Here is a 125,341-nt window from a genome sequence, read left to right as displayed (position 1 = left end):
TGAGTGAGAGAGAGAGAGAGAGAGAGACATGGGAGGGCAGAGAGAGGAGAGAAAGAGAATCCCAAGCAGGCTTCACACTGTCAGCAGAGAGCTTGATTGAGGGGCTCAAACTCACAACCCATGAGATCATGACCTGAGCCGAAACCAAGAGTCAGAACATCACTCTTCTTCATAGCTACTTTTCAAGCACGTGGTGCAGCTCACCAACAGGTATTTGACAGACTTTTTATTGCAAGCGTCAACTGAATTGAACAGTGGCAGCATTTCCCATGAGATGTTTTGCATTTGACAGATAAAGAGACTAAAGCAAGACTCACCTGATGGCATGCAATTTGTAAGTGGTGGAGTTGGGAGTCCACCCCAGGTGTGCCTGGCTACACAGCCTCCTCTTTGTGAGTCAATCTCCCATGAGCATGTGAGCGTGAATCAGCCTTCTGGAGCTGTGGCTTGGACCCCGGTCTTGTGACAGGTGCATCAGGAGCTCTGCCCTGAGAGGACACACCCCACCTGAGTGCTGTGACCTTGGGCAGATCCCATCACACCACCTGGCTGTGGGGTTTCTCCTCCTGTGCAACCCCTGCCTGCGGGGTGTGGGGGGGGGGGGAGATAATGAGAAGATTAAGTGAGGAAAATGAAGCAGATGAATCATGTGATGGCTGTGCACGGGCCGGGAGGAGCCCCAGGGCTCCACGCAGGACCTAGGTCGTGGTGGGTAATAGATAGGAAGACATCAAGAGGCAGGAAGGGGCTCACCTAAGGACCCCTCTCAGCACGTTCTCCAAGGATTCTAATCCCAGGGTCACAAACTCAGGCCTACAACCACTCAGATAAGAGTCCTCTGGCTCAGTTAACAAGTCCCCTGCCGGCTCCCGCATGGGGTTGGCTGGATGGAGGCTGAACTTGGCCTCAGGCAGGTCTGACAGTCAGGAATGTGGGCCCATCCTGCCAGATATTTCCTTTTTACAAAAACAGCCAGAAATCTGGGCTTTCATGTGCAATCTCCCCGTTTAAACATATACTGACTACTAAATATTTGTACACTCTGTGCAAGCCAAACAAAACACACCTGTGGGCTAGAGTCAGCCCACAGAAATCAGCTTGTGAGCTCTGTACTTCACCCTTTGGGGCCAGCTTGTATCCCTTGGGAAGGGCCAGAGGAAGGCAGCTGTAGGCAGAGGTTGGTAAGCCGGAGGCCTGGGTGCCAAATTCCTGTTTCTCTCCATGCGTATGACAGGTTTGTCCATCCTAGCTGGAATGATGCCTAGGGTGAACCCCCCTCCGGGCCACCCCTCCTTTGCCCAGTCTGGGCCTGACTCACTGGGAGGATCTGGGTTGGGCTCTTTGCTTGGCTGGAAGCTGAGTCAGTCTTGACTTGTGGTAATGACATTCACATGCCACCTGCCTGTCAAGAACCAAGCACAAATGGGGACCGGCCATTGCAGGGGACCACCACGGAGGCTGAGGCTGGCAGAAATCGTTTCCAGGCAGGCCTCCAACCGGGTCCTGTCCAGATGGGAGGTTGGGCCAAAAGACACCCATGATCTCTTCGGGTTGTTTTTAGTGCCCGCTCAGCACCCACGGTTCTTCTTGGTTGCGGCACTCTGGTTTGGTCCTGACTACGCAACCCTCTTCCATTTGATTCCATGCAATATGAGGGAGGGATCCCAGTACAGGCTTCCGCGGTAGGACTGTGGCCCAGAATTGGTCCAGGAGAGCAATGCATCCCTCTGTCCCCAGTGATTGGTTAAGGGTGAGCACGTGACCCACCGGAACCTAGGAGAGTCTGCCCCCAGGAGGTCACCCCAAGGAGAAAGTGCACCTATTAACGAAACCAATCCGGGAAAGGCTCAGCAGAAGGTGGAACAAGATTCCAGTTGGGGTTTCGGGACTTCAATCCGGCAGTTCCTGGAACAATGATCTACCCTCCAGGATCCAGTCACAGCACCTGCAAATCTCCAGGTTTGCTTCCTCCATTTTAAGCAGGTGTCTGTCATTAGCAGCTGGGAGACCTAAGGGTCCCACCCTGAGGGTTCGCGATTCAGATTCCAGGTCCAAATCCCTTCGGAGTATCTGCCTAGAGTACCTGTTTCTCAAGCTGTAACCCGAGGAGTTTGCGCTTTAGCTGTTAAGGCACATTGCTGAGCCCCCGTCCCGACCAACGGAAACGGATCCCAGGGTGTCGGCTGCGAGTGGGGCGGGTGAGCATGTTTTACAAGCTCCTAGGTGATCTTAAGGCTCAAGTTTGAGAGCACTGGCCGACCTCAGCTCTACATTTCCACTCACCTCCCTCTCGGTCCGAACCAGGTGATCCCGCCCATCTGGCCACAGCTGATTGGATGAAGAGACGATACCCGTCCGAACCGAGCCAATCAGTTTGCTTTCCCCCAAACACGGAACTGGGGATTAGGAACCCACTGAGTCTTGGAGGCTGTTTAAACCTCTCTCCCCAACCCACACCAAGAAGTGGAAAAGGTAGCTCAGCAGAGGCAGGCGAAGGAGGGAACAACTGAGAAGAGGCAGGACGTAAGGGACCAAGGTTCCATAACGTTCCTCATCCCCATCTCCGCCTCGCGAGCCCCCCTTTTGCCACTGACTGCGGGACCCCTGTGTTTTTACAGACCCTTCCACTTTTTGCAGTGGGTAACTAACTCGAGTGATGCCTGTTATTTGTAACCAAGAGACCCTTCCTTACCTAAGAAGCAGTTTATTTCTGAAGATCTCGGTTTCCTTATCTGTAAAATGACCAACATTTTGTGATTCAGGACACCCCCTCCCCATATGTAGCAGGTGCTCACAGAAGAGGCCCCCCCCCCCCTTAAACGATTCCTTCCTTCAGATACAATATTTAACTATCACAAATAAAACTGCTGTGAACCCTTCTGTACAACTCTGTAGGTACAAATGCTTTTGTTCCCTGGGATAAATACCTAGGAGTGGAATGGGGCGCCTGGGTGGCTCAGTCGGTTAAGGTCCAACTTCAGCTCAGGTCGTGATCTCACGGTACGTGGGTTCCAGCCCCGCGTCGGGCTCTGTGCTGATAGCTCAGAGCCTGGAGTCTGCTTTGGATTCTGTCTCCCTCCCTCTCTCTCTCTCTCTGCCCCTCCCCCAGCTTGCGCTCTGTCTCTCTCTCTCACACACACAAATAAATAAACATTAAAAAACTTTAAACCGAAATACCTAGGAGTGGAATGGCTGGATCCTACGGTTGGTGTATGTTTAATATTTTAAGAAACTGCCAAACTGTTTTTCAAAGTGAATGCATTGTTTTACCTTTTCCCACCAATTGTGTATGACAGTTCCAGTGGCTCCCTATTCTTATCAACCTTTGGTGGGGTTTAAATTTTGACCATTCTAGTAGGTGTGAAGCGGCACCTCGCTATGGTTTGAATTTGTATTTCTCTAAGACTAATGGTGTGGTTGCTTGCCGTCTGTAGATTTTCTTGATGGGGTGTCTATTCTATTTAAATAGTCTTCTTATTAATAAGCATTTAGAGTTCTTTATACATCAGATACAAGTCCTTTGCTAACCTTACTTTTGCAAATATTTTTCCCCCAGTGTGTGCATGCCTTCTCGGTTTTGTGACAAAGGCTGTATGTAGATTACTTCGATACACATGAAGTCTGAGAACCCCTCCTCGATGACAAACAGTGCAAATTCAAACATTAACGAGAGGGGCTGGACTATCCAAGTAGCAAAAATTACGAAAAGAGAGCTCTTAGGCATTACTGGTGACAGACAATGGGGGGAACACCCTTTATTCTCCTTTACAAGGAGTGGTAATTGGTGCAAAATCCCGGGAGGACTATTTGCTGATAGTTCATCAAAAATCCTTAACGTTTATTTATTTTTGAGACAGAGAGAGACAGAGCATGAACAGGGGAGGGGCAGAGAGAGAGGGAGACACAGAATCTGAAACAGGCTCCAGGCTCTGAGCTGTCAGCACAGAGCCCGACGCGGGGCTCGAACCCACGGACCGTGAGATCATGACCTGAGCCAAAGTCGGACGCTTAACCGACCAAGCCACCCAGGCACCCCATCATCAAAAATCTTTAAAAGCAGGTTTCTTTGACACAGCAAGTTCAGTTCTAGACATGTTCTTCCGGAACAAATAAACAAACAAAAACAGTAAGTTGTGTGTCCCAGGATCTTCAGTCCGGGGATTGTGCTGACAAGTGGGGCTGCAGACATGCCTGGCCGGTTGGCCCCATTTCTTGGTACTGTGCCCCCATGTGCTCGGAGCACTTTTGCTTTTGAGCCTAGGTGGAAGGCTCAGGGGGACTGGGAGGTCAGTGGGACTGGAATTTGACCCTCCCTGGCAGGGTGGCCAGAGGAAAGTGCAGTGCAGGTCTCACTCAATTACCTCAAGAGTCTGGGTCCACTTGTGAGCCTGGTGTGACCTTGGAAGGCTCCAAGATTCAGGTTTTAACCAACCACTAGTGCAAATTGGGAAACAAGGATACCTGGCTGACACAGATAACCGGGGCCTAAGAAGCGACAGCCCTTTGCCCTCCACACGTCAATAGTGTCCCCGGGGTTGGGGGGTGGGGTGGGGCTTTGGCTAAGGCTGGGCCAGGACTGCTCCAGCTGGGTGCGAGAAGGGAGCTGGGGGCCTGGAGGTCTGAGTTCTAGATTAGTCCCTGTTCTACCCTGCCACTTAGGGCCAGCCTGTTCCCTTTCCTAGGCGACAGTCTCCTCAGCTGGACAGCGTGGAGGTGGATGAGATAGTCCCCTCTGTCCCCTCCAGCAAGGAGTGAAAGCGTGAGTGCTAGAGCCAGCCAGACCTGAATTCCATTTCTGTCTCCAGTGCTTTCTGTGACTTGGCATGTTGCTTAACCCCTTTGTACCTCAGTTTCCATCTCAACTTAAAGTCCTGCAATGGCTTCCCATTGTGCTTTGGGAAAAGGCCCTCGTGATCTGTCCCTTCCCACCTCTCAGCTCTAGTTCCCGCTACTCTCACTCTCATGCATCACACTCCAGCCACACTGGAGCCCCTAAACTCCGCCTCCTGACCCCAGGGCCTTTACACATGCTGTTGCCTCTGCCTTGCATGCCTTTGGCTCTCTCCCTACCTAGGTCCTGTTCATTTATCAGAGCTCAGATGCCACTTCCTCGGGGAAGCCCTCCCCGACCCCAGACTCAGTCACGCCTACTGCTTCTCCTTCTCATAGCACAACTGTGGCCAGTAAGTAGTTATCTCTGCGTGATTATTTGTCTGATGTCTGTCTCCCAGTGGCATTGTGAGCTCCCTGAGAGCAAAAACGGGACAGTCTTGTTTGGGCCCCTTGCACAGGCCTGGCAAAATTACAGGCACCCCAGTAATTTTGTTGAACTAGTGCTGACACCATTCTTCATGCATTCTAAGATGCGTGTCCCTCCGCATTTAAACATCTCTGAGGGGCGCCTGGGTGGCTCAGTCGGTTGAGCATCCGACCTCGGCTCAGGTCATGATCTCATGGTTCATGGGTTCGAGCCCCGCGTCGGGCTCGGTGCTGACAGCTCAGAGCCTGGAGCCTGCTTTGGATTCTGTGTCTCCCTCTCTCTCTGCCCCTCCCCCGCTCATGCTCTGTCTCTCTCTCTCAAAAATAAACATAACAAATTAAAAATAAAATAAGCATCTCTGAAATCAGAACGTATTTCACAAGTGCAGTTAACAGTAGCACCCATGACATATTTGTCAATGCCTATGGAACAAAATTGTAGCTTGGAAGGACATCTCGAGACAAGAATGACATGCTCGGAAGAAAATCTGTGTCACCCACGCTCTTAATGACACAGGACAGTGTTGTCTGGAACGACACAGACCTCAGTGACCCTGAAGGAAAAAGTGAAGCAGAAAAGTTAGACGCTACATGTGCAAAAGTTTCAGGAATATCTTCACTAAATTATCTTGATCATAGGTATGCGCAATAGTGATATGATAAAAAAAAAGTCTAAAAGAGCACCTTCAGTAAATAGAAATGACATTTCTTTTTTTTTTTTTTTAATTTTTTTTTTTTCCAACGTTTATTTATTTTTGGGACAGAGAGAGACAGAGCATGAACGGGGGAGGGGCAGAGAGAGAGGGAGACACAGAATCGGAAACAGGCTCCAGGCTCTGAGCCATCAGCCCAGAGCCCGACGCGGGGCTCGAACTCACGGACCGCGAGATCGTGACCTGGCTGAAGTCGGACGCTTAACCGACTGCGCCACCCAGGCGCCCCTAGAAATGACATTTCTAAGTGATGAGTGCTGTGTCATATTTTACTTGGTAGTGCTTTTTTCCTTTTTAGTGGCACAAAAACGAATGCTGCGTCTTTCAACTGAGGCCGTCTTAGATTTGATTCAATACTGCAAGCTCCTACCTTGATGGGACTGTGGGGCAATTCCAGCAGAGACCGGAGGAAGGCGCAGAGCCCTGGGTGGCCACAGGGGGCGCTCGGTTCCCAGGCGCCTTCCGAGTCCGAAGTTTGAGGAATCTGGGGTCGGAGAAGCCGGGCGGTGTGTCGTTATCCATCTGTCCTGTAGGTGGCGCTAGAGAACCACAATCAGGCGCAGCTCTGGGTATAGCCCAGAGAGTTCTAGGCTGAAGGAAGGCCTCAGGAGTGTCCTGTTCAGGCAAGGAGTAGGCTCTCTTGCCACCCCAGGGAGAGGACATAGCCAGTTCTACCAGCCCACCTAGCCCAGAGGCAGCTCGGGGTGTGGAGAGAGCTTAGGAACAGAAATGGGGAGCCCTGCCTTGTCTGGGCAAGCTGTGTGATTTTGGTTCCCCTTTCCTTTCTGGCCTCAGTCTCCCCCCCATGCAGTGAGGGTGTGAGAGCCTGCCAGACCTGACCCCTGACAGTAAAGGTCTGCAGTGGCTCAAAGACATCCACCGGCTGCCACTGGCTTACCTGCCAAAGCCCTGGGACAGCCCTCTCCCTACTTGACCTTGCCACCTCCCGCTCAGGTCAGAAAGCTTCCCTTCTCCCTGGATTGGGAGAAGAGATTCAATGGCTTTCCCAAGACTACAGAACTGTGAGTGGTGGGAGCCAGGAGTGAAAGCTGGGTCTGCTCTCTCCTTCTACCGTGACCATCTGACGTCCTGTGATGGAAGGGGACACAAAAGGCAAGACAGGAGTGGACTTCCCACCAAAGAAAGAAGCTAAGACATGTTCTTTGGCAAGATGATGGATCAATCATACATGCCTAAATTTGTCTCCCTACTAAAGCCACTTAAGTAAAGAGATTTTTTTTTAAAGCCATTGATTTCTCGGAAAAGACACAGAAAGCACAAACTGTGAAAACTTGATAAAGTAGAATCTACCAAAATGTAAAACTCTGGCTCGTCAAAAGTCGTCGTTAAGAGAACGAGCAGGCAAGACACAGACTGGGAGAAAAATATTTACGATACGCATCTCTGACAGAGGACCTGTATCCAGAGTATACAAACAATGCCTACAACTCCAATAATAAGACAAACAGCGCAACCTAAAAATGGGCAAAATATCTGAACAGTTACTTCACAAAAGAAGATGTATAAATGGCCAATAAGCCCATACGAAGACGTTTAACATCGTTAGTCGTAAGGGAAGTACAAATTAAAACCACGTCGAGAGCCTCCACCTGCCCACTGGGTTGGCTACACTTAAAAAGACGGATAATTCCAAGTGTTGGTGGGTGTGGATCAACTGGGTCTCTCACATCCTGCTGGTAGAAATGCGAACGGGGCAGGGGGCGGGGGGCTCAGTTAGTTGAGCTCACTCTTGATTTCGGCTCAGGTCATGATCCCAGAGTCATGGGGTCGAGCCCCGCGTCAGGCTCTGTGCTAAGCGGCGGAGGCTGCTTAAGATTCTCTCTCTTCTCCTGCTGCCCTCTCCCCGACTCGCACTCTCTCTCTTAAAAAAAGAAACACAACAAAAAAAGTAAAATTGGGAATACCACTTTAGAAAACAATCTTGCAGTTCTTGTCAAATGAAATCTACTCTTCCTGCACACCCAGGCAATCCACTCTTGGGTATTGACCTGAAAGGAATGAAAACATATGTCTGCCCAAATGCTTGTTCCGGAGTGTTCATGGCAGCATTATTCACAAGAGGCCAAAACTAAATCTATCCAGTGAGTTGTGTAAAAAAGTGCATAGATCTGGAGCGTGATGAGTGGTTTAACCCCAAACTGCAACACTGCTTCCACAGTGGATGATGGGGGGGGAGGGGTGTGTGGAAATGGGGGTGATGCAGGAGCGCGAAGTCCTTTGTCCTAACAGGTAGTTAGGCAGGTAGTATAGGGGAGACAGGGAGACAGGGTAGAGAGTAGATGATGGCTAAAATGAATGTATCAGAAGATAGCCGTAAGTGCGTATTACTTGGAAAGAAGAGAGGTGTAAGTGCTAGAGAAAACCAGCAACCGCGGTTGCATTTGGGGAGATGGGGCGGGGGGACAGGGAGGGGCAGACAGGAAACCGCCGTGTCTTGTTATCCCCCTTCAGCACGTGCTGATTTTGCTCTCTGTGCACACGCTGGGTTTCACCGAGTCCGAGATGCCCATTTATTTACATTTTAACGTCTTCATTTATTTATTTATTTTTTTTAACGTTTATTTATTTTTGAGACAGAGACAGAGCATGAACGGGGGGGGCAGAGAGAGAGGGAGACACAGAACTGGAAGCAGGCTCCAGGCTCTGAGCCATCAGCCCAGAGCCCGACGCAGGGCTCGAACTCATGGTCCATGAGATCGTGACCTGAGCTGAAGTCGGACGCTCAACCGACTGAGCCACCCAGGCGCCCCAACATTTTAACGTCTTTAAAATGAAGATCTGTCTTCTTAAAACCAATGGCGCACCTGACAGCTGTAATTGGCAGTGTTTTTCGTTTCTTGATGGTGCATATGTAAGGGTGCATGTTACAATTGGTGATGTCTTAGATTCACTGAAGTATGGCGTTCGTTTTATCTTCCTTGTTTCTTTATTTTTAGGTACACTCTACACCCAACGTGGGGCTCAAACTCACGACCCCCAAATCAAGAGTCGCATGCTCTATCAACTAAGCCAGACTGGTGTGCGTGGGTTGTGTTTTTTTTTTTTAAGTTTATTTATTTTTGAGAGAGAGAGAGAGAGAGAGCATATGCAAGCAGTGGAGGGGCAGAGAGAGAGGGAGAGAGAATCCCAAGCAGGTTCAGCACTGTCAGCGCAGAGCCTGATGCGGGGCTCGATCTCATGAACCCTGAAATCATGACCTGAGCTGAAATCAAGAGTCGGACACTTAACCGACGGAGCCACCCCGGCGCCCTGGCATTCTTTTTATAAAGAATGATTTTTAAAAATGAACCAATTGGAACAGCTACTGTTTAGTGAGCTCCTAGTGTGGGTCAAGCACTGTGCTTCCTGCTTTTACTTAGTATTCTCAACAACCCTGGCTTACGGTTCAAGTTTTTGAGAAGAGGAAATTGGGGCTCAGAGAGGTTAAGTGACTTCCTTAATGTTACCCAGCCGGTAGGCGATAGACACAAGTCAAAACTGAGGGGCCGTCTGACTCCTGAGTACATCGCCTCTGTTTTGATTAGCTCGAAAGAGCTCTATCTGTGGTCCCTCTGGCTGAATGGTCCAGAGAGTGACAGGGATTTCTCAAAATCACACAGCAACAGTAAGGCTGAGTTGGGCCTCGACCTGAGCCTTTGAGCCCCAATCCAGTGTCCTTCTCTTGACCCTGGCCCCTCCCTCCCTTTCTGTCACCACAATGCTCAGGACACCACCAAGAGCTCCTAAATGCGGGCAACACTCAGGGGGCCAAGCAGAGGCCTGGGAGGTGGGGGGCTCAGCAACCCTGTGGCCTGTGAACATAGCTGTGAACACCTGGATCAGCAGCTGGGCAAGACTGGCCCCAGGACAGGACAACCCCCACCAGGAGGAGCCTGAGGTCACCAGTGTGGAGGGACACTGTGAGGAGAGACCAGGGGCTTGTCTGGAAGCTGTACTTGCCCGGGGAGCTCACTCTTTTAATGAGATGGTATCTTTGGGGTGGCTGGGGCACAGGGTTGCTGGCTCTGATAACAATGGGGACGGGGATAAAGCCAGCCAAGTCGTCTGTGGGCTTTGCCTCTCCATTTACTGACCGTCTCACCAGCCCCCCTAACGGAGGCCCAGAGAGGTCAAGCCCTGCATTTGCAGTCACACAGCCAGGTGCCTGTCTGACTCCTGACCCTTAGCAGCACTGCTTCTCCCACAGCGTTTACATCTATCTGACGGTACGTGTCTACTTGGGGCACCAGCCCCGTAAAGACAAACCCACATCCTGTTTTCTGGTTCTGCCTCAAAGATACGAATTTTTGATAGTGGGGCATCAGGAGCTAATCTCTCACGTAAAGCCCTGCCTCCTCTTTCCTTCCTCTCTCCCCCGTCCCCGACTTGCACATGGCCGTGGCCTGCCTGTGGCTTTTGCAGCGTTTCCAGTTTCCACACCTCATGTCTCAGAGCCTCACTTTCCTTTTCTGTCAAATGAGAGGAAGGACGAACCTGACTCCACAGGGCGTTTTTGGAGATTAGCCGAGATGTGTTCCGTGCCTGGCATTATGCCTGGTGGGGGTCTGGGAGGAGAGTCTTAGGAATCGAGGACATGGATGTGCCCCTGGTTCTGCTACTGACTAGCTGTGCAGCTGGAGGCAAGCCCTGCCACTCTGCACCTCAGTTTTCCCCATCTGTGTGATGGGGGCTGTGGCCCATTTCATTTACCTAAGGCAGATTCCGGATGAGACTGACCTTACTGTAGCTCACCGTCATTTTCACCACTCAGTTTCACTGACCCTCTTCTCCCATCAGAAAAGTCCATCTAGAAAGTTCATACCAAGGCTCCTCTGTTCCCGAGGGGGCCAAGAATCTTCATGGGACTGAGCCGAGTGATTCTTCATCTGCAGAGCGGGCTCAAAGACTGCACATGCCTCACTGCAGTGTGGGGAGAAGTCAGTGAGTGATGCACGTAGATAGTCCAGGGGAGATCATCTGGCAGAAGACCTCCCTTCCACACGATTCCAAGACACGTGAGCAAGGATGTTCACTGCCGCAGAATTTGCAACGGAGAGAAGTGGAAATCGCCTCGTTCTCCTGTATGCACCTACGGCGGCCGACCCCAGATAGCCCAGTGTTCCTCGATGCCTGGGATTCTCAGCCTTGGGAAGCCCCTCCCACATGTACCAGAGTTGGGCTGAGAGACCAGTGGCAGAGTGGCCTGCCATTGTGGAATGTCACCTCGTGACAATGTGGAACCATCGTAAATGACCAGGTTATGAAAGACTGCCACTTCTATCTTGGGTTTTCTGCTTACTCTGGGGAAGCAGCCATCACGTCATGGGGACACTCAGCCTGTGGCGAGAGACCCACGGGACTCAAGTCTCCAACTATAGGCAGCAAGGAACGAAGGCCTGTAACAGTCAAAGGAGGGAGCCTGGAAGCCGATCCTCCAGCCCCTTCAGAAGACAGCAGCCTCCAGGAGCCTGGGTGGCTCAGACGGTTGAGCATCTGACTCTTGATTTTGGCTCAGGTCACAATCTCACAGTTTGTGAGATTGAACCCCACGTCCAGCTCTGGGCTGACAGCATGGAGTCTTCTTGGGGCTCTCTCTCTCCCTCTCTCTCTTTGCCCCTCCCCCACTTCCTCTTGCTTTCTCTTTCTCTCTTTCTCTCTCTCAAAATAAATAAACTTAAGAAGAAGGAGGAGGAGGAGGAGGGAGAGGAGGAGGGAGAGGAGGAGGAAGAGGAAAGAAGACAGCAGCCTCAGCCAATAACTTTCTGCAACCCCAGAGACCCGGAGCCAGAACGACCCAGTTGAGTGACTGCCAGATTCCTGACCCTCAATATCTCTCCCATAATAAATGTTTGTTGTTCTAAGCTGCTGACTTTTGGGAGAATTTGTTATACAGCGGTAAATAACTAATACAGGTCCCCATAAAATATATTTATTCATGTGTTACAGAATGCCAGACCAATGTGGAAAAGAATGAGATAGAACCCTGCATCCAAACATGGAAAGATATCCAAGGTACGCTGCTAAGGAGATCTTGCAGAACAATATATATCAATGGATGCTTTTTGTATAAAAATATGCTGTTATGGCACAGCAAAAAAAAAAAAAAATCTGGGAGAATATCTAAACTATTAATAGTAGTTGTTTCTCCTTGAAGAGCAGGGAGGGCACACTGAGGGACTTCATTCATTTCTGTGAAGTTTGAACGTTTTATGATGTCTTAATTTGGTAAACCAGTGGAAAAATACAGCTTTTAAAAGATTTGCCTAGGAAGAGCCTGGTAGAAAAACATAACAAATCAACTTAAACAACCAACAACCCATGAAATCTCAGTGTTGTAACAGATGAGGAATTAATTTTGTGGTCTTTTTTTTTTTTTTTAAGTTTATTTAGAGAGAGAGAGAGAGAGACCACGCGAGTGGGGGAGGGGCAGAGAGAGAGAGGGAGAGAGAGAATCCCAAGAAGGCTCCATGCTGCCAGCGCAGAGCCCAACATGGGGCTTGAACTCATAAAACCGTGATATCGTGACCTGAGCCTGATGCTTAACCAACTAAGCCACCCAGGGGCCCCGAATTTGTTAGTCTTGTAAAGTTCAATCATCAGCTGGGAGGGAAGGGTGGGAAGGACTTTCCTCCATGGAGCTCTCCAGGTTTCTGGCTGATGGGGACTTTGCTGTTTTCACATGTGGCTTCCTAGGTGGCCCTGGGCATAGATAGACATCCGGCTGGCAGAAGGGGGAAGTGAGAGGGTAGGTAGAGGATGAAGTAGAAGATTTTTTGTGCGACAGATCTGAAATGATGCTCAGTCACATCTGCCCACGTTCCATTTGGCCAAAATTCAATCACCCTCTGGCCACGGCTCCTACTTGATGACCTCAGGGTCATCTACCCCTTGCCCACCACCCAGGTTGATTGACTGTCCACTTTCATTGTGTTCTTCTATCTGAGAACCTTCTTTTCCCCCAAGGTTTTATTTTTAATCACTACACCCACCGTGGGGCTTCAACTCCCAACCCCAAGATCGAGAGTCACACGCTCCACTGACTGAGCCCGCCGGGCACGCACCCTATCTGAGAGCCTTAGCCACAGGAATCTTAAGGCAAGGCCTCCTCCTTCTCCAGATGCTGCTGGCCACCCAGAGGAAGGAAGTGCTGATACAGCACATTCTGGAAGTGTTAACTCTGCTGAGGGTGGCTCAGCCTGTCCAGTGTGGTCCGTCAGTCAGGAACACAACCTTCGACCTGGTGCTCCTCCCGTCTCCCCCTCCCAAGGGCAGGGCCCATCACCTAGGGTGGAGCTGTTTGAGGATGAACCCAGGGTCATGGAGCCCCAGGAATTGTTTGCAAACTGCTGTGTGCATCCGTGCGAATCTGCAAGCCAGCACTGCCAAGGTCAAGAAGTATGATGACGGGTGTTCCCTGTGCCCCGCCCTACACCAAACACTGTGCTGAGGGCCTGCCCCACGGAAGTGTGTGGGACCCTCAAGCTACGCTCTGAGGAGCCCCCAGATGGGCAAACTGAGGCTCAGAGAGGTGACATCATTTACCCAAGGTCACACAGCTTCTACGGGGTAAGGCTGGGAAGAGAGCGTAGGCAGGTCTGCCTGACTCCGAGACTAGTGTTTCTTTTTTCTTTTTTCTTTTCCTAAGAGAGAGACAGAGTGTGAGTGAGGGAGTGGGGAGGGGCAGAGAGGGAGACACAGAATCAGAAGCAGGCTCCAGTCTCTGAGCTGTCAGCACAGAGCCCGATGCAGGACTTGAACCCATGAACCGTGAGATCATGACCTGAGCCGAAGTTGGACACTCAACCAACTGAGCCACCAGGCACCCCTCTTTTTTTAAAGTAAGCTCTACACCCAATGTGGAGCTTGAACTCATGACCCTGAGATCGGGAGTCCCATGTTCTACTGACTGAGCTAATCAGGCACACCCAAAGCCAGTGTTTCTAATCCTTCCTCTACGTAGGCAATCAGGGTCAGTGTCTCCCAGTTGATGACATTTGAACTGAGGCCTGAATGATATGGAGGCAGCAGCAAAATGAGACGATGTGGGGAAAGACATAACAGGCAGAGAACTGGCATGTGCAAATGCCCCGAGGCAGGCATGGGCAAGGACAGGGGGTCTGGTGTGATCAGGGGTCTGGAAAAAAAGGGGAAGGTGAACGTGGAGAGTGAACTCAGAGAGTGAGTGGGGACACCCTGAGGGCCTTGCAAGCCACAGTAAGGAGTTTTGATTCTACTGGAAGAGCAGTAAGACCTTGGAGGATTGAAAAAGCCAGTGATATTTTCCAAACTGTGGTCTTGAGGAATGTTAAGTTTTGAACTATTTCAATATTCTAGTAAAATCGCCAGCCTCCATACTTGACCACATGGAGCCTGGTCTGTGTTAGCATTTCTGCTTGTGTCCGAGCCAAGTAGGACTATGTCAAGGACCCCAGGCCAGTGAAAAAATAAATAGAGAAGAGAGGGCAACTGTATTAGTTATCTATTGCTGTCTAACATATTGACCCCCAAAACTCAGCACCAGAAAACAACAAACATTTATCATCCCATGGTTTCTGTGGGTTAGGAATCCCCAGCTCAGAGTCTCTCACCAAACTGCAGTCGATGTTCTGGCAGGGGCTGGGGACCCATCCGAAGGCTCAAATGGGGAAGGACTTGCTTCTTAGCTCACTCACCTGATTGTCGGCAGCATTCAGTTCCTGGATGGCTGTTGGCCAGAGGCCTCCCTCAGTCCATCACCACGTGGCCCTTGCCATAGGGCAGCTCACCACACGGCAGGGGGGTTCATCAGAGCCAGCAAGTAAGAAAGCCAAAGGGATGAGCAATATGGAGGACAGCGTCTTTTTGTAAGCTAATCTCAGAAGTGATAGGCCATCACTTTTTCCTTAATAAACTTAAAAAAAAATGTTTGGGAGGGGGCGGCGCCTGAATGCCTCAGTCTATTAGGCATCTGACTTCAGCTCAGATCATGATCTCTCGGTTCATGAGTTCGAGCCCAGCATCGGGCTCTGTGTTCACAGCTCGGAGCCTGGAGCCCGTTTTGGATTCTGCGTCTCCCTCTCTCTCTGCCCCTCTCCCCCTCGTGCTTCCTCTCTCTCTCTCTCTCTCTCTCTCAAAAAGAATATATATTAAAAAATAAAAATAAAAAATAGGGGCACCTGGGTGGCTCAGTCAGTTAAGCGTCCAACTTCAGCTCAGGTCATGATCTCACAGTCCGTGGGTTCGAACCCTGCGTCAGGCTCTGTGCTGACAGTTCAGAGCCCGGAGCCTGCTTCAGATTCCCTGTCTCCCTCTCTCTCTGTCCCTCCCCTGCTCATTCTCTGTCTCTCTCTGTCTCAAAAATAAATAAAAACATTAAAAAAATTAAAAATGAATAAAAATAAAAAATAAAAATAAAAATTTTGGAATGTTACAATTTCCAGAAAAATTGCAAAGAGAATACAGAGAGTTTCTGATGACCCCCCCCCACACACACACCCAGTTTTCCCTAACGTTATCATCTTAATTCACCATGAAACAATTTTCAAGAGAAACCAACTCTGGTACGTTATTATTATTATTTAAGTTTTATTTGAGAGAGAGAGAGAGAGAGAGAGAGAGAGAGCGTGAGTGGGGGAGGGGCAGAGTGGGGGCAGAAGATACGAGGCAGGCTCTGGGCTAACAGCAGCGAGCCCGATGCAGGGCTCGAACCCATGAACCACAAGATCATGACCTGAGCTAAAGTCAGACGCAAGCCATCAATGCACCCCTGGTATGTAGTTATTGACTAGATTCTAACATGTATTCATATTTCACTCATTTCTCATTTCCAGGATCCAACTGAGGATACAAGACAGCATTCTGTCACGTTCCCTTGATTTTTTCTGTCTTTGACAGTTTCTCAGTCTTTGCTTGCTATTCATGACTTTGGGTTTTGGGGAGCACTGGCCAAGTACCTTGTAGAATGTCCCTCAACTTGGGTTTGTCTCTGTTTTTCTCATGATTATGTTGGGGTTATGAATTTAGGGGTACACTCAAAGGGGTGCAGAATTAAAGTCCACCTCCTGGGAGAAGTATCTTAAATTATTTGGAATTCTTCTCTAAAGAGGATTTGTCCCTTCTCTCCCATTTACGTGTTTCTTCAGTTATTTACTTAAATCAGTATGGACTTATGCATGTTTATTATATGCTTTGAGTTATAATGCAATACTGTGTTATACATTTTGTTGCTTAAATTGTTCAAGCTTTGACCATTGGCAACTCTTTCATGGTGGCTCCTGTGTCCCTTTTACCTGCCCTGTCCTTTTGTTTTTTTTGAGCATTTCCTTGCTTCCTGGCACTACCACATGCTCCAGGCTCATATTTTCCCTGTCTTAATCTTAGATTCAGTCATTTTTTAAAGGAGCCCTGATTACTGTTATTGGAGAGTAGTATTTAGAAACCAAGATCTGGGTCCTGGGTTTTAGTGGTTGTTGCTAGTAGGGTGTCACTGCTTCTAAGCCCTCTCAGCCATCCCGTGACTTTCTCTGGGTCCACTCATTAAAAGCTGATCCCTGAAGGAGGGACCTGGGTGGCTCAGTGGGTTGAGCATCCGACTTCAGCTCAGGTCGTGATCTCACGGTTCGTGAGTTCGAGCCCCACATAGGGCTCGCTGCTGTGAGCACAGAGCCTGCTTTGGATCCTCTGCCCCCCCAGCCCCCTGCCCCTCCCTCGCTCTCTCAAAAATAAAATAACAACATCACAACAACGTAACATAACATAAACAACAACACCAAAAGCTGATCCCTGGACTCAGCCCGCTCTCAGGGGGAGGGGATTACACCGAGGCATGAATACCAGGAGTTGGGCATCACTGGGGGCCATTTTCAAGGCTGTTTCCTGCAGTGACTAATGCCAACACTGTTAATTGCGAAGGTCAGGAGCAACGCTCACGTGCATTGGCAGCAGACGGGCAGGGACACGGCGCAACTGTGAACAGGAAAGGGGAAGCCCTTTCCCTGTCCTTATGAACAGAGGATCTCCAAGATCCTCTGTTAAGTGCAAATAGCAGGGAGCAGAGCCACGGATGTGGCGTGAGACTTTCCTCTTTTTAATGAGAGAAAACACAATATACGCTCTGACTCCTAGAAACTCCTAACGCTGACTTCTAGGGAAGAAGGGTAGGAAATATACCTATATCTCTGCCTATCATCTATTTAGCTAATATCTATCTAATTACAAAAAAAAAATTGGAACAGGGGCACCTGGGTGGCTGAGTCAGTTAAGTGACTGACTCTTGATTTTGCTCAGGTCATGATCTCACAGTTGTGGGATTGAGCCCCACCTCAGGTTCTGTGCTGGCAGGGAGCCTGCTTAAGATTCTCTGTCTCTCTCTCTCTCTGCCCCTCCCCCATGCACACAGTGCATGCATGTGCGCTCTCTAAATTAATTAATTAATTAATTAACATTTTGGAACAATGTGCAAGTATTATCTGTTCCAAAAATTAAAGTAAAAGTAAAAAAAAAAAAAAAGGTGCTGTTATGCCAAGTGAAGGACAAAAGGTGATGATTTCCTTGTGGTTTGGAAAGAGAAAAGTGTTAGGCAGGCCAAGGCCCCCTGGGGAACACAGGGGCTGAACTCAGCACCGTTGGGGGCAACCTCATTCCCACAAAACATCATCGCCTGTCAACAACAACATCACGTTCAGTGTGTGCAGCAGAGCGAATGTTATTCTTGTAGATTGGTTTGTGCTTAATTTGTAGCTGTGCGGTGTAGCGGCCAAGAATACAGGACTCAGGAGCCCGGCCGTGTGTGTGTGTCTAAATCCCAGCTCAGCCGTTTCCGAGCTGGGTGACCGCGGGCAAACAACTCACCTCGCTGAGCCTCAGTTTGCTCTCCTGTAAAATGGGGACAATAGTAGTCCGTACCTCATAGGTGGAGGTAAGGATCCAGTGAGTGAATACATGTCAGGTGCACAAAGCAGGGGCTCAGTAAATGTGAGCTGGTATGGTTATCAAGTTCACACATATTTAGGAAACAGAATAATTGAAATAGCCTGTGTCACCTCTGGAGCTCTGAGAGATTTTCCCCTCTCAGATGGGCGTTTATGTTATTCTAGCTGGAGGAACATTGGCCTGCATATGGCCCATGCCCAGCCCAGCCCTGTTCACATGGTCTGCCCTCTCCCCAGTTCCCTCTCCTCCCCCAGCCCAGACTGAGGTGTGAGCTGGGCAGGGCAGGGCGGGTCTGTTGGCTCTGGTAACCCTGCCGTCTAGTCTGGCGCCTGGCACAGACAAGGGTTCTATTACCATTTGGTGAATAAATGAACGCAAAGCAGGCACGAATGAATGGAAACTCTGGCAGAGCACATATGACCATGTTACTGAACTTCCCCTCAGGTGATCAGGGAAGGCTTCCCGGAGGAAGTGCGTGTGTGTTGGGGGGTGGCGGTGAGGGGGTGTTCTAGGCAGAGGGGACAGCGTGTACAAAGGCTCAGAGACTAGGCAGTCTTCTCTTCCTTCGGGGAACTGAAAACAGGCTAATCCAGGTGGAAGTCAGAGGGTGAGGGCAGGAAGTGGCAAGGGAGGGGTGGGCGGGCAGGTGAGCAGGGCCCAGATCACTCACTGTCCTGAGGAGGCTGGAAAGCAGGGACCCCCTCCACCGGCCAAGCCAGTGCTCCTGGGCTGCGTCAAGTTGCTTCCTGTTTTGGGGTCTCAGTCCTCTCACCTGTGAAATGGGCACTGGGATCTTATGAGGGTGAGCACCACATGGGCCCACAGTGTGCCCCTGGAGCCTGGTGGTAGAGACCGTCTGCCGGTCAGCAGGACAACCTGGCAGAAGGTGTCACATCCTTAAAACGTTCCTAACCTTCAACTTGGCTGTTCCTTTTCTCAGAACTTGCCCTGAGATAATTTAGGACTTGTGAGAAAGCTGGCTCAGAAGATGTTCATCAGAACACGGCCTGGAAAGGGAGAACAGTGGGAAGCAGCCTAAGTGCCCAGCATCAGGTGAATGAACGCTACACTAGCCAGAATCCTGCTGCAAATTCCTGATGATGTGCAAAGGTCTTCATGGCCCATTCACAAACATTTTTATTGCAAAAAAAGGACATCTCACTTTGAAAATATTTAAGCCCTAAAGAAAAGTATAAAGTAAAAGCCAAAAGGTCCCCCTTTGTCAGCCCATTTCTATTTCTATTAATTTTTATTTTTTAAAGTTTATTTATTTATTTTGAGAGAAGGAGAGTGGAGGAGGGTCAGAGAGAGAGGGCGAGAGAGAGAGAGAATCCCGAGCAGGTTCCGTGCTGTCAGCGCAGAGCCTGATGCAAGGCTTGGACTCATGAATTGTGAGATCATGACATTAGCTGAAACCAAGAGTCGGATGCTTGACTGACTGAGCCACCAGGCACCCCAGCCCATTTCTACTCCTGAAAGTTAAGCACCATCAGCAGTTTCTTGAACGGTCTTTCAGATTCGCATCAATGCATATACAAACATATAAACATACATGTGTGTATTATCCAACATACACGTGAGATGATATTTTAGTAAAGGTGTGCAGTTTCTTTTTTTTTTTTTTACATTTATTTTATCTATTTTTGAGAGACAGAGACAGAGCACAAGCGGGGGATGGGCAGGGAGAGAATGAGACAGAATCCGGAGCAGGCTCCAGGCTCTGAGCTGTCAGCACAGCTGACGCAGGGCTCGAACTCACCAACCCCGTGAGATCATGACCGGAGCTGAAGTCGACGCTTAACCGACTAAGCCTCCCAGGCACTCCAGATATTCACAGTCTCTTAATAAAATATTACCTAACTACATGTATTGTGCTAGGTTGTTACTGGGGTGGCCCCCACTGCATCTTGTCTCCCAGCATCCATGCCCTGGATGTGGGCCCCTCTCACACCAACTTTGGACCTGACCATGTGACTTGCCTTAGACAAGGGGACATGAGCAAGCATGATGAAAGCTGGGGCTTGGTAAGCCCTTGCACTTGGAAGCTTGGCCTCTTGAAATACCCCTGGGATCCAGCTGCTGTACAGAAGCTCAGAGTAGATTGCAGAAGGATCAAGGGCACCCGGGGCAGGCCCTGGTAGGTGGGAGGCCATCTTGGAAGCTCCAGCCCAGCCACACGGCCAGTTGAGCACAACCATATGAGTGAGTCTTGCTGACCCCTTGTGGAACTGAAGAACGGCCAGTTTCTGGATGGTTTGTTACTCAGCAATTGATAATAGATGGTTCTGCAACTTTAAAAGAATCTTAACAGTACATGGGGCGCCTGGGTGGCTCAGTCAGTTGAGCGTCCGGCTTCGGCTCAGGTCATGATCTCGCGGTCCGTGAGTTCGAGCCCTGCATCGGGCTCTGTGCTGAGGGCTCAGAGCCTGGAGCCTGCTTCTTGTTCTGTGTCTCCCTCTCTCTCTGCCCCTCCCCTGCTCATGCTCTGCCTCTCTCTCTCTCTCAAAAATAAACATTAAAAAAAAACTAAATAAATAAATAAATAAATAAATAAATAAAAGAATCTTAACAATACATACATCTATCATGAACGTCTTCCTATGTCAGTTCATGTGGATGAGCTCGTTCTTTCTAATGCCTGCGTAATTTTCCATGGGGTCAATGAAGCATCATTTTCTTTCCCTTCTCCTATGGATGGACGTTCTTTGCCCTGAAAAATAGTGCTACCTCCTTGTGTGAATATCGTTGGTAACTGACATTAGCGTGCTTTTAAGATAAATTCCCAGAAGTGGAATTGCTGGGTCAAAGGGTATGCATTTTAAAAGTTTCAGGGTGGCTCAGTCGGTTGAGCGTCCAGCTTTGGCTCAGGTCGTGATCTCACGGTTCGTGAGTTCCAGCCCCACGTGCGGCTCTGTGCTGACAGCTCAGAGCCTGGAGCCTGCTTCAGATTCTGTCTCCCTCTCTCTGCCCCTCCCCTGCTCACATTCTGTCTTTCTCTCTCAAAAATAAAATAAAACATTAAAAACAATTTAAAGTTTTCACAGATATTGCTGGGATACCTGGGTGGCTCAGTTGGTTAAGTGTCCAACTCTTGGTTTCGGCTCAGATCGTGATCTCACGGTTCGTGGGTTCAAGCTCCACCTCAGGCTCCACGCCAACGGCACAGAGACTGCTTGGGATTCTCTCTCTCCCTCTGTCTGCCCCTCCCCCTCTCACTCTGTCTCTTTCTCTCTCTCTCAGGATAAATAAACTTAAAAAAAAAATTTTTTTTAATTAAAAGTTTTCACAGATGTTGCTAAAGTCACCCTCCAAAATGGTCGCTACGGCTGCAGGGAGCAGAGTCTGGGGCCCCAGCCCGCACCCCCGCCCCCCCCCTCCTCCCACCAGTTCCTTCCTCTTCTGTCGAGGCAGCTGTGCTCAGCACATCCTCTTTCAGCGCTGCCCTTGAAGGCGCTTCCCCAGCAGACCTGCCTCATGGATGGGCCCAAGTTCCTCCAGCCTTGACCCCTACTCCCAGTGACTCTTTGTCTCCAGTGGGCCCCGGCCCCAGCCCCGCCTCCTGCAAAGAGAGGAGCCTTCCAGGTTCACCTTTTGACTTTGGATAAGCCCTTGATCTTCTTTTTTAAATTTAATTATTTAAATTTATTTTTAATTATTTTTTAAATTTACATCCAAATTAGTAGGCATATAGTGCAACAATGATTTCAGGAGTAGATTCCTTAGTGCCCTGACCCGTTTAGCCCATCCCGCCTCCCACGACCCCTCCAGTAACCCTCAGTTTGTTCTCCATATTTATGAGTCTCTTCTGTTTTGTCCTGCTCTTTTTTTTTTTTTAATGTTTATTTTTTGAGAGAGAGAGAGAGACAGAGAGTAGGCGGGGAAGGGGCAGAGAGAAAGGGAGACACAGAATCCGAAGCAGGCTCCAGACTCTGGGCTGTCAGCACAGAGCCCGACACGGGGCTCGAACCCACGAAGCAGGAGATCATGACCTGAGCAGAGGTCGGACACTCTTGATCTTCTCTGGCTCCGGGTGATAACCATGCCGACCTTTTGGGCTCTGTTGTTTACTCCTTCAGCAAATGGTAATTTATTTATTTATTCTTTCAGGAAGTGATTATTCCTTTACTCATTCATGCATTCATTCTTTAAACCAACACTTATTTAGTCGTTTGTTTGTTCATGCCTTCTGCAAACATTTATCATTCTGGCCTCGTGGCCCCCATGATGCAGGGGGAGGCACAGGTAGCTACACAGGTATGTATTTTTATGTATTTGTATATGGGGCTGTGTCTTCTGAAATCAAGTGCAAGTACACAGGGACCTGTGTACACGGGTGAGGCAATTAGACCACCATCTTGAGATGGGAGGATGTAGGGGCCAAATGGGTAGAGACCAGGGTAGCTGGGCTCCTGGTGGGCAGAGTGGCTTGTACAAAGACCCTGAGGTACAAGGGGCCTGTCCCATTCCTTTCGAGGACAGAAAGAAACTGAGGGCACAGCGAAGGAAAGAGATTCCTGATGAGGCCCCGGGGGTCAGCAGGACCACACATGCAGGGCCTTGTGGGTCACAGTGGTGACTTTTAACCTAAGAGCACTGGGGAGTCATTGACAGGATGGTAAGACTATTAAATGGGATTCATTATGCAAAGCTCTTAACCTGTGGTTAATGCTCAATGCACATTGCTTTATTATTATTATGTGATGATGATGATGATGATTTTAAACTTTCTCTACCCTCTGGCCAGAGAATTCCCTTTGATCCCAAGAGGCCCTGACTAGTCTGGACCAGCTGTGTTCCTTGACTGGGAAAGACTCCAGAATTAGCCCCAGTGTTTTTAGGAAATGGTATCCACATCTAGAGATCATTAGTAACTTGCCCCAAGGTCACCTAGGGAGGCAATGCTGGAATTTGAACCCAGCTCTCTGACTTCAAGCCTAGTTCTCTTTCACCCCATCCCTACTGCTAAAAGCAAGCTCTCACCACCTGCTTGCCCTGCTTGAAACCCTCAATGGCTCCACACTGCCTCCAGAATACCCACAGCTTGGCCTTCAAGGGCTCCGGTTCAGGGTTACCTCTCTCTGTCTCCTGCCATTAACCCACACCAACGCAAAAAGTATTGTTCGATATTCCCCAGAGGCCACAAGGAAGCCTGCCACTACCCACTTGCTGGTGCCATTCCCCCCACGAATTCGGGGAGTGGGGGCACTCCAATCCCTTCTCTAGTCATTCTGCTCCCCAGGAGCTCCCTCCTGGATTCATTTCCTCTGGCTGCTGTAACAACTTACCACACACTTAGTAGCTTAAAACAACACAATTTTTTTTAATGTTTATTTTAGAGAGAGAGAGAGAGAGAGAGCAGGGGAGGGGCAGAGAGAGAGAGGGAGACACTGACTCCCTCAAATCCACGAACCATGAGATCATGACCTGAGCTGCAGTCGGATGTTTAACTGACCGAGCCACCCAGGCGACCCAGTATGTTTAACATTTTAAGAAACTACCAAACTGTTGTTTAAAATCATTATACCACTTTATGGTCCTACAAGCAGTATATAGGGATTTCCAATGACTCTACATCTTTGCCAATATTTGGCATGGTCAATCTCTTTAATTTCAGCTCTTCTAATAGGTATGTAGTGGCATCTCATGATAGCTTTATTTTGTGCATCCCTGGTGACTATGGAGTGGAACATATTTCTTGTGCTTATTTGAGGCTGTCCTTGTATGTCACTAAATGGAGATTTACATTATTCTTTTCTTTTAGTGTTTGTTTATTTTATTTGAGAGAGAGAGAAAGTGCAGGGGAGGGGCAGAGAGAGAGGGAGACAGGATCTGGAAGTGGGCTCCGAGGTGACAGCAGAGAGCCGGATGCAGGGCTCGAACTCATGAACTGGGAGATCATGACCTGAGCCGAAGTCAGAAGCCCAACTGACTGAGCCACCCAGGTGCCCCAGTTTACATTATTCTTAATGACTGGGTAGTACTACAACATTGGATCCATCTTTTTATTTCATCAAGACCCTATCGGGGCGCCTGGGTGGCGCAGTCGGTTAAGCGTCCGACTTCAGCCAGGTCACCATCTCGCGGTCCGTGAGTTCGAGCCCCGTGTCAGGCTCTGGGCTGATGGCTCGGAGCCTGGAGCCTGTTTCCGATTCTGTGTCTCCCTCTCTCTCTCTGCCCCTCCCCTGTTCATGCTCTGTCTCTCTCTGTCCCAAAAATAAATAAACGTTGAAAAAAAAAAAAAAAAAAAAGACCCTATTGGTGAACCTCTTGGTTGGCTTTGATATTTGGCTGTTCCACCTAATACCGCGGTATACAACCACGTATGCGCATTCTGCCTACTTGTCTATTTCCATCACGTGGTATTGACGGGTAAAAGGAATGCACCCTTTTAGGGCTTTTGAAACACATTGACAAATAGCTGCCCTGGAAACCTGCACCCATTACAGCCCCACTGGCAGCATGGAGGAAACAGTCCCTGCTTCTAATTCCAGCAGAAGCCTCCAGAGCAATGACTTGCAGGGTTTGAGGAAGTCTTTCAAGTATGACCCCATGACTTCTGGCCAGAAGCCAGAAATAAGGGCAGATTGGCCACAGGACTCCCTTGGTGTGCCCTTGGCAAATCACTATGATGGTTCCCGGGGAGGGGCGGCTGTTCTGGGAGGATCTGGGAAAGAGGGGAAGAGGTGGAGTCAAGCCTGGATGTGAGCCCAGCAATATTCACTCCTGACCTGTGATCTCGGGACAGTCACTTGACCTTTCTTAACCACAGTTTTCTCAGATGTGGAGTAGAATAAACGATAGTAACCCCCAAGCATGTGAAAGCCCTTTACAAATTCAAAAACATTCCACAAAGGTGTGTTATGAGGAGCTTTTGTTTCCTCTCCGGAAATGTAGGCAGCACATACTTCCTCCTGGGTTCCTACCTGAAGGGCAGCTGCCTGGGAGGAAGGGCAGGACCTGGTGACGGAGGGAAGAGAAGCGTGGTTGTCAGAATAAAGGTGTCCACAGCCACATCGGGGGATTATTGTGAATATGTTAGGTTACATGGCAAAGGGGATTAAGGTAGCTGATGGAATTAAGATTGCTAATCAACTGACCTTAAAATAGGGAGATTATCCAGGATTATCTAGGGGGGCTCAATGTAATCACAAGGGTTCCTCAATGGGAAAGAGACTAAAGGTAGAACAGAGATGGCAGCGTGGGAAGGACTGTGTCGTTGGCTTTGAAGATGGAGGAAGGGGCCATGAAGCAAGGAGTGCAGGAAGCTTCTAGAAGCTGGAAAAAATAAGGAAATGGATTCTCTCCTAGGGCCTCCAGAAGGAACATAGCGCTGTGGACACCTTGACTCTAGCCGAGTGAGACCTGATTCAGACTTCTAACCTCCAGAACTGTAAGGTAAAAAAATTTGTGTTGAGGGGCACCTGGGTGGCTCAGTCAGTTAAGCATCTGACTTCGGCTCAGGTCATGATCTCGCGCCAAGAGAAGTAAGAGCTCAGGTCCACACAAAAACTGGTATATAAATGTTTACAGCAGCTTTACGTCTATCAGCCCCAACCTGGAAACAACCCGAAGGCCCATCACCTGGCGAATGGATAAATAAACCGGTATATCTGCACAATGTAATACTATTTACCAATAAAAAAAAAAAAAAAAAAGGAACTCTCAATCAACACAACATGGACGAATCCCAAAGTAATGATGTTAAATAAAAGGAGCCAGACCCACAAAACAAAAACCAAACCAAAACAGAGTGCATGACTCCATTTATATGAAATCCTAGGAAATACAAACTAATCTATAGGACAAAAAAGGATCAGTGGTTTCTAGAGTGTGTGCATTTGGGGGAGGGGGTGACAGGAGGGATTGCAAAAAGTTTAAAGAAACTTTTGGGGATGATAGATAAACTCGACGTTGTGAATGTGGTGATGGGCTCATGGGTGTACACATTGAAACTCAAACACTTTATTTTTTAAATGTCTATTTTTAAGAGAGAGTGCACACAGGGCTGGGGCAGAGACAGAGGGGAACAGAGAATCTGAAGCAGGCTCTGAACTGTCAGGGCAGAGCCCTACTGGGGGCTGGAACTCACCAACCACGAGATGATGACCTGAGCCCAAGTTCAGACACTTAACCGACTGGGCCACCCAGGCCTCCCAAAACCCACACACGTGAAATATGTACAGTTTATTGCATGTCAATCATACCTCAATAAATCCATATTTTAGAAAATATTCCCTCTAAAAAAAAACCGTTTCCAACTGTACATACAGTCTGATTTCCTTTTCAGGGGGGAAAAAGCCTCTGTGTGTGTACATTTTCTGGGTGATGGATCGGAAGTGAAGTGGCCTTTTGTCTTTAAACTCTTCTGCGTTTGCGTAAAACCACACATTTTAATTTATATTTATAATAAATAGGGGCACCTGGGTGGCTCAGTGGGTTAAGCCACTGACTTCAGCTCAGATCACGATCTTGCAGTCCCTGAGTTCGAGCCCGGTGTAGTTCTGAGCTGTCAGCTCAGAGCCTGGAGCCTGCTTCGGATTCTGTGTCTCTCTCTCTGCCCCTCCCCCACTCACACTCTGTCTCTCCCTCTCTCTCTCTCTCAAAAATAAACATTAGAAAAATTTTTTTATATTTATATAAATAAAACAATTTCCATTTTCCCAAAGGAAAGCCGAACAAGTGCCCTAAGCAGAGCCTCGCTCCTCCCCCTGCCCGGTCCTCTCCAGCCGGAGCGGAGGCATGAGTTGACCCAGACTCCAGCGCTTCCTGTGAGCTGGTCCCCACGCACGGCCGGCCGGCGGCCCCCAGGGCAGTGACGAGAGCGGCCCTGCAGATGCTTCCCGGAAGGCCTGGGGGTCAGCCTGGGCTAGACCAGTAAATCACCCGCGGAAGGGGCCGAAGGGTTTCCTCCGCAGGGGCAGGGCCAGCGTTGCCGAGACACGCAAGCTGGGGCGGGTGAGGGAACGAGCGCCCACCCTGGCTTGGCTGCAAGGGGATAAGGAATTTAGTGCATGGAGAGAGGGGAAGCGGAGCAGCTCCGCTGGCCAGGGACCGGAACGGAGACCTGAAAAATCAGCAGGACACTCCTGAGTTCTTCGTGCCAAGGGCCACCTGTTTCATTCCCTGCTTCTCTGGGCGCGTGGCTGTGCCTGGGCAGGTAGTTCTCAGGCCAACGAAGTCTGGTTCTGAACCAATTTGCCAAGCTGGAACCTGATTGGCCCGTCTCGGGTCACGTGGCACCCTATTAGCCAATGGGGTGGGGGCCCGTATACTAAGCCGCTTTCCAAGGGGTTTTCAAGGGCTTCTCAGAGGGGCGGGCTGGTGTGGGCCGTTGTCTGAAGGCTGTGTGCGATGTTCTGCAAGCAGAGAAAGCCTGACTTCGTGGTGCAGTCCTGGACAGTACGGTGCCTCCCTACGGTGCAGCTGTCCTCAGGGGCCCAAGCACTAGAAAACCAGCCTGGTTCAAGCCCCCTCCCGTGGAATGGTTCCCCCACGCAGGTCTCTACCGTAGCGCCGTCCCTGGTGACAGCTGCTCAGACCCCGGCCCCAGGGCAGCAAAGCTCTGCCCCAACAAGGTCGTGGCAAAAGTCCTTTGAGGAATCTAAACTAGGTTATGCGGAGGAAGGTCAGGCTTTGTCAGGAGTAGCAGGGACCGAGAGAGACACAGAGCGAGCAGAGGAAGCAGGCTAACGGTGATTCCGAGGGGGCTTTTTATCACTGTCACCAGAGCTACAGTCATATGGCTGCAACACTGACACAACTACCACAACGAAAGGCACAATAAAAGGCATGCTTGTGCCATGCTAAGCCAAGTTCATGCAGGAGGTTGCTGGGTAGTGCTTGCTACAAAGAGAACCCTGGAGAACCCTGTCTAACCACTAGTGTTTAATGCTAACATTAGCACTGATCTAGCACGTTCTACAGACCAGGCACCCATTCCAAGCACCTCACTTATATCCACTCATGTAACCCTCCTAACCACTCCAAGAGGTAGATACTATTATCCCCATTTTACAGATTGGAAAAGTAAGGCACAAAGAGGTTCAGTCACTTGCCCTAGTTCGCAGAGGCAAGATTCCAACCTGGGCAGCTTGGCTCTGACGTCATGCCAGTAATCACTGCTCCCTACGCACTGGCATGTACCTGACACTGTTCCAGGCACTGGGATACAGAACAAGCCACAAACCTTACTCCGTGAGCCTCGCTGCCTTGGGGAGAGACATAAATAGCAATGACCCACATAATGAGTGAGTGGTCACTGTTGTTTTAAGTGCTATGAAACTTGGAACTCTAAGAGTATCTAGAAAGGGACTGTCCTTGCCTGGAGGGGTCAGAGAGGGCTTCCCTGCAGAAGTGACACCAATGTTGAGGTCTACGGAGTGACAAGGAGTGGGCAGGCAAAGCGGCGAGGGCAGATTGTGTAGCAGGAAGGGGTCCAGGTGAGAAGGAACGGCATGTGCAGTGTGCCCACATTAGGTAAGCACTTTGTGGAAGGGTGTCTCAGGCAAAGGTTACAGGGCAGGATAGGGATCCTGCCCTGGCCTCCAGGTGACTGGCCACTCTCTCTGTGACTCTGCCCCACCTCCCCGCTGGCAATCACAGCTGAATGTCTGCAGCTCTGTGAGGTGGCAGGAGGGACAAACCCATGAATATTTTCAGGGTAAATGTTTGCTACCGAGTGGCCCGGAAGGACGCTGATCTCTCTTCAGTGCTCGGGTTGTGGGAGTCATGATGATTCAGGGAAAAAAACCACTAGCTGGATTCTGGAGGGAATTCAGCCAGCCCAGCTGCCCATGTGTGGAGATGCTTATCAGAGGCCAGCCCAGGCACCACTCACCTCGAAAGTGGGGCTCTGGCAGTTTGTGCACAGCAGCCCTGGCCTTTCTCCAAGGGCCTATTTTGGACACTGCTGGCCTTCCTAAGTGTGTTAAAAAGCAAACTCTGGGGTTTTTGAGAAGTGCTCCAATCTCGGCCATCTGATGGATATTCTTGACAAGAATGGTCAATTTCTGGACCCTAATGGCAGCGACGGGGCTGTCATCACAACGGGGTTAGGCTTAGCAAGGCAAGACAACAATTGGGGCTCCTGCTGGCCAGCAAGGCAGAGATGACAGACGGCAAGGACTGTGTGGGTGGGGGAAACGACTCTTTCCCACTCTCTGGGCGAAGCTGGGGTTTTGCCTTCCAGGAGGGGAACATTAAAAATATCCTTGACCTTTGACCCAGAAGTTCTAGTTCTGGAAATTGTTCCCCAAGACCCTCCCACCAGCACACAGGGGGCATTGACAAGGGTGTTCACTGCAAAGTGGCTTCAAATAGTTAAAAACTGCAAACACCCCCAGACATATTCCAATGGAATTGGCTAAGTCTAGTGCGGATGTCCTCATGCCAGACAACTGCAGCCCCTCAAGAGAATGTTCCAGCAAGGAGCAGTCTCTAAGAGTCACTGTTAGGTAAAACAAAGCGAAACAAAACAAAAAACCATACAAGTGACAAAACAGTGTGTATTGTGTTATTCCGTTTTTGTTTTTTATTTTATTTTATTTATTTATTTTTTTTTTTTTAATTTTTTTTTTCAACGTTTATTTATTTTTTTTGGGACAGAGAGAGACAGAGCATGAATGGGGGAGGGGCAGAGAGAGAGGGAGACACAGAATCGGAAACAGGCTCCAGGCTCTGAGCCATCAGCCCAGAGCCTGACGCGGGGCTCGAACTCACGGACCGCGAGATCGTGACCTGGCTGAAGTCGGACGCTTAACCGACTGCGCCACCCAGGCGCCCCTATTTTATTTTATTTTTTAATGTTTATTTATTTTTGAGAGAGAGAGAGAGTATGAGCAGGGGAGGGGCAGAGAGAGAGGGAGACACAGAATCCATAGCAGGCTCCAGGCTGTCAGCACAGAGCCCGATGCGGGGCTTGAACCCACAAACCGTGAGATCACGACTTGAGCCAAAAAGCCAGATGCTTAACCGACTGAGCCACCCAGGTGCCCCTGTTTTTGTTTTTTAAAGAGAGTATTACTACAAGCTTTGAAAAAAATGATCTGAAGCATCTATACTACACTGTTAAACACAGGTGATCTCTGGGGACGGGCATACTGGGGACTTTCGTTTGTTAAACTTTTGCTTTCTATGGCATAAATTGTGCAATGCTTGAGTTTTTAAATGATGAGCATGTGTTACTTTTGCTTTCAGATCTTTCTTTCTTCACGTAAGCATTTATTGCTATAAACTTCCCTCTTAGCCCTGTGTGTGCTGCATCCCAGAGATTTTGTGTATGTTGTGTTCTTGTTTTCATTTGTTCTCAAGATACTTGCTAATTTCCCCTGTGATTTCTTCCTTGACTCACTGGTTGCTTAAGAGCGTGCTTGTTCATTTCCACATTCTTGTGAATTTTCCAGTTTTCCTTCTGCCGTTGATTTCTAGTTTCTTCCCATCGCAGGACACGTGCTATGTTTGAAGTCAGAAAAGCAGTGATGAAAAGGAAAGAAGGTCTCCATAGCTTGGTGAGTAGGAACTCAGGCATGGGACCCAGACTGCCTGGATTTGAAGTCAGCTCCATCATTTACCACCCAGGTGACCCTGGGTGTGATGTCATCACTCTGTGCCTCAGCTTTCCCACCTGTGAAATGGGACATACCTTATGGGATCTTGGGAGGATTAAAAGAGTTCACATGAAGAAAACCTCAGATCAGTGCCTGGCGCACACGGTAAGCGTTCAGTGAAATGTCAGCTTGGTGATGGAAGAGGAGGTCAGGACATGGGCAACTCAAAGTCTGGGGATGTCTCCACTGAGCCCAGGGTGGCGGCCACAGCATGTAGGATTGCGCTACCTGCCCTCCAGGACCAAAGAACCCTTGACACCTGACCCCATGGAAGGGTGCTGTCAGTCTTTCCTCCTGTTCATTTGTTCCCTCCTTCTGATATTCAGCACTTACTCACTGTCCCCCTCCCCCATGTGCTACCCTAGGACCAGTGGGGGTGGGGAGAGGATAGACATAAACTCTTCTGTGAAATGGGAATATGATTATGTTAGTCTGCTTGGGCTGCGATTACCCCAGACAGGATGGTTTATAAACAGAAATTTATTTCTCACAGTTCTGGAGGCTGCAAGTCCAAGGTCAAGGCGCTGATAGATTTGCTGTTTGGCAAGAGCCTGCTCTCCGGTTCGCAGACAGCCGTTCGTCCTCACGTGGTACAAGGTGGGAGGGAACTCCTGGGGTCCCCTTCATTAGGGCACCGTTCCCATTCATGAAGGTTATGCCCTCATGACCTAACCACCTCTGAAAGACCCTACTCCCTAATATCATCACCTTGGAGGTTAGGATATCAATATATGAACTTGGGGGGGGGGGGACACATTCTGTCTATAGCAATGATGGAACCACCTGCTGCAGGCTGTTGGCATTTGAGGAGATCTTAGGAATACAGTGCTTAGCCCAGGGAAGGGGCCCCCAGAGTGAGGTCAATAAACACACAGAAGCTGTTGTTTAGAGGAGCACCTGGGTGGCTCAGTTGGTTAAGCTCAGGTCATGATCTCAGGGTTCTTGAGTTCAAGCCCCGCATCTAACTGTCTGCTCTCGGCACAGCCTGCTTTAGATTCTCTGTCTCTCTCTCTCTCTCTGCCCCTCCCCTACTTGCATTCTCTCTCTCAAAAATAAAAAAATAAAGCGTTAAAAAAAAGGAAGCTGCTGTTTAGAGAGAGAAGTGCCAGCATCAAGGCCTTTCTATCTATATATCTATTTTTTTTTAAGTTTATTCATTTATTTTGAGAGAGACAGAGACAGCGTAAGTGGGGGAGGGGCAGAGAGAAAGGGAGAGAGAGAATCCCAAGCAGGCTCAGTGCTGTCAGCATGGAGACCAATGCAGGGCTCGGATTCACGAAAACTGGAGATCATGACCTGAGCTGAAACCAAGAGTCAGACACTTAACCAACTGAGCTACCCAGGCACCCACTCTATCTATCTATCTTTTTTTTTTTTTTAACGTTTATTTTTGAGAGGCAGAGAGCAAGCAGGGGAGGGGCAGAGAGAGAGAGGGAGACACAGAATCTGAAGCGGGCTCCAGGCTCTGAGCTGTCAGCACAGAGCCCGATGCGGGGCTCAGACCCATGACCTGTGAGATCATGACCTGAGCCGAAGTCGGATATTTAACCAACTGAGCCACCCAAGCGCCCCGATCTATTTTTAAAGAAAGGTTTATGCCCTCCATGGGGCTTGAACTCATGACCCTGAGATGAAAAGTCGCATGCTCTACCAACTGAGTCAGCCAGACACCCCCATCAAGGCCCTTTTGAAAGCCCCCTTGTAGGAGAATGGTCAAACCTGCCTTGGGGCTCATCATTGGTGTTGATTTCTAGCCACCCCCCCCCCCCCCCAAAAATCCTCACTGAGGTAAAAACTCTTGTCTGTTGTCCACACCTATGTCCCAGTGCTCACCTCAGTGCCTGGCACAGTTTTTGTTCTAGTCAAACAAGAACTATTATAAGCACTTTACAAATATCATTCTCTACTCATAACACCCCTGGGAAATGGGTAATATATTCTCATTTTAGAGATCAGGAAGCTGAGGCTCAGAGAGATTTCATAACTTTCCAAGATCACACAGCCAAGAAGTGGCAGTGTTGGAATTTGAACCCTGGGCGATGTTTGCTGAAGGAAGGAAGGAGAGGTGAGGTGCAGGCTCTGGGGTCTATAGTTCTGAAATGCAGAATCAGAGAGCAGGGCTTTTAGCGAACACCCGTCTCCACCCTCTTCCCCCATTGTTCCATAAGTGGGAGGTGGGGACAAAGGTCTGAGAGGGTGGGACCCCAAGGCCAAATAGGAGATTAACATTTGGGATTCCCAGTTTACAGCCCTGTGATCCTAGGCAGTCAGGAGTTCGGGATGTGCCCAGAAATCTCAAGTGTTAATTCCCTCCTGTTGATGGGGAGAGGTTCCTAATGAGTTGAGTAGAAAGGACAGGTTACAAAATACTGTGCGAGTTCGTAGGCTGACACTCGATGAGCCCTTCCCGGCTGCCAGGTAATTTGCAAAGTCCTTTGTATGCCTTACGCCCTCGTTGAATCCTCCAAAGAATTTCATGAGGTAAGTATGACCACTGAAACCATTTTACAGCTGTTAAAACTGAGGCTAAGAGCCTCCAAGGGATTGGCTCCAGGTCGTGGAGCGAAGGGGGAGGAGTCTAGGGCTCATACCCTGGTGTGCTTGTCGGTGCCTGTTGTAGCCCTTATCCCCCGCTGCCCTCCCAATGCCTCGCCATTAAATGGCACCACTGATGATTTTCACATTTAAAAGTAAGAGCTGTTGCTGACAGTACATCGGGGACTGTGACTAAGAATTCAGAAAATAAGCAGAGCTCAGCAAGGGCTAAGGGGCTGTGCGTGTGCCTAAGAGGACAGGGTGGTAACCTAGAAACACCTCTTCTGGGTAAACATGGCCCTGATCACTGGGCCAGAGGTGTCGGACTCCTGACCAGTTATGTAAGCTCTGTGTTCACCTGCCAACTCCTGGCCCACTGGGTGGGGGTCTGAGAAGGTCCAGAAGTCTAGCTCGGCAGTGGGGTGGGGTGGGTGTCTCCTTTGAGCTCGCCTTGCACACAGGCTGCCCAAACAAGGCCTCAGCCAACCCCTCCACCTGCTCAGGCCCAGCAGGGTCACAGGGACACTTCCCAGAAGTAGGACTTTGTCTGCTCTTTCGGATGCCCCCTCAGGCCCCCTCCAAGGCTTTAGTTTGACTTTGTCCAGAAGGAATTCAACTGGACTCCATTTCCTAAGGGGCTCTGTGCCATACACTTTCCCTTCCTACTTTATGTAACTGTGCAAAGGTGTCATTATCTCCATTTTTATGGGTTGAGGACACTGAAGGTGAAAGAGGGCAATAACTCGCTTGAAGCAATAGGGCCAGGGAGTGGCGGGGCTGGCATTTGAACCCAGGTCACTTTAGGCAGAAGGAAGGCCCTGGGAACTGTGTGCTCATGGAATATCTTGAGACCCAGGTGATAGGCAGAGAAAGGAAAGTTACAGGGAATACATTCCTGAATCTTACAGGGAGGCAAAGGTCATGCAGGGAACTGGCCTGGGATAATCACACCATCCTCTCTCTAACACCTTCCATGGTTCCCCCTTACCTTTAGGATAAAGCACATCATTATCACAGCCTGCAAGACCCTCCCTTGTGGGAAGGGGCCTGCCTACTTTTCTAGCCTTGCCCTCACCTCTCATGGATTCGAGGTTCCTGCATTTTCACAGTTGAGACTTTCTACCAACTCCTGTCTCCTGGCTGACTTCCACCCATTCGTCAGGGTTTGCCTTCGTGCTGCTTTCTCAGGAAAGCCTTCCCTGGCCACACACACCAGGTCAGGCCCACTCGGCGTTCTCACCCCTTCCCGAACTCCCCTTGATCCCCGAGTGTACCACAGCTCTCATCGCTAGGGCCACACCTGCGTGTTCCCCACCGCAGCCCCAGTCCCAGGGCAGATGGTGTGATAAACACCTGTGAATGAAAATGGAGGAATGAAGTGCTTGGCAGACCTTGGCAGGCTGGAGACCTCGGACGCAGACAGACGGCAAGGCTGGGGAGGCTGCTGGGCTGATCTGCGGCTTGTGCTAAGATAGCACTAGAAGGAAGGGCAGGGCCAGCACTCAGAGCCCAGGATTTGGACTTTGCACTTTGTTGGGTTAGTGATTTGGAGTCCTGGGCTTAAGGCATGCTGGAGCCAAAGCCAGGGTTTAGGAAAGTAAGGCTGCCCTCAAAGCCACAGGGGAAGGTGGGTGGCTCTGGGGAAAGCCACCCGCAGGTCTCTGGACACAATGGGAATGGGGTAGACACACCGTCATGTTTTAGCCTCGGAATCCGGCCTGATTCTGCACAGTGTCGGGTCAGGCATTGGGCCTCGGCCTTTACACACTCGATGATCGAATCTCCCCAACAACCCCAGGAGGCAGGGACTGCTGTGGGCCCCACTGGACAAGATGGGGAAGCTGAGGTTCAGAGAGGTGGAGCGACCTGCCCCAAGTCACACAGGGACTCCCTATCCCTGCCTTAGTTATAAGTTACTGCAGTTCGCTCAGAAGTTAGGGGGATCCAGGCCATCTAGACCTGCACTGTCCAATATGGTCGTCATTAGCCCCCTGTAGCTATTTAAATTTTAAATTTAAATTAAATGGAGGTTAAAATTCAGTTCCTAAAAAAAGATAAAGTAACATAAAAATAATAAAATTCAGTTCCTCAGTCCCACTAACCACATTTTATTTTTCAATGTTTATTTTTTGAGAGAGAGAAAGAGAGAGAGACAGAGCAGGAGCAGGGGAGGGGCAGAGAGAGAGGAAGACACAGAATCCAAAGCAGGCTCCAGGCTCCAAGCTGTCAGCACAGAGCCCAAGGTGGGGCTCGAACTCATGAATGGAGAGATCGTGACCTGAGCCGCAGTCGGGAGCCCAACCGACCGAGCCACCCAGGCACCACACTAGCCACGTTTTATGCTCTATAGCCACATGTGGCTAGTGGTTACCATATTGGATAGTTCAGATATAGAACATTTCCATCACTGCAGAAAGTTCTATCAATATTGCTAGTCTAGACTGTGAAGGTGGACAGGTCCTCGGAGACCATTTAATTCAATGCTCTTATTTAACAGACAAAGATAGATCAGGGACTGGTTCAAAGTCACACAGTAAGTCAGTGATAGGGGTGGAACTCAAAATCTCGGCTCCTGACTCCCAACCCAGCTCTCTCCATTGACTCCTATCTCTTAGCTGGAGCTTTGTAAGGGGCTTCTGTGAGGCAAAAAGATACCACAAAGTCCTAAGACAATTGCTTAAGTAGAAGTAATACTTTAATGTTGAAATATAACAGAGGTTGATATCCATTATATGTAATAAGCTACTACAAATAAATAGCAACAACAAAAAAAGATGACTACTTCAATTGGGAAAAATAGATGAGGAGAAGCCAGGCAATTTACAGAAAAAAAAAAAAAAAGAAAGAAAATTGAAAAAGATTCTAGTGAAAGAAATGTACAGTACTATAGCTTTTTTATTTTTATTGTTTTCGCCAAACAGACTAGTAAAGGTGGAGAAAATGTGGGAATGGGGGCTATCTTATACTCTTGGTGGCAGTATAAATGGGTCCAACCTTTTTGGAAGGCAGTGTGGCCACATTTTTTCAACACTAAGTATGTAAATACTCTTTGAATCAGTAATCCCTAGGCTGGAACCCAAGGCCATCTGACTCCATATCTTGTGTTCTGAACCGTGACTACTCTCCATGAGTGATGGTCAGGCTTAGGTTGGAAAGGGCAGAGTCAGCGGGTCGACGGGGATACTTGTGGACTTGGCTGTGGGAGGTTTAAGCAGGACAGATCCCCGTGGGCGAGTTCTTTGGCGCCCTTTATCTTCTTGTGTGACTGGCTCAGATATTAGCAAGGGGCCCAGCACCAACCAATACACGCTTGGTCAGCTGCTGTGGTGGCTCAGCTGCCATTCCAGTTCTGCAAATAATTGGAGCCCAGTCACCGGTGAATCAGCACCGGCCGCCCTTGGCAAGCAAGGTTGGGAAGGCGGCTTGGCGTGGCGCTCTGTGCTGGGTGTCAGGTGACAGAGAGCAGACCAGCTGGGTAGCTGCCCTGAGGGTGATTTGGGCAAGTGACATTCTCCACCCTGCCTCAGTTTCCTCTTTCCCCCTTTCTTTCCCTTTCTTTCCTTGTTTCCTCTCTTCTTTCCTCCCTCCCTCTCCCCCCACCTTCCAATGAGTTGCCAAATATGCATCACTTATTGTGACAGCAAACAGACGGCGAGCTCTTATTTTCTCTGCACACAGATGGTTGGTAACTTGGGGGGCACAGATCAGGGAGTGAGTGTGGTGTCTGACGTGGGGGCATGGGGTGGGAGAAGATGCTTGAGCTGAAGCTTCGTGCTCGGTAGGTGTCACCAGGTGGGCAGAGGACAAGGCCAGAACCTTTGGGTGGGGCTACAGGGGCCTGGGGGAGGCAGGTAGTGAGAGGCTCACCCTCAAGAGGGTCTTGAATGCCAGGCTAAGAACCTTTGATTTTATCCAGAGGGTGATGGGGAAGCATGGAAATAATATCCTTATATATTTTTGCTTGTAATATCCTTATCTGTTATTAAATTACAAAATGAATTCATCATATTATAAAACACAAACAATACCCCCTCCCCAATTCGTTAAAATAGGGTAAAAATTTCCCTGTAAACTCTCTCCCCAGGTGGAAGCTTCTGGTAGCAGTTTAGGGTGTATCCTTCCAGATTCTTCTCTATGCACACATAAATATACCCGTGCTTCTTGACAAAAATAAGCTCGCCCTTCACATACTATTCTGTGACTTGCTTTGCCACAGCAGGGTAGACATTTTCCATCTCGGCCACACACACACATCTCCCACATCCTTGTCGCAGCTGCTTAACATCTCATCGATGACACTGCCCTTCATATGACAAATATCGATTGAGCTCTGTCGTGTACCAGGCACCATTCTGGGTGCCGAGGATGCAGCAGAGAACAAAACACAGTTCTTGCCCTCAAGGCTTCCTTCTTCCTATTGCCAGACATCAGGGTTGCTTCAATATTTTTGTGTAACATACAAGGGTGCAGGAACAGTCTTGCATATGTATCTCTGCATGCATGAGTGGGTACTGCTATTGGGTAACTTACTTTCTTTATAGAATTTTAAAAAGTTTTTTTTTTAAATGTATTTCAGTAATCTCTACCCCCAACGTGGGGCTTGAACTCACGACCCTGAGATCAAGAGCTGCATGCTCTTCCAACTGAGCCACCCAGGCACCCCTGGTAACATACTTTCCAAGGTATTGTGCACATTGAATTTTGGTAGTTATTGGCAACACTGAGGAGTTTTAGAGTAGGAGGAGATTTGGTTAATCATCCATCCACCCTTCTATCCATTTACCCATCATCCATGCATATGCACATATATGCACATGTACATCGTGAATGCCATCTGGGCATCCATTGCTTTGACAGTCATTTATGGAATATCTACCATGTGGCAGGCCCTGAAATTGACATACAGACACCATGGATGAGGTGTCTGACCCTGTGAAGCTCATGCTGGAATGGGGGGGGGGGGGGAGAGAGAATTAAACAGTATCACAGGAGACTGTCCAAGGCCAGACAAGGGTAAGGATTCTCTAAGGTCTCCCACTTTCTGCAGCCGTGATTCTGTTCTAGAGGCTGCGGTCCCACAAAATTCCTCTGTTCCCCTATTCCTTCCTCATACCTACTCCAGTGCTTATGCTCACTCACATCCTGACTTCAAGAACCCGGTGGAGGGGCGCCTGGGTGGCTCGGTTGGTTACGCGTCCAACACTTGATTTGGGCTCAGGTCATGATTTCATGGTTCGTGAGTTCGAGCCCTGCGTGGGGCTCTGTGCTGACTGCACCGAGCCTGCTTAGAATTCTCTCCCTCTCTCTCTGCCCCTTCTCCCCACCAAAATTAATAAATAAACATTAAAAAAAAAAAAAAGAACCCTGTGGCATTCAGTCAAGTTCAAAACCCTGGGAATATTCAAGAAGTTCTATTTGAGTAACCATTACTGTTGCTCAGGAAATGCTGAGCGCTTCCTCTGCAATGTGTCCCCTTTCTCCTCACAGCACGCTGGCTCCACCCTGGTCTGAGCTACCAGTCTCCTGTGTGGCCATAATAGCTTCCTCCCCTATCTGCCTGTTCCTGTTCTTGCCTGCCGGCACTCAGCCCATTCTCCACGTAGCCAGAAAGAACTTTGAAAGAGGCATTTTGGATCTTGTCATTAACCTGCTAGCATCCTCCAGTGACGTCCCTTTGGGCTTAGAATAAAATCTGAACTCCTTCCAGGCTCACAGAGCCCATGTCAGCAGGTTCTGACCCCATGCCTCCCTCTATTCCCCTGCAGTCACACACAGCCCCCCAAACACACCAGTCCCTGTCTCTGCCCCTGGAGTTTCCTGCACTTGGGCTCTCCTTATTACAAAGGTCTGGGCTGAGATAATACCTCACACAGGCCAGGAACCCCGATCCAATCATCCTCTCTCACATGTCCCTGGATTTCCCTCCCCAGACCACTTGTCTGAATTATCTTGTTAGTTACTGCTTTCCTTATATGTCGGCTCAGGGCCTCGAGTAGGTAGGACAGGTTATGCTTGGGAATTTGGGGGGTGCTGGAGAACTGTAGAAGTGCTGGCCTGGGCCCCCTTCTGACCCCTCGCTCAGATCTCCATGTCTCTTCGGGCCTAAGCCATTTGCAGGTGTAGCCCATTTGAAGTCCTCACAACTTTCTGGAAAGGTTGATATTCTTTTTTTTTTTTTAATTTTTAAAAATTTTTGAGTCTACCGACTCAGCCAGTCAGGCACCCTAGGTTGGTATTCTTATTCCCCTTTTACAGGTGAAAAAAAACTATGGCTCAGAGATTTAAAAAGAAAAAAAAAAGGGGCGCCTGGGTGGCGCAGTCGGTTAAGCGTCCGACTTCAGCCAGGTCACGATCTCGCGGTCCGGGAGTTCGAGCCCCGCATCAGGCTCTGGGCTGATGGCTCAGAGCCTGGAGCCTGTTTCTGATTCTGTGTCTCCCTCTCTCTCTGCCCCTCCCCCGTTCATGCTCTGTCTCTCTCTGTCCCAAAAATAAATAAACGTTGAAAAAAAAAATTTTAAAAAGAAAAAAAAAGTTTAGGCTGTATCCCTCAAGATTCCTCTCTATCCATGCAAAACTCCAACCAAAGTTTGTGCGACGCAGGTGGTCAGTGTTATGTAAGCCAGGTTTTGAACCCTGCCCTGATGGCTTTCGAGCAAGTAGTTCTAGCCATATCATACTGAACCTGCTCTCTCTTTGGAGTCCCCAAACCTCAGTGTCCCAAACTAAGGCTATACTGCCACTGTGCAGCAGAGCCAGGATTCTAAAACGAGTTTCTCTCTACCTAAATGGAGCATCCTGAACTGGCACCAGGCTCTCTCCCTTCCTCAGGCACCATCTGGGAAATGAGGAAAGGGAAACTTCCTGGGCTGCGAGCCCTGAGGCTACAGAGAGAGAAATACCCCATCCGAGCTAAGTCTGGCAGCCAGGCCCACCCTGCTTCCTGTTAGAGCAGTCTGAGGTTACTCATGGTCACAGCTGAGGAGCCAGCCAGGCCTTGAGAACTCCTTGGCTGGTCTTCTCCTCTGAAATCCCCTCCTGGGGTCAGGTAGGCACAGGATCTTCCCCTGTGGAGCAGACCCAGCTAGGATCAGCAAGGGGGACACACCCCACAGTGTGGGCAGCACAGCTTGGCCCTCTAGCGCCTGTGCTCCAGGGTCAAGACTGTAGTCAAATGAAGAAATCAGAAATTTGAACCCTCAGTTACATGTCTGGACTCAACTCAGCCCCAAGTCCATTCAGTTTCTGTCTCCAAATGCCTCTCAAACCCATCCTCTCGTTTTCTCTCAGCTCTGAGGTTCTGCCTTCATCATTTCTTGCCTGGATCAACACAAGCCTCCTCGCCCCTGTTTCCCATATGCTCTCCTCCACACTACCTACCGTGAGAGCAAGCTTCTTACAACAAACAACAAGTCTGGGTCACTCTCCTGTTCAAAATGTGTGAGTGGCTCCCCTCCTTACTCTGGCCTACAAGACTCTGCAAGATCCAGCCACCACAGGCCTTCCAGCTGTATCTCTTGCCCTCTGCCTCCCCCAGATCTCAATGCAGCCAGATGAAGTAGTCAGGGCTTCTGTGGGCACCTCACTCTGTTTTCCTGGCCTCTAGAGGCTCCCTCTGCATGGGCCCTGCCTAACTCGGGGCACGCATCCCGCTATGGCTTGGATAACTTTGTGTGAGAAGCCTCATGGTTTCGCCCTCGTCCCTGCATCCACGCAGCTCCTCCAGGCCCCTGTACATCCACTATCACAGTTCTCATCTACCAGATTTGTTGCTGCCTGTGTCCCAGGCTGCTTCTTCACCTGATCCTTGGCTTAGAGAGGCTCGGAGGAGAGGGCCACCACTCACACAGCTGGGAGCAGATTGCCCCTTAACATTTCGGGGCTGAATGAATGAACTACAATGTGTTCAGAGTCTGGGAGGTCCGAGGCTCTAGAAGCGGTCTCTGCATCCAGGGGAGTTAATGTAGTCAGAGAGACCAGCCATAACTATCTAAGAAGCTAGCCGACAACAAAAGGCTTGGAAAAGCAGGTTGGGGGAGAAGCTGGGTCTAGCACGGGTTGCGTGATGAACTGCTCCAAGTCATTCCTTCGGCTAAGCCTTTGCAGACACTTCCTTCTCAGTGTTCGGAACTAGATTCCCAGGCGAAGAACCTGCTTGGTCTAGTCCTGGCCACCTCTCTGGGTGTTTTTTCTGAAAAATGGATTCACTACCTCTGGGCTCGATTTAGTGTCTAACGAGTTCAAGTCTCGGGGGGGGGGGGGAGGGGGGACGCTGGAGGGCCATTACAGCCATAGTGTTCGTATAGTTTCTTTTCATTGTTTCTTCTTTTCTTCCGCTCGCGCCCTCCTCCTCACCGGACCAGCCTGGGCTTCCCGCCCCGCGACCTCCCACCGCCTTCTCGGGGGGCCCTCTCCCCTTCCCTTCTCCCGGCCTAGTCCGAGGAGGCGGGTCCAGCCGCGCGGCGCACCAATCCAAGCGTCTTGGGCCGCCTCTGCCTCCCGCAAGTCCCGCCCCACGCTGCCGTCCCCCAGTCGCGCTCCGCGCCCGCCCCGCGGGGTCGCCCAATCGCGGGCAGCCTGGGCCGCCGGTGCCCCGCCCCTCCCGCGCTCGGCGGCGGCTCCGCGGGCGGCCGCGCTGGGCCTCAGCATTCTCCGAGTGGCGCCGCACAGCGTCGGGCCCGGGCTGCCGCGTCCGGAGCGCAGGCGGCGGCGCTGCTGCTCGCGGGGTGCTGGGCAGAGTTGGCGAGCGAGGCGGGTGCCACCGGCCGGCCGGAAAGGCGCCTCAGCTCCGCCGGGGCCCGCGGCGCGGGACCCAGGACCGAAGAGGAGGCGGCGCCCCGGCTGCCCGGGCCTGGTGCCCGCCCGGAGGGGGCCGCGGCCGGCCGTTCCCGGCCGGGAGTGTCCCCGTCGCGCCTCCCGGAGAGGCCCCCAGAGCTCCCGGTCGCCCCCTGGGGGTGCCCTCAGCAGCCCCGGACTCACCTGCTAGGGCCGCCCGCTCCCAGGTGCGGGGGCGTGTGCGCGGCGAGGGCGCCTCCCCCGGCCGCCAGCGGGGCGGGGGCGGGGCCGCCCGCCGCCCTCGGCCTCCCCGGTCCGCCAGCCGCGCCCGGTAGCGCGGCTGAGAGCTCCCCGGGGACCGCGGTGCGGGATGCTGCCCTCCAGCGCGGCCGGTCTCTCGCCGCCCGCCACCCCTACCCCTGCCTCCTGGGCCATGCCCCGCTGTTTACATGCCGGTGAAGCCCCCGGCCACTCCGAGCCCCTCCGAGCCCCGGCTCCCCGACGGTGAAGCCAGCCGGCCCGAGAACTGGACTGGTCGCTCAGACCTGGGCCCTCCGGACTCAGATCTCCGCCCGCTCGGCCGCCTTCGCCACCATCTGGGCGGGATCCGGCTCTGATGTTTTGAGGAGGGGGTGTGGTGTAGGGAAAGGAATCCTGGGGATTTCTGGCTTCCCCCCTTTTTTGGCCTTCGGGGCTTCAGACTCAGGGAACTCGCTCATGGCTTTCTTGATGAAGAAGAAGAAATTCAAATTTCAAACCACTTTCACCCTGGAGGAGCTGACTGCGGTCCCCTTCGTGAACGGAGTCCTCTTCTGCAAAGTCCGGCTGCTGGATGGCGGGGATTTTGTCAGCTTGTCGTCAAGGTAGGAGTTGGGGCAGTCGCGCCTGCAGGGGAGGGGGATGATGAGCCAGATCTAGTCACTTGGCACGTGGAAGCGCCCTTGTGGGCCCAGGGAGTTCTGGGGATTATGTGTGTCTGGGGCAGGTTTGCACAAGGCAGGGCTGAGTGATCTGGGAGGTCTGGGCCTGAGAAGCTGGCAGGGTGCCAGGCACCCGTCTGCAGGTGACCAGCTGGTTAGGTGGGGGTTCATTCTTTCAGCCCGTCTTGGGGCCCTGCATGCCGGCCCATTCCTCAGACTTGCACAAAGAGCCCACCAGGGTTTGTGCCTGGAAGGGCTGAGGCAATCAGGAGTATTCCAGGCCACCTTGCACCCAGCTGGCCGCTTGGGCTGTCATATGATTTAGAGACTGGGCCAGCCACAGGTTCCCAGGCACTCCTGGTCTGGATGGAGGGAGGTGGCTAGGTTTTGGCCTGCCCAGCCCTCTCTGAGTGACTGTCCTCTTTTGGCTGGGGCTGGGTTGTTTTGCATTGCAAATGCCCTTGTTAAGGAGGCTGCCACTCTCTCAGAAAGAGGCCCAATCCAGTTTGGTTTTGTGTTCTTCCCCATCCTGCAGGTCCAGCTGTCCAGCTCATTGCTGAGGGTGACTGAGTTCCCAAGCTGCCCCCACTGAATGGGCCCACCTGGGATTACATAGTTTGGGCCTGTGGTGGGGAGAGTGTTTCTGAGTCTGGCAGATGGGGGTTTGAGTCCTGGATCTGTCACTTTCTGGGCCCAGTGCAGGTCTCTGTAAGAGTTGTGGAGAAGTTTCAGTAGATAGAATGCAGTACCAGGGCCTGGGACATGTGCCTAGGACATGCTGGTTCCCTTCCCTGGTCTGTCCCTTTGCTCCTCAGACCTCCTTGTGGGCCCAGTTGGCTGGAGCTGCTTCGTGGTTCTGCAATGGAGAAACTGAGGCCCAGAAAGAGGAAGTAAGGGCTTTCCAGGGACCTCACAGGAGGTAGTTGTCAACTTGGCCTATTTGGAGACCTGTTGGATGAATCTGGTGATCTGGGAGGACGGGTGCGGGGCGTGGGGTAGGGGGTAGGTGGGCATACAGCCTAACCCAGATTTAGGAATCTCTGGTGTGGACAGGGTGGGGTGCCTTTTCTCTGCACTTGGGCCCACTTAGGCCCGGAGGCTCCCCAGTCTGCCAGGAATTGCTTATCTGAGGAATTCAGAGAAGGGCTGCCCTTTGCTGTGGGGGCTGGTGGCGGTCCTCCGCTGCCTGGGAAGCCTGTGATCCCGTGGCCACCCACATAGCAGCACAAGGTTTCGGGGATGGGGTTGTGCTCAGAGCTAGGGCCTGTGGTCGGCCACTCACGGCCGGGTGACCTTGGGCGAGTTCCCTAACCTCTTGGATTCCAAGAACCAGCATTTGTTGGTGCTGTGCTGCCTGTTTTATTAGCACTTCTTCCTTAATTCCTTGACTATGCCATGGAGCCGGGTCCAGGTGGGGAGGGGGCGCTGTAGGATTTTTATCCCCATTTTACAGAGGTGAAAACTGAGGCTCAGGGAAGGAGTGATTTGCCTGAGCAAATACAGCAGAGCCCAGATTCAGAGTTGGGGTGTGCTTTTAACCACTACCCTCTTCTACCTTTGAGCCTTTGTTGCCTTGTCTGTGAAGTGGGAGAAGTCACACCTGTCCCTAGAGTTGTGAGGATCATGGGTAATGTCTGTGCCTGTTGTTGCAGCAGTTGTAGTTACTTATGGCAGAGGGAGGGGTCCAGGCCCCAGGCCCCAGCCGTCCTGTGTCTTGGAGGGACCAGCTGGAGTCAGCAGAGGGTCTATATGTGAGCAGGGTATTGGATCCCGTTGAGGAACCGGTATTCAGCCCCAGACTGAGGTCTCCTCCCAGGCACTGGGGCCACCGTCACCCTACCTGGCCCGTCAGCCTTTCCATTGCCATAAAGCTGCCTCCTCATCTAGGAAGCTCTAGAAAGTTCTAGGTTTTGGCCCACAGCATGTGGATTTCACCCTCTGCCTCCCCTTCTTCCCTCCTGGCAAGGAGCCATGGATTCCCTGAACCCAGCCGAGCCCAAACAACTTTTCCCAGCCCTCATCCTGGATGAAACCTGAGAGGGTTGTGGAGGGAGGAGCTGACGTTGAGCCCCCAAGGCTGGACGCTTAGTGAGCTCTGGGTACCTGTCTGCTGCTGGGCAGGTGTGGCTGAAGAGAGCAGACAGTGATGTTGGGACCTGAGGCTGCTTTAGAGCTGCTTTGGCTTCTGCCCAGGAGATAGGGGTTCCTGGGCTCCTTTCACCTCCACTCCCATCCCACCCATCCTGTTCTGCAGTCTGGGAGCCCCGCCTCACAGCCCACCCTTCCAGATGGCCAAGGCCCCATTGTTTTGGAGTTCGAATAGGGTCAGAGGTGATGAGACCTGCTCAGATCCTGGGCCCAGATCCAACAGCATACGCTTCCCAACCCCAGGGACCCCTGGGATGGCCCAGAGACTGCTGGTGGCGGCATGGGGGTTGTGTGAGTGAGGCAGGCCTGAGGCCCCACCCCTGCAGCACCCGCCTTCCTAGCTGGAGTGTTTCCTTATGTTGGGTGCCATGGCAACAGCCGGGTACACAGCTCCAGCCTGACCCAATTTGAGCAGGTAGAACAGGTGGTATGTCGCGCTGTTCCCCAGCCTCAGCCTTCTGAGGCCTCCTTACGAACAGTGACGCTCACAGCTACCATATTCCGAGGGCCGGCGCTACGTGCCCGGTGCCGTGCTCAGTGTTCTGCAAGCGGTATGTCCGCTAATCCTCTTGGTCACCCGGAGGGGCACCAAGGCCGGAGAGGTGAAGTCACGTGCCAGTCACCCATCTGGTAATGCAGTTGGGAAGATAACCTTTTTATCATTAGGGTTTAAACTGCCTTTGATGTGTACTTACTGTGTGCCAGGGACCTGCCGAGCACCTTGGATGTGTGATCGGTTGAGCCCTGGAACCGCTCCATGAGCTGATGAGGAAACTGGGGTCAGGACACCTGAAGTGATGGGCCCGTGTCACTCAGCTAGGGAGTGGCAGGGCTGTGATTTAAATTGGGCAGGCCCAGCTCCGAAGTCCTGCCTTGCCTTGGTAGCAGAGGGCTGGAAGCAGCTACAGCCCATGTGATATCCTCAGACTTTTGAAGAAGGTTCTTTTTATTGGGCTGGGTCCAGATTGGGAAAGTCCAGATTTGGATACTTTCTAGGCACCAAGCTAGGTCCTGTGACATCTGAGGAAAAGGGGCCCTAGGGCCACAGGTGGGGGTGAAGCTAAAATCGCTGCTGTGGATTTGGGGCCAGGCATGGGCTGGCACTGGGGCAGAGTAGGCATTTGCCAAGGTCCCTGCCTGGAGGCCTTCCAGGCAGATGCATCCAAATGGCATCTGGAAGGCTTTCCCGGGGTCCTGGGAGGGATGCCGAGGTCCCAGCCAAGTCTGGTGAGTTGGGAGGCAGCAGGTTGGGCCGTGGTCTCTCCAGGGCAGGGTGCAGGCTTCCAGCCTTGAGCCAATCTATCCTTCAGGCAAGAAGAATCCCAAACATCCCGAGAGGGCTCTGTGCCCGGTTGGCACGGGTCCTGTGGCCCAGCCCATGCACGTGCTGGCGGTGCCAGGGGAGGGAGGGAGAGGGAGGCGCTGATTTACCTTATAGCAAGTCCTCTCAGGAGGAGAGCACCTCCTTAGCCGAAGGGTTGGGGGGCTGGTGCAAATGAGGAGGAGGAGTTGCTGGGCCTGACTGCTCCTGGCCTTGAGGGCCCAGCCGAGGGGCAGGGGAGCAGTGCGGCCTGGTTTGCCCATTAGGATGATGGCTCTTGGCTGCTGAGTGGAGAAGACACAAGGGGGCCTGACCAGCACCCTGTAAGGGCCAGTTGGAATTGGCTGAGCGGGTTTTGCTGGCCCGGCTGCGTGGTGGCAGGGAGAGAGAGAGAAGAGTGGGCAGACTGGAGGGAAGGTTGGCAGGCAGAGTGGGCAGGTGGGTTTCCTGGTCCTGAAGTGACTGGCACCACTATTGCTTAGTGGCTGCTAGAAGGTGGAAGTTCAGAGGGTGCACAGTGGCCAAATATTGCTGGGGTTTGGCTGCCCCATACTGTGCTCGGATAGTTTTTGACAGAGTAAAAATCCAGACTTTCGGTTTCTTTTAAGTTGGGTATCTGGCAACAGTGCCGCGTGGCAGCATTTGGCCCAAGGGGCTTTGCGACTGCCTTCTCCACGGGCTGCCTGCTCTAGGCTCCTGACCCCACTGTACACCCTTGGACTTCTGCCATAGTCTGTCTCCCTCACGTTACTAGGTCCTGCCTGGTCCCCGGGGCCTCTGCAGAAGGCCTTCCTTGTGCGGGCTGGGGGGCATGAGGAGGCAGACACTTGCGGAGAGAGGTCCTGCTGGCGAGCCATAAAGGCCACCCCAGGCAGCCGGGCTGTGGCACCAGGCCAGCCGTTGGGTCAGACCGTGCTGCTGGTGCCCCTGGTGAAGCCTGAACCTGTCCAGCCTGTGCCTGGCCTTGGTGTCTGCTCCTTGGACCTGGCCTTTGCTGCCAGCTGGCCACACCTTTGGCAGGTGCCACCCTGGCAGCCCTGCCGCCTGTCTCCCAGCCTGGCAGTGGCAGAGCCCTGACCTGAGGCGATCTGAGTCTCCGGAGCCAAGGCTATTCCCTGAGGCCTGTTCCTCACTTCAGGCTCTGTCCTGGTAGCCACTCTGGCCAGGGGTTCTTAGCAGCGATGACATCGTGTGTCTGAGGGCCCTGAGTGCCCTTGAACTCGGCTTGTTCGGTACCTGGAAGTCCTGACTTGCATTTGGGAAGCCTTTACTGAGCCTTGTGACGGCCACTGGTTTGTCTGCTCACGTGCCTCAGGAGCCTGAGGACTCAGCGTATGGAGTCTGGTGACTGCCATGGGGCGACCGTGCGGTCACTTGCCTGTTGCCGGGGATGGGCAGTACAACACCATGGCAGCCAGTATGCGTTTATCTTCATCCTGACAGACAGCCACGGCAAGGTTTGAGCAGGTGACAGACATCGGATTTGCTTAGAAAGTGACCTGTAACTGGGGCGCCTGGGTGGCGCAGTCGGTTGAGCGTCCGACTTCAGCCAGGTCACGATCTCGCGGTCCGTGAGTTCGAGCCCCGCGTCGGGCTCTGGGCTGATGGCTCAGAGCCTGGAGCCTGCTTCCGATTCTGTGTCTCCCTCTCTCTCTGCCCCTCCCCCGTTCATGCTCTGTCTCTCTCTGTCCCAAAAATAAATAAACGTTGAAAAAAAAAAATTTAAAAAAAAAAAAAAAAAGAAAGTGACCTGTAACTTAACATGAGGTGGGGGCAGCGGGGGCGTCTCTCTTCATTATCCATCTTGCCTGGCCAGTGCTTCTAGTTGTAGAGACACCAGACCAGCTCCCAGGGCTTCAGATGTGCCCTGTGACCCGACGTCTGTCATCTCCTGGGCCTTCTGGCTCTCCGTGAGGTCACACCATGCCGTTGGTGGCCTTGGTGAGGCCTTAAACTGCCCAGTCTGTGCCTGGCAATGGTGTCTGCTTAGGGCTGTGGTTGCAAACCTGTGGTCTCCGCTCTGAGCCATTTTTGGCACCTTGGGCTTGGAAAAGCGCCCACGTGCAGGCTTGGAGTCGCCATCCCCCCGTCCCTACCCAGATGTCAACTGAGAGTGGCCAGCCAGCAGCCCCCTCAGCCAACTTGGTTCAGCGGTCAGGAGGAAGCAGCTCTGATGGAGGACTTTGCGTGTTCGGTCAGGCTGGTGCCTTGCCCCTGCTGTAGGACTGGGAAGGACATTCCTGTCCTGCCTCTTGCTGCCTGTGTGACCTTGGGCAAGGGACTTAGTCCTTTAGACCCTACCAAGTGGAGCTGGTTGTGCCTGCCTCGCAGTGTTCTTGGGAGGACGCAGTGAGATAATGCCTGTCAAGCGTCCAGCTTGGCTTCTGGCACATGCTAGAAGCACAGTGCACACTGCAGTCCATCCTCCCATCCCTGGACTGAGTCACAGCGGTGGGCTGGGTGCACACCTCAGTTCCTACCCCCTTTGCCCACTGGTCCTGTGGCAGCTGGCACTTGTTTGTGGGCCAGGACTGACCGGAGTGCTGTGGAGAGAGCGCACTTTCCCCAGGGGGCTCTCTGCCTTCCAGAAGTGGGGGAGTGGGCGAGGAGCACATTTAGTGTCTAAGGGGCGTGCTAGCATGCTGGAGCACAGGGTCTCCGGTGGGTCTCCGTGACCGTGCCTTTCCTTTTTTTTTTAGTTTATTTATTTTTTAAGAGAGAGAGAGAGGGCAGGGGAGGGGCAGAGAGAGAATCCCAAGCAGGCTTCTTGCTGTCGGCACCAAGCCTAATGTGCAGCTCGAACCCAGAAGTACTGCGAGATCATGACCTGAGCCGAGATCAAGACTGGACACTTAACCGACTGAGCCACCCAGGCGCCCCAGTGGGTCTCTGTGCTTTTTTGCCCCCATTGGTTAGAACCTTGGGGTGCTTGGCTCTGAGCCAGAGAGAGCTGGGGCACTCTCCCCAGGAGGGCCTGGGCTGGGGTGGGGTGGGCTCCTGCCTGCGGGAAGGGACCCTCTCCACGGCCAGCTTTGGAACCCACTCTGACAGGCTGAAGATAGCCCCCCCCCACTCGAGGTGGAGGTCCCCGGTGTCAGACTCTGGAGACGGGAGCGGGTGAGGAAGCCAGGGGCCCCTCAGTGGGTGGGAGGCCCCTGGTGCTCCCCTGGCTCCCACTGGACCTCACTCTTCTAGCTATTTGTTTCTGCAGTTACTTTGACCTCAGGCTCCCTTCCCCCACTGCTTCACTCAGCTAAACTCCTGCTCAGCCCAAGAGCCACCTCCTCTGGGAAGCCCCCCCTGGATTCTTTTGTCCTGTACACCCACTATGGGCCCTTATCTTGGGACACTATAGGCTGTGTCCCTGTCTCTTCACTTCTTCCCCGGACTGGGCAGGAGTGGCCTCCACTGCATCTTAGTCCTGGGACTTGCTGCTGTTGGTCGTTGCTGGCACGGGGCTGGGACTTTTCTCTCTTGGCACCAAACCAGCGTGGGCACTGATGGTGCCGGATCGTGTGCCGGATCGTGTGCCGGCCACTGCCAGCTGCTTGGGTCCAGCCCCTCCCCACCCCGGGGCCAGAGGTATCAGTCCGTGTCAGGAGCAGCCCTCACCCGCATAGCGGGCAGCTGGGCACCACCATGGGCTCAGAGGGTGTGATGGAGAGGCAGCTGGGGGCACTGATGGGTTGTGGGAGGTGGGGATGCTCCTGGTGGGATGCGGAGGACGAGGGGGTTGGGGCCCGCCCCGGGCTCTGCTGTTGGACCTTGGCAGCTGCTCGCTGGCTCTGGGACTGTGGCCAGAGGCCTTGTCCTCTCAGCCTTGGTTTCTTCCTCCATGGTGTGGGGGTGCTCATACGGGGGCGGGGGACTACCTGTTCAGCACAGGGCCACGTACCTGGCAGCCAAACACAGATGAAACTTGCTGAGAGGGGAGAAGGTGCATATAGCCCAGGGCTCGGGAGGGCTCTGGGAAGGAAGGCAGAAGTCTGGGCCCTGTTTGCAGGCCCGGCATCTTCTCCTCCTATTGCTTCCTCTCTGCAAGCAGACACGCGGGGGCAGCACACCTGCGGCCCTCAGTCCCTCAGGGATAATTTCCTGAACACCTTCTGTGTGTAGGGCCCGTGGTGGCTCCTGGGGGTAAAGTCCTACAATCACAGCCCTCCCCCGCCACACACAGGAAGCGATGCTGGGTTTGGTCCCAGTGAGGAGTGGGCAGGTGGTGGGGAGAAGAGCACCCTGGGGTGGTGGGAGGGCGAGGGCAAGAGTGCTGAGCAGGGAGGAGCCAGTGGCCTGGGGGCTTGGAGTGGCAGGAGGCCATGGGAGGAGGGGGTTGGACCTTTCCCAGGCAGGAAGCCGGTGGAGGAGTCAGATCGCTTAGGACCAGGGGCAGCCATGGTGTTGACCGCCTGGGGCTCCAGTTTGCAGAAGGGGAGGTGGCTTTCAGCTGAGAGGGCAGCTTCCCACCTCGGTCATCATGGAATGGTTCAAAAACAAGGCTCGAGCCTCCACCGCTGCCCCTCACAACCAGGACGGGCGTCACAAACGACATTGAGGGAAGGAAGCAGACAGGAGCACGTTGTGTGATGTTGTTTATATAAAGGTCAAAAACAATCTGATTCAAAACCCACCTGATACAGGTCAGGATGAGGTTATCTTTGCCGGGTGGCTGTCATGCCTGGGAGGGACTTCTGAGGCCTGTCCTCTTCCTTGGGGGCTGGTTACAGGGCTGTGCTGAGACTCTGGGAGCTGAACACTGAGGATGTGTGTGCACACATGTGTGTCAGCAACAGCCGTGAGACCTCCCACGCCTTCGGGAGTGCTGGGCGCCTCTAGACAAAACTGAAGCTCCTTCTTGGGTGCCTGGAAGCCTGGAGGAGGTCCTCAGTCTTGCTGGAAGGGCGGTCTGAACCGTCCTGACCTGATAAGCATCGCTCCTGTTTACGAGGCCATAACTCATCTTGGCAGCTGCCAGCGGTCTTCTCCGGCTGCAGATTTTCCTTCTGCTGCTCGCAAACCCCAGCAGGGGCTTCTGGACCACAGGGCTTGGCAGTTCAGAGGGAGGAGTGGCTCTTGAGGCTGCCAGACCACGGGATCTCGCTAAGCCTTGCTTTCTTCATCTGTGAAATGGGGTGATAAGCTATTTGGTGTGGGATTAAGTAGATTAACACCTGTTGTGTACCCAGCATAGCCCCTGGCACAGAGTACGTGCTCAGCGAAGGCTGGCAGTGATTGGTATTAATCCAGGGCAGTTATTGGAGGGGATCCACGGGTGGGACAGAAAGGAAAAATCCACGTTCCTCCATTTCTCCTTTTAACTGTCTCTCTTCTCTCTTCCTGTTTTTCACCCAGTCAGCAAACATTTGTGATTCGAGCCAGGCTACTGCCCTGATCCTGCACTGGGCACTGGGCCCAGCAGTGGCCAAGACAGCCATGGCCCCTGACCTGGGGGCCCATGAGCCGGGGGAGACCATTAGTCGCAACCATGCTCAGAGAAGTACTGAGCACCGAGGGGGAGGGGAGGCATTGGCTTCTCCCTCCTGCTCTGGCCCTGACCCATTTTTTGGGAATGGCCCTTTGACTGACTGGGTACTCTCTGTGAATGCCAAGAGAAGGCTCCAGCCCCTTCTGAAGATTTTGAGTTGGCTGAAGAGGAATCACATGGACATGAGTGAGAATGGCCATGCCCGGTTTGGATGCAGACAAGACTGATGCCCAGGCTTATTCGGGGGGTATCTTCAGCGTCCCCCTCAGGCCCAGCTCAGTGTAGCTAATGCTCAGTTAATGTATATGGCATAAGTGAATGACAGAGGCAGTGATTGGCCCAGGGTCAGAGCATGAGTCTGTAGGAGAATCAGGTGTCAAGGAGGAGGTAGAGAATGGTGAGTGATGGCCTCATGGTCCCACCTGACCCTGAGCTTTCTGTCCTGTGGTTAGAATCTCGGAGAAATGCTGAAGATGGCTGGTAAAACAGGTCTGAGTCTGTGAGGAGACATGACTCTGAGTCTGAGTGGTCTCTGAGAATTCCTTGGTCACTTCAGAAGACCAGGGAGCCATGTGCGGGGCAGTGGGAACAGCTGGGGACAGATCCAGAGGTAGCGATAACTCTCGACACCTTGGACTCTGTGGAGAACCAGAGGACATAGCCCAGCCACAGCTGGGAGGCCCTCTTCCTGGAGACGGAAAGAGCATTGCACGAAGGCCCATGGCAGCCCTTGTTGAGAGCAGGGCTGTGAAGGTCACTGATTTAGTCATTGGATACTTACTGAGTACCTACTATGTGCCAGGTGTCATCCCAGGACTCAGAAGCAGCAGTGAGTGAGACAAAGGCCCTGCGTCCAGGAGTCCCACGCTCTGAGACACAGGAGCCTTGTTTTGTTTTCACCTAAGACCCAGACCCAGAAGAGGAAGTGATTTGTCCAGCTACAGTAGTTGGGGGAAGGGTGCTTACCTGGAAGGCCTAGCGGGGTTGGATAGGGGCTCAGAGGACAGGGACACACCCGTGACTCACTTACGTCCAGCCATTCAAGGAACAGGACTCTGGGGATGGGATTCCCTCCCCCCTGTTTGTCTTCCTTGGATGATTCAAACGCCACCCAGATGTGAGTCAGCCAAGAGCAGCCTGGGCCACCTGCCGGGTTCAAGGCCTGGGGAAATATCCAGATATATGGTCCTGGGGTGGGCAAGGGGAGGCTCAGTTAGGAGCCTGGCTTCCTGCTTCCGACGGTTGCAGCCACATCCCCCATTCCATGTGAGTGCCCTCTAGGGGTGGGCTCGTGAGGTCAGGCTTGGTGGGCCAGATAAGCACCTCCTGTGTGAGCGGAGGACTTCTTGAGAGTTTGCTCATCTGTGAAGTAGGTGGCGGTCGTGCCTGCAGAGAGTTAATGCTTCAGTAGCACCTGGCACGTATGCCTGGATACCTAGGAAACAGGAGCCAGGCTGGGTCACACTGGGTAGTGGGGTGCATGGGATTGGATCAGCACTTGGTCAAAGCTAGCAGTCTACTTTGGACCCCTTCAATGGCTCTGAGAACGAGAGGGAATGGCCCACCGTTGTCAGTTGAGAAGAGCGTCCATAGGCCCTCGCCTGAGTGGTGGGGAGGCCACCTACATGGCCTGACTGGGTGCAGAAGGCTGGGGCAGAGAGGCTATGTGCCTGTGTCTGCAAAATGGGGAAGCTGGCACCTGCCCGCTTTTGGGGTTTTGATCCAGCTCAGGGTTGTGGGGCTGATGAATGGCAGGATTCAAACTCAGGTGCATGTGAGTCCAGAATCCTACTCCTAACCCTGACGCTTCCCCACTAAGCCTGAGTGGTTTGGCTGACCCCCTACCCCTTTTCTGATGTGGAGTTTCTGAAGCCCCCAGGGGGCTGTCCATTCTGTACTTCCATGGGTCACTTGCTGATGCCAGCCTTTGCTCCTGGGCCAGCAGCAGGACTCCTATTGGCAGGGGAGCAGAGAAGAGGTCTCGGGGCGGCCGGGGGCCCCCTCCCTCCACCCGCCCGCCCCCGCCCAGCACTCCGGTGTCAGCACAGAGTGGCTGGCTTCTAGGAACTGGCTGCCGCCTCACCCTGTCACTGGCAGTGTCAGAGCCACAGCAAGCTGCTTCCCAGCACGCGGCCCTGAATTCCTGGCAGGAGCCCGATGCCGCTGGGCTGCCACGTTGGCCACGTTGCTGGGATGGGAGCTCGAGCGCCTCACAGCCCCTGGATGGACGCCTTGGCTGCTCCCTGGGGTGGGCCCCTCCCCGGGCGGCTGTGCTGTCTTCTCTTCGGGGAAGCGCAGGCAGATGTTGTGGATTTAAATTGTTTCCTTATTAGACTCTCGCCTCTCCCGGCCTGGGCTGGGTTTCATCAGCCGGGAACCTGGGTTGCATCACTGCGACCGACCGCTCGTTCTTCCAGGAACCCAGCAAGGGCTGGAGATGATGGAGTGGGTGTGGCTGAGGAGGAGCAGGCTGGGCACCGTGACAGCACCCCCTTCCCCGGGGCTGCTGGACCAGCTGGGAGGGACTTGGGGGTGCAGCCTCGCTCTGCTTACCTGTCATTGTAGGGGCTAGATGGGAAGAATCCAGGGGCCAGCGTTCTCAGGAACCCAGGAGCACAGCTGGGGCTGAGGGGTCCCTGGGGTCCCACTCAGTCCTTGCGGATGTGCCCTCTCTTAGGTGGGGGCCCAGCTCCTGCATCGGAATCACAGGAGGGCGTGTTCCAAAAGTTCGGCCCGAGGCCTGCAGCAGTGGTTCTTCACGGGGTGACTTTGTCCCTGGGGAGACAGCTGGCGATGTCTGAAGACAGTTTTGGTGGTCCCAGCTGGCGTTGTACTCCCGGCAGGGTGCTGCTGAATATCCGACGATGCACAGGAGACCCCCACCCCCCACCCCCGCCCCCACAACCCAGAATTTCCATCTCGGGATGGCAGTGGTGCTGAGGTCCAGACACCCTGCATTCTGTAGCTCTGGCAGGGCCTGGGAATCTGCGTGACGAGCCAAGGAGTTTGCGGTGTTCACTCAAGTCTGAGAAGCCCTGTCCTATGGGGCCTTGCCTGTGGCCACGACTGAGCCACTCCCTGCCAGACTGGGGTTCCGTGCTGGCGGGCGGCGGTGGTCATGAGCCGGAGGTGCAGAAGAGGCCAGGCGGCTGGGAGGGCGAGGTGCTGAGGCTGGGCGTGGGGTCACACCGGAGGCTGTTCCATGGGCTGCCCCACTGATACCCCGGGTTCCCTTCTCCTGACTCTCTGCTCCTCTGGTGACTGCTGGCCGTGCCGCATCCTTGCTCCAGCTCCAGGGGGAGGCAACGAAGGGCCTAACTGGTTCCCATCTGCAAGGACCCTGGGGGCCATGGACAGCCTGTGGCCAGGAGGTGGCTCCCACCGCACCGATCCCTCGTCACCTGAGTGACGGGGACGCCGGGGCTGCTAAGGCTCTGGGATCTTGCTGCACTTCCTGGGTCGTGATGCTGGTCTGGGCCGGGTGCCGGGGACGCGGCAGTGAGCCGACTTTGGGGAACTGTGGAGCCTGGCCTCTGAGGTGTCTCCTGCTGGGAGTCCCGAACTTCTCTGAGGGGCCGAGGATGGGGGCTCACTTCAACCTGGCCCGCCACTCCTCACAGCCTTCAAGTGGCTGGGGCCCGGGAAGAAGCACTTCCCGCCTCCCAGGTCCACTTCCTGCTTTTGAGGGGAACGGACACGGGGAAGAAGTGAATCTGTGCCGTGATGTCGGGCCGCCTCAGACTAGCATCCCACCCTGTTGTTCTGTGAGTTGGGACCTATCCTGCCCTTCTCTGGACCTCAGTTTCTTCATCTGTAAATTGGCAATGATAATGGCACACGCCTCATGGGATTGTGGTAAAATTCGGTTGGTCATGTATATGAAACACTCTCCTGTAGGGGCGCCTGGGTGGCTCAATCGGTTGAGCGTCCGACTTCAGCTCAGCTCATGATCTCACAGTTCGTGGTTCAAGCCCCGCGTCGGGCTCTGGGCCGACAGCTCAGAACCCGGAGCCTGCTTCAGATTCCGTGTCTCCCTCTCTCTCTGCCCCTCCCCTGCTCACGCTCTGTCTCTGTCTCAAAAATAAATAAAAACGTTTTTAAAAAATTAAAAAAAAAAAAAAAAGAAACACTCTTACTGTAGAACAAGCTCAGTGAACAGGATCTGATTTTACTATTGATTAAATTAAAGATGAGCCTGGAGGGGTGCGGGGGAATGTGGTCTAGAGTGAGAGTCGCACTCTGCTCAGCTCTGTCCTGGGCTCTGGGGAGATAGTGGTGACAGGTGAAATGCCATCATCATCTGCGTGAGGCCCCAGTGGTGGCCAGCTGCCTTGGTCTCTGACACACGGCAAGGCAGATACTAGGAAGACGCAGCCACCCGCACCGTGTTGACAGAATTCTCTGTGTTCCCCGTCCAGCTGATCAGGAGGAAGGAGCTGGACACGGCACCGCGGAGTCACCCTGTGACAGCCTCAGGCGGTGGGCAGTGTCACCCTTCTGCAGATGAAGAAGCCCGGGCTCCCTGAGACAGACCTCCTGGGGTCACTCACCAACCTGATCCCGCCCCTCCCTGGCCTTGTCCTATCTCTTCCTGGAAGCCACCCCTTTCCCTCTGGGTCTTCCTGGGCCGTTCCCATGACCTAGGACATCTCATCTAATCTTCACCTGGCCAACCTCACCTTGAGGTCCCAGCTCTGGTGTCACTGCCCCAGACCGGGTCAGGCCCCTGTCTGCACTCTCGGAGGCTGGTGGCAGTTATCGGTCACTTGTGTAGTATCTGTCTCCCCCACTCAACTGGGGACTCCCTCAGGAGGACTGCTCCCGTAGTGTCCCCACACCCACCCGGGGCCTCGTGCCAAGCCAGCACCCACAGTAAGTCTTTGTGGATACGTAATAGAGGCCCTGGGATTTGGGGCCAGGGGGGCTCCAAGGGAGTTCTGCTGGCCTGATGACAGCAGCCTGGTGTGGTGCTCTGTCCTATTTCAGGACAACCCAGAAATAACAGAATTCTGCCACTGGGATGGCCACAGTAGGCTGCGGTGGGTGGAGGGCTCACCCTGCCTCCTGGGATTTGGACGTCTAATTGTATATCTTAAAGCTAAAAACAAAACTCCCCTGAAAACCCAGTCTCTGTAATTACCTATCCCTGGCAGCATGGCTCTGGGTACTCATGCCTGAAACCCTAGGCTTGGGGGGTGAGGGGCGCCTGGTCCTGAAGGAGGGCGAGTGTGGGCCCAGACCTTGAATCAGGGAGATGATTTTGCCTTTGACCACCCCTTCTGATCTCACGCCCTTTTTGCATTTCTCGGTTTACATTTCGATCATAGAAATGATTCTTGGACAGAAATGAAGAAAACGGTCTTGGTCCCTCATCCCACCCCAGCCAGACCTGCTATGAGCTCTCTCCTTCCTTCGACCTGTCCCCTCATGCCAGCACACAGATGAATGAGAATGAGCCCCTTGCCCAGAAGCCCGGAGTCCAGGCTTCTGGATAGCTCCTCTCTAGGCTACATCGTCTTTTTAGTTCCATTTTCCCACCTATCCTGAGCCACGTCAGCAGGACAAGCAGAGGGGACGCACAGTCCTGTATGGTTTTTATTTTCTTTTAAGTTTATTTATTTATTTTGGGGGGGGGTGTGGAGAGAGACCATCCCAAGCAGACCCTGCACTGTCAGCATAGAGTCCGATGCGGCGCTTGCAACCTTGAGATCACGACCTGAGCGGAAATCAAGAGTTGGCGCCCCAGTCCTGTTTTCTTAACGAACATCTTATTTTGACTTTTCTCCCTAGATGTTCGTTGGTTTTAATTCTTTCACACTCCCCATCTTTCCGAGACAGGCGCTCACTGTGCCTCCTGTCACTGCCCATGTACGCGGAGGCCAACGGTGCCTAGCCAGGCCCGGTCCCTGTCCCCGGGGTCCACAGTCCATCGAGGTCATAGCAGTGTCACGTGGCACTCACCTGTCAGGGTCCTAGCCACCCATCAGGGGTCTCGCGTGGGGCCTCTGCTATTGCCGGGGCTCGTTCGCCACAGTGGCTTTGTGGCCTCAGACGTCACTGCAATGCTGAGAACTCCCAGACGAGTTCATTTCTCCCTAGTTGTGCTTTTAAAAAAAAGCCACCTTGATAGTTCCAGTTCGGAAAGAAAAGGACACAGTTGCCCTTCCCCTCATGTCGTCTCTTTGTCCTTCCCTACGCACCTGTGCACACGTGGACGTCCATGATCGACGGCACCTCTCCACGGCTTGGAAGCTTGGGGCCATGACCCCCTCTCCAGTTTCGCCCCCACCGGCCCCCTTGCTTACTCTGCTCCAGCCACACTGGCCTCCTTGGCTTTGTTAAACATGTCAAGGGGCACCTGGGTGGCTCCAACTCTTGATTTCGGCTCAGGTCACGAGCTCACGGTTCGTGAGTTCGAGCCCCACATCGGGCTCTGCGCTGACAGTACAGAGCCTGCTTGGGATTCTCTCTCCCTCTCTCTCTCTCTCTGCCCCTCCCCTGCTCGTGCTCTCTCCCTCTCTCTCTCTCTCTCTCAAAATAAATAAATAAGCATTTTTAAAAAGTCTCTTAAACATGTCAGGCACGCTCTCACCTCAGGGTCTCTGCACTTAAGCTCTTCCTCCTGCCTGGACGGCTTGTCCCCAGTGCCTGGGTCACTCTCACCTCCTTCAGCTCTTTGCTCAGATGTCACCTTCCCTGGGCACCTTTCTCTCACGCTCTCTCCGCCTGGGCACTGCCTGCTTCCCCACCTGGTCCCCTTTTTCCTCCACAGCACTTAGGCCACCATCTGATAGGTGTCTCCCCATTTTGTCGGTCTCCTACTACCCACTGCCAGACTGTAAGTCCCTGGAGGGCAGGAATTTCTGTTTCGTTCGATGTTCGTATCCCCAGGGCCTTCAGCTCTACCTGGCAGCTACCAAGTAGTGCTTAATAAAAGTGCTTAATAAAAGGTTTATGAGTGAATCAAGTCCCTGAGACTTCCACAAGCCTGGCCAGCTCCCCCCTGGGGCTCATGGCAACTGACTTGCTTGACATCCTCATTCCTGCCTTTTTTATGAACAGCCCTCCCCTGCCCCTGAGCCTGTGTTCATCTCCCTCCATCATCCCTCTCCTGAACCTGTGACTCCCTTGCACCCGACTAGGGGTGCCCGAGTCCCTCTCTCCAGAGGTGGCCGTAGGGCCGAGTCCTGGCTGGGCCATCTCTGGCTCTGTGACATGGGCTCTGGACACAGGCGTGCTCCTCACAGCTCTGCGACTATGGGTGGGTGACTCAACCTTTCTGAGCCTCACTCAGCGAGGATTGGCCACGATAGCATGCAACTTTCAGTGTCGAAGGGCTCCAGGTAGCACATGGCAGGCCCTCGGGAAATGGCCGCTGCTGGGTGTTTATTTTACCCTCCCTGTGCCCTCCTGGGGTGGGCCAGGGCGGAGGTGTGAGCCTCTCCCGTGGGAGTGGTGGCATTTAATAGTGTGTATTTAGAGCCCTGTGGAAACAAGGGGGTGGCCCAGCACTGATTCCAGTGAGCCCTGTCCTGGCCCATCTTCCTGCGGAGGGAGAGGAAGGCGCCTGTTACCTGAGCCTGGGAGGGCACCACGTGGCTTTCTCTGGTTCGGCCTGGCAGGCCCACAGGAACCCGGAGAGGGCCTCAGGCTTCCTGGCCGCTCGTTCCCAGGGCAGACTCACAAAGGGGCAGGGAGAGAGCCTACAATCCGATACCGGCTTTTGTTCCCAGACACTAATCCTAATTCCTTGGGGTGTTTCAACATGCCCGACACTGTGAGCGTTCTCCTCAGGTCTCCAGCAGCTGCTTCCAACGCCTGGGCTGAGTTGAGTGGAGGGGGGGTGAGTGGAGATCTGAGGGTCCACGTGGAAGCCATGGCCGGCCCCCAGCTTCCCATTTCAGGCTTGGGCCTCTGGCTGCTTTCCACCCTTCCACCCACCTACTCCAGGGTTGCTCTCTGCCTGTGCCTAAAGCCGTCGTGGCAAGACAGAGGCACCGTCAGAATAAGATTCAAAGACCTCACCCGGGCCCTTGAGGCCCCTCATGACACCTAACCCCCTGCTCCCTCACCAACCACACCCCCTCTGTTTTCTCCATTTTTCTCTCTTTATCCGGCCTACCGTGTTTTTTGGTTTTTCACCTGTTTAAAGCACACATTTCAGTGGCTTTTAGTCTCTTGACAGTGTTGTGCAGCCATCAGCACAGTCAATTTTAGAACATTTTCATCACCCCCAGACGGAAACGTCATACCCATTGGCAGTCCCTCGCTATTTTCTCCCGAATCCCCTAGCCCCTGGCAATCACCAACCAGTCTTTTATCTCTTAGCGATTTGCCCATTCTGGACATCTCATCTAAGTGGGATCACACAACATGCAGTTCTTTGTGACTGGCTTCTTTCATTTAGCATATCACAAGGTTGAGCCACGGGGTAACAGGTGTTAAGTGCTTAATTTCTTCTGATTGCTGAGCAATAATTCCACTGAATGGATAGACCACGTTTAATGGATTCATTCACCGGTTGATGGATATTTGGGTAGCTTTCGCTTTTGAGCTGTTACGAATATCGCTGTATGCATTCATGCACAATCTGTTTTTTGTGGACATATGTTTCATTTCTGTTGGATATACACCTAGGAGTAGCATTGCTGAGTCATAAGGTAACTCTGAGTTGAATGTTTTGAGGACCTGCCAGATTGTTTTCCAAAGGGGGTGCACCGATTTACATTCCCACCAGCTGTGTAGGAGGGTTCCAGTGTCTCCACCCCCTCGCCATCACTTGTTATTATCGGTCTTGATTATAGCCTTCCCAGTGCGTATGAAGTGGTAACTCGTTATAGTTTTGATTTGTGTGTCCCTGATGGCGAATGATGTTGAGCAGCTGCTCATGTGCTTGTTGGCCATTTGCGTATCTTCTTTGGAGAAATGTGTGTTCAGATCATCTGCCCATTTTTAAATTGGGTTGTTTTTCACTGTTAAGTTGTAAGCGCCCTTTACATATTGGTTGGCGACAATTCCCTTGTGATGTATCTGGTCTGCAGATAGTTTCCTTCATCTGTGGGTTGCCTTCTCACTATTGATTTATTTTTAATTATTTCTAATGTTTATTTTTGAGAGAGGGAGAGAGAGCAGGGGAGGGGCAGAGAGAGGCGGAGAGACAGAATCCAAAGCAGGCTTCAGGCTCTGAGCTGTCAGCACGGAGCCCAATGCAGGGCTTGAACTCATGAACTGTGAGATCATGACCTGAGCCAAAGTTGGACGCTTAACTGATAGCCACCCAAACACCCCTAATGTTTGTTTATTTTTGACAGAGAGAGAGAGTGCGCGCGTGAGCGCACGCACGCAAGTGGGGGCAGGGCAGAGAGAGAGAGGGAGACACAGAATCTAAAGCAAGGCTCCAGGCTCTGAGCTGTCAGCACAGAGCCTGACACAGGGCTTGAACCCATGAACCACAAGATCATGACCTGAGCTGAAGTCAGATGCTTAACTGACTGAGCCACTGTCTCACTTTCTTCATGGTGCCCTTTGAGTCACAAAAAAGGCTAATTTTGATGAAATCCAGTATTTCTTTTTTTTTATGTGCCTATACATTTTTTTAATGTGTCTTCAATATTGAGAAAGCTGTTTCTTTTTTTTATTTATTTATTTTTTTTTTTTTGAGAGAGAGAGTGTGTGTCAGCAAGGGAGGGGCAGAGAGATAGGGAGACACAGAATCTGAAGCAGGCTGCAGGTTCTGAGCTGTCAGCACAGAGCCTGACAGGGGGCTTGAACTCACGAACCACGAGATCATGCCCTGAGCTGAAGTCGGATGCTCAACCAACTGAGCTACCCAGGCGCCCCTGAAATCCAGCATTTCTATCTTTTGTTGCCTGTTCTTTTGGGGTCCTATCTGAGAAACCCTTGCCTAATTCCGGATCACAAAGATTTATCCTATATTTTTTTGAAGACTGTCATAATTTGGGCATTAAAAAAAAAGTTTTTATTTATTTATTTTGAGAGAGAGAGAGCGGGTACACAAGCTGGGGAGGGGCAGAGAGAAGGAGAGAGAATCCCAGGCAGGCTCCACAGTGTCAGTGCCGAGCACGATGCGGGACTCAAACTCACAAACGATGAAATCATGACCTGAGCCCGTCAGTCAGATGCTTAACCACCTGGAACCACCCAGGCGGTTAAGGGTCTGAGCTCTTAAATTTAGGTCTTTGATTCATATTGAGTTAGTTACTGTATGTGGTGTGAGACACGAGTCCTACATCATTCACTCGCACAGGAATATCTCATTGTCCCGGCAACTTTTGTTAAAGACCACCCTCTTTCCCTACTGGCAGGCACCCTTGCTGAAAACCAATTGACCATAAACGTGAAGGTTTATTTCTGAGCTCCTAATTCCATTCCGATGATCTAGGTGTCCATCCTTAGGCCAGAACCATCTTTTCTTGATTAGGGTGGCTTTGTAGAAGTTTTGCAGCCAGAGACATTGAATCCTTTGATTATGCTCTGTTCCACTTTTTCTAGATGCTTTGACTATCCTGGTTCCTTAAATTTCGAAGGTTTAGGGCCAAGGTGTCAAATTTCTACAAAGAAGCCAGCTGAGATTGTGTTAAATTTTTAGATCGATTTGCTAGTATTGTCACACCAAGATTAGATCTTTTGAAACATGACTGTAGGATGTGTTTCCATTTATTTAGATCTTCTTGAATTTCTTTCAATAATGTTTGGTAGTTTTCAGAGAATATATTTTGTACTTCTTTTGTTAAATTTGATTCTATTTATTGTGTTCTTTTTGGCTTTTCTGTAAATGGAATTATTTCCTTCATTTCATGGTGGATGTTCACTAGTATATAGAAATAATGGATTTTTGTTTACTGATCTTGTATCCTGAAACCTTGCTAAACTCTTGTATTCTGATAGCTTTTGGTGGATTCTTTGTGATTTTCTTTTTTTTATTTTTTTTTATTTTTTTTTTCAATGTTTATTTATTTTTGGGACGGAGAGAGACAGAGCATGAACGGGGGAGGGGCAGAGAGAGAGGGAGACACAGAATCGGAAACAGGCTCCAGGCTCCGAGCCATCAGCCCAGAGCCTGACGCGGGGCTCGAACTCACGGACCGCGAGATGGTGACCTGGCTGAAGTCGGACGCTTAACCGACTGCGCCACCCAGGCGCCCCACTTTGTGATTTTCTACATACAAGCTCAAATTATCTGCCAATAAAGGTAATTCTAGTTCTTTCCGCCCACTACCATTTCTTTTTCTAGTTTGCTTGACCTCGTTTTTGTCCCACCACAATGTAAGCTGGTCACTGCGGTGGTCCCAGTGTGTAGGACAGGGACTGGCACATATTTGAATGAATGGGTGGAACCAGCATGGTTGCGGCAGGGGCTGCTCCCCAGCCCGGGGCCCCTGCTCCCCCTGTGGCACCCGCTTCTTGAAGGTCCCTGCCACGTCTGCTGGGGGTTGGGCACTCTTCTCCCTCCCCCTCGTCTCTAGCCCCAACCTTTTCTGTTTGTGCCAGTACTGGGGCTGCAGGGAGTCGCTGGAGCTCCCCTTCCTAACAAGGTCAGAGCACGTTGGGGACAGTCCCTCTGGACCCCCAGTGTCTTCATCACGCAAGACACGTCTCACGGACCTCCCCAGGCTGGGGCCTTTGAGGGACCTACTGATGCCTCCTGGTGCCCACAAGTCAGCGGGTGGCGTGCCTGTTTTGCCCATGAGGGTGGAGAGGTCGAGCTCTCGCTGAGTCACTCAGTGATCTGAGGGCCGTGAGCCCAGGTCTGCCTGACCCAAGTCCTGTTGTCCCTCGTCACGGCCCCGACAGGATGTAGGAGAAGCCTTGTAGAGTCCGGAGGGGGCTCCTCAGAGAGGCTTGGCGCAGGGGTTTTCATAGCCAAGGAAACCAAAGTATATTTGTTCCTCACTCATGCTGTTTCCTCTGCCTGGAACTGTCTCCCCCACTGGCTACTCCCCTCTCTTCATTCCTGCCTGAGCTTGAATGTCACCCCCCTGCAAGTCAGTCATCTACCCTGACTCACCCTTCCCTCCACCCCCTCCTGGTGACACTGAGTCATCACCGGGGTAACTGTCACTGTCGGTCTGTGAATAAAGTCCACCACAGGCTCAGTGCCTGACTCATACTTGTCAGTCAGAGACACTGGTGGGGTCTCAGGTACATCGCAGGGCACTGCTGGCCCCAGAACCCTGGTGGGTTCCACCTGCCAGGCCTTCCCCGGCTCTGGGGCCTGTGAACCAAGGTGATGGCCAAATGCTTTGACTGCAGTCAGACAGTCCTGGGTTCAAATCCTGCACTGTCAGTCACTGGGGATGTGATCTGGGGCAGTCTCTTGGGGTCCCAGTGCCCTCAGCGGTAGAAGGGGGTGGCATAGAGCCTACTGTCTGAGGTCGTGCGAGAAGCAAACACGACCCCGTTCCGATGATGCTCTGCTTGCGCTGACCCTCCAACCTCAGGCCCCAGTCTGACAATTAACCTGTGATCCTCGGGTCCCCCGGGGTGTAGGGCGGTCACTTCCTCATCTGTCCACGTGGCTGTTCCTGTTAGATGGGATGATGAAGCAGGAGATAATGTCTCTCATGCCGTCCCTTCCCTTCCGTGGCCACCCCTTCCTGAGCACAGGCTCTGCCAGGCGGGCTGTGGGGGGCCGGGGAGCTGTGCAGGGATGCAGACTCACCAGTGCCACCCCAGGTCCTGCCGAGCAGCCGGGAGAGGCTGGGGGAGCTCCTGGCATTGCTCTGGCTCCCAGGGCACGAAGCATTTCCCTATTAAGGGTGTGTTGCGGTTTTCGGTCTGGTGATACTTCCCAGGTGTAGCAGGAGTGCGGGCCGGAAGGCCAGACCCCCAGTTAGTGTCAGGGAAGCCGAGGACCCCAAGGTGGTGTCTCAGGCCGGTATGGTGAGAGTGACGCATGCAGCCCCTGGGGCCCACTGCTCAAGGTCAAGGCCCTGTTCTGCTGTGCCTGCGGTGGGCCTCGGGCCAGCATGCTAGCCCCCTGAGCTCCGGCGTGTGTGCATGTGGGATGGGGCTAAGGGTAGTAGCCGTCCCAGACAGCTGCTGGAAGGGCGGGCGTGATCGTGGGTCTCTGACCCTGGGAGCAGCCCCACTAAAGTGCCGTGAGAGCTGCCCAGCACGTGTGAAGTGCGATCCGAGCGCTAGACATGGCTATTATTACTATCGTTGTTGTTAGTGGCAAAGAAATGGTCTCCGAAGGCCAACTGTTTCCTGTTTGGGCGACACTGGGCAGCTCACCTCGCTTTTCGTCTGCTGGGGAAGACTGTTGTGAAGGAAGGTCGGCCGAACAGAATGGTCAGGGGCCAGTGGGAGGTAATGGCAGAGGAAGGAGCCACAGGACAAGGGGAGGGGGCAGTGCTGGGAGCAGGGACAAGGAGTAGCTGCCTCCAGCCTGACCTCACCCCTACCTTGTGTTTTTTCACTTTTAATCACTTACTATTTTTGTTTTTGCAACACTTACACAAGCATGTTCTTGTTAGGAAAACACAGTCACTCTCTGATACAAAGTAAAAAGCCAGAGCTCCCCTCCTCCCTCTACTCCCTAAAGGCCAGCCCTGTCCCTGATACCTGTGCTGACCTGCCTGCTTGTGCTCACCTGTCTGTCTGCCCTGCAGGGAGGAGGTGCGGGAAAACTGCGTGCGGTGGCGGAAGAGGTTCACCTTCGTGTGTAAGATGAGCGCCAACCCGGCCACCGGCCTGCTGGACCCCTGCATCTTCCGTGTGTCGGTGCGCAAGGTGAGGCTGGGCTCCGGGCTGGGGCGGGGGGCTGCGGGCCCAAGGCCAAGGCGGCGGGTGTGAGGCCGCTGGTCCAGTGGCTTTAGGCCCATCCCCTGACCTGTCCCCTTGAGAGAGCATGGAATGAGTCGCTCTGCCCCTTGGCTTGTCTTCCCCCCCAGCAGTCAGATTTGGTGTGGGGTGGGAGGCACCTAGGGAGATGCCCGAGATCGCTTGGATTCCCCAGTTACGCTGCTGCTTGTGTCTCTGTCTCTCTGTGCAGGAGCTGAAAGGCGGGAAGGCTTATTCCAAGGTGAGTGGGGCTGTGAAGGGATAGTGGGGTGGAACAGGCATGAGGGAAGCTCCCAGAAGAACTTCCAGCCCCTTCTCTGCCCCAAACAGGAGACACTCAGCTCTGCATGAGATGTATTGTTTTTTGGAAATGTCTTTATTGATTGTCTTTGCACTTAATATAAAGGTCCCATGTGCTTGTCACAACACAAATGGCACAGAAGTTCGGAGTGAAAAGGGAAGTTTCCACCCCCTTCCCCTGTAGGCTTCCTCCCCAGATCCCATCCTTGGGTTCGTTAAGGTCTCTCCAGACCGTTTAAGGAAAAGAAAGTTAGGAAATACACAGAGCGGCGAATAAAACATACGCGCGTGTGGGTCAGAGGAGTATGGAATGAGCTCCCCGTACGTGTACCTATGTGCACGCAGACAGTGGGATCTTTAAATACACAAAGGAGACTTGTTCTAAACAGATTCGACAGCGTGGTTTCCGCTTGCCGGTATGTGAGGCATGTTTTCACATCCTCACAAATTCCTTTTGCCATCTAACATAGGCAGCATCCCCTTGTACGGCTGGGTGCTGGGTACTCCGCCAGCCCCCGCTGTCGCACGTCTGTGTTGTTGCCATTTGCATGGCACCCCCTGGGAAAAGTGAGAAAAGGTGGCTCCGGAAGGGTCACCTCTGGCTTTGAATAAGCCTGCTCTGCCCTCGACCCCCTTTGTGGTGGGGACTCACAGCCCACCCTCTGTGGCCCCTGGGAGGCGGCCTGGTAGCAGGGGATGGGCTCAGTCCGGAGGGGAAATGCCTTTGCCTCACCTCGCCCCGCGTGGAAGGCGTGTCCCTTCCCACTGACCAGAGCTGAGGAAGCTCAGCATTCTGGGCTGTGCACTCTGCCCTGGGCAGGGTGGCTAGAACTGGGCTGTGGAAGGTGCCACCAGAGTGGAAATTTCTCCTGCCACTAATTCACATGGGCAGGGACAGCTGCCCAGAAGGAACTGCAGGCAGACGCTTAGCAGGTGCCTGGCGCGTGTCAGACCTGCAGGCCCTTCCCCTCTGTCCTGTAGTCAAACGCCCTCGCCAGGCCCTGCTACCGTTCTCCAGGGAAGGAAGCCGGGGCCCAGAGGGGCGGCTGGACTTGGTGCTGGTAGGGCCTGGTCTTGGGCCTGGCTCTGCGGGTTAGGCGGTGTGGGGCCCTGGGGGAAGTCACTTATCCAGAACCTTAGTTTCCTTCTCTGCCAAATGGGGGTCCCTGTGACTTGATGGCAGGGCTAGGATGTGAACCCCCTAAACCTCTAATTCTAGCATGTGTGCCCCTAAACTCTGCCGTGGAGACTTGCATGCAGCAGGTGGCCAGTAAATGCCACTTGTTGCTTTGGTTGCCCCCCAAGTCCCTAATCCCAGCAGCCCCTGCCTTAACTCAGTTTCCTGCCCACAGGTCTGGAGACCTGGCTTCTATCGAAGGCTTTCTTAACTCCTACACTTTGTTCTCAAACGTTCTCCCACCTCCCTCTGTGTCTCTGGTGCCTCTCTCTGCGTCCCAGAACAGCCAGGTGTTCCCACCAGCCCCCCACTCCAACCTCCATGAGGGACTCCTGCCCTCCCACCTCCCCCCCCCCCACGCCATACCAAGTTCCCACGGGCCTTTCCTCCCCCCTGCGTGCTGGCCTGGCGGCTCCCACAGCACAGCCTTGTTTCCCAGGGAACAATGCCTCTGTGTCACAGACAACAATGTCCTTTCATCTCAGGCGCTGCCCTAGTGCACGCTGGGATGTGGCACAAAGGGCGCTTTGTGCGGCTCAGGGATGTGAGCCCCAGACCAGCCTCTGTCCTTGGGTGCCATTATGCAACACTCAGTCTGGGCTGTGGGGCGGGCCCGGGGGATCTGCCTGCCCCCCTCAACCTTGACAAGTTAACCCTTGTGCTGCCCGCTGTGCGCCCACACCCCCTGCAGCTTCCCACACTCTCCTCTGTCCCTCCCAGCTGGGCTTCGCCGACTTGAACCTGGCCGAATTCGCAGGCTCAGGCTCCACAGTGCGCTGCTGCCTGCTGGAGGGATATGACACGAAGAACACCCGTCAGGACAACTCCATCCTCAAGGTACCAGGGTCCCCCACCACCTCTTCTGCCCCTTTTACTAAAGGAGCCCGGCAGACCTGCCCCCATCCTCTGGGGGGTTGTGAAAAATACGGATTCCTAGCCTAGACACTAGGAAGATGTGGTCCCAGGGTCAGGAAACCACCCTCAGAAGCCTGGCTCTGCCACTGGCCTCAGTTTCCCCATCTTTAATTGGGGGGTCGGTGGGGGGGGACCCCAGCAGTCTCGTTAAGGGTTTGATGAGCACTTTTGGTGAGATGCGCATCCCCAGGTGTTTGCCATCTCACATCTCATGACACCTGACAGCAGCCCCATCGGGTGTGGTATGTGGTTTGGTCCCAGTTTTGCGTAGGAGGGGGTCAGGGCACAGAGGTCAGATCATTTGCCTGGGGTCACAGGCAGAACTGATGCTTGGCCCCCAGCTGTTTGACTCCACGGTCCAGCTCCCAACCATTGCCCCATGTGACACCAGACTGCCTGAGCTCGCAGTGGAGGGTCAGTGTGGAAGAACCTGCCATCCCTTGAGCCGGGCAGACCGAGGGATTTCCTCCCAGAGCCCAGCCACAGGCAGGTTTCCGGCGGCCGGGGCAGCTCCGTCCCTCCAGGCAGCTGGCTCTCTGGCCTCTCAGGACAGAGCTATCTGGGCATCTGCCACGGCCAGCACACCTCTCTTCCTCGTCCCCACACCCTTCCACCCGATTGAGAAAACAGTCTTGTCCTAACCACACCTCTGCGAGCTGACCCAGCGGGAACGTGTTGTGCTTAAAGCAGAGCCAGGCAGAGGTGGTGGCCTGGGGTGCTGCGGCCCCTAGGCCCTTTGCAGAGACAACCAGAAGTACCCAAAAAGGTCCAGGCTAGTTGTGATGGGAGCCAGGACCTTTCAGTCTCACCCCACTGGCCCTGTGCACCCTTAGGCAAACCAGGGGGCCTAAGGGGGGGGTTGCAGGTGGCTGCAAAGCCGGCCACCTCACATCCTGTCTGCACGGCTTTGGGCCCTTACTTCCCTTGAGTCTGTGTCTGGGTCCTGCTTCCCTCTCCTACAGCCTGGGGCCATCACCCACTTTGTAGGCACTATCACAGCCAGATGAAATAATTCATTAAAAAAAAAAAAAAAAAGAAAGAAAAACAGTCTCAGGGGGTGCCTGGCTGGCTCAGTCTTAGAGCATGTGACACTTGATCTCTGGGTCATGAATTCGAGCCCCACATTGGGTGTAGAGCTTACTTAAAACAACAAAAAAGTCTCAGCCCAATGATCTCCATTTTTGTCAGTGTTGGCACTGGCTTATGAGTACCCATTTCTTACCCCATCTCCCTCTTCCTGTCGCTCTATCTCAGCCCAGACTTGGGGACCCAGCCTTGCCTTGTTTGGTCCATTGATCTCTGCCCAGGTGCATGATGTCGAACTTCTGATGGCTTCTTGCTTTCCTTTACTCAACATGCTTTCACCAAGCCCCCGCCGTCCATGTTGGGCTCTGTGGGCACCCCTTCTCCCACTCCCACCCACCATGTTGTGCCTGGTGAACCCCCTCCCTACCAGGTGGGCTTCGTGAGCCTCCCTCATGCCTGCCTGCCTGCCTGCCTGCCTGCCGTGTGGAGCTCGCATACCCTTGCCCATGCTAAGGCCATGAGCAGGCCCTGAGGCTGGAGAGGGACTGTAGCCCCCTCCTCATCACAGTGTTAAAGTCACAGTAGCTAACTTTTTCTGCTTGCCCTCACTGTGTGCCTGGCGCCAAAGCATGCCAAGCCTCATCTCCCCAAGTCCTCTCCACTGTCTCAGGAGACAGGCGTCAGGAGTGCTTCTGTCCTCCACCCACGGAAACGGGGGCTCGGTGCGGTTTGGTGGCTTCGCCGGGGCCAGCGAGGGGCAGAGACGGGATCAGAGGCCAGCCCATCTGAAGCCAGAGCAGGCAGACCGCAGGGAGGCCCCTGGGCCGGGGGGTGGCCGTGGTGTGGCTGATCTCTCCCTCTGTGCAGGTCACCATCGGAATGCTCCTGCTCTCCGGAGACCCCTGCTTTAAGACGTGAGCGTGGGCACAGGCTGTGGGGGGCCACACAGGGACTCTTCCCACCTCGGGGCTCTTGGGCTCCCCTGTCTTTGTCTGACCCCGACCATGGGGCACCCCAGTCACAGCCATCTTTCCTCCCCAGGCCGCCGTCCACCGCCAAGTCCATCTCCGTCCCGGGCCAGGACTCCTCCCTGCAGCTGACGCGCAAGGGCGGCGGGACCGGCAGCGGCGGCGGTGGCACCAACTCCCTGACGGGATCCCGGCCCCCCAAGGCGAGGCCCAGCATCCTCAGCTCAGGTGCCACCCTCCACCTGCCCTGCTCCTCCCTGTGGCCCAAGGCTCAGCTCAGTCTCCCCAGGTCCCAAGGGGGACGCTTGCTGAGAAGACAGAGGTGTTAGGATGGCATTTACACCGGTCCATGCTTCCAGTGGGCCGAAGTCCCAGCCCCTCCTGCATGCCGGGCGCTGTGCTGGGCCCCAGGATCGCAGCAGTGTCCTGACCTCGAGGCCCCGTCTTTCAGGAGAGACAGAAGTCAGTCCGGCGGTAAATAAGTCCATGTCACCTTCAGGTGTGACAAGAGCTGTGACGGGCACTGGAAGCATCTGCCTGGGAACAACCATGGAAGCCTCCCCGAAGAGGTGGCATTTGAGCCGAATCTGAGGTGTGGGGTGCGGGGCAATGTTCCTGGCAGAGGGATGTGCCGTGAGCGCTTCTCTCCCGCTTGCTGCCTGACCAGGACTGGCCATTTTGCCTCTCCAGTCTCAGCATCCTCCCCTGACTAATGGGATCAGCCATAGTAACTACATCCTGGGTTGCTTTGGAGATTAGCCTTGCCTGGCACACAGTAGGTACTCTATATATTTCCCAGCACTGGCTTTCTATTAAATTACCGTTATTACTAACGTCATAAAAAGTGCAGATGCCTGAATCCCCAGAGGAGACAGCCTGGCCCTTAGGATAAGGAAGGGCTACGGGAGAGGAGGCTCCAGCCTCCCCCGCCACCCCGTGTCTAGTGCTGTGCATGGTGCAGCGGGGCCCCTGAGTACCAGCCTTGTACAAGGACCCTGTCCCTGGGGGTGAGCCCGGAGCTGCGAGGCAGACTAAGCTGATTAGTGAGCAGGGCGGCACCTGCCGCCCTCATTTGCACCATGAGAGCAATGAGAGAGGGTGCTGGGCCTCCAGCAGCTCAGCGGATGTTTGCTGAGTGATTCTACCCCCAGGGCGGCTGGGAGCAGAGAGGGCCCTGACCTCAAGGGCCAGCTTTCTTCCGCTCCCATTTTTCCTGTAGACTCAGTCAGGTAAGGCCTAGAACTGAAAGCCCGCCTCGGGCTGGAAACTGCTCACAAGATTAAGGGCTTCCCTGCGCCATCGCTCTCTCCAGCTTCTGGACCAGGCCACCCCAGTGTAGACGGTGCCTGTTGTACCAAGTAGAAGAGGTGCCTCTCCCAGGCAGGGCGGGGATTTGAGCCCCCACGCGCCTCTTAACTGCTTTTCTACCCATCTCCTCCTGCAACCCCCACCCCATCTGCAGAGCACCTGTTTGGAGAAGCCCCGTGGCTTTGGGTGGGGACACAGGCAGGACTGGGGTCCAGCCTGTGGCCTGGTGTGCTGTTCTCTGAGGAGGAGATGGACGAGATGAGTCCTTCCTTCCTGTGACCACTCGTGGAGCCCTGGGTGGATCCCCCTGGGCCCCTTGTGCCTCCTGCTGGCGAGTGCCGGCAAGTTTGTTTGCAAAGTTGGGCTTTTGGGTGACTTGTGACAGGACTGTCAGCCACTCCCCGTTCCCCTTATTCCTTCCGCTCTGGCTCTACCGACCCAGGCTCATTAAAGCCTCGGGGCCTTTGCTTCTGCTGTTCCTCTGTGTGGAAGGTTCTTTCCCTGATGCTTTATGTGGCTCGTTCCCTCCCATGCCTCCTGAAGGCCTCCCATTAAGGCCCTCTCCTCAGAGGAGCCTTCCCTGATCCCAGACTGGGTCAGACCTCCGTACACACTGCTCCCGGTTCTGTAACACGCACCTCCACCTCAGTTGTGGTTAATTGTGGGTCATTATTCAACATTCTCTCCCCACTGGCCTTGTGACACCATCTCCCGTCTACGGCCCCTGGTAGAGAACCCTGTGCAGAGGAGGTCCCCACGGATGTTTGTGGAATGGACAGACCTGGGCTCCAGTGGTGAACTATGGCGGCGGTAGAACTCAGCTTTTCAGTCTGTTAAATGGGAAACACTCAGTGCGCCCCCCACCCCCCACCCTGACCCAGTGAGAGGACGTGTGTGAATGGCAGGGGCCGGCACCGCTGGTAAGCCTGTCTCCCCGCCTTCCAGGGGTGCCAGAGGAGGCCGAACAGAACCTGTCCAGCCCCGAGGAGGTGTTCCACTCCGGTCACTCCCGCAACTCCAGCTACGCCAGCCAGCAGTCCAAGATCTCTGGTGAGTGCCCGCCTGGCTCCATGCCCCTGGCCCTCCACCTCCCTGGCTGGCCCCTGTAACGAGCCTCCCCAAACGCCCACCAGGCTACAGCACAGAACACTCGCGCTCCTCCAGCCTCTCGGACTTGACGCACCGCCGCAACACGTCGACGAGCAGCAGCGCCTCGGGCGGCCTCAGCATGACTGTGGAGGGCCCCGAGGGCGGGGAGCGGGAGCACCGGCCCCCCGAGAAGCCGCCGCGGCCGCCTCGGCCCCCGCATCTGTCTGACCGTTCATTTCGGTGAGCACAGCGCTCCTGGAGAACAGACCCGTCTCAGGGGCACCCTGAACCTCTGCTTCTTTACCTGTGACACGGGGACAGCAGGGTCCCCCACCCCAGAGGGTTGGATGGTGATGATTCAGCCAGTGGACGTACATGCAAGGCATGGCCTGGGCCTGGCATGCACGTGCCGTTGTGTGTGCCTTGGTGTACCTAGGTCCCTGGTCTACACGCCGTGCAGCCTCTCGGAGGCTACGAGGTTAGGTAACCTCTCAGAGCCTCCGGGTCGGCATCCATAAAACCAGGTCATGGCACCTGCCCTGCGGGCCGAGGTGAGGGCTGAAGGAACACAGTTGGGAATACATCCTCACGTGCACTCAGAGCAGCCTCAGTGCTGCAGGTCCTCCGGTGTCCTCCTTGTGCCTGTCGCTGGCCGGACTGCTGTGACTCTGCCCTGCTTTGCCCCACCCCAGGCGGAAGAAGGACTCCGTGGAGAGTCACCCGACCTGGGTGGATGACACTCGGATCGACGCAGATGACATCGTGGAGAAGATCATGCAAAGCCAAGACTTTACGGACGGCAGCAACACTGAGGGTGAGCTGCCGGCACGGGGAGGACCGGGGGACGATGCCAGCTGTTCCGGGGGTCCCCTGGCTGCCCCTGCCCCACTCAGCCTCCATCCTCCCCTGTGTCCCCACAGACAGCAACCTCCGGCTGTTTGTGAGCCGTGATGGCTCTACCACGCTGAGTGGCATCCAGCTGGCCAACAGGTAAGGGTGACAGTTTGGGGATGGGTCACTAGGGTGGCCATGGGGAACAGGGGTGAGAGCAAGGTCTCTGCAGACATTGACCTGGCTTTGAATGCCAGTTCTTATCACCACGTTGTGACCTTGGACCAGTCACTTCTCTGAACCTCGGTTTCCTTATCCGTCAAATGGTGTGGACCATACCATCTCCACCTAGAAACCTGGGACAACATGCCGGGGTTGGTTCTGAGGGTTGAAAGGATAGCCTTGGAAAGTGCCTAGCACAGGGCTTGGCACACAGCAGGGGCTTTATCCGTCTGTATTTTGCCCTCTGCTTTTCCCTTCCTTCTGGATCTGAGAACCCCTAAAAATGATGTTGCTGACTCATTTTATTTATTGAACAAATATTTATTGAGCACCAGCTATGCACCAAGCACTGAGCTAGGTCGTGGGGATGCAACAGTGAGCAGCACAGATCTGTGCCTGCCTAATGTTTACATATGAGGGGGTGGTAGGACCAAACTTGGGCTTCAGGTCTGCAGTTTATAGAGGGCCTTCTTGTGATCATTTATTTATTTATAGCATGTTTACTGGCTCACTGAATGAATGAGCAGAGGAGCTTCCCATGTGCAGGGTCGTCCTGAGGCCTTTCCCCCCTGTTCCTGTGGGCCGGATGGGAAAGTGCACATCTAACATCTAGGTTCCGGGGTGTGGGGGGACGTGGCTGAGCTGCCCAGGCGCCCGGCACCTTCCCTCTGGTGCTGCTATGCTGACACCTGCTGGCTGAGGCTTGAAATTGCAGCTGCCTTTCCTGGTGGCTTCCTGGGCTGTCCCGGGTAAGGTGGGCAAGAGGAAAACAGGATGCCTCCTTGGAGGTTTGTAAACACCACCCCCTAACCCCCTATGACAGTGAGGATACGGGGGATGGGAGAAACCAATTTAATCAGGAGCAAGGTCTTAAAAGAGCTGCACCCCAAGCCCTAAATGTCCATGACCCTGTGGCTGGGTGGGCCTGGCTTCCGCGGGGGAAAATAAAAGCCAACCAGGCTCCCTGACCTTCTGCTGTCTTCTTGGTAAGCCTCATGATCCCTCTGCACCTCAGTGCCTTCATCTGTCAAGTGGGGTGGAGTGCAGTCTTTCCCTGCCAGGGCTGCTATGAGGATGGGTGCAGCACACCCCTGAGTGTAAGCCACTGGTGCTCAGGAAGGGCTCAGGCGCGGCCCGTAGCAGCTCTGAGATCCCACAGACTCCGATACTTACCATCTGTGTTGCCCTAGGCAGGTGACTCAACTTCCCTGAGCTTCGGTTTACCCCTCTGTGGAACAGGGCCAGTTAGTTACAGTGCCAACTCGTGGGGTGCTTACAAGGGCCTGCCCCGGAAGAGCGTCTAGGAGGATAAGCTGACCTGTTTCTCCCCTCCCCTCCCCTGCAGGGTCTCCTCTGGGGTCTATGAGCCTGTCGTAATCGAAAGCCATTGAGGAGCGGGCGTCCAGCCTGGAGAAGGGCCCTGCCTTCGTGGGCATCCAGGCCCGCAGCATTCCACGAGGGACCTTCCGCTTCGGATCACCTTCTGCGCCACATCTCATCTGTGCCTCCTCCGTGCACTCCAGCCCCGCTCCTGCCCCAAAGCATCATTCCACTGTCCTCCCATCCATGCCGGGACCCTCCTGGCCTGCCAGGCCCCGGGCACCACTGTGAATATTCTCCTCTGAACCACTAGGGGGGCAGGCCATGCAGGCCCACGAAGCAGGTGGACAAGACCAAGATGGCCGGGACTGCCCCGCTGGAGACCAGTTGGGCCCCTCAGTGGGGACATGCAGTGGCATCTCCGCGCAGGGATGCCTGTGGCTGAAGGGCCTCTTGCCCCTTGTCCCTGCTCATCCCAGGAGCATTGGCTCAGCCGTGCCCTGGCAGGGCCTTGCTCCACCACCCCCTTGCCCTTGGGAGGGCCGGTCCACCCCCAGAATCCCGCCACCATGGCTCCCTGACTGCTTAGTGCTTCAGCTGTCCCTTCCCTGTGTCCTGGGGGACCCGCTGGCGGCCTTCTCCTGGGAACCAAGACCACCCACGCTCCACATTGAAACCCCCTCCCCCAACGAATGTTCTCCTGCTGCCCCGGCAGCCTGCACTTTGCACATGCTCGTCTCCAGCACAGCCCCCCTGGCCCTTGCCTGCCTTTCCCTTGAGCCCTTCGCAAGGATTCCCTGGCACTGCCTGCTGTGCAGCCAGCGCCTGCCTCTAGCGGTCCGGCTGGAACGTGGCACCGCCTCTCCCCCTGTTTAGCTCCAGCTCAGGCCTGAGCCCATGTCGAGAAAGGTCTGAGCATCGATGGTGGCTCACCTCTGCTCGGGGCTGGATCCTGAGCAGCTGGTTTCCTGTAGGAAGCCAGGGAAGGTGCCTCCCAAACCCTTAGAGGTTGAGAGTCTGGCTGGGCTGGGCTTGGCAAGCAAAGCCCCCTCTCCCTCCCCGCAGGGTCAGCTAGCCCAGGCTGGGGCCGATGCGGAGAGGCAGGTGGGCTGTGACCGGACTGGCCCGGAGCTGGCTTCCTGGCCAGAAAAGCCTCAGCCCTCCTCTGGAAGCATCCCTCTCTCTGGGCGAAGGCGAGGTGGGGAGCAGTCTGGCCCTGCCCCCACCCCTCGCTAAAGCCTCTGCTGTCTGCACCCCACCCCTCCCGTCTTCCTTACTTGCTTGAAAATGGGTTCTGACTGCCAGCCAGTCCCTGGACAGACTTCCCTGCCACCCTGAAATTTCATTTATTTTGTGTGAACCCAGCAGGCTGGTGTTTACGTACTCCTATACCTTTTTTCTTTTTAACATTTCATTTCCTCTTTTCTTTCTTTTTCTTTCTTTCTTTCTCTTTCCCTTTTTTTTTTTTTTTTTTTGAGTTCACAGTTTGGTATTTTCTCCTCCCCCCGGTGAGGGGAGGTGGTTCTGTTCTCTGCCCTACCTGCTACCTGCTGGCTGGGTCCCAGCAGGACTAGGGATCTAGATGGGGGGGAGGGGGGCAGGATACTGGTTCTCTCCCTGGTGGGGTGTCCTCCCCAGGCTGGGAGGGCTCCTTGCCCTTATGCTCCAGCTGGCAAGAATTGGAGCCTTTGTCTTGGAACCTCCTGGCCTTGGGAGGAGAGCATTTCTAGGATTCGTTGTCATTGTTTTTAATCCCCTAACTCTTAGAAACTGAATGTGAGGAGGCTCTTGCTAAGACAGGACAGAGTACTTGCTGTGGCTGGAGAGGGCTCTGGTTAGCCCTGCGGGTCCCTTCCTGCCCCGCAGGCACCTGGAGCTTTACAAGGAAGCTGGCTGTGCAGTCTCCAGGTGAAGTGACCCCCAGAAAACGGGAGAGCCCTCTCCTTCCCTTCTGTGTCTGCGTGACCTCTGCCCAATGGGGAAGCGCATTCAGGGTGTATTTGGGGTCTGGCTCAAAGTTCCGGGCTTCAGGCATAAAACAGCCAGTTCTGGTCCTGTTGGGACTCCCCCAAACCCCAGCCCCACCCAAGTTGAGGTTTGGGCTTGACAGACACCCCAGAAGCAGACAGAGCCTGCCACATTCTTCCATGCCAGTCTCTGGGCCAGGGTAATTGGACTGAGAATTCGGCCACATCCAAATTAACACTAGCTGGAGCCAGAGGCCTGGAGCCCTTTCTTCAATCTCTGGTCTTCTCAAGCTCGGTGAATTCCCGCCAGGCACCCACAGCTCCTGGACGTAAAATGCTATATATAAAGACTATATTAAAGATATTTTTGGAAAGGAATCAGTCTATGCAATGCCAGTTTGGAATCTTCTTGAAAGACAGTTTAACGTTTTTACTAGGAGATTTAAAGAAAATAAAAGTCTACAATATTTTTAGGTTACTTTTTTTGTGGTCACCCCAAACTGACCACATGGTGTGGTCTGCTGGGATGGAGATCTTCTGTGTTCTCCTCTCTCTTAGAGGGTTGAGCTGGGAAATGGGGGGGGTGGGGGGGTGGGAGGGGGTATCTTTTTTTTTCTTTTGGTCTTTTTTTTTTTTTTTTTTTTTTAATCCCCTCCTTTCTAACAGAATGTTGCCGCCACCACCGCCCCTTATTCAGAAGGCTGTGTTTGTATCTCTGTCTCCCGGCTTCTGTTGTAGAAAATCACATTGTAAGGGGAAATCAGCCTAGTGTCAGTGTCTTGGTTGGGGGAAAAAAAATTAAATGTCGCAATTTTTGTTTGTTATGGCATGTTGGGTTTTGTTTGTTTCACCACGTGGTCAGCATCAGAAGAAAGCCAGATGTGCAGGTGGACATCCGGGAATGGGGGAAGGTGTAGGTGGCCTGGGTTCTCCCTGTCCTGGCTGCCATCAAAATTATTACCACCTTTATTACTCCAGATTCCTGGGGAGGAAACTGAGGCCCCGGAAGGCAGTTTCTTGCCAGTCTCACACCTACTAAGTGGCAGCTCTGATCTCAGGGCACAAGTTCTAACCACTGGACTTCCCCAGCAGTCAGCCTGAGGGACAAATAACTGTGCCTCAGTTTCCTCAGCTGTAAATGCGCTGGCGGATGAAAATGGGTGTACAGCCTGACACAGGAGGTACTGAGTTTGTTCCCAACTCCTCTCGAGCCCCAGGCCACAACTGTCTCCAGGCCCAGGCCCCTCACTTCCTGTCCCCCACACTCAAGTTACACAGGAGCCAGCAGCTTGGCCAAGCTCTGAGAAGGGCAGGGCACCCTGGCCTTTAATTAGCTCAGAAGTGGCAGGAAGCCTCCGCGGCCGTGGACAGGCCAGAAGGGACCAGACCACCAGGCCTCCTCCCCGCTGCAGCATGACCTCGTCTGCACCCCTTCTCTGGGCTGACACCCACTCATGGCCCCTTTAAACCCTGGAGGCTGATTTTGAGTCTCTTCCTCTGTTCTGCACGGCACACCTGGGGAGGGAAGAGTCGGCCCCTGGCTGAGGCCAAAGTCTGTCCTGAGATGGAGAGGGAAGTCCCTGGGCTGTAGGCCAAGAAGAGTTGCTCCTATCATCTTCGAAGAGTGCAGCCCCCACAGGAACCGGCTCAGGTGACCCAAGGAGTCACGCCGCCAGCAGGAGCAAATCACGCCAGGTTCAGACACATCTCTGCAAGTCTGTCTGCCCATCCTCCCGCCCCTCGTTCTGGGCACTAGGGATGCAGCAGTGACCACAGACCCCATCCCCAGGGAGCCCACAGGCCAGTTCAACAAGTACATGAGCGAACAAAAACTCAGTGACAAGCGTTAGCTCGGAGACACACAGGGGGGCTGTGGAGCACAGGGGAGGGAACCCTGCCCGGCTGTCAAGGGGCTTCCCTAGGACGTGTGGCATCCCACTGAGACCCGATGGGTGAGGAGCAGGTAGCCAGCCCCTCGAGCTGTGGCAAGACAGTGTTCCAGACTGGGGAAGGACCTGCGTGGGGGCTCAGTCCAAGACCTGTCTGTGCTGCTGCCCGGGCTGCAGGGACACGCAGAGCCCAACAGGCAAATGGTGAGGAAACGGAGGATCACCCTGACCTCATCCCCGCAGTGAAGAGAAGACACCAGAAAGGGTCTCCTAGAAAGCCAGGCGACCGGAAGGGGGCACTCCCCTCACAGCCAGTGAGAATCCTCCTCATCCCTGGGGACGCGGGCTTACCCACCCTCCCTCCTCCTCCCACCCCAGGTGGGGGCAATGAACACCCTCTGCACCCCTGTCGACAATTAGGGCCTCGGGACTAGGAAATGGGTGCCAGTCTCGGCCTCACCACTGATTCGAGTTGTGATCTGCAAGTCTTCTGAGCCTCATTTTCCCCATCTGCAAAATGGGAGTTCTGACCTCCCACGCCATGCCCGCTCTGGGTTTGGGGTCCTGGGATATTTAGAGATGGAGTTTTTCTTCTGGGGCGTGTTCGACAGGACGGATGGCATGAGTGCCAGCCAGTCTGGATCCTCCCACACGTTTCCATTCACTAGAAAGCGTCTGGGAACAGCGTGTCCCATAATGCCCTCGGAAACTACATTTCCCGACATGCGAAGGGGGGGGGGCGGCACCCTCCTGTCTTGGGATACGTAGTCCCGGGCCCGCTTAAAGACTACGACTCCCAGCGTGCCCCGCGGCCCAAGGCCAGAAGAGCCCGGACCCGGAGCGCGCTGTGGCTTGTGGCTCCGGGGAGGGATCGCCGGGGAGATGGTGAGCACCGGACCGAGTGCGGGGGGCGGGAGGCGGCTGGGAGTGGGGTCTGGCGCGGAGCGGGGGCTTGGGCACTCGGAGCCGGGATGGCTCACTCTCCCGCCGGCCCAGTGAAGGAGTGAAAATCCCGCGGCCCGGCATCCGCCCAGCCCGCAGAGTGATACTCGTCAGGCCTGTCTGCGGCTGTTGAGTGAATGGGAAGCTTAGCGTAAGCAGGCTGCGACGCCACCCCGCCAGTAGTGCACCTGAAGGGGGAGTTACTTCGTCAGCTGAGCCCTCCTTTTCTCCAGGCCACGGGGACAGACCAGGTGGTGGGACTCGGCCTCGTCGCCATTAGCCTGATCATCTTCACCTACTACACCGCCTGGGTGATTCTCTTGGTATGTGTGCTGCCCCCGCCCTTCGTCTTACCTTCCACCCCCGGATCTTGAAGCCGACCCCTAGCACCCATTTAAGCTGCTGTGTGCCGGGCATGGTGCTAGGCGCTTTACCTGCTTCGTCTCGTGAAATCTCCAGAACAGCGCTATGAGGACGATGCTAGAGGTGTCCCAGTGTATAGTTGAGGGAGCTAAGGCTCGGCGAGAACCGCTACCCTTAAGGCCCTTAACCACTACACTGTATGGCCCTGTTACTGATTTGCTTTTGCCTTTGATTGGAGTTCTAGTCCTTCCGGTTATCTTGCTCGCCCCTGGGCATGATGAATGCCAGCGGATTTTGTGAGGGCCTTTAGGTTTTTGTTTTTGTTTCTTTTTCTTGTTGGAAAATTGGTTGGTTACTGCTTAAGAAGCGCAGGGTGGTTGGAAGGCAAAATCTTGCAGAACTTTGGAGGGAAATGTTAGTAAAGAAAACCTGGAGCCCACTTGAGAACTCCTCACGTGCCTTTGCCCGGTGTTGGGCCGTGAGTGGCTTAGGGCAAGTCCCTCCTCTTCTGTTCATTGCCGGGTCCCCAGCACCAACTTAGGGCAGGCACCAGGCAAGTGCCCACGGAACAACTGTTCAGTAAGTGAATGAAGGAAACAAACCCCAACTCCCCAAATGCCATCATCTTAAAGCAAAGCAGGTGCTATACCAGTGCACTGACTGGGGTCAGCCCCGGAGATGGAGGGGGTGGTGGTGTTTGGGCTTGAAGGCCTGGGCAAGACAAGGAATGCTCACCAGAGCTCTGCCCTCGATACCAGCCGTTCATTGACAGCCAACATGTCGTCCACAAGTACTTCCTGCCCCGGGCCTACGCTGTCGCCATCCCACTGGCCGCTGGCCTCCTGTTGCTCCTGTTTGTGGGTAAGTTATCACTCCCTCAACGCTGAGCAGGGCGTCTGCTGGGAACTCCCACAACCCTCTCCCATCCCTGAACATGCTTCCCCATTTTGCCAGTTGCTGTCCACCTGCTTGAGGCTCCTTGCTGCGCCCCCCTCCCCCAGTTATCCCCTGGGATTTTCCTGTTCATCCTTCAAGACTGTCTAGTCCGTAGCCCCTCTGGCCTTCCCTATGCCTCAGGCTCATTGGTCTCAAATGGGATGGCCCCAGTGGGGTGTCTCCCTTTCCCACCCCCGCTCCCTCCACCACCACCACCATCATCACTCTGTGCACACCTCGATCGCCTCTTACCCCCTCGTCACCCACTGGCTCATGATTCCTGCCCCTCTTTGTCTCCCCCGGGGTTTAGTGTGTGTCTTCATCATCATTATTATGTCCTCAGCTCCTGGAACAGGCTGTGGCCCTGAGCTGGTGCTTAAGAAAGCAGTTTGCATGAGTCACCTGGATGACTGGATGGTGGGGTGGGAGGTGGATGTGGGTTAGGCAGGTGGGTGGGTGGACAGGTGGTTGATTGGGTGAGTAGACGGATCATTGGGTGGGTTTGTTCCCTGCAGAATCAAAAACACTAAACATGGCAAATTGCCCGGGGTAGCTGCTCTGGTGGTGTTTGTTGAACACATGTGGGTAGATGTGTGGCTTGCTGAAGGACCAGGGAGGTGATTCTGGCCTGGCGGGTGCTTGGCCCCGCGTGCGGGTCACTTCCACCATGCTGGGCCTTGCTCTGGCCTCCCAGCAGCCCCGAGCCCAGATCTCACGCGGCCTTTCTGGTCTGTGTATTCCAGGAGTGTTCATCACCTACGTGATGCTGAAGAACCAGAAAGTGACCAAAAAGGCTCAGTGAAGGCCCAGTGGGGCTGAGGCTGCCGGCCCTTCCTCTGCCTCCCCTCCAAAGGTGGGGGCACATAGGACGCATCCAGGCACCGCGGCCCCCCTCAAGCCTGGCTGCCCTGAACACATCCTGGTGGGATGGAGCTGTTTAGGACTGACCACACAGGCCTGCTCCTCCCCTGCTCAACCTTCCGGAAGCCAGGAGGGAGGATTACTTGGAAGCCTCCCTCTCACCCCTTTCTGGCTCAGGGCCTGAAATATGCTGGTTGTCCCCACCTCGCCTTCGGGCTCCCCGTCACCTTTTCCTCAGGGTCCCACCCTCTTGTTTCACTGTCCCTCTTGTCACCTGCTGATGTTGGACTTGGCAGGTTCTGAGGTGTCATGTGACCTTTCCCCACACGTCCTGCTCCTCATCAGAGGCAGCTTTCCCAGGTCTGACACAGCCCCAGGCCCCATAAGGACTTCTGGACCTGGAAAGCCTAAGGGGAGGACTGACAGGCCCTAGGGTTACCACCAGGCCTCGGGGCACATTAGGGTGGCCACAGGGGGCCCCCAGACCAACTGCTCCTCACAGAGGCCCAGTCGCCCAGCCCTAGCGCTAGCCTACTGGGGAGAGCTGAACAATAAACACTGATGATGTGTCTGTCTCTGTGCTATCCCTGACCAGGGAAGCCAGGCTGCTCAGGAACTGGAGAGGGGCTGGTCTCAGGTCGGGAGACCCTGGTTTGTGCAATGAGGGTGCCTCAGGCGCCTCCCAGACTGTCCCTGTGCTGGACACAGGATCAAGTGGGGACAGAAACAGATGTGGATCCAGACAGGTGCAGCCCACAGATGGGAGCTCGGTGGGGGCATGGCAGTGTGCCAGATGCCAACCACATCAGCCTGTACTGAGCCTCCCCTGTGCCAGCCCAGCTAGCGCGCACTAGTATTTTAGGGACCCTCAGGCCAGTCCCCTAAAAGGCCAAGTCCATTGTCCGTCTCTTATACCCAGCAGCCCAACCTAGCATGGCTCTGGGCAGTGAGAGCTGGAGGAACCAGAGCAGGGCTGGCTGTGGTCAGGTTGACTGATCTGGCGCAGGCCCAGCCCTGTCTCCTGGTAATCAACCCCGCCCCCCGCGCAGCCAAGGCTCCCGTCCACAGTTCGTAGTTTAAGGCTCTGTCACGCCTTGGATGTTCACTCTAGTCAGCAGAGGCGGCTCCCTCATCTGAGAACAGAGGCCGACTGCGGGCACACCTCCCCTTCCCTCCCCTGGCCCATCTTCCCCCTGTCCTCCAGTCCAGGCAGAGCTACGAACGACCTGGGCTTCGGGTTCTGTCCTCTCCCCCTGCTGTGACAGGAGTATCGTGTCTCTGATGGTCCCCCTCTCATTGGAACAGCCACTGCCTCTCACTGGGGTCCTCCCTCGGTTTCACGAGCATCCCCAGGCCTCCATATAAAGGACTGTCCATCAACGGAGTAATTTCCTCCAGGTCTCTCCCCTTCGTAGCCAAATTCCGAAAAGGGGGTCCACATCTGCTGCCTGGATTTCCTCACCTTCACTGTGCTCGGCATCCTTCCTGGAGGGCTAGATCCACTCCGACCACCAGTGACCCCATGTTAGTCTGTGACATCCCCCTGGACGCACCCTCAGATGCTCTCAGTGTCTGTGATGACCCATTCTCATACTCCTGTCTCATGCTCCACTTCTGCCATGAGACAACATTGGGCTCTTTGGGACTTGGTCGCGAGCCTTCTCCCCACATATCCTGGGTGGCCTTGTCCTCATCCAGGCTCGCCTCCCAAGCCCCTGTGTATTGCATATGCACCAGCTAACTGCCACTGGATGTCGTAGTGGCACCTCAGATGAAGCCTGTCATGATCTGAGCTCTCAGATGCCCTCTCAGCAATCTGGACCTCCCCTCATGCCTCGCCCCCTTCCGTGACTGGCATCATCCTGTGACCCTAACCCCAGCCAGAAGCCTGGCAGACATCTCTGCCCTTCCTTCTCCAAGCCCCCATCCACATGACCTCAAATCTTGGCAATTCTCCCCTTCTCTCCCTCCCCCACCCCAGTCACCTTCCTGATGCAAAGCCACCAGCCTCTACCCTAAGTCACCAAAAGATTCCTTACCCGCTCCCCCCCCCCAGCCCACCCACCCACTCTGGCTCCCTCCAATGTGACTATGCATGACAACCATGGCCTTTCTAGAACATCTGAGTATCTTTCTTATACACATTTAGAATGCTTGTCTGGGTTCTCCACTCCCCTTCCCTAAGATGGCCTAAGAGAGCCTGCATGGTCGCTTGTTCGATTCCTCATTCCAGCTACCCTGGCTGGGACTCACTGAGGCCCTTTGCACTCAGAGGCCCTTTGCACATCCTACTCACATTGGTTCAACATATACTTGTGAAACACTGGTTTGTGCCAGGTACCAAGCCAAGAAATGGGCCCAGCCTGGTTCCTGCCTCCTGGTGGTCCCATTCGGGGGGGGGGGGGGGGGGGGGCGGGTGGAGATATAAGAAATAAATGCACAAGTCAATTTCCTACAGTGTTGAGTGTGATGAAGAAAATTAAAACTAGGTGATGTGAAAAGCATGAGAGTTGGGGACACTTCGAGTCAGTCAAGGTCACAAGAAAGAATAGGGCAAATGAGAGCCTAGGGGAAAGGATTTCAAGCAATGGGAACAGCACCTGCAAAAGCCCCAGGTGTGGAAGAATTTTATTCCTAAGGACCAGCGTGGGGGCGGGGGGCGGCGTGTGGCTGTGTGGTGGGTGTAGGGAGAGTGGTTTGAGATGGGCCTGGAGCCATGGCCGGGGCGAGGGGTGTGGATTTTGTTCCAGTGCAGGGGGAAGCCACTGGAGGTTTTAAGCATGAGAGTGACATCATCCGATTTATGCTTTTAAAAGATCACGCTGGCAGCTGTGTTCCTCCCTCTCACCACTGAATCCCCAGGGCCTAGCACTAGCCCTGGCCCAAAGGGAGTGTTCAAAATATGCCCTGAATGAATGCGTGCCCCGGACTTCCTGTGTGACCTGGAGATACTCACTTCTGTCTCCGGACCTTAGTTTTCTCACCCGAAAGGCAGTCGGTGGGGATTTCACGCCAGAGTGGGTGGGCCGGAGTGGATTTAGGTTTCCCGCCTTCCCATGAGGCCCCGAGACCCGAATCCCCCACTTCAGGAGACGAACTGAGGTGGGGGGGGGGGGGTGGATCTTCCCTCCTGGCGACCTGAAGCAATGCGCGGCGGCCCCGCCCCGGACTGGACCGAGGTCTGAAGGATGCTGCAGCCCCGGGGGCGGGACCCGCAGGCGATCCCCGGCGCCTCCCGTGCGGATTGGGTGCAGCGGTGACCGGCGCCGCGCTATTGGTCGGTCCAGAAGCAGGGGCGGGGACCCGCTCCTGCAGCGCGGCGGCGGGGACACCGCCAGAGCCCGGGAAGCTGCTGCGGGGGTGATGGCCGCGCCGAGCCCGGGGCCCCGCGAGGTAGGTGCGGACCCAAAAGAGGACAGGAGAGGAAAGGGTTGGGGGTCAGGGTCCAGGCCTCCCCTCCCAGGGTAGCGCGGACACAGACCCCCAATCCAAGCCCCGGAGGGGTCCTGCCCTGGGCGGGGACCAGGACACGCCCCACAGGGGGCCGCAGGTATGCAGGGGAAGTCTGGCGGTTATCCCCAGAGAACTTCCTCAGTTTTCTCATCGCGAAAATGGAGGTGATTATAAAAGCTCCTCCTTCATAGGGCTGTCAGGAAGTCAGACTCTCAGCCAGTGCTGGGCACATGGTGGGTGCCCACTACTAATGGGTCAGCTGCTGCGAGCTCAGCTTCATGCTGACCCTCCGCTCGGCCTGGAGGAACTCCAGTCGAATAGATGCCCCCGTCCCTGGCGTCACAGCTCCTACTATCAAGGGTTCCTGGGCATGGAGCTCAAACTGCCACGAAGGAGTTATTATAGTTCTCATTTTACAGAGGAGAAAACGAGATGCAGAAAGGTTAGGTGACTTACCTAAGATCACACAGCTGGTGAGAGACAGGTTTGTCTGCGGAAAGCATTCTCTACCTACTGATAATAATAACCATCGTTCTATTCTGGGTGCTGACTGCATGCCAGGCACTGGGCGGCCCATCACAACACCCAGTGAGGTGGGTACCAGCATTCTCCCTATTTTGCAACCGAGGAAACGGAGACAGAGAGTGATAACAGGAGGGCTCACGAGTACCAGAGGTGGGACGCAAACCCAGGTCTTTCCCCTCTGGAATGCTTCTGTGTGCTCACTGCTTCTTGTGTTTCCTGCCACCAGGTCCTGGCCCCCTCCCCAGAGGCTGGATGCAGACCAGCCACCTCGACCTCTGGCCGCCGTGGCCTCCTCTGGCGTCTACGAGACAAGCAGGCTCGTCTTGGCCTGTTTGAGATCGGCCCGGGGCATGAGCTGCACCAGCTGACATGTATGATGCAGGCAGGGCTGTGGGCTGCCACTCAGGTCTCCATGGACCACCCACCCACAGTGAGTGGCTGATCTGTGCCATGCACCTCAACAGTACCAAGGGCAAGACTGCGCCGATGCCCTGTCTTGTTAATACTGCAGGACTGGGGATGAGAGGGCTATAAGAGGAGGAAATCAGGGGCTTGGGGTGCAGAGAGGGACATGCTGGGGTGGGGGCTGAGGCCAGGAAGCCACACAGCCCAGTGTGTGTTGGGGAGGTGAAGGCCCCCTTAACCCAGGTGGTTGGTGTGTGATCTAGTTGGGCCTCTTCTTCTTTGGGCCTCAGAGTCCCCATCTGTATAATGGGTAGGGGGGACTGTATTCCCTGGTCTCTGAGGCCCTCCTAGCTCTGCTAGGGTGCATGGCTGAGAAAGGACCCCACCCCCACCCTGCCAGCCTGGCCCATCCTCCCCGGAGCTCAGGCTGGGGCCAGGCTGGCTCAGCAGAAAGGGTCGCCCAACTGCAAGCTCAGCAGCTGGACGGAGCCCGAGCAAGCACGTGTGTTGTTTGTGTGTGTGCACACATGTGCACAGTGTGACCACAGCCCATAGGCCAAGTCCTGGCACATGGACCTAGAGGTCCAGGAAGAGTGTCGGAGCCCGACAAGAGGTCCTCTAACTCTCATCGCCTGCTGCCAATCTAACATGGCTCCCCAGTACTCAGCATGGCCTCAGGACCTTGCTGGCTCAAGTCCAAGAGCCAGCTGTCCAGCTGCATCCATACTCCATCCTTCCTTTACCTACTGCAACCACTTGGGCCCTCTTGCTCTTCCCGGTGGCCACCAGTGCTGTTCCCCCTGCTGTGAGCACCAGGCACGTCCTCTCCACCACCTTTCAGATTTCAGCTTAGAGGTCACCTCCCCCAGGAAGCCTTCCCTGATCCTGCCTCTCTCACACTGAGTCAGGCAGGTCCCTTGGCTTTAAGGCCATCCCCTTTCACTGGGATGGCCTCCGGCTTCACTTGGCCAACACGTGCATCTGGGTGAATGGGCCAGGCTCTGAGTTCTGGTGCTGGTTGGCTGGAGCAATCAGACTGTGGAAAGGGGGTGAGGCCAGAGGCAGGGCTCTTGGAGATCCTGGGGCTGAGACTTGCCCTGAACCCCTCCACCCCTCCCTGTAGGGACCACCCACCGAGGAGGATTTCTCCGAGGTCCTGACCCAGGTTCATGAGGTAGGAAGCCCAAGACTGCTGCACGGGAGGGGCGTGTACTGGTGTTCCTTCTCTGTCCTCGGTCTCCCCCTTCGTGCAGTGGGAGTGCTGACTTGCCTCAGGGCCTTGTGGGAAGGATGTGATTACCCTGACCCTCCCACGCTAGGGCCAACTGCACACACCTGGCCCCCGTGGACACTCTTGGGCCTGCTTTTCCTCCCCTGCAGGGCTTCGAGCTGGGCACCCTGGCCGGCCCGGCCTTCGCCTGGCTACGCCACTCCCTAGGCCTGGCTGAGGGAGACTATCAGGCGGCATTAGGCCCAGGTGGCCCCTACCTGCAGTTCCTCAGCACCTCCAAGAGCAAGGCCAGCTTCTTCCTGTCGTGAGCTGGCAGCAGGGGTGGGGAAGGGGTGGGAGTGTTGTTCTTGGGTGAAGGGGGGGGAGGCGGAGAAGAGAAACAGGATGGCAAGGTCGGGGAGGGCCAGGGGCAGGTAGGGATCAGACGGAGGAGGAGAGGGAGGACGGGAGGTGACAAGGGTGGAGGTGGGGAGACCTTCAACCTGGGCCTGGGGAGACAGATACACATTCGGGCAGAGGGCCTGATGGGGGCCGCTCCAGCCCTGCCTGACCAGTGACCTCTCCCTCCACCCCAGCCACGATCAACGCTTCTTCCTGAAGACCCAGCGCCGCCGGGAGGTGCGGGCGCTGCTCGCCCACCTGCCCCGCTACGTGCAGCACCTGCAGCGGCATCCGCACTCGCTGCTTGCGCGGTTGCTGGGTACGACCGGCCAGGAACCCGGGACTGCGGGGCTGGGGGAGGGAAGAGAGAGCTAAGGAGGAGGGTGGGGAGGGGGGGGGTTGTAGGGGTCTGAGCCCGAGCCGGGCGGAGGGAACCGATCCGCCGGCCGCGGATAGTTCCGTGGGGAGCGTGTCCTAGATGTTCCTGTAGGGGAAAGGTGGTGTTTGGATGGGCGGGGCCTAAAGGGGGCGGTGTCGATTGACAGTCCCTTGTGGGGAGGGTATGTGGATGGAGTCACGCCTGAGGACCGCGCATCTCTGGGGCTGCCTAGAGCCGGGCCCAGTCGGGACCTCTACCCAAGCCGCGGAAGAGGTCTGGGGGCGCGGCCTGGAGGGGCGGGCTCGGGAGGCGGTGGACCTCGAGAAGGAGGCGAGGCCTGGCGCCGGGCCTAGGGCGGGATGGGCCCAGGGGTGTCGAGTTTGGGGCCCCTCACCTGGCGCCCTCTCCCCTTCCAGGAGTGCACAGTCTGCGGGTGGCTCGGGGAAAGAAGGTGGGTGAGGCCGAGGCGAGGGGGCCGGGTCAGAGGGGGCGGCTGGAGGGTGAGATCCTGTCCTCCCTCACTCCCTACCCCCGTCCCCAGAAATTCTTCATCATCATGCAGAGCGTCTTCTATCCCGCCGGCCGCATCTCTGAGAGGTGAGTCGCCTCACAGGGCCCCGGCCCCACGCGGGACGTGCCACCTGCAGCACCCATCCCCCCCTAGATAGATGCGAAACTGGACTAATGGATCAGAGACGGTGCTAGGCACGACCAGCGTCTCTTGAGCACTCAGGATGCACTGGGCACTCGAGTCTTCGCATTCATTGCCTTCTTTATTCCAGAACCGTTCTGAGGGGCAGGTGTGGTTATCATGCCCATTTTATAGATGAGAAGCTGAGGACAAGGAGGGCCAGCTACTCTGCGAGGAACAGGGATTCGAACCCAGCCTCTTATTTCACATGGCCTCTGTGCCTCCTAACCCCGACTCTGCCTGCAGGGTCTCCATTAGTGCTCCCCTGGGGCCACGGACTTCCTTCAAGCCCTCCTGGTGCTGCTGTCTAGGGTTGGATGCCTGTGTCTGGAACACCTCCAGGGATGACAGGGTGCTAAGAGGCAGGCACAAGCAGGGGTAAAGCCTGAACTGGGCTTCCAAAGGCCTGAGTTCAAATTCCTGCTCTGCCTTCTTTTTTTTTTTTTTCTTAGTTTATTTATTTATTAATTTTTAAAAATATTTTATTTATTTTTGAGAGAGAAAGAGTGAGAGCGGGGAGGGGCAGAGAGAGAGGGAGACACAGAACCTGAAGCAGGCTTCAGGCTCCAATGTGATGCGGAGCTGGAACCCCCAAGCTTCGAGATCATGACCTGAGCTGAAGTCAGATGTTTAACCGACTGAGCCACCCAGGTGCCCCACCCCCACCCCCCGCTCTATTCTTTACTTACTATGTGGGCAAGTCAAAGAAAACTCTGGGCCTTTTTCTTCATCTGTGACATGGGGACAATAATGGAATGGGTTGTGCTGAGGATTTGAACATCCACCCAGTGGAAGCTCTTGTTTCTTGGTTCCCTGTGTGTGTCAGTCTGTGTCAACCTGAATTCTGTCATCCCCTTTCTGTCATACCCCCTCACAGGTATGATATAAAGGGCTGTGAGGTGAGCCGATGGGTGGAGCCAGCCCCTGAGGGTAGCCCTCTTGTCCTCGTGCTGAAGGACCTCAACTTTCAAGGCAAGACCATCGACCTGGGTGAGCCATGGGGACAGTCAGTGGCTGCTCTTTCTCCATTGCGGGTGAAGTCAGAAGGGTGTCCCTGGCCTGCCCTCTGCCTGAGTCATTAAGAGCCCAGGGTCTAGAGTCAGGCAGAGCAGAGTTCAAATCCTAGCTCCACGACTTACTAACTAGGTGACCAGGGCAAATTACAGATGAGTTTCCTCATCTGTGACGTGGGGCAGTAATGACACCTGCCCTCTTGGGGCAGATATGTGTGGAGCCCTCAGCACCTTGCCTGGCACACGATGAGCACTCAGGTGGGGGCACTGATGCTCTGGCAGGGCCCCAGCGGAGCTGGCTCCTCCACCAGATGGAACTGGACACCGCCTTCCTCCGGGAGCTCAACGTGCTGGATTACAGCCTTCTGATGGCCTTCCAGCACCTCCACGAGGATGAGAGGGGCCCGGGCAGCAGCCTCATCTTCCGCACAGCCAGGTGGGCCCCCCCTACAGGGCAAGGGCAAGAATGAGGTGACGGGAGCCTGAGAACGATGGGTGGTGAGGTGGGAAGACAGTACAGACAAAGGCTCAGAGACTGGAAAGTGCAGTGTTTGTGTGTCCGTGTGTGCATGTGTCCACGTGTAGGGTGAAGGACTGGAGAAGCCTGGCTGGCAGGGTGGGGGGACACATGCGGACAGCAGCAGAGGACAGAACAGGGGAGATCCAGCTGGACAAGGACTTCGGTGCTGATTTAAAGAATCTGCCCACTTTCCTGAAGGGGTGTGGAGCCATGGAAGATTTCAGAACAGTTTTCAGACCTATTTAATTTTTACTTTAGAAGGAGCCCTTGCCCTTTAACCCAGTAATTCTACTTCTAGGACCCTGGGGTCATCACCATGGGCACCATCACCATGGTGTCCCCCTGCCTTGTAGTAGCAACTGTTCTTTGCATGCTGGCCACGAGCCTCATTAAGGTGGGCTCCTTCCCATTTTAGAGACGTGATAAGTGAGGTTCAGAGACGGGAAGTGAGGTTGTAGAATGACTTCTGAGGATTCATGTTAGTCCTAGGTTGGTTGCTTTGATTTCAATCCTCCAAGGCCCACCTTTGTGACTGAACAGGATTAAGTAGGGGTTAAGGAAGGCACATTCAGGAAAGAAGCCCAACCATCTGGTGGGTGGAAAAGAAAAGTGAAAGATGATGTCCTCTCATCTGGCCTCCGAACCCACCCTTTGGAGGAAGACCTTGGGATGGGTGAGGCTTGGGCAGAACCCAGATTAACGGCTCCCCACAGCCCTGTGGCTGGCCTGACCACATCCTGACCAGAGGGTGAAATTCCTGCCATGGGGCACAGACGGGTCCCCAGCCAAGTCTGCCCATCCAAACTAGGTCAGCTTCTGCCTTGCCCTCTGCCCCCATCTGGCGCTTAGATTACAGCTGTCATTCAGCCAGTAAACCCTAGTTTGCATATAGTGGTTGTTGTCATATTGAAATTTGCTAGCTGGTAAGTTGCCACTGTTCCAGCCCCACTCCTACCAGTTCCCAGCCCCCCATTCGGAAAAAGACCGCGCCCCGCCCCCTCCCAGCACCGCACCGCACCGCAATGCAAAGGACACTAGCGGTTTGCCCAGTCTCCCACACCACTGGGTTCTGATTGGTCGATGCCTGGGCAGGGCCTGTCTTTCATTGGCTTATTTCCCTCCGCGACACTTCCCCAACTTCCCTCCACCTCCAAGAGGACGAAATAGGGAATTGAACCTGCTTTGGGCTGGGACTGGGACCCAGCCAAAGGCATCTTCGGATTTGGAATACATTTGGAAGGCATCCCATCCCCCAACACACACATCATCTATAAACCGGAATTGGACTTTGTTCACAAGGTTTCTTTCAGCTCTGCCACCCCGAAACCTCCAGAGATGGACGACCCCAAACAGAAGTTTGGGAAATACCCCAACACCAGACTTGCCCAAAGTGACCCGGCGGATAAAATGCAGAGCCAGGGTCTGCGTGACCCAAATGCTCTAGACAACAGAAATGTAACGCGAATCACACATGTGGTTTTAAATTGTCTAGCAGCCTCTTTAGAGAAGTAAAAAGAAACAGGTAAAACTAATTGTAAGAATATATTTGTTACTCAATACACCCCAAATTTTATCGTTTCATCATCTAATCAATATAAACATTTATGAGGTATTTTACATTCTTTTTCTCATACTGTCTTGGAAATTCAGTCTGTATTTTACTCTTAGAGCGTATCCCAGTTGGGACTGGCCGCAGTTTAATGCTCAACGGCCACATATGGCTAGTGGCTACGTATTGGACAGTGCGACTCTAGACCATCATCCACACTTTACTCGGCCTCCCAGTTCATCTGACGTCATAGGCCTGGCACACAGGAGTTGTGGGAATGAGCGGAGGAAGCGCAGGGTCAGCGCAGAATCACCGCGGGCGCGCCGGGGCTAGGCTTGCGGGAACCCTTTGGCTGGGGCCCCCCTGGAGGAGGCAGTAGCCTCACCCACCTGTCGGCCGCCAGGTCTGTGCGAGGGGTACAGAGCCCGGAGGAGCCGGAATCCCAGAACCGCCGGCTGCTGCCCGACTCCCCCAACGCCTTACACATCCTGGACGGGCCGGAGCAACGCTATTTCCTGGGTCTCGTGGATCTCTCTACGGTCTACGGGCTCCGCAAGCGGCTGGAGCATTTATGGAAGACGCTGCGCTACCCAGGTCGGACCTTCTCCACCGTCAGCCCCGCTCGCTACGCCCGTCGCCTCTGCCAGTGGGTGGAGGCTCATACCGAGTGACCCGCGCCCGTTGCTCTCTCGCATCTGGACAATGGGCACACGCCGGGAACCAGGGTTCCAGTCTGGCCCCGGCGGCGGGTCGGCCTCCCTTCACCTGCTGTTCCTCCCTTTGGCCTCCAGAGGGCAGCATCCCCTAACTAATACCATGACAACACAGCCTCATTTGGTGGTGATGACTGGTTCGGCGTTGTGCCAGGGACTCCCCAACATTAGCTCGATTAATCTTCAAAAAAAAAAAAAAAAAAAAAATGCTATTATTCTCTTTTTACAGACCATGAATTGGAGGCTCAGGGGGTGAAGGTACTGAGCAAGATCATTCAGCAATAAATGCTGGAACCAGGACTCGACTATGCCTTTTGGACTCAGGAGCCTGTATTCTTACCCACCAGCTCCCTTAGCCCTGTCTTCATGCTCTGGGGAATGGTGTAGGCTGAAGGCTCCAGCCAAGCCCCTTTGTCGTCGAGATGGGGAAACTGAGGCCCAGAGACTTTAATGGGCTTACCCATGGGTAAGTGGAAAGGCCAGCCCAAGATCCCAGGTCTCCTTACCTCCTGTCCACCGGCCTTTTGGGGTGGTTCCTGTGGCTCCTGCTTCTCCAGGGATGCAGGCAGGAGAAGGGGAGGTTTTGGGGGGCGGCTGCATCTCTGGAAGACACTATGTTAGGACCCACCATTGATCTTGAGTAAGTTCTTCCTTCCTCTGGAAGTCACTCTTCTCATCTGTGAAAGGGGGACAGGGGTTGGTGGTAAGACCAAGGGCCTGGCCGCGCAGACAATACCAGCAGCAAAGAAGCACAGTGCGTGCACAGCCCCTGATCATCCCTTCTCCTTCCTCCAGGAACCTCCAGCCTGGCCTCTGACCCTGGCCCAATCCAACCATACCCAAGTGGGCTTCTCCTCTAGAGCTGCTCTGGGGCCTGGCTGTGTGACCAGGGCAAGGTGCTAGCCCTCTCTGTGCTTCAGTGGTCGAATCTGTAAAATGGAAAGGATGAAAGTGGACTTTGTTAACTCATTAAATATTTATTGAGCACCTACTATGTGGCAGGCCCTCTACTGGGTGGTAGGGACTTGGGGAGCAAGATCCACAGATTCCACAGATTCCACAGTTCTCTCCCTCACAGAACTCACAGTCTAGGGAGAGATTGTGACAAAAGCAGCCCAGTGTGACAGAGCCTCATGAGGGAGCATGGGGCCATGGTGCTGAGGGAAGGGGCCTCCACCTAGCAACTTGACTCTAACATTTTAACTGAGACCAGAAGAGTCCGATGCAGCCCTGGGAGTCAGGCCAAGGTCATGGCAAAGGTCTGGGGTGAGAGAGAGCGCCTGACACTTGAGAGAGAGAAACATCTCACTGTGGGAAGGGACAGTGTGTTGGTGGTGGGATTTTGTGGGCCAGGAGCTGACCCCCCAGGACTGGAGCTTGACCTTGGGAAAGCCCTTCAGCCGATACCAAACATTGCCATTCCACTAGCCTTTAGAGGAAATGAAGAAAAATGGTGGGGAGGGAAGGGAGAGGGAAGGGAAGTTGAATGCCACCGCCCTGGAGTGTGGGCTTCTGGAATGCGTGTACAATTGTCCTCACCCCTAGTTGTCTGGGTGACCTTGGGTGATATTCAACCTCTCTGAACTGGCACAAGCCACAGAGAATTTCGTGTTTGGGCTCAGCAGGAAGTTGAGACATGGAGGCCTTAAGGTCATCACTCAGGAGGTGGGTGGGTTGAGGAAACTGTGGCTGTGGGGCAGCACAGAAGGTTTGGCCCTACATTTCCCCTGGGTCTGACAGGACTGGAGCCTGAGAGTCCTGCACTCATAGATAAGCATGACTCAGCCCCTCACCTAGCTGGGGTCTTTCACAATGGGCTAAGCCAGAGCCTGAGGCTGGAGAGCGACATGACTTATCCAAGGTCTCACAGGGCCCAGGACTCCTGGTTGTCCTAAATTGCTCATTCAACAGACATGATCTAGCACATCGTGCTGGATGATTACTATGAAAAAGACCAATCAAGGTGAAACTTAGAGGGATGGGCATGCAGTGTCACATAGAGTAGTTGGCCAGGGCCTTTCTGAAGAGGTGACAGTTGAGCTGAATGGCCGGAAGGAGCTGGCTATGTGAATAGAGCAGTCCAGGTAGAGGATACAGCAAGTGCAAAGGTCCTGAGGTAGGAATGAGCTCAGTGTGATTGGGGGTCAGAAGGGTGACCAGGGTGAGCAGATGGTGATTAAGAAGAAAGCAGGAGTTCAGACTGTACAGGGCCTGGTAGGTCAGGATAAAGAGTGGACTTTTGCAAAAACCAAGTTGAAGAGCTTTATCTGAGCCTGCAGGACTTCCCGGTGTCAGTTCTACTGTGGATTTATGATTCTCATCTGCTCTGGGAGCCCAGGACATTTGGGCACATCCTTGTTTCCATGTGGCCAGGAGGGTGTTGCCTCTTTAGAGAAAGAATCCTCACATCAGGTCACCAGCCATTGTGGGTAATGAATGGATCTGTAGGGAATTTCTCACAACTGTCCCCTTAGGGTTGAGTCTATGAGGAAGAGAAACGTGAAGGATGAAGACTGGGGGTCAGGGGCAGAAGGACTCAGGCTTTGTGTGCCTGGCCTTGTGTGAATGGGAGACCACAGAGAGAGTTTGAACTTGGGCCACCACCCTTGAACTATGCCCAGGCTAGGGTGCAGGGACAAAGTAGGCCCATGCTCAAAGGAGGCCCAGGGACAGGGCTTGCCTCAGCATGCCCTCCCCGCAATAGGATGGGGAGAGTCATGGCCGACTTGGTTTTGCACCTGAGCAGGTAGCCTTGGGAAGTTGCTGATCTGGGTGTGGATCAGAACGTGGGTACCTTGGCATCGTGCCCACGTCAGAGCCTTTGAGAAAAAGGTGAATGGAGTTTGAAATGGGGTCTGAGCAGGAACCTAGCCTGGGATCCCAGGGGAAGGCCCCATAGAGGGAGGTGGGTGTGGTGGAGGTGGTAAGACCTCCATAGGTAAGACCTTTATGCTGGCCCATAAAGCATTTTATATATATATATATATATATATATATATATATATATATATATAAATGCTTCAGATGGAAAATGTGCCCTCTACTTCACCACAGGCCCACTATTCCCTATTGCCCCATATCTGCTCTTTCGACCCTTTGTGGCTCCTGACCGTGCTAGAGTTTGAAATCCCCAAGGGACCCCATTTGGGCCTTCAAATGGAACACATTGCAGCCTCTGTGGGGGTGCAACACCGAGTTGGTTGGGGTCTGGAGGACACTTTGGGAGGGGGTGTTTGGGAGGTGAAAATAGGTGGCCACTACGTGGCAGTGAGACTGCCCTGGGTTCGAATCCTAACAGTGTCACAGCTGCTCTGCACTGTACCACTGGCAGGTAGGTGCTGTTATTATCCCCACTTCATAGAGGAGAAAAACTGAGGCTCAGGTGTAGGTCACACCACCAGAGACAGTCCAGCTAGGGTCGACAGAGAAAATATAAGACGCCCCGTTACACCGGAAAGTCAGATTTTTAATACAATTATACCCTGTTTATCTGAAATTCCAATATAACTGAGTGTCCTGTATTTTACTTGCTAAATCTGGCAACCCTACCCGCTTGAAACCCAGGGCTGCTTGACCCCAAGCCCCTGCTTAATTTTCCTACCCACCCCCCCAATTTCAGAAATGGAGAAACCCAAGTCCGGAAGGCTAGGCAGCCACGGAGGCGCCCTGGTTCCCACCCCCGCTGAGCCTTTTCTCTCGGATCCCCGGCAGGAGCTTGGGAGAAACGTGGTTGGGCAGAAAAGGGGAGATGCGGGAGCTCCGGCTCCGCCCACGGCCTGCAGGCCCCGCCCCCATCCCGGAGGCCCCGCCGCCAGCCACGCACTTCCCTCCCCAGCCGCGCAGGCGGTGCTCGTAGGTCCCGCCTCCCTCTTCCCGGGCTCCGCCCCCAGCGCGCCTGTCTCCTCCCCGTCCTCGCAGACCCCGCCCCCGCTGCCGGCGGCGCACGTTCGGTTTCCAGTCTCCAGAAGCCGCGGCCGCGGTGCCGCCTCCGCCCCGGGGCTCAGGCTTCCAGCCCGGCCCGCCCGGTTTGCGGGCCATGGAGCTCCGAGCAGTGGATCGAGAACAGCCGGAGCGCCCCAGCCTACCCGTCTGGTTAGCTCCCGGCCGGGGGAAGGGGCGGTGGAATCTGGGAGAGGGGTGGAAATCTCTCGTCCTATCCCGCCTCAGGCCTCTCCGTTTCTCCCGCCCGTAGGGAGGTAGGAAGGATGGGGAGGCAGTCGGGGCTCCAGACTGCTGGTTCTAACTGACCCAGACTCGATGGGTGACCTTGAGCCGAGGGCTCCCCCTCCCTGCCTCTCTTTCTCCATCTGCACAATGGGGATTGGGTTGGTTTGAGGTTTCCCGAAGGTCACCTGATACCAGGTCTTTTAGGATGCGGACAGCGCTGTCCGGTGTTTGGGGACTTTAAGGCGTTTGACTCCCGAAAGCCATTTGCCTTGACCCTGGCCCCATACCCTTCCCTGCCTCAGTTTCCCTGGGCAGGTTCCTCAGGGGCCTGGGACCTAGCTCTGAGTTTCTGGATCTTGGCAGGTGCCTGGCTGCCACCCCTTCCCAGCCTGAGCCCTGGAGACAGCAGCCCCCAGGCTGCTGAGCAGCGGCAACAGCATGAAGGCTCCGGTAAGTGGTGGAAGGAGGAAGGCTCTTGGGGAACTTCCGGCACAGCAGCCTCATAGCCTCTCCCACCCCAGCACTGACTCACTTTTGACCCACTGCTCCTGAGCTGAGAAGGGGAGACTGGCCTCAAAGCCCTGCCTGATCTGGCAGGCTGTGTGGCTTCAGACAAGTGGTGTTCCCTCTCTGGTCTCAGTGCCCTGTGCGCCTCCCCTGTAATGAGGAGATAACAGTACTACCTCTTGTGGGTATCCCCTAGGTCACCCAGGTGAGGCACCCACCTGGGAGGGGGATATGGTGCGAAAGTTCAGTTTAGCTGCCCTCAACTTTATTTAGGAGCTGCTGGTTGTGGGAGAGGACCCTGGATGTTGTGGGGAGTCCACCACCACTGCCTGAATCCGGGTCTCTGGGCCCCTTGTGGGCAGGGGACCAGATGCCGGGCAGAGCCTGAGGCCTCAGGGGCTGAACCCCCTCCCCCGCACAGCTGGCCACAGACAGATTTATTTTTAGAAGCTGATGTGGCTTGTGGGCAGAGAAGGGTGGGCCTCCAGCAGGATATGCCCTGGGAGGGGGGCGGGGGCGGGGAGCTGCATTTCCCACCTCCGATTTTCAGAGTACCAGCCAGCTGCTGGGTGGGTTCTGCGGGCCAGCTGAGGGACCTCTGCCTTGGGCGGGCTGGGAGAATATTAGAGCCCAGAGAGACACAGATGGTGACCAGGGTGGCCCAGCACATGACAGCAGCCGCAGGTCGTGCCCCCTGTCGGGGCTCTTCGTTGAAAGGCTTGGTGGGGGCACTCCCTCAGAGGGCCAGCGGGCCCCCGGAGGGCGTCCTGCTTCACGTGGCCTTTGGCGCATGTTTTCTGGAGGTGGGAGCCTCTGAACCAGCAGCTGTCAATTACTGAAACCATTTCTTGAGTGACACTTCCCTTTCTGCCATCCTCCTTACTCACCTGGGCTGCTGATCCAGATCCGGCACCAAGTCAGCTGGGGGAGGGGACAGGGGATGGGCACCCTGGCGGCTCCAGTCCAAGGTCTGAAGGAGGAGGGTTTGCCCTCCTGAGGGGCCACTCTTGCGTCTTCTTGTGCACATTATAGTCTACACAGCACTGTTACCGCTGGCCTCACGGTGAGCTCACAGGTGCTACGGGCCCTGAGTTTTTAGAAGAGGAAGCAGGTCCAGAGGGGTGGAGAGTTGCACCCAGGGCTACAGAGTGCACCTAGGCTTCTGGTTAAGAGTATGTGCTCTGCAGCCTGGATTGAAGGGCCCATCCTGTTTCCATGCTGTGTGGCCTCGGGTTTTCATCCCGGATCCCTTATCTAGAACATGGGAGGAATAAAAGGGCTTGTCTCCAGGGCCTGAGCAGCCCAGAGGAAGCCCTGGTTAACTCTGGGCTCTGCTGATGTTCTGGAAGCTACCGAGCTGGGGTTTGGACCCATGAGGCTGGAGCATGGCACCCCAGCATAAGCTTCTAAGAGGAGCCCCAGGGACACCCCCCGCACACACCCCATGACTGTTTGTCTCCCCCAGGGTCGGCTCCTGCTTGTCATCCTGTGCTCCTCGGGCTTCTCAGCTGCCTACATCCTGCTGTGCTGCTGGGCCTGCCTGTCCTTCTGCCTGGCCCCCTGCCTGGACCCCCACCCGTCCACCAACTCCAGGCCCACTGTGCCAGGGCCCCTGCACTTCAGCGGATATAGCAGCGTGCCAGATGGGAAGGTGAGCTGGCCGGACAACATGTCGAGACAGGCCGGCCAGGGTGCCCCCTACTCTCTGGGCATAAGTGAGAACCAGGCGCGTGCCAGGCCAGCCTGGACCCCAGGCTTGGCCCCTCTGCTCACCAGCTGTGTGACATTGAGCAGTCACTACACCTCTGTGAGTCCCAAGTTCTAAGAGGAAGTGGATTTATTTTTTTTTTATTTTGTAATTTTTTTTTTTTTTTTCCAGAGAGAGAGAGAGAGAGTGAGCACGAGCAGGGGGGAGGGACAGAGGAAGAGGGAGAAAGAATCTTAAGCAGGTTCCACACTCAGTGTGGACCCCAGTGTGGGGGCTCAATTCCATCATCCTGGGATCATGACCTGAGCCAAAATCGAGAGTCGGATGCTCAACCAAATAAGCCACCCAGGCGCTCTAGAAATGTTTTTGCTTTTTAATTTTTTTTTTTTTTCCAACGTTTATTTATTTTTGGGATAGAGAGAGACATAGCATGAACGGGCGAGGGGCAGAGAGAGAGGGAGACACAGAATCGGAAACAGGCTCCAGGCTCTGAGCCATCAGCCCAGAGCCCGACGCGGGGCTCGAACTCACGGACCGCGAGATCGTGACCTGGCTGAAGTCGGACGCTTAACCGACTGCACCACCCAGGCGCCCCGAAATGTTTTTGCTTTTGTTTTTTAATTGAATAAATATTGTCTGGCTGCTCTCAGCTGGGTGCTGGAGGTAAAATAGGTGAGTCGGCCAGGGTGCTCACCCCTGGAGCTCACCCCTGGAGCTCCCAGTCTGGTGGGGGAGACAGACACCTTCACATCGTGGTGATCTGTGTATCATTCTGTGTATGTATTTTTAAAAAATTTTTTTTTAATGTTTGTTTTTGAGAGAGAGACAGAGACAGAGTATGAGCAGGAGAGGGGCAGAGAGGGAGGGAGACACAGAATCTGAAACAGCCTCCAGGCTCCAAGCTGTCAGCACAGAGCCTGACGCGGGGCTCGAACCCACGAACTGTGAGATCGTGACGCTTAAGCGCCTGAGCCACCCAGGTGCTCCTGTCTTTAGATGTAACTATGTTTGCACATAAGCCATTCATTCGGCAAGTGTGTATTTGGTGCCTTGGATGCGCCCTGTCTTGTGCTGATGATCGCTGCTGGGGATGGAGATGATAGAGAAAAGTCACGTCAGCCCCAGACCTTTCCCTCTCGTGGGGCTACGGGGACACTGGAGCTCAGGGGTGATGAGGCAGCTTTGGCCCCTGCCCCATGACGCCCCCCTCCCCATGCTTGCTCTGCCAGGTGCAGATTGGAGTACGTTATACCCCTCACCCTGATTTCAGTGGCCCCCCGTAGTAGCTTTCTCAAAGGCATCCCATACTGACACCCAGCACAGAAAGCTCCTGGCTCTGAGTCTGATGGCTCTCTGAGCACAAAGGTCAGAGGGAGGCATGTTCAGGGACCCTGGCTCGGAGGAGACATATTTTGGGCCTTCATTTCTCTGAGCCTTGGTTGCCTCCTCATCGGTAACTTCTACCGATGAATCAAGAATCTTCTGGTTTCTACCTCTGTAGAGTTGCTCTGCTGATCTAACTGGGTGATCTGTGGCCAGTGTTCACAACAGGTGCCATGTAAATATTTGATCAAGATGTAAAACCACTGGGGGTTTGGCCACATGGGACAAGAGGTGGGGTGGGCCGGGTAGATGCTGTCCCATCTTCCGTGGTGGTGGCCAGTGTTTATTTCAGACACTCGAGCTCATTCGGATATGGGCTCGAGGTGGCCAGATCCTCTGGGTTTCTTAAGAGAAGCCAGAAATCCAGGTTTTGGATATCCGGAAAAAAATCTGATTGCAGTTAAATAGTTTAAAGCCTTTGCGTGGGACAAGCTGAATATCTCCTGGGGCTAGCAGTGACCTCAGATCTGAATAGACCACAGTGGGCAGGATAGGCTCAAACTGTGGGCAGAATAAAGGAATCGTGCTGTCTTTTGGAGGCATGGAAAATGGGCCTGTGAGTCCCTAAATCAACATTAGGTCTGATATAAAATATCTCAGAGAGGAATACGGGACCATCGTAAACCCGTGTCCTCTCGGGAGGGCATGGAGACATGGGGTGGGGAGCAAGTCTTTTTCGGGACCCCTGACTCCTGACCGCCAGTGAACATTTGTAGACATGTTGGCTCAGCTTCAGCTTCTCGGGGGATAATGAGATGGTTGGGCCCTCGCTGTCCTCTGGGTCTGGGCTAATCATTCCCCAGGCAGTTTTATTTTATTTTAATTACTATTTAAAAAAATTGTTTTAATGTTTATTTATTTTTGAGAGAGACCGAGCATGAGTGGGGGAGGGGCAGAGAGAGAGGGAGACACAGAATCCGAAGCAGGCTCCGAGCTCCGAGCTGTCAGCACAGAACCCAATGGGGCTCAAACTCACGAACCCTGAGATCATGACCTGAGCCGAAGTCAGACACTCAACTGACTGAGCCACCCAGGCGCCCCTAATTATTATGTTTTTATGAGAGAGAGAGAGAGAGAGAGAGAGAGAGAGAGAGAGAGAGAGAATGCACGTGAGTGGGGGAGAGGGGCAGGGAGAGAGAGGCAGAATCTCAAGCAGGTCCCACGCTCAGTGCAAAGCCCCACTCGGGGGCCTGATCCCACAACCCTGGAATCAGGGCCTGAGCCGAAATCAAGAGTCAGAGGCTCAACTGACTGAGCCACCCAGGCGCCCCTCCAGGCATTTTTAATTGAGTCCTCTCACAACCTGGTCAAGTAAATGCTATTTTCATCCCCATTTGACAGATGAGGAAACTGAGGCTCAGAGAGACAGAGGAAGTGGCAGAACCAGGATTCAGGCTCCGAGCCAGACGTTCTCAATGTTGTGAAACCCTAAAGACTAAAGACCCTTCTTTTACTTACAAACCGGGCACAACATGAGTGGGGCTCAGGCAGAGGAAGGAGTGGCCTAAGAGTCATTGTGAAGAGCCGAGGTTCACGTTTACTTAACAAGCACATATATGACCCCTGGTACCAGTGTGTGCTAAGTACCGCTTCAAGTGCTTTATAAATGTTTGCTCACGTAACCGTAATAAAGAACCCACGATGGGGCGCCTGGGTGGCTCAGTCGGTTGGGCGTCCGACTTCAGCTCAGGTCACGATCTCGCGGTCCATGAGTTCGAGCCCCGCGTCGGGCTCTGGGCTGATGGCTCAGAGCCTGGAGCCTGCTTCTGATTCTGTGTCTCCCTCTCTCTCTGCCCCTCCCCCGTTCATGCTCGGTCTTTCTCTGTCTCAAAAATAAATAAACGTTAAAAAAAAAAAAACAAAAAAAACCCCACGATGGAGGGCGTATTAGGGCCTCAGCAATAGGGAAAAGGGACATGAAGGTGGCCGATGAGGAAGCATGGGGCTCTGAACGCAGAGTCTCAGCCCTGCCACTTGCTATCCATGTGACCGTAGGAAAGTCACTCCCCCGGCCCAGCCTCAATTTCCTTATCTGCAAAATGGGTTGACGCCGTACTTGCAGCTGATACAGGGGCCATGTGAAGGCGGTGGCTGTTACCGGGTGGAGGGACGGGGATGTGGGAGCTGTGTGCTCATGCCTTTCTCTTCCTCTCTGCCTCTCCCTGCAGCCGCTGGTCCGAGAACCATGCCGTAGCTGTGCCGTGGTGTCCAGCTCCGGCCAGATGCTGGGCTCGGGCCTGGGCGCGGAGATCGACAGTGCCGAGTGCGTGCTGCGCATGAACCAGGCACCCACCGTGGGCTTTGAGGCGGACGTGGGCCGGCGCAGCACCCTGCGCGTGGTCTCGCACACGAGTGTGCCTCTGCTGCTGCGCAACTATTCCCACTACTTCCAGCACGCCCGTGACACGCTCTACGTGGTGTGGGGCCAGGGCAGGCACATGGACCGGGCGCTGGGCGGCCGTACCTACCGCACACTGCTACAGCTCACGAAGATGTACCCGGGCCTGCAGGTCTACACCTTCACGGAGCGCATGATGGCCTACTGCGACCAGGTCTTCCAGGACGAGACGGGCAAGAACCGGTGAGCCTGGGGCCGGCCTGCGGGGGGTCTCCCTGCTGGCTGGGGACCTGCCTTCTCAAGCCGCTTCTTGTCCATCACGGGTCTGCTCCACCGGGCGCTGGGGTTCAGCAGTGAGGGAGGCAGACGTGCTCCCGCCTCTGATGGGGGACAGAATCAGAGAGACTGTCGTTCGTCGAGTTAGCACATAGATCAAAAAGCCCCTACGGTGGCCGGCCTTACGAGCACAGGCTGGGGAGCACTACCGCGGGGAGCGGTGTCGGGAGCTCTGGCCTCGGGAGGGGATACTCCCTGAGATCTGAACTGGCCTCTGAAGTCCCTGCCAGATGACAGAAGTAGCAGTGACGGTACAAACGGCCCTCTTCCTGCACCAGGCACTGCCTTAAGCCCTCTGCGTTGAGGATCTCCTTTCATCTCACACTCAGACTCCTCCCAGCCTCCTCCTCCACACGCTGGCTCCTCCCACCCCCACCACAGCTCTGGAAATCCGGCCGCCAGCCTCCAGTTTCCCAGCCAGAGACCTGGGCTTTGTACCCGCCTCCTTTCATTCCATCACCTGCGGCATATGGTGGCCTCTTGACTCTCCTGTGCCCACAGGTGCCACCTGGACCCGAGCCACCATTACGCCCCAGCCTCCGCTGCGCTTGTAGCAGCCCCTTGCTGCCGCCACTCTTGCCCCCTTGCAGTCTGAGCGCCAACCGCCTGCAACCTGACGGAGGCTTCCCTTCACGTGGAGAATAAAGTCCAGGCTCTCGTCCCTCCCCTCCCCTGGCCTGTAAGCCTCCTACGAGGCCCGCCTCCGTGATCTCATCATCTCCCTTCTCTCAACCTGCCCGTCCTCTGGGCCTCCTCACATCTCTACACTGGTTCTCACCTGCAGGGCTCATACATGTTTTCCCTCCGTCTAGAATGTTCTCCTCTCACGCCTCCCTGTGACTGACTCCTTCTTGCTATTCAGGTCTGGATGGGATGTCACCTCATCAGAGAAGCCCTCCATGACCACCCCGTCTGAAGGTGCCCTTCCCTGCCTGACATTCTTTGTCCCCTTCTTGTCTCAGCATTCCTGGCCCTCCCTTGAGAATGTTAGCACCGGCCATGGCAGGTTCCTAGCCACCCAGTTTGAAAGAGTGAGCCACCCCATAACCCTTCTGTCAAGGTGGATGTGAGTAGCCCTCGTCTGGGAGGGTAACCAGTGCCGGTGCATTGAGAGAGTTGAGCCCTGGGCCGCCCACACAGTCCCTCGCTCCCAGTTGGGTGTGGGGACCAGGGGAGGTGCTGAGCTGACAGTGTTCCCTCCCCATAACTACCTATATAATTCTCCCCATTCCACAGATGGGTCAGTGAGGCTCAGAGAGGTTTGTGAGCAAAGCTGATACCCTAGGGCAGATGTAGGGTTTGAATTGAAGACCAACTTGAATTCAGACAGGGGTCTTCCCCACTCTCACCCGCTGTGCTCAGTGGCCTCACATGATCGTCTCGGGGTTTGCTCAAGCCCCTTGTGGGTGGTGAGGGGCTGAACAAGCCTGGGTTGGCGTCCAGCTGCACCTCTTTCCTGCTGCTGATCTCGGGCTGGCTCTGTCCCCTCCCCAGCCTTCCCCAGGGCCCCCTCTGTAGGGGTCAAGGTGAGGGCCCTTGGCTGGGAGAGTGACCAGCGCTGTGCCTGGAGACAGCTGAGGCTGGGCCTGTTGCACAGCCCCTTCCTTGCTCAGACCCGCGTTGGGGAGGGACGCGGCTGCGCTGACTGTGCCCCTTCCCGCCAGGAGACAGTCCGGCTCCTTCCTCAGCACCGGCTGGTTCACCATGATCCTCGCCCTGGAGCTGTGCGAGGAGATCGTGGTCTACGGAATGGTCAGCGACAGCTACTGCAGGTCAGGCCAGCCGGGTCCTAGGCGGGAGGAAAGGCCGGGGCGGGGAGGACCGTGGGCCCCCTGTCCTGGCCTCACCCTGGGGGAGCTTGGGGCACGGGGTGTGTGGGCTCCCCCGTGGGCGGCTGAGGCTCAGACACCCCTGGGGCCCAGGGCCTCCCTTTCCTCATACGTAAAAGAGAGAGCGATCACACCTTCCCCAGAAGGTTGTAGAAACGTTTAGAGAGAGAATAAATCTACCGAGGTGCTCAGAAGGGCATCATCAGGCACCAGCTGCGTCGAAGCTGTTGCCGTTGATATCACAATAGTTCAGTATTATTGTAAGGAACATGTGCACAAGGGACAAGACGGGCCCCGGGTCTTTGTTTTCTGTTCTCTTGGAGCTTGCTTGGTGAGCACGTGGGCCAGATGACAGCCCATGTGCGCCCTCTGCCATGGCCCCGGGCCAGACGGCCAGTGTGCACGGTGCTGACGAGCGGGTGGGGGTGCAGCTGCGGGGACTGACGGGACGCTCACCGGAAGCCCAGAACCCGCAAGGCACTTTGCAATCTTACATCTTTTTGACCCGTGGTCTCAGGTGACCGTCTGCGTTTTACAGACAGGTTATTTATGCTCACAGAGTACGTCTCCAGCCTAGAAGCGGCCAGCTTGCAAGAGCCAGAGCCAGGGTCAAACCCTGGCCCGTGGGATCCGTGGGCTGCCCTGCGCCTCCCCTGTCTGTCCTGACCTTCCCCGGGACCAGGCATGGGGGTGCTCCGGCGGGGAGTCCCTGGTGAGGGGCTGGTCGTGGTAGGTGGCAGGGTGTGGCGGGAGGCAGGCGAGCTTAGGTGCCCCACGCCTGTCCCTCTTCCCCACCCGCAGGGAGGAGAGCCACCCCTCGGTGCCTTACCACTACTTTGAGAAGGGCCGGCTGGACGAATGTCAGATGTACCTGGCCCACGAGCGGGCGCCCCGCAGCGCCCACCGCTTCATCACTGAGAAGGCCGTGTTCTCCCGCTGGGCCAAGAAGAGGCCCATTGTGTTTGCCCACCCATCGTGGAGGACCCAGTAGCCCCATCGCCTAGCCAGCCACAAGGCCCTCACCGGGCCTCTGTTCCACACTCCACCGGAAACATTTAATTTATGGATCCTGTCTCCTGCCACATGCCTAGTGGACCTAAGGTCCCTTCTGGCCCTACCCTGGGGACACTTGGAGCCATCTTAGGCCTCCCGACTTGAGGGGGAGAAGAGGAGGACTGTGGTGACCTTTGCAGCCCTTCCCTGCACCCCACTTTCTGAGTAATCCAAATCTTCATTTTGGGGTTCACCCCCCCTCTGGGTCTGTCCAGTGGCCTTTGCCCCCGGGGCTGATGGCCCCTCAACTCACCAGCATTGTGATCTTCGATGTTTCAACAGCCCTGGTCCTTCTTCACTGTCCCCCCTCCACCTGCCTTTGGTGCCACATTTCCCAGGCTGGAGCTTGGGGTTCGTTGGGCGAAGGGGCCTTTGAACTGTGACTGCCAGGGCCACCTCTGGAGTGTACGGGTAAACATGTGTTTTCTGGAAGCCTGTCTGAAGTGTGGTCATGTGTCTGGGGGTGGGGATTGGGGCTCCTCTCCCTGCCACAATCCCATAACCTGTTGACTCGAGGGCAGGCTGGGTCCTTGGGCCCCTCCCCGGGCCCACAGCCGGCCGGACTTCTGGCATTTAACCTGCCCACGTGTTTCTTCCCCAGGAGCCTACCTGCTTCCCCGCCAAGTCAGGAAGCCTCTTCCTCACCAGGCCGGGAAGTCTGGCTCCCCGGCTGCACTTGGCACGGGGAATGCCCCACCTCAGCAGCTTCCAGGGTACCCCTTGTCCTGTACCAGTGGGAGGAGAGTCCAGAGCTTGGGAGGAAATGACTCAGGGTGGGAAGGAAAGTGCCCCACCCCGTGTCACCTCCCTGCTCCGTGGGTTAAATTCCAAGGATCTTGCCAGTTAAATCCCCTGTTAACTCTGAAGTTGGTCACACTGCAAGAAAGGCAGGCAGAGCTTCAGTTTCCTCACCTGTAGGGTGGGAAAAACAGACTCACCAGTAAACAGCAAGGGCCGGTGAACAAGGGTCTGGGGCCACCTTGGGGAGCGGGACAGAGTTAGCACATTTTACAGATAAGGAGAAGCCACTTGGCTGAGCCAGGAGAGCAAGGGGTCTGAGTGCCTGGGCCCTGCACCAGAGGGCTGGGGAGAGCCCATGAAAGTACTTAACTACCCCTCCCTCCTTTTTTCCTTTCCCTCCCTTCTTTCCTTCCTTCCTTCCTTCCTTCCTTCCTTCCTTCCTTCCTTCCTTCCTTCCTTCCTTCCTCCGCTCCCTCTCTCCTTGCCTCCTTCCTTAATCTGGAGACCAGGAAACTAATGAAAAACCAGGACCCCAGGACCTCAGGCTGTCAGCTGCAATGGAGGAGCCCTGGGGTCCTAGCTCCCCCAGCTCCAGGGCTTGGGGCCCACCTCACGGGCATGTGACTTGCGCAGTTGTTTAGGATCTTATGCTTAGCGTAACGCTCTGCTGTTGTCAACCTGAAATTCTTAACAGTGCTTTGTCACAAGGGGCTGCACACTTTCATTTTGCGCTGCACCCCGCAAACTATGTGGCCAGTTGTGCCACGGAGCCGGGGTGCCAGGGAGCACACTCCCCCTGCTGCCCCCAGCCTTCTCAGGAGAGCCTGGAGACCTGGCCCCTGGCCCACGGCACTGCTTTATGCACCCGGCCTCCCCCGCCCCAGTGCCAGGCAGGCCCAGAAGGCTCTGCAAGCGTGGGAGGAGCGGGGAGAGCCCTGAGCTGGGGAAGTAGGAGCAGGCTGGCAGCCGAACGCCAGCTGCTGGCCTGGCAGTGGCCAGTGTCTCTGAGCAGGTATTGGGCAGAGGTAAGGGTGGGATGTAACCTGGCAGGCAGAGGGTTGGTGGGGGAACTTCCAGGCTCGGAGGGAGGGCTCTGGAGTGAGACCTGGCCTCCCTCAGGCTCCTGACGTGGGATCCTGGCAGATTAGTGCCTTCCTCCTGGCCTCAGTTTCCTCATCTGTGAAAGATATTAAAGTTGTCCTCACTGGAGCGCCCAGCTGGCTTGGTAGAGCATGCGACTCTTGACTTGGGGGTTGTAAGTTCAAGCCCCATGTAGGCATGGAGTCTACTTTAAAAAAGAAAAAAAAAAAAAAGTAGTCCCTACCTCATGGGATTGTATGAATTCACCGAGGTGGCCCCAGGGATGACACTTGATGTGTGGGACTATCATTTTCAATGGGATCTCCCTTGCTCAGCATCGGCCCTGCCCTCCTTGGCCCTGACCAGCTGCCTCCCTGCTCACAGTCTTGTCCTGGGTCTCCAAGGACAGAGTCTGCTGTTTCTGGGGAGATTTGAACTCACACCCCTTCCAAGAGGTTGCCTCCTCCTCCTCCTCCGTCCCCCAGGAGATGCTGGCTCAGCCCCTGGGCCCAGTGCACAGAGGAGCCTCTGTCCTGGTCCTGCCCCCGGGTGGGATGTTTATTGCTGGGTTGGCCTAAATAATGTGTCTTTCTGGGATGGTGACCTGGCAGGCACCGTCCACCAGTTTCTTCCTCCGGGCCAAAGACAATGACCCCTGGCTGCTCTGGTGACTGGTTCTGGGCCTGCTGAAGGCTCTCCGAGGAAGCCTCTTCTCTGCCACTGCAGTTCCAGCAGCTTCCAGGAGGTGAGTTGGGGGCAGGACCTTCCTCCCAGCTCTGAGGAGTGTGGCCGGGTGGGGCACCTTGTGTGCGGCCCCCCTTCGGGGATCTGTTTTCCTGTCCACACCTCTGCTCCTTTGTCCCCTCAGCAGGCCTGCTGAGGACTCATCTACTTCCTCCTGAGGTCAGAGGGGAAACCAGGTGAGCTTCACAGCCTGGCGGTGTCTTAAGGGGCCTCTTCTCAGAAGGAACTTGGGGCCAGCTACTTCCTGGTTCCAGACCCACTGCCCAGGTCTTGGGAACACGCACTTGGGAGCAGCTCCTGTGTGCAGGCCCACACCTGCCAGAGACGCTCACTGGCCTCTTTTCTGTCCAGAGGAAAAGAGCCTGGAGTTCCCAGGCTTGACTCCCACACTGGCTGTGCCCAGGACCCAGGAGGGAGAGACCTGGGCAAGTCTTGACCCCTCTCGGGGCCTTGGTTTGGGTCTGTGTAAATTGGGAGCTAGGGTGGCAGGTGAGGGAGTCTCTGAGGGCTCCTTCTAGGGCCCCGCGGAAGGGAAAAATCCCAACAGTGCAAAGATTGCTAAGGGATAAGAAGGGAAGGTGGTCACACTCAGGACCCCCACCCTGGGACAAGAAGGCCTGAAGCAGAGGCCATCTCCTCCACACCATGGATGGGCAGCTCTGTGGGGAGGACCAGCTCCGGGCAGAGTTGGAGAACAGTACCAGAATTGGCCATGGCCACCCGTCCATGAAAGCCCTGCTGTGGGTGTGGGGCAGGCCTTGGGCTTTGGGGCAGAATGACTTGTGGTTATTCAGCAGATAGGCCTGGGGGAATCCCAGCCTGGGCACCTGTGCGCACCCCAAGTGGCACTTTCTCCCTCTAGAGGGTAGTAGTACCCATCACATAGGTTATTTTAAGGATTCAGTGAGGTGTATCTGCAAAGTGCTTAGCACAGGAGAAAGCACCTGGCATGCGACACACTGGGGCTGTTTTTCTTATCCTTGTTATTATTGAAGTGGTTCTTTTGGGGGGGCCCAGGAAAAGGGAAGTCAGCCCTACAGCAGAGCTTCCTGGAATAAGCCTTGGCCCGGCAGGCCTGACGGGGGAGCTCCAGGTCCGGGTTTGGTCCAGGAACTGGTTCTGCAACACTGTGGTCTCCCTAGTCCCTGTCATTGGCCTGGGGCAGGAAGAAGAGCTGGGGACAGGACACCCCCACCCCTGGTAGAGGCTCTAACCTGAGGGGTGACTTTGGGCAAGGGGCTCCTGTTCTCTGAACCCCCATAACCAAGCTTCCCACCCGGCTGCCCTGCTCCCTGCCCTGTGGTTTTGTGTCCTCCTGCTGGCAGGGTGAGAGGTCTGGGGCTGAAGTGGGGTGCGGCTCAGGAAGCGGATGGAGGTGGACACCAGAGGGGCAAGAAGCCTCGAATCCACCTTTGGCCCTCCCCACTGAGCCCCACTGCCTGGTGGGCAGTGTCTACACAACCTGGAGGAAGGACCTTGGGCACACCCCCCACCCCCTTGGTTTTAATTTAAAACAAAGTGGTATTAACAAATGAGTCCAATGTAAACAGCTTGGAACTTTATGAAGCAGAAAATAAAGGTAGCACCCACCCTTCCTGCCCCACATCCATTCTCCAGGGGGAAACTACTGCCAGTGGTCCAGTGTGGATTCTTCCAGACTTTTTGTGTACAAATATATAGGCATAGATAGTTATATACTTTAAAAAAATTTTTTTAATGTCTATTTTTGAGAGAGACAGATTGCGAGCGGGGGAGGGGCAGAGAGAGAGGGAGACACAGAATCCAAAGCAGGCTCCAGGCTCCGAGCTGTCAGCACAGAGCCCGACACGGGGCTTGAACCCACAAACCACAAGATCATGACCTGAGCCAAAGTCAGATGCTTAACCGACTGAGTCACTCAGGCACCTCCCCCGCCGCCCCGATAGTTGTCTTTTTTTTTTTTTTAAGGAATCATGCTATAGATGCAGTTCATTTTTTTATAAGTTAAAAACTCAGTTTTTAAATATAAAAACATTGTGGCTGTTAATCTTAAAATTTCTGGAAAATACAGTTAAGCCAAAAAAAAAAAAAAAAAGCAGCCCATAATCTCATCATTGCAGAAATAACCACTCTTAACACTTTAATCACTGATAGGCAAAAAAGTATCTCCTTATTTTAATTTGATTATCTCTGTCCTTTTTTCACTTTTTTAGTGCTTTTTTAAAAAAGTTTATTATTTTTGAGAGAGAGAGAGAGAGAGGGTGCGCTTGCATGCATGAGCAGGGAAGAGGCAGAGGGAGAGAGAGACAAAATCCCAAAAAGGCTCAGCACAGAGTCCGACTTGGGGCTCAGTCTCACGAATTATGAGATCATGACCTGAACCAAAATCAAGAGTCGGACACTGAACCGACGGAGCCACCCAGGCGTCCCTCTTTCTTTCACCTTTTAATAACTGTGATACATGGGGCACCTGGGAGGCTCCGTCAGTTAAGCGTCCGACTTCAGCTCAGGTCATGATCTCAGGGTCCGTGAGTTCGAGCCCCGCGTCGGGCTCTGTGCTGACGGCTCGGAGCCTGGATCCTGTTTCCGATTCTGTGTCTCCCTCTCTCTCTGACCCTCCCCCGTTCATGCTCTGTCTCCCTCTGTCTCAAAAATAAATACACATTAAAAAAAATTACTGTGATACATACAAATGGTGGCATAGATCATTCTTGTAAATTATAAAACATAACAATATAGTGAACCTCTCAAAACCCACGTCCCACTTAAAGACCAGAGTGGCACTAGAAATGCCCGCCTCTGTTTCCTCCCTCCCCTTTCCTGCATCCCTGCCTACCCCACAGAGACAACTGTGTTCTTGCTTGTAAAACTTTAATCATTCGGATAGGCAAAAGCTAACCCCCTCCCTGGCTGGGAGAAGTAGCCTGCTGCCAGCTGTATGCTTAATATAGTGTGTAGTTTTGTCTTCTGGGACTTGTCTTTTTCACCGCTCGTGTCTCTAAAACCCATCCATGTCATTGTAGCTTGTTCGTTTTCCCTGCTATATAATGTTTCACCGCCGCATATTGCAAACGAAACAAATCCATTCTCCTGTTGATGGATATATAGGCTGTTTCCAGTTTGGTGTTATTTCAAGGACTGCCACTCAGGATTTTGTTGTGTACACGTGAAAGAATTTCTCCAGACTACACACATGCAGGAGGGGAAAGCAAAGTTTTACCATTTCCTTTTCTAGAATGATTAACTTCTTTAAGTTGCTTTCTTCACTTAAATAGCCTGTAAATATCCTGGACATGCCTTCCTGTCAGTGCATATGGACCCTGCATCATCCATTTTAGCGGGGCTGTGCCTTTATTTAACCAGGCTCCTAGAATGGCTACTTAACTTGTTATGTTTCGTTATCACATGAAATGGTGTCATGTATACCCCAGTACCTATAAGTAACATAACATTTTGAATCCTTAAAACACCCTATGAGGTCGTTCTTCCGGTTTTCCAGAGGCAGAGGAAAGGTAAGTAATGTGCCACGACCCAACATCTGGTGGGGTGGCACACAGCTGGACTTGAATCCACAGGAGGACCGGTGAGTTCACCCACGGTGACTCCTGGATGCAGGGCTCTGGAGGTCCTGGGGAAGGGGGCCCAGAGAGGAACTCAACTGGTTCCAAGCTCAGCGTGCTCCGGGACTCAGTTTCCCCATCCGGGTCGTGGCGGCAGTAAAGCGAGATAGAAGCGGGCCCGACCCACACTGAAGGTTTCCAGAAGGCTGTTGCGGTTTTCATTGCCCCTACCGGCTGCCCAGAGGGGCAAGCGACGCGCCAGCGCGGCCGGGTCCCGGGGTCGCCCGCCCCCCGCCCTTCCCCGCCGGCGCCGCCCGGGGGGCGGAGCCACCCGCGGCCCCTCCAGGCTCCGCCCGCCTCCCCGGCCTGGGCCAGAGCGGCGACGGCGGCGGCGCTAGGACCCGGCGGGCGTGGGCTGCGGCGGGGCCTGGGCGGCCGGAGCAGCGCGGACCCCGGCTCTCGGCTCCCGGCGCCATGTGAGGGGGCTCGGGGGCCGCGGGGGGCCGGGCGCTCCCCGGGGGAGGTGAGCGGGCGCCGCGCAGAGGCGGGCAGCGGGAGGGGGGGCTCTGCCTGCGCCCCGGGGCGGGGGCAGGGAGTCGCCAGGGATGGGGAAGATGCGGGGCCTCGGGGCTCCTCCAGACCCGCTCGCTCTCGGCGGTGGCGCCTGGAGGTACCGGTCCTCGCGCCCTAGGGCTGCCGCGGGGTTCGCGGGGCCCCTGCCACTGACTACCCCATTAGAGCTCGGGGACCTGCCGCCGTCCTGCCTCCCTCCTCGTCCCAGCTGGCGCTAGGGCTCCGGACCCCCCAGAGTGCGGAAATCGGGGGGCTTAGCGCAAGAGGGGGCGCAGAGAGTGAGTCGTCCCCCACTGGTGGACCCACGGGCTCAGCGCCCTCCCCCATCTAGACGTTAGGAGCCCCCTCCCCCTCCTCCCCGGAGCCCTCCTCTCGAGCGGCTTGTGGGGGCTTCTCGACCCTGCAGGAGGATGCCACCTCCCCCAGCCCCCCGGCCGAAAGAGGCAAAGCCCCCAAACAGAGGGCAGGGTGTGGCCCCCACCCTTAGCCCACGACTGAGCCCTCTTCCTGAACGACCAGCCTCGGGGCTGAGGCCACGCTCCTGGCCCGGTGCTCTGGGCTGCCGCCTCTCCAGCCTTAGCAAGTTGCTCCCCAGCAGGCCTGCTCCCTGGTGCTGGGCCAGGTGCTGGGCACACACTTGGTGGCCTCTGGCCCCTTCCAGCTCGTGGAGATCCTGGAAGGAGATCCTGGCAGGCTCAGCCCCGGGCTGCTCCCTGCAAACAAGCTGTAAACAAGGCTCCCCAGCAGACTCTGGGCAGCTGTGCAAGGAGCTTGGCCTCTCTGAACCTCACTCTCCTTATCTGTGAAATGGGAAGTAAGAGCCCTTCCTTTGCAGCGTGGCCAGGAGGATTGGGTGAGTGCGTGATGCATAGTGTGGCTCCCTGCACGCCTTCCTCGATATTAGAGGGAAGTGGCTAAGCCAGGTGTCCAACAAGGGGCAGCATTTAAGCTGAAGGTGAGGCAGGCCTTCAACAATGAATACCCACAAGACTCACAGCTACTGTCAGGCACTGACCCAGCACTTGCAAGCTCCTTGCTTCCCTTGCCGCAGCTGCTTGAATCCTTTCAACAACCCCGTAAGTCACCTACTCTTATTATTCATTCCCATTTCAGAGATGAGGAAACTGAGGCTCAGAGAGGTCACATGGCTTGCCCGAGGCCCCTCAGCCAGTAAGTGGTGGAACCGGGATTCGCACTGGCACCTGAGATGCTGTATGACCAGGACCTTCCCAGAGCAGGAGTGTGACGGGGCTGACCAGGGGGTCGGTGGTCCTGGCTGAGGTCACTGCTCGGGCAAAGGTGGGAAAGTATTGGGTCGGCCTGGGAACTGGAGTGCTCTGGTGTGTCTGGAGCTTGGGGCATCCGAAGGAAAGGGTAGTGAGAGGGGAGGCTGGACCGAGATGGCCTGGACTGCCAGCCAGAGGGTCGGTGCTCATAAGCGCGACCCTGGGATTCTGGACACCCGTCTTGCTCCCCAAAGGGCTGTAAGGCCTAGGACAAGCTGCTTTTCTCTTCTAATGAGCCTCAGTTTCCTGATCTGTGTGGCAGGCACCGTACCCAGTGAGAGTCCCCAGTGCGCCCTGACTGGCCCTCCGGCCTGGGGGAAATCTGAAATCTGAAACCCGGCTTGGGAGGAGGGGGGCTTCCGCGGAGAAGGGGGTGGGGCTGGGCAGTGGGCGGAGTCATGGCCCAACCAATCAGGAGCGGCATGTGGGGGGGAGCCTCCTTTGGCCTGTCGTGCCGTGGCTATTCCTGGTGGCTGTGTAGGAGTAAACAGCCGCCAGGTCAAGGGGTGGGGATAGTGGCGGGGCCGGGAGGCCCCTGGAGGGGAGGACAGAGCTGGGGAGCCCTGGGCCTCCGTTTCTCTTCTGCACACTCTCCCTCCCTTAGTGCCTTTTGGCCTTGAATCTGCTGGAGGTGGCTGGATGCAAGTACTTACTCCCTTTTGACAGGTGGGGAAATTGAGGTCGGAAAGGAGCTAGGGCCTGTGAGGAGGTCCCCTCGCAGCTGCAGCTGCTAAGGGCCGACTGGGGCAGGAAGGAAGGGCTGTTACTTGAGGCTCCCCACCTACCCTCTGAGGGTGCGGCTGTGGTTATAGCGGATTGTCCAGTCTGTGCCCTTAACTTCTAAGGGCTTGTTGTTAATTAACGAAGTCATTCAGCGAACCTCCTGCACCCACCTCCACGCCTTTGGAGGCACAGTGGAGAATGTGAGTGAGGATCTGTGCCGGCTGCACGCTCGGAGAGCTCTCAGCCTAGCCGTGAGGGGACACACAGAGGAAGTTCCTGGTCTACCCTAGGCTTGGACGCTGAGAGGGCATGAGCAGGGTCCAAGAGGGCAGGGTATTCTAGACAGAGGGACAGTTGATGCAACTTCTGGAGGGCTGCCTGTGCAGAGGAGTTTGGGGACCTATAAGGAATAGTGCTTTATTCCAAGCCCACAGGGACCTAAGTCAGAGTAGGAATATACAGTGGGGCTCTTGCTGCGTGGGGGGCAAGCCCCCCAGCTTGGGAGCCAGCTTTAGGCCCTCCAGCTGCCTAGGAGAGCTAATGAGTGGGAAGGTCCCTGCTCAGGAAGCAGAGTGGGAGAGAGAAAGAGAGAGCAAGGAGAGAGGTCAGGCTCTGCACCACCGGGCTGTGTGACCTGAAGGCAGGTTCCTGCCCTTTCCAGGCCTCAGTGTCTCTCTCTGCAAAATGCATATGACCCTGAGCCTTGAAGTCATGGGTGGGTAGGAGAGCTGGCGGGGTGGGGAGGGTGTAGCCTTTGACCAGCTGTGGCCATAACCCTCTCTGTGGCTTGCAGGTGTGACCCCACATCCCTGCCCCCTGGGCCACCTGCAGGACGCCGGCCCCTGCCCCTCAGCAGACGCCGGAGAGAGATGAGTAGCAGCAAAGTAAGTCCCCCTTCATTTCTTGTCCCCATCTCGGCCTTTTATTTACCCAGTGAAATGGGCTCCTTTGGATCTGTGCCCCAGACCCAGACAACCACCAGTGCCTCTTCCCAGCCAGGAAGTGCCTGATGCCCCGGAGGCCCTGGCTGGAGCTCTGCCGTGGCCACTGATCTCTGTGGCTTTGGGCAAGCTCCTACCTCTCTCTGGGCCCATATCCACCTGTGTCTTCCTAGGTTTGACTGGTCCATCTGTGGTAAAGGAGTGGCCCATGTGATGGACACAGCACTGGGATGTGCTGGACGGAGGGTACTGCTCTGAGCAGTGGTCAGAGTCAAAGATGACGGAATGTTGTTTGCATCACTCTGAGGCTGTCAGAATGATCGATTCGTTCCTGCTTTCCTGAGCACCTACTATGCGCCTGGCCTTGCACACGCCTTTCCTGGGATCCACTGCAGCGAAGCTTTGGAAGAAAGAGCCTGAAGGGTGGGGGTGGTGTGGTGTGGACGTACCAGTGTGGTCCAACTGAGAGAAAGCACACAGTAATTTGAACAGGGAAAGTTTAACATAAAGAATCATTAGCTACAGCCGGGCATTGGAGTCACAAGGGATGGGCATTCTGAGAAATACAGGAATAGCCAGTACAAGGAACAGCCACCACCGGCAGGGCCGAGACCCAGGCCTTGCTGGAGAGGGCACAGCTCTGGCCCACCGGGTGGCAGAGAACTCACTGTGGCGGTCTGCTGGTGGAAGTCGTCACAAAACCACTCCCTGGGCTACGGGGAAGGCTGCTCACAGGAGACGACTCCCAGGAGGCACTCAGAGCTCATACAAAACTGCTCCGGGGAAGCTCATGGTCTCTGGGTGTTGTGTGTGGTTGAGTGTATTACACCCGCTGAGCTCTAGAGAGGCTGTGATCATAGAAGGGGCCAGAGACACTCTGCTCCCAAAGTGCCTGAAGGCACGTACAGGAGGAAGCTGCTGGCCACATGTGCTGTGGAAGCCATGTGCTCTGGGGGAGCAAAGGCACCGGGACCAGGCGTCAAAGCCACCAGAAGCAGGAAGCCAACTCCTTTTCTCCTGCATTGCCTCTCCAGCATCCTTTCCTGACAAAGCTTCATCTGCGTTTAGCTGCCAAGGACGTGCATCTAAGGGCCCAGGTCCATTTGCACAGGCAGGCAAAAAGGGTGAACTTGGAGCTGAGAAGCGATACGTGAATAACCAGCACAGAGGGGCGGTTAGCGCAAGGAGCCAGGATTTCCAGGCCTTGCCTAGCTGTGCCGACCCTGGGCAGATGAATCCCAAGGGACACTTTGGATATCGCTTTCCTGCCCTGGCAGTGACAATGCATCCCACTTTGTCCCATGCATCCCACTTCCTGACCAGATCCGTCCCCTCCAGCTTTAATGAATGATAAACATGACATTGGATTACTGTTTGGGGAAGACCTGGCTCCCCTCCTTTGAATGTCCCACCTGTCTCCAGGCATCCTTCCAGCTGTAGCTGGAGGGGTCCTTCTGACACCCACATCCAGTCCGATCCAGCAAGCCTTCTTTGAGAACCTTCTGTGCTTCTGTGCTCTGGGAGCTGGGATACGGTGGCCATGGAGGCCATCTCGGTCCCAGCCCGCGGAGCTCATGGCCTCACTGGGGGGACTGCAGTTTGAACAGTGTGACCGGCGCTGTGATAGGGGGTACTCGGGGGCCAGACGAGGTGGTATCTGAGCTGGTCTGGAACGAAGAGCGGGAGTGAGCCAGGCGTGGTGGGTGGCAAGGATGAGGCGGGGGCCTGCCGGGCGGCTGGGCGCTCACCAGCCTCTCCCCTCTCCAGGAGCAGCGGTCAGCAGTGTTCGTGATCCTCTTTGCCCTCATCACCATCCTCATCCTCTACAGCTCCAACAGTGCCAATGAGGTCTTCCATTATGGCTCCCTGCGAGGCCGCACCCGCAGGCCTGTCAACCTCAAGAAATGGAGCATCAGCGACGGCTATGTCCCAATTCTTGGCAACAAGGTAGCATGACCACCTCGGGTCGCTCCCTGAGACCGGGCTGGCGGCTGGTCTTTCCCATTGCCCGCCGTCACTGTTCCCTCCTCCTCCTCCTCCTCCTCCTCCTCCTCCTCCTCCTCCTCCGTCTGCCTTCTAAAGGAAAGGGGGGACCCCAGGAGTCAAGACCATAGCTTCCAGTGCCTTCAGCCCCTTGTTTGTTTGTTTTTTATTTTTTTCTAAATGTTTATTTATTTCAGTGGGGGGAGGGGCAGAGAGAGAGGGAGACACAGAATCGGAAGCAGGCTCCAGGCTCTGAGCAATCAGCACAGAGCCTGATGCGGGGCTCGAACTCACGAACCGCGAGATCGTGACCTGAGCTGAAGTCGGACGTGTAACCGACTGAGACACCCAGGCGCCCCATTCGGCCCCTTGTTTGCTGTGTGATGTTGCACAAGTGCCCTGTCTCTCCCTGGGCCTCAGTTGTCTTCAGGGTTCCATTTTTAGTGCTGATATCCTACTGCCTCCTGAGTCAGAATTCCTAAAGAGAGATGTCTCTGGTTTTCACGGATCTCCGTCTCTGCTGGGTAGTCCACACAGGGTTTGAGAGCAGAAGGCTCAAGTATTTGACAACACAAAAACAGTCCTAATAATGGCTGCCCTTTGTCAGTTCCCCACTGTGTGCCGGGCACTGTGATTAGCGGTAATGAGCATACCAACCCTGTAAGGTCAGCATTGTTATTCGCCTTGAAGAGATGGGGAAACCAAGACTCAGGGAGGCAAAGTCACTTGTCCAAGTCCACACAGCAAGGGAGGGGAGGAGCCAGGGTATTTTTTGCCCCAACCCCTGGGGAGTTGTAGCTGTAGAGAGAAGCCAGAAATCATTCCTGGGGCTTCTGTTTGCCTTGGGTAGCCGTGAAACGCAGGTTGTATTTCTGGGATTCACCCCATAATCCTCTGAGCCCTAGATGTTTTCTGGGAGGCCAAGTAGATAGTCATTGGCCTGGAATATGAACTCCGCCTCCCAGGAGAAGGTGGTCTCCCAATCCCTGCCTGCCTCCTTCCCCTCCCTCAAACCCCACCCCCCCAGGGGTACCTAGGCAGCTCAGTTGGTTAAGTGGCTAACTTGGGCTCTGTCACAGTTCCTGAGTTCGAGCCCCACATCGGGCTCTCTGCTGTCAGTACGGAGCTGGGTTTGGATTTTCTGTCCCCATCTCTCTCTGCCCCTCCCCATCCCCCCCTCTCAAAAATAAACATTAAAAAAAAATTAAAAACAACAACGACCCCCTCCTAAATCCCTCAGGGTCTTTGCACACGTGGTGTGTGGAGAGCCTGAACCAGGGGCTCTGAATGCACCCTTGCTGGGAAAGGGCCCATTGGCAGGTGTTCAGAGATAGATTAACACCTAACTGAGACCGTAAGAATCCTTGAAAGAGAAACACAAATGATGGGACCAGGGAGAAAGTGGAACAGCCTGAGTGTGGGTGGCACCAGCCTGACAGGGGAAGCCAGTATAGCTCGGGAAGCCTGGAAAAGCCATCCGTTGAGGTCCATGGGAGCTGTTGTTAGATCTTGGAGCGAGGGCTCAGAGCAGACTGCCTGGAGGAGGTGGCGCCTGAGCTCACACTTAGAGGGCGAACAGGAATTCCATGGGCAGAAAACAGGCCCCGGAGAACACGTGGTTCCAACTCATTCACCGGTGGGGGAAACAGAGGCCCAGACGGGCTTCCACACTCTTTCCTTTTCGACAGGTGGTGTCTTACGTGTGGATGGTGTGGAGATGTCATGGGTGCCCTGGGGAGGTTGCCCTCTTAGGAGAACTGGACCAAGCCCGGGGCTCTGTGGCCATATCGACCTGGGTTCATACCCCAGCGCTGCACTCCTCTGCTGGGTGACTTTGGGGACATCCCTGCATAACTGTCCTGTCCTCCTGTTCCTTCACTCGGCTCCGGACAAGTGGCCGCCTTTGGCTTCTCAACACACGGTGGCCATTCCCACTTCAGCACCTCTGGTCTTGCTGTTCCCCCGCCTCAATTATTTTCCTATGTGATTCCTCTTCATCCTCCTGGTCTCGGCTCCGACAGGCCCCCACTGGATGATCTTTCTAGAGGAGCCCCTGCTCCTGTCCCTCCTGATCCCTTGCCTCTGTTGTATTGTCTTCGTGGTACGTTTTGCTCACCACCTGGCATCATTTGATCTTTTACGTGTTCTCTGCCTAACTGTGCCTCTTGAAGGCAGGACGGGGCTCTTTTCCTCATAGCTCTGTCCCTGGTATTTAGCCATTAGCCAGCTTGCTGGAAGTGTTTGTTGAATGCCGAGCGAACAGCCTTCAGCTTCCCTGTTTTTAAAATGGGCAAAATAATTCCTGCCTCCTGGAGGCCTGGATGTACAGAGCCTAGGGCCTGGCACGGAATGGTCGTGATAGTGTTGACTTTCCTTGCTGCCTCCCCCCAGACGCTGCCCTCCCGGTGCCACCAGTGTGTGATTGTCACCAGCTCTAGCCACCTGCTGGGAACCAAGCTGGGCCCTGAGATCGAGCGAGCCGAGTGCACAATCCGCATGAACGACGCGCCCACCACAGGCTACTCAGCCGACGTAGGCAACAAGACCACATTCCGTGTAGTAGCCCATTCCAGCGTATTCCGTGTGCTGCGGAGGCCCCAGGAATTCGTCAACCGGACCCCCGAAACTGCGTTCATCTTTTGGGGCCCCCCAAACAAGATGCAGAAGCCCCAGGGCAGCCTTGTGCGTGTCATCCAGCGGGCAGGCCTGGTGTTCCCCAACATGGAGGCCTATGCCGTCTCTCCCGGCCGCATGCGCCAATTTGACGACCTCTTCCGGGGTGAGACGGGCAAGGACAGGTACCAGCCTCCTGCCTGCCCCCTCCGGCCGGCCCTGTGCTCCCCATCAGCATTCTCTGCCCAGAGGGCCTGTTGTTCCCGGCATGCACTACTCTGAGGGTGTGGTCACTTCCTGCTGCTCTCTGCTCAGGTTTTCCTAGGGGATTTTCATTGTGTCCAGCCCTTAGCATGAGTCACTTCCAACGTGCTCTGCGTGGTCTCGTCTCCCCAGGAAGGCTTCCCAGCCTGCATTGCTCTGAGGGAACAGGGCTCCTAGCATGCTCTGCTCCCCGTAGTCTGCCTCTGGAAGGTATTGACTGTACCCAGCATGTCTTGCTTTAGGCACACGGCTGCTCCCATCATACTCTATCCTAAGGATACATCTTTCCCAGCATGTCCTTCTCTGGCTAATCTCCCCAGAAAAGCTAGGCCGATGCTATCCAGTAGAAATATAACGCAAGCTGTATGTGTAATTTATACTTTTGTAGTAGCCCAATTAACCCAATACATCCAACATATAGACCCTGTGCTTATTTTGTTTGACTTATCCCTAAATATTTATTTTTATTTTTTTTACATTTATTTATTTTTGAGAGAGAGGGAAAGACAGAGCGTGAGCAGGGGAGGGGCAGAGAGAGAGGGAGACACAGAATCCAAAGCAGGCTCCAGGCTCTGAGCTGTCAGCACAGAGCCCGACGCGGGGCTCGAACTCACGGACCGTGAGATCATGACCTGAGCCAAAGTCAGAAGTTCAGCTGACTGAGCCACCTAGGCAGCCCCTGATTTATCCCTAAATATTTAAAATTTGAGGGTGCTATTGTAAATTGTATTTAAAATTTTGGGGGGTTCCCAACTGTTCATTGCTAGTAGATAGAAATACAATTGGTTTTTGTGGGTTGACCTTATATCCTGTAATCCTGCTAAATTTCCTTATTGGTTCTGGGAAATTTTTCTAGGTTCTTTGGGATTTTCCATATATGTGATCATGTTGTAAGGACAATTTCCAATATGTATGCATCTTATTTCTTTTTCTTGCCTTATTGCACTGGCTAGGACTGACAATACAAGGTCAAATTGTATTGGAAGTGGTGAGAGTAGACATCTTGCCTTGGTCCCGGTCTTGGTGGGAAAGCATTCAGTCCTTCATCATTGAATATGATGTTAGCTATAGAGTTTTTAGCTGCTCTTTATCAGGTTGAAAAATTTCTCTTTTCTAACTAATTTGCTAAGAGTTTTTATCATTATTGGATATTGAGTTTTATCAAGTGTTTTTATGCATCAATTAATATGATCATGTGGTTTTTCTTAAGACTATTACTATGGTGGATTATACCAATTGATTTTTGAATATTGAATCAGACTTGCATTTCTGGAATAAACTCCACTTGGCTGTGGTGTATTATTCTTTTTTATATACTGCTGAATATGACTTGCTAATATCTTGTTCAGATTTTTGTGTCTGTATCCATGAGAGATCTTGATCTGTAGTTTTGTTTGGTTTTTGTACTGTTTTTGTATGGTTTTGGTAGTATGGGTAATGCTGGCCTCTGAAAATGTATAGAATTGGTGTTATTTCTTCTTTATTTTATTTTATTAAAAAATTTTTTTAATGTTTATTTTTGAGAGAGAGAGAGAGAGATAGACAGACAGACAGACAACACAAGCAGGGGAAGGGCAGAGAGAGAGGGAGACACAGAATCTGAAGCAGCTCCAGGCTCTGAGCTGTCAGCACAGAGCCTGACGCAGGGCTCGAACCCTCAGACTGCGAGATCATGACCTGAGCCAAAGTCGGACACTGAACCGACTGAGCCACCCAGGCACCCCGGTGTTATTTCTTCTTTAAATATTTCGTAGAATTTGCCAAACTCTCTGGGTCTGGAGAGTTCTTTTTCAGAAGGTTTGAACAATGAATTCAATTTCTTAATAGTCACAGACACTTAGGTTAATCTGTTTCATCTTGGCTGTGTTTCAGTAGTTTCTGATTTTCAAGGAATTGGTACATTTCATTGAAGTTGTGAAATTTACGTATGTGCTTGTTTGTGGTTTTCTTTTTGTCCTCATGTCTACAGGATCTGCGATGATGTCCTCTGTTTTATTCTTGATACTGGTAGCTTGTATCTTTGCTTTTTCCTGGTCAGTCTTGTGAGAGGTTTATTTTCTTTCCAAACTTTCCAAAGAACCACCTTCAATCAAATATATCCAAACTATTTTCGGTTCAACATATGATCAGTATCAAAAACTACCAGTGACATTTTCTGTGTTCTTTCTCTCATACTAAAAAAATCCCAGGCATATTTTACACCGACAGCACATTTCAACCACACATCGTGTGCCCACATGTGGCTACTGGCTGCCGTAGTGGACAGCGAAGGCTCCAGGTCCTTGGCTACCTCCCATGCCTTGCTGTGAACCCGTGGTCACTCTCAGCATGACCTTCTCTGATTAGTCTCCCTTTAGGCGTTTGCTCCTAGCGTGGGCACAGCTGTTCCTAGCAAGTTCCATCAAGCAAGGCCATGAGTCTAGTGAGCTCATGGTCACTTGCAACCTGCCCTGCTGTGACCAGTCTCCCCGGGAGTCTATTCCCAGCGTGCCCTGTTCCTTCAAAGGCGCTCTCTCCACACCCCTCATCTCTGCCCAGACAAGTCCTCTGCCAGCATGCACGTGTTCCCACAGTGGGGCTGGACTGTGGGGCGGGGGAGGGGGGGGTGGTCACTGAAGTTGGGGGAGGGCCCTGATGGCGGGAGGAGTTCTGGGAAACCCCAGGTGGGTTGACCGTTCCTCCCTGCCTGCCTGACCCCTCATCATGCCCCCTCTCTGCCCACAGGGAAAAGTCCCATTCGTGGTTGAGCACCGGATGGTTCACCATGGTGATTGCAGTGGAGTTGTGTGACCACGTGCACGTCTATGGCATGGTCCCCCCTGACTACTGCAGGTGAGCCCCCCCACCCCAAACAACGCCCAGTCACTAGCTGCAGCTTGGAACCCAGAAACATTGGCTGGGGGTGCCTTTGAAGCCTCTGTCTTAGGATATTCAGAATGCTCTGCAGAGATCTAAGCTCCTTGGGGCTAGCTGCCTCGGGGGCCTCTCCCCAGCTCAACCATAGTCCAGATTTTGTATATTAATAGTCACTATTATTGAGATGACCACATGAAAAGCCCATGTACCAAGCGTGGCTCCATTCATTATCTCGTGTACTCCTCACGGTGACCCACATGGATAGTTGCATTACTCTTTCTGTTTCATAGATGAGAAAAACTGAGGAAGATGTTTTGTGAGTGGCCTAAGGCCCCACAAACAGGAAGCAGTGGGGCCAGGCTCTGGAGCCCATATTTCTTACCACTACCCTACACTGCCTCCCTCTTCAGGAAAGGAAACGTTTGGATCATATTAAAAAAAAAAAAAAAAAAAAAAAGTTGGATGGTCATAAAACTAGTCCACCCTACATCCATTTTACAGATGGGAAAACTGAGGCCCAGGGAGGGGCAGGGATTCCAACCCCCCCCCCCCCCCCCCGCCGAAATCCTATAGCAAGTCAGGGGCTGGAAAGGGCGAGGGCTGTGCCGGTGCCTGCCCTGCCCTTACAGCCACTCTCTGCTCTGCCCCAGCCAGCGGCCCCGTCTGCAACGCATGCCCTACCACTACTATGAGCCCAAGGGACCGGATGAGTGTGTCACCTACATCCAGAATGAGCACAGCCGCAAGGGCAACCACCACCGCTTCATCACGGAGAAGAGGGTCTTCTCATCCTGGGCCCAGCTGTATGGAATCACTTTCTCCCACCCCTCGTGGACCTAGGCCGCCCTGCCTGTGGACCCCTCCTAAGGGACACAGGAGAGGCCTGTCTCCTGCCAGCCACTCAACCAAGGGCCGTCTCCTGGCCAATCAAGGCTGGTCGGAGCGTCTTCTGGCCAATCAGGGCCTTGTCGGGGGTAGTATCCTCTGGCCAGCCAAGGCCCGGGGGTATCTCTTGACCAATCAGGGATTTGAGCTTCTATGTGGTTAATCAGGGGTGTTGGGGGTATTTCTCGTCCAGTCAGGGTCTGAGCATAGTCAATCAGGGTATTTCTGAAGTTATCTGAGGCTAAGGACGTGTGCTTTCCCATGAGTCCTTGGTCCAGAGCCCCAGGATGGACCTCCAGTCACTCCCTGTGGCTGGGACGGTGAGGTCCTGTCCTGAGGAGCTGGGAACTTTGTGTTGCTCCCTCACTTCCCAGAGCCAGAAAGAGAAGCTGCATGGGAGTGGGGCTGTCTGGAGGGCAGGCCAGACCATTTGGGGGGTTGTGGGGGATCCTAGAGGTGGGAGCCAGCATCCGGGTCTTGGCTCTGCCCTGAGTGGCTTTGGACAAAACCCTTGCCTCCTCTCTGGTCGCCCTTCTGCCCGTGTCAGGTTCTAACGTGGAGTCTGAGACCCCCTCCCACTTTCCCCATTGACCTCCTTGGGTCTGTCCTCCCTGAGACTGGACCCCTCCAGCCACCACCTTTGGCTGGGGGGCTCAGCTCCCTGGGGGACTGGGGTTCCCTTCCTCACCTCCTCCTGGAAACTTAAGGGTATTTTTGCGCAAACTCCCACAGAGTTTGGGGGGAATCTAACAGGAAAGGGATAAACCTTCAGCTGTTTTCTTAGTCCCTCCACTCAGCTGCCATTAGTTTGGCTCTTAAAGAGCCAGGCTCCCTTTTCTGCCATCCAGCAGTGAAGATTTCTACCTATTGGAGGAGACTTTGGGGCTGAGGAGGAGGGAATCCCAGCCAAACTGGGGTTTCACATAGCCCCTTTGCAGCTGCTGTAGTTGTCCAAAGGCCTCCCCTCCGCTGGGCCTGGGAGGGCTCTAGGGGGCCAGGAGCTGTGTTGCCTGGGTTCTGTCCCCTCACTCTACATCAGGCACTTTATTGCTGGACCTCAGTGGGGTGGGTTCGCCCCTGCTCTTCCAGAGCCTGGAAGGGAAGACTGGAGGGCTTCCTGGAGGAGGCTGTGGAGTGGGAGGGGTCAGAGGGAGAAGGAAGAGGCCAGCAGCAAGCCTTTGCACATTGGGGTGGGGGCTGGGGACCGGCAACTACCCCAGACTTGGTTTTGTAACGATTTGTACAGAATAAATGCACCTAAGCTCTGGTTCCATTTCCTGTGTCTCTCAGATCCAGCTTGACTCCCTCTGGCCTGGCTGTGGGCTTCCTCAGGACAGTGCCCACACC

The 125,341-nt window shown here is 54.4% G+C and overlaps 5 protein-coding genes across 18 annotated transcripts; all 5 read left to right on the top strand.

Moving 5' to 3' along the window:
• The first annotated feature begins 41,633 nt into the window (after window positions 1–41,633).
• EEIG1 (estrogen-induced osteoclastogenesis regulator 1) lies at window positions 41,634–77,418 on the top strand. Of its 2 annotated transcripts, XM_086684123.1 has the most exons (14): window positions 41,634–42,657; window positions 47,267–47,275; window positions 48,494–48,515; window positions 53,777–53,913; window positions 65,300–65,420; window positions 65,683–65,712; window positions 67,669–67,785; window positions 69,757–69,803; window positions 69,931–70,085; window positions 72,111–72,215; window positions 72,299–72,494; window positions 72,947–73,068; window positions 73,175–73,244; window positions 74,653–77,418. In XM_086684123.1, exons 1-14 carry the CDS (start codon window positions 42,512–42,514, stop codon window positions 74,696–74,698), a joined length of 1,323 nt encoding a protein of 440 aa, XP_086540249.1. In that variant the 5' UTR covers window positions 41,634–42,511; the 3' UTR covers window positions 74,699–77,418. The 2 variants fall into 2 exon arrangements, with proteins under 2 accessions (XP_086540249.1, XP_086540248.1); XM_086684122.1 differs by lacking the exons at window positions 47,267–47,275; window positions 48,494–48,515; window positions 53,777–53,913 and having other exon boundaries at window positions 41,640–42,657.
• Window positions 77,419–79,282: 1,864 nt separating this feature from the next.
• DPM2 (dolichyl-phosphate mannosyltransferase subunit 2, regulatory) lies at window positions 79,283–82,156 on the top strand. The gene is made up of 4 exons (XM_025912083.2): window positions 79,283–79,368; window positions 79,659–79,748; window positions 80,547–80,649; window positions 81,468–82,156. The coding sequence occupies exons 1-4, from the start codon at window positions 79,366–79,368 to the stop codon at window positions 81,524–81,526; spliced, it is 255 nt and encodes an 84-aa protein (XP_025767868.1). The 5' UTR covers window positions 79,283–79,365; the 3' UTR covers window positions 81,527–82,156.
• Window positions 82,157–84,665: 2,509 nt separating this feature from the next.
• On the top strand, window positions 84,666–93,436 carry PIP5KL1 (phosphatidylinositol-4-phosphate 5-kinase like 1). 3 transcript variants are annotated; one of them, XR_015243093.1, is made up of 11 exons: window positions 84,666–84,978; window positions 85,790–85,993; window positions 87,092–87,142; window positions 87,349–87,503; window positions 87,775–87,899; window positions 88,376–88,410; window positions 88,501–88,556; window positions 89,528–89,640; window positions 89,946–90,099; window positions 92,136–92,911; window positions 93,241–93,436. XR_015243093.1 is itself a non-coding variant. In XM_025913227.2 (10 exons), exons 1-10 carry the CDS (start codon window positions 84,949–84,951, stop codon window positions 92,401–92,403), a joined length of 1,191 nt encoding a protein of 396 aa, XP_025769012.1. In that variant the 5' UTR covers window positions 84,848–84,948; the 3' UTR covers window positions 92,404–93,436. The 3 variants fall into 3 exon arrangements, 1 of the variants encoding a protein (XP_025769012.1); XM_025913227.2 differs by having other exon boundaries at window positions 84,848–84,978; window positions 92,136–93,436; XR_015243094.1 differs by lacking the exons at window positions 84,666–84,978; window positions 85,790–85,993; window positions 87,092–87,142; window positions 87,349–87,503; window positions 88,376–88,410 and having other exon boundaries at window positions 87,571–87,899.
• A 2,944-nt stretch (window positions 93,437–96,380) lies between these two features.
• Window positions 96,381–106,198, top strand: ST6GALNAC4 (ST6 N-acetylgalactosaminide alpha-2,6-sialyltransferase 4). Of its 3 annotated transcripts, none has more exons than XM_025921134.2 (7): window positions 96,381–96,537; window positions 96,976–97,062; window positions 98,585–98,770; window positions 102,379–102,791; window positions 104,549–104,656; window positions 105,273–105,425; window positions 105,515–106,198. In XM_025921134.2, exons 2-7 carry the CDS (start codon window positions 97,051–97,053, stop codon window positions 105,702–105,704), a joined length of 1,062 nt encoding a protein of 353 aa, XP_025776919.1. In that variant the 5' UTR covers window positions 96,381–96,537; window positions 96,976–97,050; the 3' UTR covers window positions 105,705–106,198. The 3 variants fall into 3 exon arrangements, with proteins under 3 accessions (XP_025776919.1, XP_025776243.1, XP_025777610.1); XM_025920458.2 differs by having other exon boundaries at window positions 105,252–105,425; XM_025921825.2 differs by lacking the exon at window positions 105,273–105,425 and having other exon boundaries at window positions 96,383–96,537.
• A 2,067-nt stretch (window positions 106,199–108,265) lies between these two features.
• Window positions 108,266–124,089, top strand: ST6GALNAC6 (ST6 N-acetylgalactosaminide alpha-2,6-sialyltransferase 6). 9 transcript variants are annotated; one of them, XM_086684114.1, is made up of 7 exons: window positions 108,266–108,332; window positions 113,557–113,613; window positions 115,246–115,336; window positions 117,161–117,340; window positions 119,768–120,174; window positions 122,978–123,085; window positions 123,760–124,089. In XM_086684114.1, exons 2-7 carry the CDS (start codon window positions 113,588–113,590, stop codon window positions 123,947–123,949), a joined length of 1,002 nt encoding a protein of 333 aa, XP_086540240.1. In that variant the 5' UTR covers window positions 108,266–108,332; window positions 113,557–113,587; the 3' UTR covers window positions 123,950–124,089. The 9 variants fall into 9 exon arrangements, with proteins under 9 accessions (XP_086540240.1, XP_086540239.1, XP_086540245.1 ...); XM_086684113.1 differs by lacking the exon at window positions 108,266–108,332 and adding an exon at window positions 112,243–112,393; XM_086684116.1 differs by lacking the exons at window positions 108,266–108,332; window positions 113,557–113,613 and adding exons at window positions 112,262–112,393; window positions 113,279–113,519.
• Window positions 124,090–125,341: the final 1,252 nt, after the last annotated feature.

The sequence above is a fragment of the Puma concolor genome, chromosome D4 (assembly GCF_028749965.1).
Source record: "Puma concolor isolate L17-30 chromosome D4, mPumCon1.1.hap2, whole genome shotgun sequence".
In the NCBI taxonomy this organism is placed as follows: Eukaryota; Metazoa; Chordata; class Mammalia; order Carnivora; family Felidae; genus Puma; species Puma concolor.
The sequence above is the reverse complement of the archived record's forward strand: the minus strand, read 5'-3'. Positions and strand labels throughout refer to the sequence as shown.

Excerpts from the sequence above, each read along its gene's own strand:
- EEIG1 (XM_086684123.1), top strand. The coding sequence starts at position 42,512 with ATGGCTTTCTTGATGAAGAAGAAGAAATTCAAATTTCAAACCACTTTC. Across the intron at positions 67,786-69,756 it reads AGGACAACTCCATCCTCAAG|GTCACCATCGGAATGCTCCT; the intron begins GTACCAGGGTCC and ends CCCTCTGTGCAG. Across the intron at positions 70,086-72,110 it reads GCCCAGCATCCTCAGCTCAG|GGGTGCCAGAGGAGGCCGAA; the intron begins GTGCCACCCTCC and ends CCCGCCTTCCAG.
- DPM2 (XM_025912083.2), top strand. Across the intron at positions 79,749-80,546 it reads CCGCCTGGGTGATTCTCTTG|CCGTTCATTGACAGCCAACA; the intron begins GTATGTGTGCTG and ends CCTCGATACCAG. Across the intron at positions 80,650-81,467 it reads CCTGTTGCTCCTGTTTGTGG|GAGTGTTCATCACCTACGTG; the intron begins GTAAGTTATCAC and ends TGTGTATTCCAG.
- PIP5KL1 (XM_025913227.2), top strand. The coding sequence starts at position 84,949 with ATGGCCGCGCCGAGCCCGGGGCCCCGCGAG. Across the intron at positions 87,143-87,348 it reads TCCTGACCCAGGTTCATGAG|GGCTTCGAGCTGGGCACCCT; the intron begins GTAGGAAGCCCA and ends CCTCCCCTGCAG. Across the intron at positions 87,504-87,774 it reads AAGGCCAGCTTCTTCCTGTC|CCACGATCAACGCTTCTTCC; the intron begins GTGAGCTGGCAG and ends CCTCCACCCCAG.
- ST6GALNAC4 (XM_025920458.2), top strand. Across the intron at positions 102,792-104,548 it reads GACGAGACGGGCAAGAACCG|GAGACAGTCCGGCTCCTTCC; the intron begins GTGAGCCTGGGG and ends CCTTCCCGCCAG. Across the intron at positions 104,657-105,251 it reads GTCAGCGACAGCTACTGCAG|ACAGGTTATTTATGCTCACA; the intron begins GTCAGGCCAGCC and ends TGCGTTTTACAG.
- ST6GALNAC6 (XM_086684114.1), top strand. The coding sequence starts at position 113,588 with ATGGCTTGCCCGAGGCCCCTCAGCCA. Across the intron at positions 113,614-115,245 it reads TGCCCGAGGCCCCTCAGCCA|GTGTGACCCCACATCCCTGC; the intron begins GTAAGTGGTGGA and ends TGTGGCTTGCAG. Across the intron at positions 120,175-122,977 it reads GGTGAGACGGGCAAGGACAG|GGAAAAGTCCCATTCGTGGT; the intron begins GTACCAGCCTCC and ends CTCTGCCCACAG.